General features: G+C 37.4%; 13 protein-coding genes across 16 annotated transcripts in view; 5 read left to right on the plus strand and 8 right to left on the minus strand.

Moving 5' to 3' along the window:
• The first annotated feature begins 30,666 nt into the window (after positions 1-30,666).
• On the plus strand, positions 30,667-32,957 carry LOC149406692 (zinc finger CCCH domain-containing protein 15-like). The gene is made up of 3 exons (XM_089608265.1): positions 30,667-31,049; positions 31,262-32,076; positions 32,166-32,957. Exons 2-3 carry the CDS (start codon positions 31,276-31,278, stop codon positions 32,496-32,498), a joined length of 1,134 nt encoding a protein of 377 aa, XP_089464391.1. The 5' UTR covers positions 30,667-31,049; positions 31,262-31,275; the 3' UTR covers positions 32,499-32,957.
• Positions 32,958-38,218: 5,261 nt separating this feature from the next.
• LIG6 (DNA LIGASE 6) lies at positions 38,219-48,914 on the minus strand. The gene is made up of 19 exons (XM_089608271.1): positions 46,520-48,914; positions 46,318-46,435; positions 46,147-46,228; positions 45,584-45,686; positions 45,373-45,469; positions 45,041-45,143; positions 43,600-43,728; positions 43,404-43,451; positions 43,074-43,171; positions 42,905-42,970; positions 41,985-42,144; positions 41,799-41,906; positions 41,349-41,398; positions 40,645-40,679; positions 40,482-40,543; positions 40,160-40,321; positions 39,993-40,081; positions 39,373-39,472; positions 38,219-38,731 (listed from the first exon to the last, which is right to left on the minus strand). The coding sequence occupies exons 1-19, from the start codon at positions 48,762-48,764 to the stop codon at positions 38,423-38,425; spliced, it is 4,164 nt and encodes a 1,387-aa protein (XP_089464397.1). The 5' UTR covers positions 48,765-48,914; the 3' UTR covers positions 38,219-38,422.
• Positions 48,915-51,429: 2,515 nt separating this feature from the next.
• Positions 51,430-52,331, minus strand: LOC149406694 (uncharacterized). The gene has a single exon (XM_089608558.1). It carries the CDS (start codon positions 52,244-52,246, stop codon positions 51,680-51,682), a length of 567 nt encoding a protein of 188 aa, XP_089464684.1. The 5' UTR covers positions 52,247-52,331; the 3' UTR covers positions 51,430-51,679.
• Positions 52,332-55,580: 3,249 nt separating this feature from the next.
• On the minus strand, positions 55,581-58,902 carry LOC149406695 (translation elongation factor Ts (EF-Ts)). Its single transcript, XM_089608279.1, has 8 exons — positions 58,446-58,902; positions 58,181-58,353; positions 57,979-58,065; positions 57,431-57,605; positions 57,153-57,337; positions 56,756-56,881; positions 56,080-56,168; positions 55,581-55,874 (listed from the first exon to the last, which is right to left on the minus strand). Exons 1-8 carry the CDS (start codon positions 58,750-58,752, stop codon positions 55,829-55,831), a joined length of 1,188 nt encoding a protein of 395 aa, XP_089464405.1. The 5' UTR covers positions 58,753-58,902; the 3' UTR covers positions 55,581-55,828.
• A 3,830-nt stretch (positions 58,903-62,732) lies between these two features.
• On the minus strand, positions 62,733-63,640 carry LOC149406696 (uncharacterized). Its single transcript, XM_089617388.1, has 2 exons — positions 63,499-63,640; positions 62,733-63,409 (listed from the first exon to the last, which is right to left on the minus strand). The coding sequence occupies exons 1-2, from the start codon at positions 63,638-63,640 to the stop codon at positions 62,733-62,735; spliced, it is 819 nt and encodes a 272-aa protein (XP_089473514.1).
• Positions 63,641-65,325: 1,685 nt separating this feature from the next.
• On the plus strand, positions 65,326-67,750 carry LOC149406697 (putative S-adenosylmethionine-dependent methyltransferase At5g37990). The gene is made up of 4 exons (XM_089627270.1): positions 65,326-65,488; positions 65,883-66,154; positions 66,688-67,075; positions 67,197-67,750. Exons 1-4 carry the CDS (start codon positions 65,390-65,392, stop codon positions 67,542-67,544), a joined length of 1,107 nt encoding a protein of 368 aa, XP_089483396.1. The 5' UTR covers positions 65,326-65,389; the 3' UTR covers positions 67,545-67,750.
• A 5,804-nt stretch (positions 67,751-73,554) lies between these two features.
• On the plus strand, positions 73,555-76,949 carry LOC149406698 (loganic acid O-methyltransferase-like). Its single transcript, XM_089626034.1, has 4 exons — positions 73,555-73,747; positions 74,070-74,341; positions 75,539-75,926; positions 76,338-76,949. The coding sequence occupies exons 1-4, from the start codon at positions 73,649-73,651 to the stop codon at positions 76,683-76,685; spliced, it is 1,107 nt and encodes a 368-aa protein (XP_089482160.1). The 5' UTR covers positions 73,555-73,648; the 3' UTR covers positions 76,686-76,949.
• Positions 76,950-78,802: 1,853 nt separating this feature from the next.
• On the minus strand, positions 78,803-85,175 carry LOC149406699 (uncharacterized). 4 transcript variants are annotated; one of them, XR_016295998.1, is made up of 9 exons: positions 84,818-85,175; positions 84,193-84,267; positions 83,630-83,755; positions 82,731-83,002; positions 81,334-81,988; positions 81,028-81,227; positions 80,650-80,894; positions 79,223-80,485; positions 78,803-79,010 (listed from the first exon to the last, which is right to left on the minus strand). XR_016295998.1 is itself a non-coding variant. In XM_089608286.1 (8 exons), the coding sequence occupies exons 4-8, from the start codon at positions 83,000-83,002 to the stop codon at positions 79,407-79,409; spliced, it is 2,451 nt and encodes an 816-aa protein (XP_089464412.1). In that variant the 5' UTR covers positions 83,630-83,755; positions 84,193-84,267; positions 84,818-85,175; the 3' UTR covers positions 79,045-79,406. The 4 variants fall into 4 exon arrangements, 3 of the variants coding, with proteins under 3 accessions (XP_089464412.1, XP_089464418.1, XP_089464422.1); XM_089608286.1 differs by lacking the exon at positions 78,803-79,010 and having other exon boundaries at positions 79,045-80,485; XM_089608292.1 differs by lacking the exon at positions 78,803-79,010 and having other exon boundaries at positions 79,045-80,485; positions 83,630-83,949.
• Positions 85,176-93,960: 8,785 nt separating this feature from the next.
• On the plus strand, positions 93,961-98,262 carry AR401 (S-adenosyl-L-methionine-dependent methyltransferases superfamily protein). Its single transcript, XM_089608303.1, has 7 exons — positions 93,961-94,301; positions 94,733-94,858; positions 95,222-95,401; positions 96,513-96,609; positions 97,319-97,422; positions 97,649-97,700; positions 97,855-98,262. The coding sequence occupies exons 1-7, from the start codon at positions 94,087-94,089 to the stop codon at positions 98,065-98,067; spliced, it is 987 nt and encodes a 328-aa protein (XP_089464429.1). The 5' UTR covers positions 93,961-94,086; the 3' UTR covers positions 98,068-98,262.
• A 5,750-nt stretch (positions 98,263-104,012) lies between these two features.
• Positions 104,013-106,468, plus strand: LOC149406701 (RING/FYVE/PHD zinc finger superfamily protein). The gene is made up of 7 exons (XM_089627018.1): positions 104,013-104,444; positions 104,550-104,621; positions 104,708-104,778; positions 104,879-105,026; positions 105,659-105,742; positions 105,851-105,946; positions 106,069-106,468. The coding sequence occupies exons 1-7, from the start codon at positions 104,307-104,309 to the stop codon at positions 106,135-106,137; spliced, it is 678 nt and encodes a 225-aa protein (XP_089483144.1). The 5' UTR covers positions 104,013-104,306; the 3' UTR covers positions 106,138-106,468.
• A 3,443-nt stretch (positions 106,469-109,911) lies between these two features.
• On the minus strand, positions 109,912-110,552 carry LOC149406702 (uncharacterized). Its single transcript, XM_089626290.1, has one exon. The coding sequence runs from the start codon at positions 110,490-110,492 to the stop codon at positions 110,025-110,027; it is 468 nt and encodes a 155-aa protein (XP_089482416.1). The 5' UTR covers positions 110,493-110,552; the 3' UTR covers positions 109,912-110,024.
• A 7,290-nt stretch (positions 110,553-117,842) lies between these two features.
• LOC149406703 (phospholipase A1-IIdelta-like) lies at positions 117,843-119,854 on the minus strand. The gene is made up of 2 exons (XM_089617447.1): positions 119,435-119,854; positions 117,843-118,880 (listed from the first exon to the last, which is right to left on the minus strand). Exons 1-2 carry the CDS (start codon positions 119,852-119,854, stop codon positions 118,137-118,139), a joined length of 1,164 nt encoding a protein of 387 aa, XP_089473573.1. The 3' UTR covers positions 117,843-118,136.
• Positions 119,855-127,837: 7,983 nt separating this feature from the next.
• Positions 127,838-135,876, minus strand: part of LOC149406704 (phospholipase A1-IIdelta-like) — a 9,590-nt gene continuing 1,551 nt past the window's right edge. Inside the window, exons 2-4 of the mRNA XM_089617454.1 lie at positions 135,730-135,876; positions 130,754-130,859; positions 127,838-127,908 (exon numbers count right to left, since the gene is read on the minus strand). The exon at positions 135,730-135,876 is cut by the window's right edge and continues 579 nt beyond it. Coding sequence (XP_089473580.1) covers positions 127,838-127,908; positions 130,754-130,859; positions 135,730-135,876 — 324 coding nt within the window. The remainder of the gene's footprint in view (positions 127,909-130,753; positions 130,860-135,729) is intronic.

Below are 135,876 nucleotides of genomic sequence, written 5' to 3' on the forward strand. Positions count from 1 at the left end.
AGCTCGATTCACCGACAAGTGGTATCAGAGCGATTGTTCGTGTCTGATACCCACTTGATTCCACAACATTTTTTCCAATTCCTTAAATTAGGCTCCACCACTAACAATCTCTCACTTGGAGACTAATCTCATCACGCGTCTCCATCCTGCAGCAGCGACTCAACTCATCAGACGAGGAGCCCAACTGAGGTCGAGCACAACCTCAATTTATTATATGGCACAGACTTCGTAAACATGTCGGCGGGATTCTGACTCTCTGCGATCTTCTCAAGCACCAATACACAATCTTCTAACGCCGACCTGATGAAATGGTATCTCAGCTGTATATGCTTCGTCCTCGCATGATACACTGGGTTCTTCGCCAACTGAATGGCGCTCTGGGTGTCACTGTACAGCACACTCCCGTCATGGTCTTGATCCAGCTCGCGCAGAAACGTCTGCAGTCATATCATCTCCTTCGTGGCCTCGGTGATGGCCACATACTCCGCCTCGCAGCTCGACAAGGCGACAATCTTCTGCAACCTTGACACCCAGCAAATAGTCGTCCCTCCAAACGTGTAGACGTACCCGGACGTGCTCTTTCTACTATCGATATCGCCCCCATTGTTAGCGTCGACGTAACCTTTAAGTCCTAGCTCGGACTTCCTGAATACCAACGCTGAACTCAAGCTGCCCTTCAAGTATCGGAGGATCCACTTCACAGCCTCTCAGTGCTCTCTCCCCGGGTTACTCATAAACCTGCTCACAACTCCCACTGCATGAGCAATGTTCGGCCTCGTGCACACCATTGCGTACATCAAGCTTCTGATGGCCGAAGCATAAAGGATCTTGTCCATGTACGCCAGCTCGTCCTCTGTCACTGGTGACTTTTTCTTGGACAATTTGAAGTGGCTTGCCAGCGGCGTGCTGATCGACCTCGCGTCTTCCATGTTGAAGCGTTGGAGCACCATATTCGCGTACTCCTCCTGTGAGAGCTCGATGCTCTCTCTCTCCTCTTGATCCTCATCCCGAGAATCTGCTTCGCGGCTCCTAGATCCTTCATCACGAACTCTTCGGACAATCTCTTCTTCAGCTCGTCGATCTCGTGTAGGTTGGCACCTACGATCAGCATGTCGTCGACGTAGAGTAGAAGAATCACATAGGAGTCTTCAAGTCTCTTGAAGTAGCAGCAGTGGTCGGCCTCACACCTGCCGAACTCAGCACGCTTCATGAAGTCGTCAAACTTCTTGTACCACTGCCGTGGGGCTTGCTTCAGCCCGTAGAGACTCTTCTGCAGCTTGCACACGAGCTCCTCTCTTCCTTTCACGTCGAAGCCTTCGGGCTGCCTCATATAGATCTCTTCATCGAGATCACCGTGAAGAAATGTTGTCTTCACATCCATCTGTTGCAGATGCAGATACTCCTTGGCAACCAACCCCAGTACGGTTCTGATCGTCACGAGCTTGACGACCGGAGAGAAGATTTCTATGAAATCGATTCCCTCCTTCTGCTGGAAACGTTTCACCACCAGCCTCTCCTTGAACCGTTGGCTTCCATTGCTCTCCTCCTTTATCCGGTACACACACTTGTTGTGCAATGCTTTCTTCCCAGCTGGTAACACTGTCAGCTCCCAAGTATGATTCGTGATCAGCGAATCCATCTCGTCCTTCATGGCCTGTATCGTCTCTTCGTAGCATTCTGGCTCTACTCTGTCTGTCATGAGGATGTAGTTGAGAGTTGGAGAGAACTTGTTTTAATAATAGCAAGTTGTAATTACATGCTCTAATTTTTTAATAATAGCAATTGACAGACTTAGTATGTTTGAATAATAAATTGTTCAAACCACTCAAGAAATTTAATTGTATTTTTTGTTATTGAGGAAAACATCTACACACTCTATAAATTTGCATTTTAAGTCACGGTACTTGTACTATATTGGATGTAAAAAAAATGCACATTCTAATTTGTAATAGTTTAAGTTTATTTCTAAATGTTTTATTTAATTTCTAATTCAACTCATTCTCACTAATCTAATTCACGGGTCGTCGTGATGGAAAAATATTACAATGCAAGCGAAAGATAGATGACTCAAGAACACCGTCGACACATATTGAAAATTCTAGCAAATCAAGTAAGCTCTAATTCAATCTTTCCGAGCTTCATAATGATCCTGGATTACGAACTACAATTTCAGAGTATAGTCCTAGCATCCGAGATCAAGTTCGTCAGGCTTTTACGCAAAGAGGTCCTTGTCAACCTCGCAATCATAAGTTTCCATTAACAACCGCCGAAATTCAACCGAGAAGATATGTTGCTAATTGGTTTGTTGAATATTTGATAGGTGCGTTTATTACGCGTAAAACTCCTATTTCCCGACTAAAAACTAATGAGTCCTCAAGTGTTTTTGATAGTTTTTGTGTATTTATGAGTGATTTTCAGGTTTAAGAGGTCAATTGGGTCTTGAGGAGGTTATTAGCACATCATGTGACGATTCCGAACAATTTCAAGGAGATTCATACACATTTGGACAACTTGGAGCGAAACAAGGAATACGACGTCCTCTTATGCAGGATTTTGGGATTTTTAAATGATGATTTTGGATGATCCACTTAAAGAACTGGATAGAGCTCTCTCTTAGCTTTCCAACACATGTTTATTTGCAAAAATCGGACGTCGGAGCTAGGAGTTACGACCGTTTAAAAAATGTGTGCAGCGAATAGGACGCGCGCGGCTCGCGGAAAAAAGCGCGCACTGCGCGGACGAAAATTTCGCTGTTTTCGGCTCCAGAGTCATAGGCGCGGACCACGCGAAGCCGAAAAAATGGACTATGCACCGCACGGTCCCAAAATCAACATTTTCCAATGTTGCGTTTCTGAGCGGATTTTGGCCATTGGATAAAAATAAAAAGTCCATATGGCTCCGAAAATAACCCCATCCAGCCTTAAAAAGACAAATATAATCAGACTAAGGCATGCAAGGGATTGGGAGATCTCATCTCATCTCATGGGAGAGAGAAATGTTCTTTTCTCTTCATTTTTCCTTAGAGTTTCTCTTGGTTTTGCTTTGGAGAAGAAGGAGATCGGAGTGTCATCTCACCTAAGTTCGTCCAGCCACCACCACCATAGTTTTATCCTCTTCCTCGTATCTCTTGAACTCCATTTATTTATGAAGATTATGTTGGTTTCATTGTTCTTGCTTTATGTTTGCTTTGTTCTTCGTATCACCATGAACTAAGCCTCCATAGGGCTATGGTGTAGCGAGTTCTTGATGGTTATGGATTCCTAATGCTAGATTGATTTTATTGTTGTTGTGCTTGTCATGTTGCTTAGTTCAAATCCATGCTTAATGCCTTGTATGAGATTAGCTACCTTATGCAAGTTATGTAATGCTTGAGAAAGATTGGGTAGTTGTGCGTTTGATTTGGATTACTAAAATACATTCCTAGGCTAGAGATAGCTAGGTTGATTTAGACTCGTGTGTGTACTCTTGTTGTGAATGCTTGCCGTGCTTTTTAGGAGTTGAGATCGAGAGATAAAACTCCGGTATTGGGTTTAGGTTGCTAGATGCTCGAGAGAGATTTAGTGGTACGATTAGCGTGAGTACGAGTAGTAATATATGAACAACAATACTCGTGCGTAATTTCCGTGAATCCGAATTCGTAGATTGAACTCATGACACCATAGTCATCCTTCTTCATAATCGTAAAACCGTTCTTTAGTTTTGTTAATTATTTTATTTACTTGTTAGATAATTTTGTGACAAACCTTCTATAATTATTTTTGGGTTCTCATACAAACTTGTGAATCTTGAATCTTCAATTTAGCTAGTCCTCGTGAGATCGACTCGCACTTGCGATTTATTACTATTGCGACCACGTGCACTTACGTGTGCGAGAATTTTCACAACAATATTCTAATTGGTTAGAATATAATATAACTAAAGATGCGGCATTCTGCCTTTTTTTTGTTTTCAAACCGGATAATGGAGAACAAGGACGTGGTGACTCTTTCGTGGTACCAGATTTACAAATTTCAAAAAGAAAGATAGACTTCAAAAGCACGTTGGAGGTCCTTCAAGTGCCCACAATCAATCTCGGAAGAAATTTAAAGACTTGATTAATCAAGAGCAACATATCCGCACATTTTTGGAGAAGCAATCAGAACAAGTTCGTAGAGAGTATCGGAATTGTTTAAATGCATCAATTGATTGTGTTCGATTTCTTCTAAGGCAAGGGCTTGCCTGTTGCGAGATGATGAGTTTGAAAATTCAAGAAATCGGGGTAATTTTATTGAACTTTTGAAATTTATGTCTGATCATAACGATGACATCAAAGCCAATGCTCCTGAAAATTTGAAGCTTACATCCTCCAACATTCAAAAAGATATCGTGCGGGCTGCCGTGGAAGAGACTTTAGGTGTCATCATGGAAGATATTCGTGGTGCACTCTTCTCTATTTTAGTTGACGAGTCATGCGACATTTCAATGAAAGAACAAATGGTGCTTGTTTTACGTTATGTTGATAGAAATGGAAAAGTAATCGAGCGTTTTATAGGAATTGAACATGTTGCCGATACCGCAGCCTGCCAGGCTTTACGCGAAAACATGTCGCGCATATTATTAGTCTCAGAGTCTCGAGTTTTTTTTTATCAAATAGTTTCAAGACTAGATATAATTGTCAAATGCCTATATGTAAACAATCTAATACATATAATCGTCTCTCGAGGATAGAAGGGCTTACAGATACTTGAGGTGTTTTTGATGAAAACCCGGTGGCAGCTAAGCCCTCCGGTCATGTGAACGCCTCTGATTGTGATTCGCCATTTGAAGAAGATCAACTAAACGTCACTGCATAAAAATCCAAATAAGGCATGGAAAATGAATCTTGGGCGTTATGTATATATATATATATATATATATATATATATATATATTAGTTTGAATGTTCTTTATGATTAGTGTTGTTGAATACCATCAATTTGCGCGCATTCCATAAAATTTATAAAACATCATAGTGTAGATCCGTGCTTGCCAAAAGGCTATAGGAATATGATGATAGTATAAATTTTAAGTGAGGATACTTGGTAATTTTACTTCAAAATAAGGCATGAAAATGGCAAATTACGTAGAGTGGGAATAAAACCTAGACAATTAAAAGAGGACATTTGTATCCAAATCATCTAGTGTAACGTATTAAAGAAGAAAGTCTCCGAGGAAAATAAAAAAGTCACTAAAAACAAGGAAAAAAAAAAAAAATCGCAGTATATTTTATTTTATCTATATACTCAAATTAGGAAACATATCCGTAGTCTTTATTAAGCAACAGACGCGTATCGGTGATCTTAAACTATATGTACATAGAACTTAATTAGAAACAGCGTTAATTGCCTTTTAACCCTAAACCCCAACCCCAAATCACCTCAAAGTCGAAAACCAGTTGCTTGGAAAAGGCGTGAAAATTCAACCTTGGGATTACAAAGTTGACGAAGAAACCCATATTACTCTACAGTCTACACAAGGTATGATATCGTCCTCGTTGCATTTCTATCAGCTTTTTATTTCTCCTCGCCTGATAATATATTATCACCATTATTGATTTTCCAAAAGAAAACGACGTATTATCAATGGTACCTGCACACTGCAGCTAATTATTTTTCGAATAAACTTATAGAAACACAGTCTTATTTATTTTTTCGATCGCAGCAATATAGATTATAATTGCTTTGTGTTCGGGATCATCATTATATTATCCGCTTCTAATAATTTTTAGTACTGGCTTTGGTTTATGAAAGAATATTGATCGGCATGGCAAAGTTTTCGGACTAGCCCGAAGACGTGGTAGCGAAAATCTGGTCGCTCTTAGCCTCTTACCAGTAAAGTCAGTGTTAAGGCTAAAGAGCGTCCAAAAACCATGGAACACTCTGGTGAAAGCTCTCGTGAAGACTCCGAGTTTCGTGGCAGATAATCTCTACAACATCAAAAACAGTTGTACCTCCTCGTCCTTCATATTGACTAGGAAATCACCCTCCACCACAACGATGATGACGTGGAAATCAGGAAAAACCCCTTCAACGGCATGGAATCCCAACTAGGAAAAGAGAGCTTAACGGCGTACTTTGCACCGTCGATAACTCTGGTGGAGCCATCAAGCTCATGAATCCGGCGACCAGAGCGCTCAAGCTCATCCCGGGCTCGCGCTCCTACGTTGTCAATTTCGGATTCGGCTACGACGCGATTAGCAAAGCTCGCAAAGTCGTCGAGATCATCTTCGGGGATCCGACGCTGATGAACGCGTCGAAGGTGTACGAGCTGGGAAAGAACACGTCATCGTCGGGGTGGAGAGAGGTCGAGATGTCTGAGACCCACGCGTTCTATAGTCTCTATCCATTAGCGGGCTTATTCAGCAAAGGGTTTCTCTACTGGCTCGGGCACCCGAGGTCTGTCCTGATCCACGAAAGCGCGCTCATGTCCTTCGACATGCACGGAGAGAGATTCGAGACGGTGTCTTTGCCGAGCAGGCTCGGGTTGGGTCGCAGCGAAGGGCTGGTTCCGTGGAGGAACTCGACGATCGCGTGGTATGTAAGCTCGGAGGATGGGTCGAGCATTGGGGTTTGGGTTATGTCATCGGAGGAGGAGAAGCGCTGGACCAAGTGCTTGTCGATCCCGATCGTAGTGGACGAGCTGGGTTCAGCGATGGAGCCCAAGGGGCTTTGGAAGAACGACGATGATATAATTATGAGTGATCGGTTTCATCGCAACTTGGTCTCTTACAATGTAGTCGACGACAAGTATAGGCTTATCTACAGAAACTCGAGCAACTCGTTAGAGTCTAACGTTGATCCCATGATTGATGTGTACATTCTTGAAATGTGTGGTAGCCTGATTTCTCATGTAGACAGCTTTGTTTCCATATGATTATTATAATTCGAGTATTATATACATATATATATATATATATATATATATATATATATATATGAATTTATGTGGTTAAATAGCTGTGCAAATTAAAGTGAATTTTGTGTGCACTGAAGTTGAATGCTAGTGATAAGAGATGACCCTAATAGGTGCGTTTATTACGCGTAAAACTCCTATTTCCCGGACTAAAAACTAACGAATCCTCAAGTGTTTTTTTATAGCTTTTGTGTGTTTATGAGTGATTTTCAGGTTTAAGAGGTCAATTGCGTCTTGAGGAGGTTATTAGCGCATCATATGACGATTCCGAACAATTTCAAGGAGAATCATACACATTTGGACAACTTGGAGCGAAGCAAGGAATACGACGTCCTTTTCTGCAGGATTCTGGAATTTTTAAATGATTATTTGGATGATCCACTTCCAGAACTGGATAGAGCTCTCTCTTAGCTTTCCAACGCATGTTTATTTGCAAAAATCGGACGTCGGAGCTAGGAGTTACGACCGTTTAAAAAACGGTGTGCAGCGGGTAGGAAGCGCGCGGCGCGCGGACGAAATTTTCGCCGTTTTCGCCTCCAGAGTCATACGCGCGGACCGCGCGAAGCCAGAAAAATGGATTGCGCGCCGCGCGGTCCCAAAAACAGCATTTTCCAATGTTGCGCTTCTGAGCGAATTTTGGCCATTGGATCAAAATGAAAGGTCCATATGGCTCCGAAAATAACCTCATTCAACCTTAAATACACAAATACTTTCAGAAGAAGTCATGCATGGAAGGATTTTGTGTAGAATCAATAAAGAACACTTTTTTCATCTTTTAGTTTTTCTTCTTTTTTTGAAATTTTTCCAGAATTTTGTTCATACTTGGTAGCTCAAATTTGAAGACAAGGATTGAGTTGCTGAGTTCTACCATTGCTACAACCTTAAACAGTGTTCTATTCTCTATCTCTTACTCTTTTTAATTCAAGTATGATGTCTTTTGCTTCATTGTTCTTGTGTTCATCTTTGTGTATATTTATTGTCATAGTCATCAATATGAACTAATCTCATGTAGGGCTATGGGTAGCGGGTTCATTACGATGTAGGATTCATGGTATTAGAATTGTTAGGCTGTTGTTTTTCTCATCACTTTTACTTAATCCACAACTATGCTTAATGCTTGTATGAATGTCATGAACTCATGCTTGTTTTATGTTCAACTCTAATGCTTGAGAAAGATTAGGTTGTTGTGTTTATGTGTGAATTACTAGAATTCATTCCTAGGCTAGAGATAGCTAGGTTGTTTTAGACTCGTGAGAATACTCTTGTTTTTTAATGCTAGCCGTGCTTGTTAGGAGTTGAGATCGAGAGATGATATTCCGGTATCGGTTTAAGTTGTTAGATGCTTGAGAGAGATCTATCAATTCTATTAAAGTGAGTATGAGTAGTGAAAAGTGTGAATCTCAATAGATTGTTTCTTTTCTTAATTCAGCGAATCCAAGTTGTTTTGTGCACCCGTGAACCATAGTCCTTCCCTTTATCCAATAGAATTCTTGTGCATCTAGTTGTTTAATTTTGTGACGTGTTAGTGAATTTTTGTGACAACGATTCCATCAACTACATTTAGTTCTATATTAGCTTGTGATTATCGGATTCCTTATTTAGCTAATCCTCGAAGGATCGACTTGTTCTTACGATTTATTACTATTGCGATCACGTGCACTTGCGTGTGCGAGAAAATTCGCAACAGACCCTTAAAATGAGCATCCAGTTACAAATTATAAATCATTATCAGCATTGTCTGCACAACGCACAGTAATGATGCATATACATTTCTTCTAACTATTGTATCACCGTGATCAAAATATTTAGCGAGATTTCGGTTTCTATACATACAAGTCATTGAAATGTGAAGTCTTTTCCCTTGACGTATGTTCCGTGGAAGCCATAAGGCACACATATCTACCAATGTTTTTCACCCAACATTTATATTTCACAAATAGGAATCTTATTATAAAGTTTGTCTAATGTACCTATTTGGTGAAAATTGAATAGGAATGAACTACTTGACGCGCATTTGATTGTAAGAGTTTCTCTAATTCTAAAACAACACCAACCTATTAAATTACAAAGTACATATTTATGATTTTAAGTTTAACAGCTAATCAATCATCATCCACTTAAGCTTTTCTCCTATAATCGATTTCAGAAATGAGAATAGAGAGAATTCAGTGAGAAATAAATAGTGTGTGGGTAATTTTTGTTTGATTGTCATTAGTTCTTGAAGGAAGATCAATACGCGCATTAGTACAATAGACATCAGCTAAGTACACCACTTCGTAGTGAATTAGCATTGATTTGGAACTTTATTTGCATAATGGCATGGGTGATTTGGAACAATTGCAAAAAGGATATTTTCTTGCGCTTTAATCATATGATTCTACAAGGACTATCAAGCAATACGACTAAAGGTGTACAAAAGAATAATCAGAAAACCGTAAAATAGGACTGTCAACTTTTTAATAGATGTTTACGTTAATATTTAATTTTCTACTTTTTTTAGTTTTTGCTATTTTATTATTAAATTTGTAAAATATTAAATACTTGAAATGGTTTAAACAGCTCCGAATCGGATCAGACCGGTCTAAAACGGATTGGTCCAGTTTAATTTATTTTCTTAAGCGGTTCGATCAAGTTTAAAACGGTTTAGTCCGTTTGGAGAACGATTTTAGCATTGGTAGTTTATTTAAAAATTACAAAGCAGTGTTTTTGGGTATTTGGTGAATTCACTGGAGGGCAAATATTGGTCCTTGCTCCTTAAAATAGAGTATTTGGTGATCGGAGGTGGCTCAAACAGCAGCTGTTAAACGCCTTTATTGACATACACATCAATAATTTCTGGATTTGTTGACATATATTTTGGGCCGTAATATGTTTTGTTGAAAGTCCGGCTTAATTCAGGCGCCATTTGCTGATATATTATGCCGCCGATAGATACAAAAGATTTAAAAGTGAAAAGAAAAAAAAAAAAAAAAAAAAAAAAAGTCTTTGTTGGATGGGGCTGTAGTTGTGGATAGTAAATTTGTGTCAACAGAATAAAAATTTTGCTTTGGCCGAGATGTTAGTGTACAAAGCTTAAAGCTATGCATTTTCTCGTGGGAGAAACAGAAGTGTTGAAAATGATTCACATTCTAAACTGTCCTAGCCACGGAACTTATAATAATAAAATAAAAAACTTTTCCAAACACCAAACCAAAAATCAAAGGTATACACAAATGACAAATCATTTTATATCAAACAAGGAAAATTTTAAAATAAATAGAAATTTTACTCTCAAGCTCCGAATTCGAATACCTCGACAACTTTTTTCTTCTTCTTTTTAATGGCAAAATTCTTAAATTCAAATGACGGTGCAAAATATCCATGAACAATAATCCAAAAACGTAAAATCCATTGATCTACCAAAACTGGAAGAAGAAGGGGAAAAAAAAATTCATGTCGATACATATGTGAGCTCTATTTCTGAAGACTCGGAGTCTGTTCGGAGAGGTAAGAATCAAGCGATTCGAAGGAATACCCATACCCAAACCCTTGGCCGTATCCGATTCCCAACCCGACTCCGCAGCCAAAGCCGATCCCCATGACGAGGCTAAGCTGATTCCACTGATCTCCGCCGAATCCATAGCCTCCGACGACGCCGACGCCTAGCCCGACGCCGCAGCCAATGCCGGCTCCGGCGCCGGGACCGATCACGGAATCCCTGGCTCTCTGGAGGAACTCGGAGACCGGGAAAAGTGGTTTTGGGGTGTTGCTTTTCTTGGTTAGTAAGGAATTGTTCCAGGTCCACGAGGAATCGGATTTGGTGTGTTTGGTTTTCATCGCCAAGTATTTCACTCAGTTTTTGCTCTGTCAGTTGAGATTGTAGAGTTGCGTTGTTCCTTATCCACTTTTGTATTTATATTTTTATAATGAGAGGTTGTAGTCAGTCTAAATTTAACACAGATTTTATTCTGTTTTCGGAAAAATATTTTTTTTTTCCCTAACATCAAAGGGCTCTCTAGATTAACGTGGAGAAGGGCGTGGATAAAACTTAGTAGGCTAAGATTGTGCAATAAAAATCGAAAAATTGTAAATCGGATTACACATTAAGTCCGATCTAAAACGGTTTTTTTTTCTAAAACGGTTTTTTTTTTCTAAAACGCTCAAGTTTTCTAAATCAATCTTAAGTCGTCTAGTTCGTTTTTTATTATAGGGTCAAGCGGCTAAATGACCAAATATAACTTAAGGATTTGCAAAATAGCCAAAGTTTATCAAGTATAAACAAAATAATCAAACTGCGATTAATCTAGGTAGGATTAAATTTAATCCAGACAGGATTTTTGGATTAAATTTAATCCAGGCAGGCCTGGATTAAATTTAATCCAGGGATTTTATTCAGTCTTAAAATTTAATCATCGACCTTCTTCGATCTCCAACTTCTCAGACCTCCTTCCAGTCACCGCAATCGCACAGATCTTACCTCTCGTCAGACTCTCCGTCACGGCGGCGAAGGCGAGGAGATCGACGGAGATTCGGGACTCTCCGTCACTCTACGGCGACGAGGAGGGCTTCCTCGCTGGAAAGGTTCGTCGCCAGCATTTTCCCGGCGTCGGAGCTCCTGCCCTCCCTCGCCGGCGAGATAGTCGCTGCCGCCCGCCACATGGCCGACCACCGCCCGCGGCCGGGCCCCGCGGTGCTGCGCATGGGAGTCGAGATGGTCCTCCCGGTCGACAGAGAAGAGACTGATCGGTTTCGTTCCGGCGAGCGAAGAGTCGATCGAAGGTCTGGACAGAGTGGTGGCTATTTTGCCTAACCTAATGAAACTATGACTATTTTGCAAAAGCCATAGTTTGAATTGGCTAGTTTATGCCATTTTTTCTTTATTATAATGCATCTGAAGTAAAATATATTAATTTTTAGCATGTTTAGATTATGACTAGTGATAACTTATTTATTTTAGACATTTTTTAGTTAAATTTGTAAAATAAAAAAATATTGTATCTTAAATGATTTAAACCAAATAAAATCGAACCTGACCGGTCTAAAACAGTCTGGCGTGGTTTGATTTTTTTCTTCTTTTAATATATCTTGTATACTCTCAATTATTCCAAATCGTTCAAAATTATATGGTCTAATTTAGAGGTAGGGATGGCAACGGGTACGGGTAAAATCGGGTACACCTATTCCGTTACTCGTACCCTCTATAATTTTTTTACCCGTTACCCGGACCCGTTTACCCGGATTTTGAGACGGGCCGGGTAACGGGGATACCCGCCGGGTAAGCGGGTTAAAATTATTGGACCCGTTACCCGTTTATCCGGTTTAAAAAAAGGTAGCGGGTCGAGTAGACCCGCTTACCCGTTTACCCATTTATAAAATAAAAATCCATCAACAATATAAAGTTTAAAAATAATAAAATTTATGTGAAAAATATCAAAGTGCTACTACAATATAAAGAACATTAAAATTCAAAATAAATAAATAAAAAATACAAAAGAAGTCTTCATTGCAAATTGATCATCTTCATTGTAAATTTGATCGTCTTCATTGTAATTTTGATCATCTTCATTGCAACGCTATCATCTTCATTGCAACATATAAAAATCTTTATCTTTTTAAATATTTAAAAGTTAACGGGTCGGGTCCCAGATAACCGGGTACGGGATGACTATTACGTTACCCGTTAAAACCTTAACGGGTATTACCCGTTTACCCAAAAAGAACGAGTATTACCCGACCCGAATAAATCGGGTAACGGGCCGGAACGCGGGTAACGGGTCAAATTGCATTTTAAGATCCCATCAGATCGTGCATACCCCTAGTCACTACAAGAAATACCACATTTAGCGACGAAACTATTAGCGACGACTTAATCGTCGCTAATAAATCGTCGCTAATCACCCTTTTAGCGACGATATTATCGTCGCTAATTTTTTGGTGCCAAAAATATTAAAGTTTGGCGGCAAAGATAATTAGCGACGAATTTATCGTCGCTAATTCTTTTTTGTCGTCGCTAAGTTCGCGGGAAAATAATTAGCGACGATAAATTCGTCGCTAATGATTTCTGAATTCATTTAGCGACGATAATATCGTCGCTAATAATGTAGATTTAATTTCGGATTTTAAATAGGGAAAAATCCCTCCAATTTAATTTAGACGAAAACATTTAGCGACGATTTTCTCGTCACTAAATATTTTTTTGTCGTCGCTATACAATTAGCGACGAAGAAATCGTCGCTAAATGTTTTCGAATTTTGACGAATTTTAAAGAGGGAAAAATCTCTTCCATTAAATTACAACGAAATGATTTAGCGACGATATTATCGTCGCTAAAACTCTATGATTCGTCGCTAAATGCCTGGTTATTTAATTGTGCATTTAGCGACGAAATTTAATCATTTAGCGACGATGAAATCGTCGCTAAATGTCTTTAAATACCATATCGCGAACCAGTTTCCCCATTTCGTTTTTCCTTACCTAAATCGAGTTTTTCTCTCAGTTTCGCCTCTCCCGCCGTTCGTCCGCCGTGTGCCCTCCTCCGCCGTGTGCCGCCGACGCCGTCGACGACGAAGTCGTCCTCTCCGGTAAGTCTCTCTCTCTCTCCTCAGTTCTCTCTCTCCTCACAGCTCTCTCTCCCATTAGCTCCTCCGCCGCGCTCCGCCACTACTCCGCCGCAGACGCCGTAGCCGCTTCCCCGCCGACGCCGTCCTTGGCCGCTTCCCCTTCTCTCTGGCCGCGCGCTCTCCCTCTGGCCGTGGATCGGTTAGTTTTTTTTTAAAACTTTATATATATATATATATATATATATATATATATAACTTTAGTTATATATTAGTTATAAATTTATTTTAATTAGTTATATTTACATAATTTATATTTTTAGAATTATATATTTGTTATAAATTTTATAAATTATAAATGAATTAATTAGTTATAAATGAATTACATATTTGTTATAAATTTTATAAATATTGAAATTAGTTTTGTTTACACAAATATTTAAATTAGTTATAAATTTTAATATTAGTTATAAATATTTATATTTGGTAAAATTATGTTAACACATGTAAAAACAATTATTGTTAGTTTTAGGATGTTTCTATGCAGGTTTTAAAAATAAAGGCTTGATGCCGGGTTGTTAAGTTTATAGGGGAGGTTCTGTCGAAATTTCGGTAGGATCGTGAAATTATAAAATAAAATCCGAAAACTACTAAATTTTGAAATGTTCAATCTATAGGTAAAATGAGTTATCCAAATAGGAATCGGATAATCGAGGACCAACGTTTAAGCGTTGAGTTTGCGGCTGGCATGACAGAGTTCATGGCAATGGCCCGACAACACGTAAATGTCGAAGGACGAGTTAAGTGTCCATGCAAGAGGTGTAACAACGTGTTGATGCAAAAAATTCCTGATATAGAGAATCATCTCTTTATCAGAGGATTTAAGAGGAATTACACGAGGTGGAACTTTCACGGGGAGGAAGAAGATGACGTAATGCAGAATCAGACGGATTACAGAGGAGGAGGCGGGATGTTTGATGCTGTACACGATATCTTAGATCACAACGACGTAGACGGTGACGATGACAATATTGACCCGAATGCAGAATACCAGAGTGGACAGTTCGATGACCTTTTCAGCGACCTGAACACAGAATTATGGCCGGGTTGTACGGAGTATTCGTCACTCTCCTTTGTTGTCACGTTGATGCATTTGAAAGTGATGAACAAGTGGACGAATAAGTCGTTTGATCAGCTACTGAAAGTACTGAAAAAGTCTCATCCGATCGGCAACACGATTCCAGAGTCACACTACGAAGCAAAGGCGAAATTGCGTCGATTTGGTATGGGTTACGAGTCGATTCACGTCTGCAAACACGATTGCGCGTTGTTTTGGAAGGACAACGCCAATCTAGACGAGTGTCCAGTTTGTAATGAGAGCCGGTGGCTGAAGAAAGACGGTGGAAAAAAAGTAGCGCATAAAGTGTTGCGCTACTTTCCACTGAAAGATCGACTTAAGCGACTGTACGCGAGTCGGCACACAGCTCTAGAGATGCAGTGGCACGAGAATGAACGCATTAAAGAGGATGGTGTACTGCGACATCCTGCAAACGGAGCAACGTGGAAGGAGATCGACAGAAAATATCCTATGTTTGCGGCAGAACCGAGGAACGTCCGGCTTGGACTTGCCGCCGATGGTTTCAACCCATTTGGTGACATGAGTTTATCGTACAGTATGTGGCCGGTAGTCTTGACTGCGTACAATTTACCGCCGTGGTTGTGCATGAAAACATCGTACTTGATGTTAACATTGCTTATACCAGGTCGTAGTGCGCCGGGAAAAGACATGGACGTTTTCTTACAACCGCTGATTGATGAGCTGAATGAATTGTGAGAAACCGGTGTTGTGTTGAGAGATGGTTCGACCGGTGAGCTATTCAGGTTGTTTTCCGTACTTTTCGCACCACAGACGTATCTGTGTTGTGTAGTGAACGGATTTAAATTTATCTCCCATCAACGTGATAGCAGAAGAACGACTCAGAATAGCGGGGTATGTGTGCCAAGTGAAGGAGGTCACGACTTTTACGGTCAAGTAGAAAACGTCATTGTCTTGACGTATCAGAACAATTGTCGTGTCGTCTTATTTCAATGTCGTTGGTTCGGTGACCAAGATCCGAGGAAAAGGACACGCAACGACAATAAATTGACAAGTGTGTATGTGGCAAAAGAATGGTACAAAGACGAGCCATTTATTTTGACAACTCAGGCGAAACAAGTTTTCTACTTGGAAGATAACTTGAATGGTCCTGATTGGCGAATCGTCGAAGAGTGTAATCATCGAAATGTGTGGGATCTTCCTGATATTGACCTCATTCTTGGTCAATCTTCGTCTTCAGTTCAGTTGTCAGTAGAACCGTCAGATTTAAATTCACTGTCGACGCGTCATCAGTCTGCAATATCAGAGCCCGTGAGCAACGACGCAGTGAACTTGTTGGAAAATATTGAAGAAGAAGAGTTTATCGATGAAGAAGGAACTGAGGACGAAGATTTGATAGAAGAAGATGATTTGTCAGACGACGATGATTGATAGTATATAACGTTTTTCATTTACTTACTAAATTAACTGATTTAAATCATTACGAATGCATAACTAAATAAATTTTGTTTTGAATTTCAGATGGCTGCGGCTACAGGAGCTGGAGGCAGCGGAGGCGGGGATGACTTCTTAGCCCGTCTCCCGAATTATTGCCAGTCGGCGCCCGTACGTGATGGCGTCGAAGAAGAAGACGAGGATATCGAACCGGCCGTGCGTGGGCCGACGGTCGGGCTTCGATCTGAGCGTGCACGGCGCCCCGGGGTGAAGGAAGTCGTTATTTATAACGAGGAGTTTCAGTCGTTCTTGCATCCAGAGCGCGAGATGGATCCGGATCTCGCGACGTTCGCGAACACGCTCGGGTTGGTCGTCCGAGACAAGATCTCGACTACGGTCCCAAGGTGGACGAATGCGAACGTGGGGCCGGCGAAGGAGGCCGAGATCCGAGCAGCGATTCGAGACAAGTACGACATTCGAGTCGATGGTGATGCAACCGGGAAGAAGAAGGCGATTGTCGATGCGGCAATCATTCGAGACGCGAAGACTCGTCTTCGCGATTGGAGGCATACCTTGCGGTCATGGTTCGACATCGACTGCAAGAGCAGCGTACAGGTGGCGCGGTCGCTGAAACCGAGGACCGTTAAGCTCGACACCGAATGGGAGACGCTGATACAACGATATACGAGCGATGAGTTTAAGGTAATCAAATCATTTACGTTAAGTATGTGTTTACCCTTTTATTAAACGATTTGTTATTTACGTGTACGTTTACTTATATTACAGGCCATACAAGCGAAGAACAAGGCGAATCGCGCGAAGAAGAAGACGAAGACTCGACAGGGGACGATTGGGTTCTCGACCCACCGCATGAAGAACGTAAGTTTTATGTTTATATGATACATCAAATCGTTAAAATTATCTAACACTTGAAGTTTTGTTTACATGCAGAAGAGCGCCCAGACAGGCGCTTTCGAGAGCTTGTTTGCGAACTACAAGCGCCAACATCAGTCCGACAAGTCCGAATGGTTGACTCCTGAAGCCTCCGCACGTTATGTAAGTTTACATTTATTTTTCTTATTTTTCGATTAATATATACTAACTAGTTAATTATATCAGGATCGACTGGTCGATAGGTTCAACACGTTTCGAGCGGAGGCTGAGCAACAAGGAGCGGACGTTGATATTTCCGTCCTACAGAAGCAGGCGATCCGCGATATTATGGGTTCGCGGACTGATCACTTGACCGGCGTCGGACGTTTGGTGCCACAGGGAGCACGGATGGCAGCTGAAGTCGCCGAAGTCTACGGTAGTTCGGAGGCTGGGACGTCGCATCCAGGATATATCTCCACTAGGACAAAATACGTTATCCGGTGCGACGAATGTCGCACCCAATGCCTCAAATGTCGCACCTAAAAGTTTATTAGGTGCGACATTAGGGTGTCTCTCATCTAGATTCTTCCACGTCGAACCATCTGCAGGATGTCGCAAAACGCCTTCTTCTTTGACGCGATCTCGTTCATGCCACTGCATCTCAAGCGACGTGTGTCGAGAAGCGTACAATCGCTTCAATCGATCTTTCAAGGGAAAGTATCGTAATATCTTTTGTGATACATTCTTCCCGGTTGGCTTCCATCTGCTCTCATTGCAAATTGGGCACACTTCAGCTTTCTCGAGATCTTTTCGAAATAACACACAATTGTTGATGCAGGCGTCAATCATATCGTATCCCATGCCGAAACGCTTCAGCTTCGCCTTTGCCTCGTAGTGTTTTTCCGGAATTCGATTACCAATTGGGTGAGACTTCCTCAAGAGTTGCAACAATTCTATAAACGACTTGTTCGTCCAATGGTTCGTGACTTTGATGTGCATCAACGAAACCAAGAACGACAAAGACGAAAACTCTTTGCACCCAGGGTACAATTCTGCTTCCAACTCAGCGAATAACTCTTCCACTTGCTCATCTGCACGCACTTCACTCGGAGTCGGATCCGTAAAATCGTCAAAGTCCTCGTGATCCATTATATCATGGAGAGCATCGTGCAATCCACCGACTCCTCTTTGGTTAGTCTCGTTGGCATCTTCTACCATTCGACGTTCGCCGTGATGATACCATTCGGTGTATCCCGGAGTAAACCCCTTGTTCAAAAGGTGATTCTTTACGACCCCAATGTCCAGACATCTCACGTTATTACAAGACTTACAAGGACAACGATAATGACCGTTTTCGTTCGGGAGTCTGCTTGCAACGCGGATAAACTCGTTAACCCCTGTTTTATATTGCAAACTCAACCGATTGTTCTCGGTAATCCAGTCCCTACTTGGATTTGACATTCTTCTGAATGAGACGGGAAATTGGGAGATAAAACTGAATCGTTAGAATTCATTTTGTAAGAATGAATTATTAGGAAATTGAGAGGTAAAATTGAGAGTGAATCGTTAATATTTGAAATTTAGAGTGAATTATTATGAAATTGAGAGTGATAAATTGTTAGGAAATTGATAGTGGATCGTTAATATTTGAAAGATTCGAGAGCGAATTTGTAAGAATGAAAGAGAAATTGTGATTGACATGTATTAATTTTGAAAAGTGGTTAGAATTCGTTAATATATACAAATTCACTACTGATTTCATTAACGAGTTAACCAATTTCGACAAATTAGTTAATTCGTTAAAATATATTATCAAAAGAGTTAATTTTCTTGACAAATACGTTTTATTCTACCGAAAATTCGGCAGAGTTTCCCCTAAAATATTGACTAACCAAAATCTGCAATTAAAAAAAAACACATATATAACCAACCAAGACTATCTTATTAACATACTAAATACTAAATTGAACCTCCGTAGCTCCATTGCAATAAATTTTCAATAAGTTTAAATTAAATTTAACATGTTAGTAATTCATTTTAAAATATATTCATATATATTACTAATTAATCTAACTAAAAAAGTATTAAATTAATTAATTAACCAAATTTTCAACAAATTGCAATCAACTTAAACAAATCATGTTACAATTACATTAAATTACACTAAACACGTTACTAATTAATTTAATATATTACTTTTAACTTAATTAATCTAATCTATCATGTTACACATTATTAAAAAAAATTGACTATTACTATATGCTACTATTTTCATCAAAGTTATATTATCATTTAATCTAACATGTTACTATTTTCATATATATTACTAATTAATCTAACTAAACATGTTACTAATTAATTAATTAATTAAACGTGTTAACATCTAATCAAAGTTATATTTTCATATATATTACTAATTAATCTATATGAAATAATCTAAAAATATTAAATAATCTATAAATATTAATAATTACAAATAACTAACGTTTTTCCGAGGCGACGACGAGGCACTGAGACGACGGGGCTGCGAGTGACCAAGCTGCGGCGACGGCCGGGCCGAGGGTGGGCCGGGGGCTGTTGTGCGTGAGTGAGGGCTGAGGCCGTTCGAGGTGATGGTCTTGCGGCCGTTCGAGCATTGTTATTCATTCTTAATAATAGAAACATAATTAAATATTGTTTTGGGGGCTCGAGGAATTAAATAATAGAAACAAGTGGTGGTTGAGGAGACGACGGGACAAGTGGTAGTCTATAGGCTCGCCTCTCTCAAAAACCCGCTTCACAGCGATAGCATGTGATTGTGAACAACTAAAATCAACCATTTTTTATAATCCAAAATGTATATAAAATCCATTCCAACAATAATGCATTGTAATTTACATTATACAACAGCCAGAAAAATAAAATAAAAATGCAGAGAACGATAAATTCAACCAACGATAGAATCCATACTCACAACGAGACCAAGCACGACGGTGATATCAACGAACGGGTGTGCGAACGGAGTCGGGCCTCTCGGTTTTCGTTCTCGGTGGTGTTCAAGGATGGAGCGAGGTGGTGAAGTACCGGGGAGCAAGGCCGGAGCGGTGAGAGGGTGGGTCGGGCCTGGTCGCCGGAGGATGTTCGGGTGGGTCGGGCCTGGTCGGAGAGAGACAGAGTGAGATTGACGGAGAGAGAATGAGACAGAGAGAGAGAGAGAGAGAGAGAGAGTGTGAGGCGTACCTGGAGGACGGCGAGCTTCACGGCGCCGGGGAATGGGGTCACGCGTGGCGGGCTGGAGGCGGGGCTGGTCGCGCCGGGGACGAGCGTCGGAGAGAGAGAGAGAGAGTTAGAGAGAGAAGAGAGAGTTAGAGAGTGAGAGAGTGAGTTTGGGAGAAGAAGAAGACGCTCGGGTATAAAACATACCCTAAAACTATTAGGTGCGACACTGTCGCACCTAATAGTCATAAATGTCGCACCTAATATGACTATTAGGTGCGACACTGTCGCACCCAATGTGAAATTCCAGAACCCAAAATATTCGGGGGGAATTTCTGACCGTTTTAAATTTTTAAACCCATTAGGTGCGACTAGTCTGCGACACTAGTCGCATCTAATGGTATTAGGTGCGACAAATGTCGCACCCAATAGTATCAGGTGCGACAATATCATATCGGGTGCGACAAAGTCGCACCGGATAGCACTAATCATCAGCGAAATTTTTAGTCGCTTGGAAGACTATCTGGTGCGACATGTCGCACCTAATATGTGCTTAGGTGCGACATGTCGCACCTAATACCCTTCCGCACCTAATATGTTAATTTGTAGTAGTGCTCCCAGGAGGTGTTCACGTCGACCATCGCCTCGTTCGCCGAGGCAATACAGAGTCAGGTGCCCGGCCTCAACCTGAGCTCGTTTATGCCTCAATTTCTGCAGAGTTTGCAGCACGCTCCGTCATCCCACAACCAGCAGACTCCGACGGCCGGCGTCCACACTCCGACGCCCGGCGTCCACACTCCGACGGGCGGCCAGCAGAGGACTCCAGACGCCAGCCAGCAGACGACGCCCGGCGGACCAAGTCAGTCTACTGATCAGCACGTTGTTCCGCCGCAGTCTGCAGAGTTTCAGCGCCAGCAGAAGAGCGTTTCACGTCGAGGAGGGGGAAAACGAGCGCCGGGACGACAAAGCAAACGTCGCGACTAGTGTTTTATTAGATATTTTGTGTATACTAGATTATTATTTACATATTTCTTGATAACCGAAAACGTACGTAACCGGATTTTATATATTTGTTGATTTGGATAATATAATTTAGTTTTTCTTTGATTTTTCATTTTAGAATTTCATAAACAAAAAACCGTAAAAAATTAATAATTAACGACGAAAAAAAAAAAATAATAATAATAATTAGCGACGACAAAGTCGTCGCTAATTATTATTACACAGAAGGTATTAGCGACGACTTAGTCGTCGCTAATTCACTCGGGAAATTTTGCCGCGCCAATTAGCGACGAAAAAGTCGTCGCTAATTACCTGTTTCAAAATGAAAAAATACTTCTCGTCACGACATTTAGGGACGACATTATCGTCGCTAATATCGTCGGTAAATATTTAGCGACGAATAAATCGTCGCTAAATATATTTAGGCACGGACATTTAGCGACGATAATAATCGTCGCTAAAATCGTCGCTAAATACATTTAGCGACGATTAATGGGTTATTACCGACGAAAAAAATCGTCGGTAATTGTTGTATATGTTGTAGTGAGTTTGTGCTCTCTCTTTATCTCTATTGTAAGTATGAGATGAATGGAAAATGAGAAGAGTGACTATTAACAATATTTTACTTGTAATCATATTTCTAATTTTTTTGGGTTTTTTTTAGAAAGAGTAACTTCTCATTAACTGAAAGTCATCAAATCAGCGACACATGTTAAATACAATACGAGTATAAAATTTGGAAGATTCGCAATCAAGCAACTGAGCAAGCTTGTTTCCCTCTTGAGAAATAAAGTTGCATTAGTTACCTTCAAGCTGGTTCATCAAACTCGAGATGTCCAACATGATTTGACTCGATTGTCCGGATGTTCAAGGTTGTTAAATGCCTTGATACCCTACCATCAATCACTATTGACGCAATCAAAGATCAACCCGTCGGCCCGAGAAAAGAGAAAGCTCTCGCGGATGGCTATGCACACCGCCGCAAAAAAGTCGAACCACTATTGAACAATGCTTTAGCAAGTTCCGACTTATGATAAGGAAAGTTGTGACTTTTGCAAAGACAGCAAACATAACTAGACATAAACGTATATTTATTTAACTTCTAAAATAGCTTCTTACGCATAAGTAGTAAAAAAAAATCACAATATCAAAAGTTTGATGACTAAGGCAATAAAGCAATAAAGATAGTGGTCGGATTTAATTTCACGTGAAGATGAAATGGACTCATGATGTAATATGTTTGGTATAGACATATGTGTGTATGCTTGATTGAATAATTAAAAAAAAAAGTGAAAAACAAATCATTTTTGTATTATGGGTTTATGATTTGTCAGTCTAAACACTAAAAAGAATAATTCATACTGAATGAAGAATCAAGTATAGACTTTCATAATATGAGTTTGTTATGAAACATAGAGAGATGCAACTCTGGAGTTCCTTCTAAATATCTAAAATGAAGATGTTGAATAAGATCAATGACTATCTAAGAGACCTGGAGAAAAAAATGTTCCAATACTATCATGTTCTAAAAACTTGTTCCAATACTCAGAGTCTTAAAGTCATTATATAATAATACATTCGTAATTTCTTCAATCATGAAATGAGACACAATTTCTTATGAATTCTCTTATCCATTTAACTTGTCAAAAATAAAGTTCTAAAATGATGGATTATTGACTTGACATTAACTTTATCATGTTGGAGTTATGAGTTATTAGAGATAAAGAACTCGTGAACAAATTTATGAAATGCAATGTATTATTACCTTATACGTATTTTTATGACAGTGTAAAGAAATACATTGGGCTATGCATTCAATGATTTTATTAATTAAAGCATTGTGATATGATAGCTACATTTCACAATGATTTTTTTTCGTACTTAGAAACAACAAAAGAGTTGATAGAAAAATAATTAAAAAGATAAAAAGATCATTTGTGAATCTTATCTAGTTGATAATATTCATGAAAAATAACATTGAAATATATTTGGTTGACTGATGCATTAATTTTGTATTACATCGGGTAGAACAGTTATGTTGCTAAAAAAAATGGAATGGATAAGAATTGAGAGTTTTTATGTCCATTCTTAGTTAAATCAATTGCTATAAAGGATGAATGCTTGGAAAAATGTTTGTGAATTTCTAAGTCCGAGACATCATCCTAAAACTTTACTTATATAGGTTCATGATGCATGTAATAAACAAAAATGTATAATAAAATTGTTTAATTTACATTCATAGTCTTAACTCTTAAACTAGTTTTGAACAAAACTTTTAGAGGATTCCTCTCGAAGGACATCAATGTTTGAGCCGACGTGAAATAAGTCATATCTAGACCCAAGACAGCTTCTCGGAGCCCCGAGAACAGAATATATCCAGCGCATAGTTCGAGTCAAATAGGTTCAGAAACTCACGAAAGATAATGAACGACTCGTTCATAAGTTAAGAACGGCCCCTATCGAGCAGAACTTCGAAGAGAAGAGAATTCGATAGGTCAAAAACTAGTCAAAACAAAACAAACACATGTACATAATCAAAATAAAAGATAAAATGCTCACCTCGACGGTTACGACCGAAGAAAGCATGAAGAATGACCACCCACTAAGCACACGAACACAGAGCAGTTATCAGGTAACCATCGGAGACATGAGACTGATCACCCTACGTATTCGACTCAAGGCATCTATAAATAAGAAGAGCTCAAATGAACGGACTACTTCACTTTTTCGAGCATAAGGCCATAGTTTACCTCTTTCGAAATCCTCAATTATTTTCTTCCTTTTACGAGATTAATCTGTAGATTGGAAAAATCTTGCCTAAACACTTGGAGTTCTCGGGATTGTGTTCTCGGTATTCAATGTAATTCGTGAGATATTGTTGTACTAATTTTTCAGGTCAACAACACAATCTATCAACAAAAATCAAGTGTTTTAGTTGGTTCATGGGAGAAAGAGGAAAAAAAATGTGTTTTCACTTAGAGTTTAATGATTAAGTTCCTGCTAGTTTGAAATGTCATCATATTAACTTTTTTTATACATGTTTAAAAGGATATAAATTAATTGTAAATCATGTTCTTCTAGAGAAATTGCATTAATTAATTAGAGGGAAAATAACACATTTATACCCTGTGTTTTAGTGAAATGTCGAGTTTAACCCTCAGTTTTCAAAAATGTCGAGTTCATACCCTCTGTTTAACTAAAATGACGAAATTATACCCTCTGTTTAACTAAAATGACGAAATTATACCCTGAAATGAATAACAGCGTCACAAATCTCCCTTTCATTGATATTAACTCTTATATAAGAAAAACCAAATCAAATCTAAATCAGTGCTCTAACTTCCAAATTCTCAATTTTGAAATAAAAATAGCCTTAAATTGAAATTAAATAATAAAACTCGTACCTCCTAAGAAATGACTTCATTCCGCGTTCGAATTGTAACTTTAAATCCTGGATTCTCTGTTCGAATATGCGATTTTGATGACTATCAACTATCGATGTTTACCCATTTGTCTCTTTCTGTGTTCTTCACGATTAAGAGACTGTCGTTTATTTTTTAGTTTTTAAATAAATTACATATATGGCGCGAATGAATAAAGATAATTGGTGTTTATATATAAATATTATAGTCAGCGTCAATGAAAAATCAATAAAAAGAGTATTTGTGACACTATTGTCTATTTCAGGGTATAATTTCGTCATCTTAGTTAAACAGAGGGTATAATTTCGTCATTTTAGTTAAACAGAGGGTATAAACTCGACATTTTTGAAAACCGATGGTTAAACTCGACATTTCACTAAAACACAGGGTATAAATGTGTTATTTTCCCTTAATTAGATGTCGAAAATAATAAATTATTAAATTGAATACATACGCTCAAACGACATTGGACGATTTGAACCAAAGAAAATTATTTTTTTTCTTTTGGGGCGAATGAATAGTCGTACCGACTTTATTGACACGTTCCAGACTAAGATTTTGACTTAAGACCTTTCTTCAAGAACCTTGTACGTGGATTATTTAATGGATAAAGGAAAATTCCCTCTTAAAGTACACAATTCTTTACAAAATATTACCTAAATGAAAGAAAGAAAAACCGATGAATTAATCGTGAATTTACCTATTCTTATTTGTAACTATTTGAAATTGAAACTAAAGTTGTTAGTCAAGGAAAAAAAAAACATTTACTTGATCACTACTCAAAAGTCAAAACAGCGAAATGTGAATTTAATGAAATTTTTTTTCCCCTCGATGTCACACTCAAACGTCTACCATATTTTAGCTTCAATTTTCAATCCACCATAAATACTAACAATTCAAGTAAACTTAATGTTAAAAATGTAAAAGAATCTATGCATAATAAACGAAAGGCCCTAAAAGAATCACAAAGGCATAATTCATAGATTACGTTCACACTTTCATTTCCTCTCCAGAGGAAAAGTCAAACGCAATATATAATCGGTATCCGTATTCAATAAACAACATCTAAAACTATATAATAGTAGCCCACCCTAAAACTAGTTACTACTATTACACCTAATCATTCACTCACACCTCTCTTTCCCTCTCTACAAGCAATAATATTAATACCAACCAAAGCTTAAAAAATTTCAGTACAAGAAAGATAGAAAGAAAGACCAAAAACCAAAACTTCCTTTCCAATGGAGATATACCGTTCCCTGAACCGGTATTGGCGGCCGAGACGGTACAGCCGAATCGAAAAGGGCGGGCGAAAGAAGATCCACGTCACGAGGTTCCACGGAGGCCCACCGCGGAGGATCCGGGCTCCGAGGAGGCTCCGTGTGATCGGACTCGGTGCTCTCTCGCCTCTCAAGCTCTGGGCCAAGCTCAAGAGCGCTTACGTAAACGCCATGGTCAATTTGGCGGGAAACGTGGGGTATTTGAACACGGCCAACGTTTTCGGGGCGAAAAGGATTCCGAAATCTCGTCCAAAGCCGGTTGTTTATTCGGGAACCGAAATCGAGAAGAGGCTTGTGATTGAGATTTACAAGGCGTTGCAAATTGTTTCAGCTGATGCTAATAAGGAAGTGTGAGCTCTTATTTAATTTGATGTTAATGTGTGATTTCCCAGTTGTAATATAGAGGTTTGGTTTTATCTTTCCGAATTGTATTTCTAAAGCTGGAAATGGTCGTCGGAAAAGTTTAGGGTCCGATGTACAAAATCAATATTGTTGCGGTGAAACGTTCAACATATATATTATTTTTGCTTCTTGTATCCTTTGTTTAAATGTCGCTTTAATTTACATTAAAAAAAAAAAAAAAAAAATCTGCCACGAATGGAATAAAGAAAAAAAAATATTGTTGATGCCGCCATCACAGCGTCAATTGGAAAAAGGGTCAATCGACTATATAGCCAAATAGAACTTAAGTTTTTGCAAAATAGTCATAGTTTGTCAACTATAAGCAAATTAGCCAAAGTAAGATTAATCTGGGTTGGATTAAATTTAATACCACGAACTATAAAGACAGAATGTAAGCTTTATGAAGGCTGGATTAAAATTAATTAAAAGTCGTAGTACTCTCAATTGGCTATTTTGCTATACCTAATGAAACTATGGCTATTTTGCAAAAGTCATAGTTTAAATCGGCTATTTCATACCATTTTTCCTTGGGAAAATCCGTCGGGGAAGTTGTCATTAAGTCATATTTAATTCTAGCGGGAGTTATATTATTCTGTTATAACTCATTTGTTAAACATATCCATATTCTTTCATAAATTAGTTTAGGCTACAAGAATTAAACAAATCAGAATGACATACCTCCTATACTGCTATACATATAAATTTACATTACGGACATACCTCCTATACATATAAATTTACATTACGGACATACCACATTATCAAACTAGTTCTACAAATATTATTTAAATCTGATTGTAGTTTCTCATATAGTTGAAAGTTTTTTTTTTTTTTTTTACTTTTATGAATAAAGGTTATTTACAATTTGAATTTAAAAGGAGAGTATTTAAAAAATTGGAAGTTGGTGTTTTTAGAATGAGCATAAAAAAATCATATCCAAGATTTTTCCACAACACAAGTTTGAGGATTATAACAAAATTTTGAAATTAGGCTTTTTGAATGAAATAAAAAAGTGAAAAGTTATCTCTGCTTTTTTTTTTTTAACTTAATTCCTGATATTAAAATATCAATATTTTCTTTGTTATTTTAAGGTTTTATTTGACTTAGTTTTTTTTTTTTTTACTGTTTACAATTCATTTTAGTTTTTATTCCAACTTAAAATTTCATTCAGGTTAAGTGAAAAATTGCCTGAAAATTTAGAAAATAAAATATTTAGGAATAGTTTGAAAATAAATAACTATCTTCAAATGAGGTCATTAGGTATTTCCCCAACAAAAAATTAAGATATAGAAGAGAGTACAAACGCTAATGCAGGTGTTTGAAAATGTCAATACAAAGATACACTTAATCTCGGACTGAAGTCTGAAACGGACCCATCGATATGATCATATGAATGCGTTCATGGGGTTCAAACGTGAGTTGGAATCCAACAATGCACACAAATAATCGAGCACAATAATGACTCTTTGAAAAAAAAAACCCCCTTTATGGTCAATAAGCGAACCAGATCAACCAGGACCAAAAGACCTCAAAAGAGTCTTAAACCTACATAAATCTATGTCTAACGGGACCGATGGCTAATCCAACTTCGGAAATACAAACAAACAACGCAAAATACATTACAAATACACAAATACAAAGAAAAGAAAAGAAAAAAAAAAAAACAAAAGTCTCGTTTCCATCGCAAGGAGAGCCTTGTGTGTGTTGACAAAAGCCGAGATGAGAGTAACCATCCCCAACGAGGAACTCACGAGCTGCCTTAAACTCGTTGGGCATAGTGTGAGTGGCCCACAAAGAGGAGGACAAACACCTATAGATCCGTCGTCACTTCTCCAACATACCTTAGAACTCCTAGAAAGACCAATTTTCTAGTAGGCTTAAAGTAAAGGCTTTACGAATGGACTTCTTCAGTTACACTTCTCATTCTTATTTTGAGAATATCTTATACTATAGATATGATTTGATTTTTTTTTTTTTTTTTTTTTTTTTTTTTTTTTTTATGTTTACAGTTTCATAAATTCTTTTCTTAGTTACACAAAAAAATAACTTACATTTGATAAGTAAAAAGTAAAATTTCCAACGTTGTTTAAAGATTCATTTAAAATAACTAAAAAATCATCTAATCTTTTTTAAAAACGACATTTTATTGGTTTTTTGAAATGTCGAGATATTTAAGAAATCATATCTTCAAATGAGATATTCATGAAATTTTCCATAAAAAGTTACATTTGATATATTCGAGTGGAAATTGTTTTGGTGATGCCTTTTTAAAATTATATTAAAAAAAAAACTATCATTTTAAAATATTTATGATGAGAATTGTTTTTTCCAAGTTATAAACAATCGTTTTGCTAATGTTTACTTTTTTATATATAAAATTTATTTATTGTTTTGGGCTTTGTTGTTTATAATGTACAGTTTCGTTTATAAGGAAAAGGGACCTAAGGAAAATAACAGTTTATAGTTTTAACATAAAATACTTTAATCTCAAACCTTGAGTTTAAGGCGGCCTAGTTAGTTACAAAATTCTTAATTTAAAGCTATTTTCGTAAACAATCATTTTAAAAAGAATTATTTTCTTTTATATGTCCCCTATATTTGATTTTATGATTTGTATTTTATAAGAAAACTTGGATCAAACATATGAATTATTCATAGGAATAGCAACATGCACGAGTTCGTTGGGTCTACTTGTTCCGTTACTCGGACCTAGTAAAAAAATAGACCCGTTATCTGAACTTGTTTATCCAGTTTTTGAAGCGGGTCGGGTAACGGATATAGTGGTAGAGCCACACGAGGACCCAGAGAGTAAAATGCCCTTCTAAACTTTTGAAAATTGCAATTTTTATCTTAATTTTTTTTATCAATTAAATAAATAAATAATTTGTCCCCCTAATTTCTTTTTTCAAATTTTTCCACGTAATTGCAATTTCTGGTTCTACCACTGGGCAGAGAAGTGTTGAGCTTGTTATCTGTTTACCTAAAGAATCCTATAATAAAACAATGCTATCAACATTAGAATGTCCGTCATGTGATAACTAACATTTAAAATAATTTAATGGATCCGATATCAATTTCTAATGAAAACATTTTTTTTAGTTGAAGGAGTCGATTATCGGTTAGACGATTATAGATTTATCCGGTTGGACCTGCTAAAATTCATTTTAACGATTTCTACCTATATATCCAATAAGAACGGATTCAATCAGGCCGTTTAAATCGGAAAATAAAAATTGTCATCTCTTTCTTATTCAAAATATGAAACTCGAAGGATTGAAAATACGATCATAATGATGACCATTCAAGTTGATGTCAACATCAACAACTAACAAGTAACAGCAAATAACAACAATTTTTTTTTATAATATTGTTATAAACGAATTGATTTTGTCCCTCTTGTCGTCAAAGGTGGTGGTTGCATTGTTACACAACAAGCTACATGGTCACACACATCTCATACAAACCGGATTTATTATTTTCCTCTTATATTTTGTTATTATTAATTATTTGATTGGACGAACCAGGCCCACAAAGTTAGTTAATGTTGTGTAATAGAAGCAATCACCGCCAAGAATACGAAGAAGAAAAAAGGGAAAATATCAACATTATCCCTCGTGTTTAATCGAAATGCGAGATTTATCCCCTCTATTTCTATAAATATCACACATATCCATTCAGTTTCATATAAATGACATATACATCCCCTAAAAAAAATTTATATTACAAATATCACCCTTTTTCGTTTATTTTTTACAAAAAAATAATTTGAACTCCCCAAAATACCCTTAATGAAATAATTTTTTATTTTCTATTCTATATACAAAAAGTTTAAATTAAAAAATTTCTTTATAAAAAGTTGAGGATTTTTTTTATAAAGAGAGATTTTGATTTTTTTTAATAAAATAGTAAATAAATATTTATTCTATTAAGAGTATTTTGGGGAGTTCAAATTATTTTTTTGTAAAAAATAAACGAAAAAGGTGATATTTGTAATATAACATTTTTTTAGGGGAGGTATATGTCATTTATATTAAACTAAAGGGATATGTCTGATATTTATAAAAATAGAGGAGATAAATCTCGCATTTCGATTAAACACGAGGGATATTATTGATATTTTCCCAAGAAAAAACGGTAGCCAAAGAGTGAGCGAAAAATAATAAACACACAGAAAATGACATACCATCTCGTGTCTCGCACTACACCTTAAGAAAAATAAAACCGTAATTAAGAAAAAAAAAAAAAAAAACACACTAATCCACCTTATAAGAAAAACTCAAAAGGTAAAAAAAATTATAAATAAATAAATAAAATCTAAGGCTTTCAAATGAAAGAACAACCTCACTAACACTTTTCCTTTACAGAGACTTTCATGCCACGCCAAACTTTACCTTGTTTTAGTGAACACGAACCACCAACCATTTCACTGCTTCGCAACTCTAACCGCCATTTCTCGAATTGCATATATACCTCTGTTCTTTTGTTCACTCGCTTAAGCACTCGTGTCTCGTTGTCAAGTGAAGCGCGTGATACCACGCGTTCTGTTAGACTCTATAACTGTCTTAGACGGATTGCCATAGTCTCTTTGGAGGGAAACGAATTTCCTCGATCAAGAAATAATCAGCTGGTTTATATATAACCAGGAAACACTTATGCGACCCAATCACAATCTTCCACGTCAACATTTCACCCCGTGGTTAACTCAGTACGAACATCGTAGCACACACCTGAGCTTTATCCCCGCACACGCCCATTCTGTAACCGATTAATATCTCTGCATATCGTTCTTCTTCACTCTCTCTTCGTCTCGAGTTTCACAGAGCAAATTCTGCTCCGAGAATTCATTGAACCATCGCTCTCTCTCTCTCTCTCTAATCTCGTAAGTTCTTATTCTTCACTAATCATACTTCCATATGCATTCACGAGTATTCAATTTTACATTGTCATTATATGTATAGATGATCATAAATAATGTGTATTCGGATATTCTTGAATCGATCTAAACCTAGATTATGCGTACTCTGAAATTGCGAGTTCAATTCTGTGATTAAATGTGTTGCGTATGAACTGAATCATTTTTTGCAATTTTAGTTAGAGACCGAACGATGAATATGGATCAGAAAACCGAGTTTTCACCTTCATCGGAGACGAACATTGCGTCTCCAAACTCTCCACCGCCTTCGCTCGCAATGCAGTTCTTGAACAATCGTAATTTCACAGAAACGTCGCCGGAAACTTCCAGAGACTTCGGCTCCGAGTTTTTCTCGATGTACCGCTCGCTCTTCCCTCCGAAATCATCGTTCTCTCCGCTGCCGAGCTCGCTCTCCCTGACGCCATCGACTCGCTCCTCTCCTTCCTCTGGCGGCGGAGGCTTCATCGGCGACGAACGCGCGGCGACGGAGCACCGCCTGAACCAGGCTCGCCTGATCCTGGAGAGCCAGCAGCTCAACGACCAATACGACACCTGTCAGAGCCATCTCCACAGCCTCAACAAGGAAATCGAATTTCTCCGCCGCGAGAACACTCAGCTCCGATCCGTCAACGCCGAGGTTCTCAAGATCCTCTCCTCTCCCGCGGCGTTCCGTAACTTCCTTCACGACTCGTCCACCTCCTCCGCCTTCGCCGAAGCCTTCAGCGGCCTCGACATCGTCGGAACCTCCAGCACCAGAACCTCCTCAACCATCTCTCAAGATCTCGGCCAGTCCGACGACATCAGTCCGACGAGCGTCATGGAGTCCACCGGATTCGAACAGCCGCGCAACAATGGCGTCGACAGAGTCTCTCTCCCTAAGAGTATCTCTGTCAGGTCAACCTGCTACCAGAAGGCGCCGATCAACGGCGGTCCGATCCGATCCTCATCGACTCGTCCTCGTCCCCTCCCGCCTCAACAGCCAGCTTCCGGACCTGTAAGTGACGTCATAAATCTCAATTAATTAACTATTCAGCTTTTCAATTCAATTCCTGATGGATTTGATCCCCTGCAACGCGCGTACAGCAAAGAGTGTACGTTCCAGCCCCCGCAGCCACAGGAGAGAAAGACGATGACGATGAATCCCTCGCCGGACTCGAGCTGGAAGTGTACAATCAAGGGATGTTCAAGACGGAGCTCTGCAACAAGTGGCAGCAGACAGGCACGTGTCCGTACGGTCCCCATTGCCAGTTCGCCCATGGAATCACGGAGCTCCGACCGGTAATAAGGCACCCGCGCTACAAGACGGAGATCTGCAGGATGGTCCTCACCGGCGACAGCTGTCCCTACGGTCACAGGTGTCACTTCCGTCACTCCCTCACTGACGAAGAGAAGTCGCTGCTCCGATCGGTCGATTGATTTGACTGGTGAGTTATGGGAATGGGATGTTGGTTTTGATTGACTCTGCGTATCAGATGGTGATTGATTTGTTTCTCAAATCTCAGTACTTGTAATTGTAAAGGGACTTACTACAACACTTTTAATTTGGCGGTGTGGATTTAATCGTTTCCATTGGTGTTACATTGTGACTGGCGTAGCAGAATATTTACTGCTTTGTGGGCCCTCGGCGAGTTTCTTTCTTAACACTGTGAGTGAGAGTGTGAGACTCGTGGTTAAGTAAGAAAAGGGGCAAAGTTTTCATAAAGGATAAATATGTCTTTTCCCAATCTTAATAAGATCATGAGGTCCGAAATTGTGTTATATTTATAGTAAGCTTTTATTCTCTCTGTATTTACTATTTAAATGTCAACCACCGTGCTTCGACCCAGACCTCAGATGATACTCAGACCGTGGTCGTTCAAAAGTTGTTGCTCATTATAATGATTTTTTCTTTGCATTTCTTTGTGCTAGAGATGATGGCAATAAGTATGTAATTAAATTGTTTATATAGTACATTGCTGATTTATTATGGTTTATTGTGATTAATCATGTTTTAAAATTTACGATTTCCATTCCAATAAAGAAGTAAAATTTTGAATGTCCAGTTAAAAGAATTCGAGATGCTATTTATATAAATAGATGCGTGACAAATTAATCGACGATTTAAAGTAGTAAAATCGGAGATTTCAAATTCAAAATTCTTCCGCAAAAATAATTTGAGCCTGAACAAAATAGACAGCCAAGCAACAAGATGTTTATGAACACGATTGTGCGCATGTAGAGAAACTCTTCACTAGTATTGCTCGGTAACACGACTTCCTAGTTGATAGCACTCTCTCGGTGATTTTGGCCTCTACTTCTAAACATGGGCAAAAATTACAACTCTTAGCCTGAATTCTGTTTCGATTTGCCCAGAAACCGGAATATAAAATCTGTTCCAATTCCAAAGCCCTCTCGAAAACCAATGGAAGCTACATTTTATGTGTTATTCTAGCTCAGAATACTGATTTTTTTTCTTTTTATGTGAGTCATTGGATTTTTGTCCTTTTGATATCCAACATCCAAAAATAAAATTATTATATATTAAATCGGTACTGAAAATCTTGGTTTGTTCCTCATAATTATGCTCAGTTCTATTAAGGATTAGAATTCTGATTTGGGTACGGAATAGAATTATGGTACCATCCAAGCGTCTACTTTCCGTCTGTGAATAGGATAAAGAACGCGAGTAACAACTAAAAACGACAAATGACCGAATATAGCAGTTGAAATAGTATATTTTTTCCCTCAACAACTTAAGTCTGATTAAAATAAGGGAAAATATTAATAGTATCTCTCGTGTTTAATCGAAATGCGAGATTTATCCCCTCTATTTTTAGAAATATCAGACATATCCCTTCAATTTAATATAAATGACATATACATCCCCTAAAAAAATGTTATATTACAAATATCACCCTTTTTCGTTTATTTTTTACAAAAAAATAATTTGAACTCCCTAAAATACCCTTAATGAAATAATTTTTTATTTTCTATTCTATATAAAAAAAGTTTAAATTAAAAAATTTCTTTATAAAAAGTTAAGGATTTTTTTTATAAAGAGAGATTTTGATTTTTTTTTTTAATAAAATAGTAAATAAATATTTATTCTATTAAGGGTATTTTGGGGAGTTCAAAACGAAAAAAGGTGATATTTGTAATATAACATTTTTTAGGGGAGGTATATGTCATTTATATTAAACTAAAGGGATATGTCTGATATTTCTAAAAATAGAGGGGATAAATCTCGCATTTCGATTAAACACGAGGGATAGTTTTGATATTTTCCCTTAAAATAATGTGAAATATATAGAAAATTGCATTTTTAGGATGCAATATTTTCAAAATAGCGACTATTTTAAATCCTCCAAATAGCGTTTGAAAGGAAACAATTATGTTCCTTATAAATGAACTTCTAAATAGTTTTTTTTTTTTTTTTTTAAAAAAAGCCCTAAAAAGTAAACAATTTTAACATTTAAAAAAAAAAAAAAAAAAAAAAAAAACTGTAAACAGCTACCAAAAGTAATTACCAGAAATATAATACGAGTTACTTGGGCCAACAAGAAGATGTTGTACTCAACACACCAACAAATGTGCTTTGAAAACAAAATATAAAGGATCTTCACTCTCCATCTTTCTCTATATAAAAACGACAGTACTAAAATCCCTTCTTCATCCTCGTGCGAATGATCAGCTGCAAGCAAACACCACACCCCAAATATGATTTGATCATTTACTTTTGATTGGATTTTGTACAAATACTGATATAGTAAACTATGATGGTGATAATGCTTGCCTGTGTGCGGATATTGGTGCAGTATTCTACACCCACCAAATTCTCAAGAACATGAGCTCCCACACCCTTTCCTTCTAGAAGGAGGCCCAGAAGCAAATGCTCCGTCCCAATGTAGTCATGCCCTGAATATATCAATCAAAACATCAATCAATCAAAGCACAGAAGAAGAAGAAGAAAAAGAACTCGCTTAATCACCGAGTTTTGTGGCTTCTTCGAGTGAGAGCTCGAGAGCACGCTTGGCGTCGGGTGTGAACGGAATCTCGACGCCAACATGGCCGATGCCTTTTCCGATGATCTTCTCGACCTCAACACGAGCGTCTTTCAGATTGATTCCCGCCGAACCGAGCACCTTGGCGGCGATTCCGGATCGTTCCCCGATGAGCCCCAAGAGGATCATCTCCGTGCCCACGAAGTTGTGACCCAAACGCCGAGCTTCTTCCTGGGCGAGTGATATTACTTTAATGGCTTTCTCTGTGAACGGAGCAAAAAACGCTCTGGAAGCGCTCATCCTCGCCGGCCGCGGCGGCCGAGGAGACGCCGTTAAAGCCACTATTGTCGTCGCTGAATAAAAGACGGCGCTGAGCCCCGAGAAGGCTTTCAGTGTCGCTCCTCCGCGGGTCCGAACGCTGCACATCATGTTCGCCGGCCTTGGGCCGCCGCCGATCCTCTTTCCGGCGACCAGGCCGGGAATGTTGGTGGACTGGAGTACCAGAACCCTATCCATGATCAGTCGCGTTAATATATTCAAAAGCTCCCAAGTAAGGAAGAGCAGTCGCGTTAGGTTTAGGGTTTATGATGAAGAATATAAATAAAGGGAAATGAGCCTAAGTTATAATAAATATAAGACGTGATATATGAGGATGAGAATAATTGGAAACTTCCTGATCTGGGTAATAATAATAATAATGCAGTCAGCGGATCCTAATGAGGAAAATAAAAGGAGGCGGAGAGAATCTGCAGGATCTTTAATTTGGCCCGTTTTATTTAATTGTGTTATTTATGGAAACAAATACATTACAAATCAAGAGACAAGGTTGCTCAGCCCTCTCGCCGTCGTGGATCATGTACTGCCGGAGATCGGCGCTGACCGGAATCAACATTCCTTCTTCCATGCAATTAATTGCTGTTAATGTTAAATATATTTTTTTTCCATGCCAAGGCATTTTTTATTTTATTTTTGTATATATACGGATTTGATCCGGCTCGGGAAGGACTGTTGACTTCAAGAACAGGCTTTCGAGCCTATCCCTGTGTAATAATTTACTTAGGTTCAATTTGTTTCATAAACAAAAATATGTTACAAGGATTGGACAATAGCAACTAGATTACAAAATTTTGCAGCCTTCACTTATAAATGAATTCCTTAATCAATTTTGTTTAAGAAGACTACTTCATAAAGCTTAAAAATTTACATCAATCCTTGAACATCAGTTTGTCATGGCATATTTAGGCAAGTAGTGTTGCTGGAATATTTGCACCTCTAGGCCTAATTAATAAGACATTGCAGCATATAAAGGGCATTTTAGATTTGCATATATATAGTCCAACTAGAGTATCTATTAGTAAATAGAGCTGTATGGCTGTAACAATGGAAGATGTGTAGGATTGGCTTTGCATTCTTGGCTTGCAGAAATTAACTCTGGCCTTTTATCAGTTCAGTGCCAAGAGTGGCCTTTTTATCAATAGAATCTCTTCAATATCGCAAGAATGAAAATACCCTAATTTATATGTGAATAATTTTATATTACAAGATTCGATTAACAAATATATATATATATATATATATATATATATATATATAATATATATTACAAGATTTTGAAGAGATTTCTTACATTTTTTCATCATCGAATTTCATCATTCTATATGTTGGAAGATTATGGTTTTGAAGTTAGAAATAGGGTTTTGAATTTGATAATTTCCGCGTTCAAGAGAGGTATACCCAAATCTAGGAGTTCAAGAGAGACTGCAAAGTTGTATATTGGGGTTTTCTTTTAATAATTTCTTCACTTTATTTTATTTTATTTTATTGATTATTTCGATAGTCATAGATTTATTAGGGCCTTTCATTTCCGTTTGTAATCGTTTGCAACTATTTTGCAACATAAATTAAGGATTTTTTAGATATATAAGCATATGAAAACTGAAATTTTGTCATATAATAACATTTGGTAAATTATAAATAGCCACGAAATTTTATTAATGAAGTCGAAAAAATATTAATATTTGTTAATAATTGTAAATAATCATATGATTCCATGGGCATAAATAGAATACTAGAAACGTCCAAATAAAATCACATCACTATAATAGCTATTTTATTACAAATTTACAAAAGATTTGCTATTTAACACATTTTAAAATTGCAGTGGCTTAGTTACTCAATTTAAGTTTGGCATGTTACAATTTCGAAATTCATTTTCATCAGCCTGTCGCTGGCTGATTGCTGATAAATGATCAATACTCTTACAATTTATATGTACTAGTTTGACTATTTAGCTGATTGTCCTTTTTAAATACGTACTATAGGATATTTTGGAATTTGAAATCGTTGGGACATATATAACATTGTAATTTGATTATCCCAAAATATTTATTTACAACCAAAATTATTCGTAGTATGTGGTTGAAAATTGATTTTCATCCATAATCAACGAATCTAGGTGTCTCACATGTTAGAGACATCAAATGATTGCTGATAAATATCGATTCTTACAATTTACAATTTAGCTAGACTGCCTTTTTTTTATACCTAATATTGGATATTTTCGAGTTTAAAAATTGGACATATTTACTATTGTAATTTGATTATCCCAAAAAATTTGATTACAACTAAAATTATTTGTAGTATGTGGCCATGAAGGAACAAGTGAGTCAAACATACTAAACTTTAAAAGGATAATATTGAATTGCTGGCTGACGATTGGTTTTATGAATTTCATACCAAGTGGAGGGGTATAATCAATTCTTCTACAACTCTAGAAAAATTATAAACAGAGAAAGATTGTCAAGAAATTTACCGTGCGGGTTCGAAATCAAGGTCAATCACTTCAATAGGACATCCACCACGAAATTTGAAGAGTTGGTGAGTGATTTCATCACCATATGATGATCATTAAGCTCAAGAAGAACAACAAATCAAGCCTTCAAAGCAGGACATTTAAAAAAAAAAAAAAAAAAAAAAAAAGACTCGACATATACCTAAGCTGATAATAGAGCTTATTAAAGGACTTTTAAGTCTTTCTTTCTTTGTTTCCAATAAATTATAAGAAGAAAAATCATCTTAGAGTCAATTACTGAATAGTTTTTGTTATTTAACATATATATATATATATATATATATATATATATATTATATACCCCTTAAAATTTTGATGCTTTACACTGCTTGAACTTGCTAGATATAAGTTGTAACTTTTGTTTGTTTATATTAATTCCTTTCCATTCCTTTAAAAAAGCAAAGGGCAGAAAGCTCGAAGCTGACATTTTATAGCATACAAAATTGCTCTTGTATGTTCGATTAACACAAGAGGCTCCAAAATTATGGACACACGATCAAAGAAAGTAGTCAATGACCAGTGGTCACATCCATTTTGCGGGTCTGGGAATGAAACATCTCTGCTATATCTTCAGCTGTGCTACACTCTTCAGGCTTCCTATCAGGCACTGAGCCGATGAATCTGGGAAATCTGATCGAAATGCCACGTGACGGTACAACCAGACCAATGGCAGCCTCGTGAACCGGTGATACCGTAAAATCTGCGCCTCTTATTTCCCACACAAGTTCAGGCGTGAACCACATATCGGGTACTTCACCTGTACGATAATATGGCGGCTTTTTGGATAACACCTTGTCTCCAGACAGGAATGTCTTCATCTGAATCTCGATAGAGTAACGCGTGAGTTGTTTGTGATCAAGGAAAAAAAAAAGCCGTTATAACCCGAGTTAGAATTCGTATGCTTTAGCGCATTCAACAAGTTTACCATCTTGTATGTCAACAAGATAGCTTATTGACTCAACTTTGACTAAACCCGAGAATATTAAACTAAAGATGTTTTAGTCCTGAAAGTAGCTATACATGGAAATGAGTGGTGAGAATCGAAGGATTAGAAATGCTGACAGCATGAATGACTTCATATTGTTAGGAATCTAGGGATTACATAGTAGTTAGAAGTTGTTAGCTTCTAGTTGAATCAACTAAAAACTTAATAGGAGCTAAGGCAATTGGGTAGGCGACTAGAAGACATCCGCTCAGAAGGTTGTAATTATCTTGTAACTTCTATTTCGATATCATTGAATTTGAAAGGTTTGTATCAAATACTCATTTGATTTGTATTAAATCTAAGGTTATTGGCTTGGATATGATAATTTGCGGAAATGAGTCTTTCGTTTTACTGTGTGGTACGTGGTGCTGAGCTTTTTACGCTTTACGAATCAGAAGCTCAAATGAGTTTTGTAATCTAATTGGTTTCACATCTTCACAAATAACACTGTGCAGATACAGGATCCATATTTACCTCTCTATAGAACGAATCTGAGAATCCAGACATGACTCGGCATACACTCTGAAATTCCTCTGTATCTGGGTTGTAACATGCCATGAGAAATGGACTGTACCTGCAAAGGTAAATGATATCACATCAAATAATGAAAACTAAACAACCCAACGTTAAAATTATTCCCGACTTCAAGACTCTAGTCTCGTCTGTATCCATCATCCTTTCAACTCCAGAACGATATCATAAGAAAATACTCAACTGAAAATTTTTCTTCTATGAGAAAAATGAAGACAATAGAATGCAAGGTGAGACAAGGTATCCTGAAAGTAAAAGGGTTATACAAAGCTTAAGGAACAAATAAAGATACTGTAGTCAGTATTGTCTCCCATATCATATCCTACAAATATCTTTCGAGTTTCTTACCGTCAATAAGACAAAAAAAATTAGGTTCATATTCTTGCTTTCAAAAAATTAATCCTTTAACACAGAGCCTCACATACTTGAGTAGGCCACTCCATTGTTTCAATATAAATGCAACCAGTAAACCAGTTTTCAGTAAAAACAAATGTATTTCATCTCACATGATCACTAAGTTAGAAGCTCATATCAGATTATTTAAAAGGTCTCTGCTAAATTACCATCCCGCTTTTCTTCCATTTCCATGCCACGCACCAATTGGGACTAGATCAAGCGAATCATTCAACCCATCAACGTAGTCTTTCTTGACCTGAAAAGGTAAAAAACGTGCATATATTCATTTAAGATTCTAGTCACATCACCTATCTCCATTTGGAGCATCACTAACCTTAAGCCATGTGTCAGCACGCTTTGATGGAGAATATCCAGCATCAACATCTAGAGCTTTAATCATAATCCCTTCACCAGAGGAGACAAATGCGTTTTCAAGGAAAGTGCTTATCTTACTCAATGTTGCTTCACTTGTTGAACAAGCATCATCTGCTTCAACCTGCACATAAATCCGTAGTATAAACAATTCCAAAAAATAAAAATTAAAAATAGTAAGGCATGACTTTTTTTTGTTAATGACATGAAACTGGAATTCTAATCATATTATGAGATGAGTATCAATGAAAGTGCAAGATAGGAAAAATATATGAAGTGCTCACAGTTATTTCCCTTGCATATTCAAGATATCCAAGCTTCTCGCTGCAGAACAAATTTCTCAAGTCTGGATATAGGGAATTAGGAGTAGAAAAGATTAGGAAATCAAATATTTAGACATATATGCATATATAAACAAGAAAAATAGCACGAGGGCATCGTGCATACATTTTCTCCTTTCGCGTAGAGGAAAACCCAATAGTCTGCAACAAAATCACATTAGCTGAAACACTTTATATGACGGCAAACAGAAAACTCTACAAACAAAAAAGTCGACTAAATTCTTATGTTCTTGAAATAAAGACGAGATGAAAGAAAGAAAGAAAGAGAAAAAAAGGTCAACTAAATTGTCGCAAATTCCCATAACATTGCCATGGAATATATTACTAAGCTTTAGAAACTGTTCAAACATTTCCAGTATGACAATAACAATCTATTATGCTAAACCTGAGTCATCAAGATTGCAGGAAAAGGAACTAGGAAATCTGCTACAATATTTTTTTTATCGTATGCTAATAGAAGAAAAATAAATAAATAAATAAAATAAAATTGCACCCTTGTATTACTCCAAAAGTATTAATTGTTCCGTCATTCTCTATCTCATGGAGGAAAGGGTTGGTGAAGGTTGTTTAGTGAAGTTGAAAGAAGAAAAAAAATATCCACCTTTACTTTCTAAACAATGAATTTAATGAGCACTGGCCTCAGTATTAGCAAAGGCGGGAAGGGAGCAAAATTGAGCTGCACTTCTAAAACTCTAAGCCTCTTATTTCAATGTTTTTTTTTCAATGTTAGTGATGATCACATAAAATAATCTAGAAATAAAACATGCTATCATTATTCATTTAAATAAATTAAAAGTTGCAGATACTTACTTCTGTCCATTAGAAAACATGACATCAAACACAAAAGCGCAAATGTCAACCTAACATGGAAAAAAAAAAAAAAAAAAAAAAAAAAGTCAAAAGCTTGAATAGAAATAATATCAAGCTACAAAATTACCCTGAACATGAGGGTAAACTAAATCTTAATATATAGGGATACGATAGATAGATCCGTAACACTTGTAGGATCCTTACTAATCACCAAACGAGAAACAACCATATATTGCAATCCCACATATTCCCTGCCTATCCCAGAGTTTCAAGTACTAGCATATTTGTATAAATGGTGGGCAAAAAGCAAAGCTGAATTTAAACATAATACCTAATCCTTTTTTTCAGGACCATATTATGCATGTCCATTTCTCTTCATTTTTATTTTTTTAACAGAAACAGAATATGCATGGAAATGTCACATCCCAAATAAGAACTTGAAAAATGAACCTTAATGCTGTCCAGTGGGACTGAGGTATCTTTGCTCCCCCTCCCCCGAGAAGATAACTCTTGAAAAGACTTGAGCTTGGATCCACTCTGTCTATCGATTCCAACAACCTGAAGCAGAGAATATCCATAAGCGCATAAACCCACTGCATAGAACTCCTCACATAGGAGAAAAGCAAACATACACACCTCTGCATCCAATATGAAAGTATCGGCATCAGGCTTACAAGATTCTTTTATAACATTGACAAGGTCTGGGAATCTTGAGGTCGATTCATCCCCATTTCGGGAAAAAATACGAACAGATCCATCATCCAACTTGTGAATTTGGGCACGCTGACCATCATATCTAACATCAGATGATCAAAGATAACATCAGCTACAAAAAATTAGAGAAAAAAATATAAAAGAACAATTATTTAAAAAAAAAAACAAGAATATACATATATAATTGAAAAAGAAAGAGAGCCAAGCATAACCAAACAAGTTTCCATTACAAAGGGAAGTCAGTGATTATGATAAGACACTCGACGAGTATAAAGTACTATCCGCTTAACAATATTTTGATTGACAGAGATGCAAAGACATTTGCCTAAAATATGGTTTAAAAAGTAGATCGAAGGAAGTATAAAAATATTCCCCATGGTCAGTTACATAGGACAAAGTTAAATACAACCCTTTAGCCAGAGACTTTCCTTTATTTATTTAATTTTTCCTTTCAACTTTTGGGGACTGGTCTAGTCCTCTTATTTTGGGAGTTCTAGTTCCGGAAAAATGTATTTAGCCATTGTAATTTTTTTTTCCTACTTGATAAAAAAATTCCTCTTTAAGAAAAAAAAATTAGGGAAAGTTGAATGTATTAAGTGAAGGGATTTGAACAAATTTATACAGGTCTTAGTAGTGTTCGATTTTTATACGAAAAAAAATAGAAGTACATATCAATTAGGCTTTCTTTTTTTGTTTTATTTAATCAGAAGATAAAACATAATTGTACTTTTTTAGAAACAAAAGACAAAAATGTTATCACATAGGGGCTGAAATAAATTATCAAAAAGCCACCTCTGGCACGCTGACTGAAATATGGTTGCAGAAGTTAAGCAAAGGCTTACTTGAATTCACAGGTAAATGCTTTATTTTCAAATTGCTTCAGTGCTTGTGGAACTCCGTTGGTGATTCTACCACAGAAAAGAAATAGTAAGTAAAAAAAGCTAGATCACTATCCTCATCCAATACAAGTTTGTTCCAATACTGATCAGAAATAAAAGATATAAGATATACTTTGCGAGCATTGGTCTTATAGGTATTCCTGGAATCATTGACACAGTTGATGATGAAAATTGAATCCCCTTGTTAATGAGCGCAGGTACAATCAAATCCTGCTCAATCAAAGGGCACAAGTCTCATCTACATAAACTCTGCCACTAATGAAACATATATTGACAGTATGTTACTAAAAATGTCATTAGAAAGGTTGACTGGGACGGTAATCATATTCAGTCACTATATTATAATCATACAACTATATGGTGTTGAACATAGTATAACCGGCATCATACAAAATATACTTGCAAATTGAAATACAAGGAGGCGAGGAACAGAAGTGCTGACCAAGCTGGGGACGACATTGTAAGCTTCGACAACAGCAGCAGAGAGGCTCTAAATTAAAGAAACCAGAGAGGAAAAAAAAATCAATAATTCCAATTATTTCGTACATCCACTTTTTAGCAAAAGTTAGAAAATAACAAATTAACGAGGTTTATCGCATTCCATATCCTTCTGCATACACGATTTAGAAAATGAGAACCTGAATCTCATCCCTAGTGCGTTCCTCTGTTTTTTCACAATGATCTTCGTGGGATGAATGCATCACAACAGCTTGAGACAGTGCAGGAAGAACAGTCCTTAACATAGCTCCAATACGTAAATTCCTGACCTGTGCACATATACCACAAAAATTACGAGTCTTTTTTTCGTGTTGTTTCAATTGAAAGGGGAAAACTACTTTAATATAAATGACCATGAGTTTAGTTCTCCTTCAAGCTAAAACATACGATCCAGTGGCAAACCAGATCACCTGATAAAATAGTGATGAAAGTATATATTTCTATAGTAAACCTCCCATGAGGTTCACCTACTCACGGAGGTAGAGGACCGCTGACGTGTAATCTAGGAATTCTGCGAGACCCGGTGTGTGTGGAAATTGCAACAACGGGTAAAACAACGTGAATGAGAGAGAAGCAGGGCAGGCAGGATTTTACATCAGGAGAGAAGGGGGACTCTCGGAAGCTCTCTAACCTTTCATTTCCGTTTTGCTTTTGCTTGTAATTCCCTTTTGAGTATTTTTCCCAAGTTACTCAAGATCGCTGTTACTTGGATTAAGTCATGGAGCATTTAATTTTCATAAACGAAAATGAGTGGATTTCTCCTCCAAACTAAATCAAATGCTCCGTGATATTTTCGTTTCCTCCGAGAGCACAAAGATGTCTTCGCGTGGACACACGCCGACATGCCGGGGATCGACCCCGAAATCATGGTTCATCGTCTCAACGACGACAAGAGAGTGGTCGAGCGCGTTCAACCGCGATGGGCGTTCAGCGGGGAGAGGTACCAAGCCATTGGCGAAGAAGTTGACAAACTTCTCGCCGCCGACTTCATCAGGGAGGCGGAGCACCCCAAGTGGGTGTCCAATGTGGTGATGGTCAAGAAGCCAAACGGGAAGTGGCGGATCTGTATCGACTACAAAGATCTCAACAAAGCCTGCCCGTTTCTATTCGAAAGGTTGATGCTTAGGAAAGGTTACATCGAAGGAATCTATCATTTCACTATATCAGGGATGCACCATCTGTGCAAAACAGAAAGTTAATATAGCGATCACATTTTCCTTATCAACCCTATAATACTCAGTTTGGTGTCTTTTAATCTGGGTATGAAATGAATTTCCCCTAATAGTTGGTTAGGAACTAGGTGCACTGTAAACAGACAGATAAAACTGTCTATTTCGGTGTGTTTGGACAGAGAGAAGAAAGAGAATGTTCGAGGAATTGAACTCTGTTTTGAATACTGTTTGTACGGTAAAATTACCTTAAAGGATATTTCTTACTAGCAAGATAGAAACTATGGACTGAAAAAAGAAACTAGAGATAAGTCTAGAATTTATCCCGGTAACACCAAAAGCAAATTTAAAAAAAAAAAAAAAATCAACAGAAGCAAAAACACTAGAAGCAAAAGGTTTAACAAATGTATACCAATGTTCGAACAAGAAACTTCATCTCCTTTTCTCTACAAGAGCGCATGAGATTCAAAATAAGGTTTTTCTTCCTTGTCGTACTGCCACTGCCTGTCTGTACACTGATGAATATTACATAAATATACTGAGAGCATGGCAAAGTACCAATAATTTTCCTAATTAATGTTATGTCCCTAACATCTGAAGTTTCATACGTCCCTAATGAGTCTAATTTTGACTTACATGTACATTATGTGAAACACAAGCCAATTCATTTAATTATTTATTATTATCACTATAGCCTCGACAAATTCAAGAAAAATAACTATCATACAATCGGATGATACTTACCTTATCTTTTTAAGAGTAGAAAATACATCTTTTATGAGCAATGGTGGAGGAGGGGCGAGTAATGTCTGTGTTTGTCGGAGTTCTTGGGCCACATCACCTTTTAAGCATAACAAACCATGTGATTATCAACACAATTACCACACGGGGAAAAAACTATAAAATAAAATTAAAATTAAAAAAAAAAAAGCCAAAACATTGACAAAGCTCTCACCAAGATCACCCAGCTCATTGTACATCTCCCTTACTTTGGATCGACTTGCCCCACATGCCTCTTGCACCGCTGATGAAACTAAGCTACCTCCAATGTTTAGCTCCTGCCAATTATTACTCATGTAGGGTATTAGTCATTACATAGGTTACAAGTGTTGCTGAGAAGAGGTTGCTAATAATATACACACTTAGCAGCACAAATATATATATATATATATATATATATATATATATATATATATATGTGTGTGTGTGTGTGTGTGTGTGTGTGTGAGTGTGTGTGTGTGAGTGTGTGTGTGTGAGTGTGTGTGCGCACGCGCACACATAATATACGCACATATAACGGAAGTTTCTCACTATAGTTTAGACTTCTTATTTACATAGAAATCAACACAGCTCAAAGGTAAATCGTTTAAATCTTTTGTAGAGCTGTTCCAAGACATCATTCATTTGTATTTGTCAAGCTTTTGAAGGTATATGTTTTTCATCACAATCTTTTTCCTACGAAAGATCAACATTATCAAATAATGTTATATAATATCATTAGAAAAGTATTTGACTAACCATATTTTCATGGTCAGCAGCAATCTTACTCGTGCACAAATACACAGCAGGCAGAACATCCTCGGGAGACAAAGCTAGCAAACTATTAACAGAAGAGATGGCAAGTTAACGAGGAGAACATACAAGACAGGTATTACAAATGTCAGGAGATCTGTAGAACAATAGAAAAACCTTCTGAACATGTTACAGATCATAGATGTAGCTTTTTTCTTCCCTTTTTCACTCTCAACCAAGTCAAACGTCCGGGCAAGATGCAAATATGGAGCCCGTTGTCCATCACCCCAGCAAGCTACACTTAAACCGTCGCATCAATACTATTACAGAGTTGAAATTATGTAAACTGCATGATGATCATCATTTTTCATTCACCAACCATGCTTTAAAGGATCATACTTTTCTGGAGATAGTGTCATGGAAGTTGCATCCACATCTTCGATTAACAATCCCTTCCGGGGAAGGACAGCTGTATTTCCTACTTCCTTGGACACAAACTCTTTCTTGCTAGAAGAGCAGGCGTTGATGCTACTCTGGGATTTAAATACTTTTGTATCAGTTACTAAACTAACTTCAGGTTTAGGATTACTGTAATGGAGATCAAGAGCCTTATTCATATCTCCTTCCGCCTTATCCAAGATCGTGGCAGCATAGCTCTTCAAGGATTCATCGCCATTTATAATCTGAATGAAATTATTTACCTCAGTCTCGCACGGGTCTTCGGTTAGCAATTTTTTACCTTTTGGGCTTCCCTCGTTCAAGGTTTTCTCAGCATCTACGGATGTGTCAAGCGAAGCTTTACTGAAGAACCGTGTGATTGTTGATTGTTTTGACCCACTTGTTTCTGATTTAGACAACAATTTTACTTTCTTCATTTTCTTATTCTCAACCCTTTTCTTCCTTTTTCCAGGAGAAACCCCACTTTTTAGTGAATGCCCTGTTGATGCAGAGATATGATTCTGGCTTAACGGGCTAATCACAACAGTTGTTGATTGCAAAAATGGCACCGGCTCATTTAGCAAGCTGATCTGTGACGCACATTCAAAAGTTGAACAAGCAAAGACTTGTTCATGAAATTCTGTTTCGCGCTCGTAGAAAGTGGAAACGGCTGCAACAATGTCTCCGTGACAGACTTCAGTAAGTTCCAACATTTGGTCTCTAGTGACCCACGAGGGCAAACAGTCACGAAGTTCACAAATGGTTTTATCCTTGTCCTCGTCAGTTAGCTCCACAAGATTTTGCAAACCAGGTTCTTGAAGTGGTAGAGATGAATCCAGAACGGGATTTGCAATATCATTGTGTTCTGATACATTTGCACCGCTGAGCATTGCCTTTTTCGTTTGGTTCTGTTCCGATCCTATATCATCGGCTGTGTCCGTCTCAACGTAATCACTCGATTCACTCTTTCCTCGATGAAAAACCTTTAAAAACTCGTGTTTATTGGCTGTTTCATCTACCAATCCTGCGAAATGTTTTTTCATTTTATCCACATGTTTGCTATCAAGTTTCTCAACATCAAAGCCAACTGTGGGAATAACACGCTTCGGTCTCAAGAACCTAACAAATTCCCTAAGCTCGTCGTAGTTTGAATGCTCACTATACGGTACAAGATGAATTTCAATAGAATCTTTTTCCCTGACTGAAAACTTGTTCCGCTTCACTTCGTATGTCCACCCAGTAGGAACAAAACCAATAGCTCTCGAATAACCTCTTTCCAACATGATTTCGTTCATCTTCGTAAAATTAGGCCTAAAGTACGGCCAAGTCTCTCCCAAGACGTTCCACCCAACAACATGAACATCACTCTCACTTTGATTTTCCGTAAACCTTTCGCTGATATCGCAGCCCAGAACGCGCAGCACAGCCATTTTCTTGTCATCCACATAAATCTTCCGATCACATCGCTGCGCAATTTCCATCAAAATCTTCTCTTTCCCTATAACATAAGTAGCCACGAGAAACAACACCCTCTCGTCCGAACCTCTACACTCGTTCGAAACTCTCTCCACCACACTCGCAACATATTCGATAGACTCTTGTTGCAAAGGAAACACGAATTTCGGATCACAATAAGTAGTATCGAGGAAAACAGCGTCGGAGCCGACAAAGTCCTGCAGTGACGAGTCTAATCTCATGGAATCACAGAATCGGAAATCTCCAGTGTGGACGTACCTCTCAAGTTTCCCCTCGGAGACCGGAACCTTGAATAAAAACTGCACGGCTCCGGGGCAATGATTGGCGTCGACGAGCGTAACCTCGCAGCCATCAATCACTACCGGCTCACGAAGCTTCAACGGGACAACGAAGAGTGAAGAAACCCTAAGGACCTCGATGAGAAGCCGAGCGGTGACCGGAGAGCAAAAGACTATGCCTCTGGACCACGCGGAGGAGAGACCGGAGTAGTGGTCGGAGTGGAAATGGGAGAGGAAGAAAGAAACGGAGTGGTCGCCGGAGACACGGAAGGCGTCGACGACGAAGCGCGTCTTCGGAATGAGCTTGGAAACCGGGAAAGTGGACGGAAAAGGGGAGAGGGAGAGCGGCGGCGGAGGCTGGTGGTGGAGAGATGCTTGGGCGGCGATGAAGAGGCTGGACGAGTCGAAGGCTAGGGTTTCCGAGGACGCCATTAGAGGCGGTTAAGAGTATGAAGGGATTTGCGAACTGTTCAGTACAGAGAATTGGGGTTTTATAGTCTCCAATGGCGCGAAGTTCGTGGCCTGGACAACTAATATCATATCAAAATGTTATAAAAATGATTTCTTTTACACAAATTCTTATTTCTTAGTGAACTCGAGGTTCCGATTTTATTTGTATCTCTCTCTCTCTATATAGTATATACTATAGGTTACGAATGGTATCCTATAGGGCAATGTGATTATCTAGTTATTTTTAAGTTTGAATTTGACACACTAGCTTAATTTTCTAAAATTGAAACAAGTAATCAAAAATTTTAAAAATCTCAAAAATATCATTCATCATGTATGTTCTGCTCCAGACACGCAACAATCACGCATCTGTAGCTCTCCAAACTCCCAAACTTTCAACTCTCCATCAAATCTAATTCGCCGCCGCCAGAGACGCCGACAGAAGCTCAAACCCTAGCCTAAGTTCTTAGATTTCTCGTCAGACCTTGTGCCCGTGTTTTCGTTGTGCGACGTCGACTTCTTTGTCTTCATCCGGAGACGATTCTGGAGCCTGATAGAGAGCGAGCCTTCGTTATGTCGCTCGCGATCAGTCGCATTTCTATTTCTCCGATCGAGCTCGAGATGCATCAACGCAGATAGGAGCGAGCCAACTTCGGGAGGCAAAACGTCGGCATTTTGGTCAGTGTTCAGGTCGAAGAGCAAGAGAATTGACGAGGGAAAAAAGTTAGGGTTTGAAGAGAAAGAGGATGTGATGAAGATGACGAGGTCGAGATAAGTGGCAGTGGAATCGAAGCCGGAAAGGAGACGGAGTTGGTACTTCCGAGTCCGATCAAGGTTTTTAGGCAATCCAAGATTGTTGTTCAAGAGCGATCTCCATTTTTCTTTTTTCTTTTTTCATTTATCGAGCAGTGGATTAAATTTTTTGAAAGCAAGATTAAAATTTTTGACATCATTTTCTTCTTCTTCTTCTTCTTTTTCTACTTTTGGTTTATCAAAGAGTTGATTAAATTCTTTTAAAGCCGGACTATATTTTTTGACATCTTTTTCTTCTTCTTTTTTCTTCTTGTTTATCGAAGAGTGGATTAATACAAAAAGTGCAATGACTTAAAATTTTGAAAACTTAGATTAATTATTTTGAAAATAATTAAGTATACATTGTAAGTGGCTAGAATGCACTAACTTACGAAATCTTGGCTATTTTGCTAAACATTTAATTTAAATTGGCTACTTTGTAAAAAAAAAAACACATGTAACATTAAAAAAAAAATAGAGATGATTGGCTACACAAACTAATAATATTAAAAAATAAGATAAGTAGATATTTCGGTGAATCTCAAATAAGTTAGCATTACACTTAAGTCTCGTAATCATTTCTAGCAGGAACGGGAATTCCCGGTACTATATTTTACAATTCTGGGTATCTTGTATAACTTTTTTTTCTTTTAGTTTGATAGTAGTTAATTAAGTTACATATGTAAAAAAAATAAAAAAAAACCCCGAAAAAACAACTCTAAATAGTAATGAGACTAAACATGGATCTCAATTTCATCACTTCAGAGATATGATACCACCAATTTGTGCCCAATACTCTTTACTTTGCATTAAAATTTGTGCTCAATACACAAAAAGAAGATTTTAGGTTCTTCGCCGGCCTTAAGTTTCGGATCTCCGGGCGCGAACTTCCCCGGCCTTAATTTTTTGATCTCCCGCCGCAAACTTCCACTTAACGCACATTTGTTGGACTTGATGAGATAGTCCTCATTCAGGAGGGTTGAAGCTATTATGTAGCTGATTTTCCCTTGAGAAAATATCAACAGTATTAACTGTATTTAATTGAAATTCAACATTTATCTCTTCAGTTTCCAAAAATATCATACGTCTCCCAAGAGTTTAATATAAATGACATATGCCTCCTCTAAAAATATGTAATATCCCAAATACCACAATTTTCGTCTAATTTTTAAAAAATAAAATTTAACTCATAAAATACCCTTAATGAAGTAACTCTTTATTTTTTTATTTTATATAAAAAAAAAATTAAATCAAAATATTTTTCTATAAAAAGTTAGAGATTTTGTTATAAAGAGAGGTTTTGATTATTTTAATAAAATAGTAAGTAAATATCTATTTTATTAATGACATTTTGGGGAGTTCAATTTTTTTTAAATAAACAAAATAGGTGGTATTTGAGATATTTATATATTTTTATGTGAGGTATATATTATGTATATTAAATTGAGGGAAAATGTATGACATTTTTAAAAATTGAAAAAATAGATCCCGCATTTCGATTAAACACAAAGTATACAGTTCTAGTTCTCGTGTCCCTTGGATGATTAGATTTGTGGTCATCCTTACAATTACGTGGGAGCGCATCTCCGGTTTTGAGATATGAAGATATTTGGACAAATCTCGAGTAGTTGGTCTTACACTAAGTCTCGACAAATTTTCGGCGACCCGTCTTTTCCAATTGATAGGCTTAACACTTTGTGGAATGGATGTTCATATCTTTGTAAATTTGCTAATTATTCATATCTTTGTAAATTTGCTAATTAGTACCTATATATTGGAGTACTGTATTTTGTTTTGTATAAATATGCATCGAGGTAAATTTTCCGTTATCAATGGGTTTTCATGATGCAAAAGAAACAAGAAGAAAAACATTGTCTATTGACCAAACTTTCACCTTTCGATCAACATTAAAACTTATCAGAAACACACCCATGTATTGACAATTATGGTTCTAAATCTACACAGTACGAGTTTCACTCGTTTCCTAATGAACACGGACGTACGATCATTAAAAAAAGAAGAAATAAAAATGATCAGATCAGAGTTCAAAAGAAGAAAAAAAAAAAAGCAATCGACATAATCCCTATATATATATTATAGGGATCTCATGATCTCAAGAAAACAGGCTCTTCTACTATAGTCTCCAACAAAGGCTTCTTTGACCTGCTCATCGACATTCTATGCATAAACTCCGGCGCCGAGAACTCCTCCACGTCGTCCAACTTCATCTTGGTCGGCGCCGCCACGTCATCAAACTCCTCCGCCGGCAAGACCCTCTTGCTCTTATTCCGTCCACCGGAAGAAGAAGAAGAAGAAGAAGCCGAGCCCTTCGCTCGAGACCGTCTCCTCTTCGAGGCGGCGGTGGCGGCGGCGAGGAAGGCGGTGCTCATGTCGCCGGCGGTGACGACGGAGTTGAGCCTCTTCATCGGAATCATGACGTAGACGGCGGCGATCTCGAGGTCCTCGTCGGCCCCGAGGGCCGAGAATCTTCCTCCGATCCGCAGCGACCGCGAGTCCGCCACGAAGAAGTTTGGCGCCTCCAGCATCAGCTCCGCCGCCTTGGTGGGCCCCTCCAGCCGCCGGACTTCCCCGCCGGGAAATATCACCCTCGCCGCCGCCGCCCCCTGCCCCGCCACCGTCGTCGACAATGTGCATGACACGTAGTTTCCCATAATATTTGTCCTTTTTTTCTGTTCTAAAGAGAGAGAGAGAGAGAGATAAGATTGGGAGGTTTGGGGCTTAGCTTATATGAGGGGATGTGGGAAGAGAATGAGTCTTTATAGAGATTTCAAAAATTAGGATTTAAAAAAAAAATAATAATAAAAGGAAGTTGAAGATTATTATTATTGTAAAGCGATAGGAGACAGTTGTATGAAATATATGCGAATGTCGTTTGACATTATATAGTTGAATCCGCGTTGTGTCGTGGCTGTGGCTTAAAAAGAAGATTTTATTAGTGAAAGCTGGTGGGTTTTTACAGTTGTTAATTGGTTCGCATTATTATTGCTTCATAGTGTGATAATAACAACCAATCATATCAAATTATATTATATGTTAATATGATTCTGTGCTCTGTTTTTATTCATTACACGCTGAATCCGTGTGGGACCTCTTTGATCAGCTCCTTCCCTTACTTTTCTCACATGACTCCGGATTTATGTCTTTCTATATTTATTTTTTTTCTTACAAATATTAAACCTTATTATTATTTTATTTTTTTTTGCAATTATTAAGAATATGACAAGTGTAAAACTTAAGGTGTCACTCCAGGATGAGAAATCAGCTCCTATATTTAGAGAGCACACTCGCTGTGTTTTTTTGTTACAAAAATTATAAAATCGGTATCTATATCCGTTGTGGTTGTGTATTTATGATGCGTAACAAATTAAAACTTCAATAGCCAGCTAACTAATTTACCCGATTATTTAATCAAGAAACAACTTCAAGTATCTACCAAAATCAATCCCCTTATTTTCGTACTAATACCCCATATTATATTATATATATAAAGTAGAAAAAGAACTTCTACTAACTTTTTTTTTTAGAATTTTTATTTATATTTTTTTTAAGAAAAAAGTAAGAGATTGGACTATAAACACAACTAATAATTAGTGTTCATCTATACTATTTTCTTTTTATAAGAAAATAAAAATGTTTCTAAAAAACTTTAAATACATTTTTTATAAACCTAAATATTTTTAGACATGTTTCTATATATTTCTTCCTACAAACGAAAATATATTAATTATTCCGCAGCAATGTGCAGACATAATGCTTATTGTATTATGAGTACGGGAAATGATAAAATATGTATATAATTATAACTAGTTAAATAAATAATTTTACGATTATAAAACTAAAATATAATTGACACACTAAAAATCAATTATAAAAAAATTAGAAAAATAGCTAATTTAAACGTTTGACATTGATAAATAGTCAACATTTGATAAACTTTAGATAAATAGCCACTTTCAAACGTAAATTTCAGATAAATAACCAATGTTTAATATATGAAAGTGACTATTTACTTAAGATTTACGTCTAAAAATAATAATTTATCTAAAATTTACTAAACGTTGACTATTTAGCAATATCAAATATTTAAATTGTCTATTTTCTTAATGACCCATCAATTATATGAACATTAACTGATCTTTAACATATAATTTAACAGAAATTCTACGGTCGCAAGTTACATGCATATATTGAAGAAATGCATGTGAATTCATAGTGATATTTCCATGAAAGTCAAGAAAAAATAATTTTTGCGTGACAATTCATAACTTTATATATTGCCTTGTGACTTAAGGTGGTGACGGTGCGGTGTTGATTTGCTTGTAATACTAAAATTTGGTGAATAATATAATTGTGTCACGGAATCGTCGGTGGCACGCTTCCAGGAGAGTTTCCTATCGTTTTCTCTTCGCTCTTACGCTTATCGAATCCCAAATATAATGAATTTGTTAATATATGTCTCAAGTATCGGAGCTAGAATGTAGAATCCTTTTTAATTTCTTCCTGGGATATATATCATAGTTTCCTTGAAACCGGAATGCACGTTGACTTTTTGTTTAATATGTACATTAGTTTTTTTTTTTAGTTGGGTTGTGTAATCCAATATTCGTTCGTTAGGGGATTCTATTCGTTGCTAGATAATGGTTTATTATTATTATTATTATTTTATTTCACAGTTTAACAAATACTATATGGTATTTTTTTTATGTTCAACATATAAATAAAACGGGAATTCGGATAAACACGTCAAAATAATTTTTTTTTTTTTTTTTTTTTGTGTGTAAATAGTCCAATTTTTATTTATTTATTTATAATTATAGCATTATGGTCTTTGACTTTTTATTTTTTTTTAAAGCATTCTGATCTCTAATTATGAATTTAGTACCATTTTTTTTAAGGCTATAGCAACAGTTAAACAACTTAAATAATTTGAGAAGTTAAAGATAAGGGGACGAAGCCGTATATCTGAATAAATTTATTTGAAGCCTTGTGAAAGGAAGGTTCAAGAGACCGAATACTTTTCTATATAATAAATTTATTTGTTTGCAGTCACGTATTTAGCGTTGACGTAAATATTTCACTTTTTTATTTGAATGAAAAAGCAAATTAAGAATGTCACGTCATGGTTATAACTATTTATCTAGTATTTACGAAATGGTGACTATATAACAATGTAAAAATATAAATATGATACAAAATTTAGCGATATAAACCACATAAACATAAGTGTTTGCGTTTTAGCCAACGTTTTGTAAATTTTTCGTAAATAGCCAAAAACTGTAGGAAATATTTCGTAAATAATCATATTTACTAGAAATTTACTCTGCGTTTTTTGTTATTTTTATAGCATAAATAGATTTATGTGGCTATTTACATAAAATTAACGAAACGTTGACTATTTCAAAATTCTAACTTTTCATATGGCTAGATAGTCACTGGACCTTAGGATTAATGACCTAATTTTTTGTTTTTTTTTTCTTTCGAAAAAGACCAAAATGATATAAAATCAATAGGTTAGGAACCAAAATGCTCTAGGAACAAAAGGCCACGATCAATCTAAAACAAATTTGCTTGAATGCATTATAATTTTTTAAGTCGAACTTGAACGGCGTTATTATAACGCAGTTTAGACCTGACCCGTTCCAAAATTCATATGTATAAATATAGGGCATTTAAATTCTCTAGTGTTTGAGATGATCAATCGATATATCGTCATGAAGACGAAAAACAGTGGGTATTAGACAATGGACACAGTCAATTCTCACCCTCTATTTCCCCTACGTAGCTCACAACGTGGACATTGTTGGTTAAAATTATTCAAATTGTAACACTACAATTGTCTTCCCTCAAAAAAAAAAAAAAAAAAAAAAAAAAAACTACAATTGTCTAAGTTCATCTAATTTTACCTACTTCCGTACATACGTAAAAATTCTAGTCTAACCATTGAAAAAATATAGAGCAAACCTCAAAATGTCAGCACATGGACAATAGCTTAATTTTATTCTATTTTTATTGGCGGCTTCGTGAGCCAAAATGAACTGCTTTAAAATTTAAATATAAACTGAAAAAGTCTCTTTACGTGTTTCTTGGCGAGAATAAATAATCTTTCACAAAATCTGAAGAAAGAGATTCTTCATACGCCGTCAATGTTCACTGCTGTGACTAATTTTAACCACCGCAGAAAGAACACCGAAACCGCCAAATAAGTTGTGATCTTCCTAGTATTCGACTTTAAATTAAGCACTTCGAGCAACTGGTTCAATTGTGCTGTCAGATTTTATCCTGCAAAATCGATACACAGTCAGCAACTTTGAGCTAAAGCTCACCAAATATTCGACACATTTTTTTTTCTTCAATATCACAGCCTTGAGCATTGGCTTCACATGTCTAACATTCATTAGTGAGAACTCAGAATGTGGAAACAAAATGGCTTCATAGTGCCTTTTTTTCATTGAAGGTTCATTTCAAGACGAAAATGATTTTCTACCTTTGAACTCCTTCTCCAACTTCCATTCTGAAAAAGCTTCCAATCTTCACGGGTGACCCCACTTCTTTGGATAGGTTGTCGAGCAACACCTAGGAAAGGCAAAATAAAAAAAATAAAATAGAAAAAAGGAAGCAATGTGTCAATATGTGGAAAGACATAGTTCAAAACAGAAGTACAAGCCCATATAAAAACCCCCTTCTAAAAAGGGGAAAAAAAGTAAAATCGACATTATTCTTCTATCACTGTTTAACATATTAAGGAGCTCGTGCAAACTATGAAATAGAAATCACATTCTGCGTGTACGGTTCCGTTTTCGTTAAAACAACGTCCAACAATAACCTAATTGTAAATTAAAATGAATTATTGTGAAGCCACTGTCACATTTTTTTTTTAAATGTTGAATAGGAAACTCAAAATTCATCATGAAAGTTATACAGTAGATCAGACCACAAAATCTAGAACCAAGTGGTTTGCTAAATCTTACTTCAGATTCACTAATTTTTCAATTTTTTTTTTACTACTCTAGTCATGCATATAGGATTCCTGAGTGTTTCTAGGGAGGTTATCGTCAACACAAAATTGTATCGTTTTAGTCCCACGTTTCAAACAATAGTTCAAACCACAAAAATGTGATCAGAAACAAGCCTTCTATATAATACACTGCTACTGAAACTACCTTCACGTTAATGCTATCATTCACGATGAATTTCTGCTCCATAAGAACGACATCCTCATAGTATTTGCCCATTCGTCCTTCTACCATTTTTTCAATGGCAATCTGGGGCTTTCCTGAACTTTTAGCCTGTAAAAAAATAAATATAAATAAATAAATAAAAGAAAAGAAAAGAAAAGAAAAGAGAGTTTAGGTGACTTTCCTAGATTCAGCAAAAGAGTGTTAATTTGAATGATGCATCAAGAAATTACCCATAAAAGTATGATGAAGACGCTGTATATAATAACTACATATCTCAACACACACGGTGTTGATTATGTGCATCAGAGCATTTATATCCCTTTTTTGCAAAATATCAACTTTTCTTTAGCATAATTAATGTCCTAATATCACCAATTACCTGAGACATAAGAACATCCCGTTCGTTTTGCAGTGCCTCGGGAGTAACAAGCTCCCTCGTCAAGAATAAAGGTCTCGCGGCCACGACATGCATAGCCAACTCTGATCCAACTCGTTGAAGAGCTTCCGATTGAAGATTCCCATCTTCTACTTCCAGAGTTACAACTCCAGCAATGCGACCCAAACCTTTTTTTTTTTAATTTATAAATTAGAGAATGGTCATTTGCGCGATCAAATCATTTAGCAATCAGGTTTATGATTGACGATTGAGGAAACTACCTGGTTGTGGACTAGAGTGGAGATAGGTAGAGACAACACCGTTCTCTGATGCACCGATCACATAACCCCTCCCGAGTTTAACATTTTCGCCCATCATTGCAGCCACTTCCGTGATCGCATTTTTAATGGTTTTTTCCCCAGAAATTTTTTCGTGTTCGAGATGTACGGTGAAATCCTGGAAGAAACCGAACTCGCTATTTAACGTGACAGTTCAAAATTTAATCTCAACTAAAGCCCTATGGAGTGCTTAAGAATTTACCAAAATGCAATGGATCGAATCACAAATAACCAAGATATCATCGCTTTTAAAATATGAACCACATGTAACCAATGTTTAAAACATATTTTTAAAATTCATATTGAGAAGGTATGAAGCCACAACTTCTTTTCTATTTTTTTCTTTTCTTTCCCCATATACGAATGGCCGGTTCTACCACTACATAGTTTGATACTGAAAAAAAAAAAAAAAAAAAAATCCTTTCTCTGCTAAAAAGAAGAAAGCTATAACGCTGAGAGATCAAAGCAATTTAAAACAAATTTTCTTTTACCACGAACTGTTCGATTCCAATCGAAACTACTGCACCAGCTTCCTGAGAAGGATTCGCCCCCAAAGCTTGTTTCGCTAAAGCTAAAGCCTGGGAATAACAGAAAACGAGGGAAAAAAAATCAAATTAAGAAACCAGTGATATATCTCGACTATGCCAACGATCATAACTAGATTTCCAAATCAAATAAAGCTACTAAACTAACCAAGTGCTTGTATATATCGTTTCGAGCAACAAAGTCGGTCTCGCAGTTGAGTTCGATAAGAGCCGCTTTGCTCTCGCTCTTGGCCAAACCAAGCAACCCTTCTGTGGCGGTCCGATCCGACTTCTTCGAGGCCAACACTTTACCTTTCTTCCTCAATTCCTTCTGAGCCTCCTCTGCAAATTCATTCCAATAATCACACACACGCATATAGACAAAAACAGAATAAATAGCATTGAAAATAGGGTTTTAGCTTTGGATTTCAGACCAATGTCCCAATCGGAATCGATTAGAGCAGCCTTGACGTCCTTGATCGGAGCACAAGTCCTTTCTCGCAGCAGCTTTATGAGATCCGTGCGATCGGAGGAAGAAACTTGGGACCCGAACCTTCTCAGAAAATTTACAGACCGGCATGGATTATTCGCGACGGCGTTGACCGGGGATTGATCTAAGGAAGCTAGTTTGGAAGTCCAAGACGAGAACTTGTTGGAATGAGTAGTAGCACGGTAGCTACTGAAGGCTCTGTTGTAGAGAATTATCCGAAGAGAACGCTTTGCGCATCCATTGAAAGCCATTCCAATTCACTCACTCGCTCACTCGATGTTGATTGATACACAGAGAATTTCAACTTCGATTAATTTCTTTCCCCGATTCAGGATGATGGTCGTTCAAAGCCCTAAACCCTAAGAATTTGTGGGGGAACTTGGGGTTTTACTTGAGAAAAGAAAAGGTAAAAGAATAAAATAAAATAAAATAAAATAAATAACAGCTGATGATATTAAATTACGAAAATATTGATGACAAGCTCAAGTTACAACGTAGACAAAATTACTAGTAAAATCAATGAAAAAAATTAGGAAAAAGAAATTGTCAACGGAAAATAGTTTTTTTACACGAAATATATATACACTAAAAAATAGCTAGACATAAATTAGTTAGAAGTTCTACAAACTAACTTAGAACTATTATACTCATTAACAACTTATAAAATCCTCCGAAAACTTAACGCATCATTAATGGTTTACAAGAATGACTTGCTAATAAATAATATAAAATTAAAACAAATTGTTTCACATTTAAACCATTTGTTTTGTAGAGTAAATTGCTCTATATTCGCTCTAAAAAAATTGTTTGTCCAATAAAATTTTATTGGATGATGTTGATATATGAGTATGAGACTCACTTAAGCAAAGAAAGTTATTAGCTTACCATTAGAAGAGATTTTTGCTTAAGTGGGTGTAACTTAAGAATCATAGGTGCCAAACGAAGTCAAAGTGATATTGGTTTCACCATTAAAAATGCTCTATGAAACTCAACACCTAAACAACTTACAAAATATTTACGAAAATGTTTTATAAACTCAACATCTAAACTTATTAATGAAAATCTATTGTTTATAATTTAAAAAATTAAAAAATCTACTATATGATTCAAAAGTATGTTTAAAGTTATAATATAGTTCAATTTATTTGTTTTATAAATTAACAAAATCATTTAAGTTTGCGAATGTGTTCGAGTTTACAAATTAGTAGTAAACGAATTTATAGATATACGATATGTTCTTTTTATTATTTACTGAAAACTATAATGTCTTGATAATTGTTTCTGTAAATTCGGATCGTTAAAAGGACTATAGTTAAGCTATTTGTGAAAAACACCTACGTCATTAGTGAGTATAAAATTAGGTTATTGTGTTCGGTTTATTCATTTACACACTATGAACGAAACATAAGGTAATTTACATTGCTTGTCAATAATCTTGTATACAAACAGCATACACGTAGATTACGTATCTATAGCCAGCGAGACTAAAATATAACGTAAATCGTTTGAGATAGAGCTACGTAACTTTGAGCTATACTCATATAAGAATAAAATATTGTGAATAGACATAATGAATGAACATGAATTCACTTCAAAATTGAAGTAATTACAAAGATATCCCTAGTAGTAACATTAGGAGGGGCCAACTAAAAACAAAAATAAAAAGTAAAAATAACATAAAACAAAATAAGGGTAAAAATTAATATAAAATATTAAAAGGATCAATAATCAAATTTAAAACAAGTTTGTAGTATTTATTTAAAATAGATTCTGGAACCGTAGAAAACAAGTGTATTATTTTTATTACAAAATATAAATATATAAGAGCTGTTAGAATTAATAAAAAGAGATTCAAGAGATATTTCTTGTTTTATATGCAAAAGAATAATATGAAAGCGCTAAAGAGCGAAAAATTGAGAAGTTAGGGGACTTGGCCCCTGTTGGCAAGGCTGTGCCTCCGCCCCTGGGTCGAGCTAAGCTAACCGTTTTAACTGTAACTTGTCTCATTTAACTTATTTCTAAAAAAGTGTCTAGGTAAATCTTAGTTCCAAAGGATCGGCATTTCAGGTTGTACCTAGTGGTCGTACTAAGATTATATAAGAGAAAATAAAAGGGAAAGTGGGAAAAATGGGAAATAAATATAAAAAAAAAAACATTAGTTAGAGAAGGATGAATATATAGTAAGGTAATGTTGTCAGACCAATTAAGAGCAAAGATCGCCTTACCGTTACCGTATCGGGACCCCAATTTTGGGGGGATACAGCTTACCGAATAGGAAACCGAGGGGGATTCAGGAAAAAAAAAAGGAATCCGATACCGGTAGGAAACCGTTTACCGGAGAGGAACCCGACAAAAAATGTAGGAACCCGAGGGAGATTCAGACAAATATTTTACAATAATAAAAATAGTTTTCATAGTTCATACTTCAAACAAAGGTTCATACCAAACATAAACTGAGTTCTTAAACAAAAAATACCATAAGTAGAGTATAAAATTATTACAACACGTACGATAAAATACACTAATTATAAGTGGAGTGTCTCGGGGGTTGAAATCTACGTCGCCTAGATCTGCGGCGTGGTTGATCATCCACCATCATGTTATACTGGTACCACGTCATGGAACTAGAATATGTGTTGAACCACGTACGGAAGCGATAATTTAGGTCTCCTGACTAAGACTAATAGGACGCAAGTACGGAGGATAACCGTCCTCCCAACGTGTGAAAGAGGTTTGGCCGTACCCATTGTAGGACTCATGTGTGTCTTCCACTGCGATCACGGGTATTACGGGGACGGGGACAAGGATGGGGACGGGGACGTAAGTGTAGGATGAGTAAGACTGATTCTCGTAAGGGTCGTATGACGCCGTTAACTGTGGATAGCCAATCTCGGAGCCGTCGGGTGTAATAGAGAACCCTCAAAATTCTGAAGTCAATATATCTATTTCATTACTACCCGACATTGAGATCGCGTCGTTCATACCTCTTTGGTTTCCGCGTTGATTTCCTCCACTTTCCGGAGCAAAAAAGAACGGATTGAATGGCTCATCCCCGTGTTGAGACCTGCCGCCCTGATATTGAGACTCGCCGCCCTGGTATTGAGATCCTACGGCCCTGGATTGCTCCCCGCCCGTGTATTGAAACTCGTCGCCCCCGTGTGATGGTGACCCGCTACCCCCGTGTGACGAGCCGCCACCTGAATCATGACCACATGTATCAACTCCGACCTCTTCACTCAAAACTTGTTCGACGTTTATTCCTTCTGTCCGAGCATGAGATTCCGCCAAAGGATCAGGCAAGTTGCCAGCACCATCCATGTGGACCGGATCGATCCAACGGTAAAGCTCATCGTCACCATCATTATCTGCGCCTGACCTATCGAAAGCCCTTTCAATGATATCAAGAGGATCGAGAGGTTCCATTTCGTCCGCATACCTCGCTCTTTTGTCTCTCAAGCTCAACTTCATGTTGTAGCTTGCAAAGACAAGCTTGTCGAGCGTTGAGTGCGCCAAACGGTTCATTTGCTTTGTGTGAATCAAAGCAAATGTACTACAGTTCCTCTCACAAGCAGATGAGGACGCCGTTTGCGATACCATTCGCTTGCCAGCTTCTGCAGCGTAGGTGTATGATTCCCATATAGTTCCCACCACGTAGCTGCACTCAATACGAATGTAGTTAAGAAGTGAACAAAACTTTAATAACATCTTCATGAGATTGTACCTGCATTCACAGTCCCCCTCGTAGTTGCAATTTTCTGGGCGAAGTCACCTCGCATGTCTCGAAATGACAACAACTCACTTGCCAACATCGATGAATCTTCGTCGGGGTGTAGAGCGTCAAACACTTTGGTCACCGAGGCCATATGGGTACTCTCCTTACGGAATTCCCTGTTGTACGCAAGTTTGGATTAAGGAAAAAAACTGCACATAATTTAAAATAATGTTAGGGACATAATTGACTTATTATAATTTAAAAAAATAGACTACTTGCTTCATGTAACGGGTGGCCTAATTGGTTGTTCCACCTATTATCGATGATGTCTACGACCCAATGAAGCCCATGAAGTGATTCCAACCGCTTTCGCATCTCAGTGAAAACATAGTACAACAACCCCATGGTGGGATGCACCTCTGAGTCCACTAGTCGTAAACACGTGTACATGGGCTCGAATATGGCGCACACGTCATCGACACCTTGCCAAAAACGGCCTTGTAAAACATTTTCGGCAACTCATTTCCCTTCTCGTGAGGACGACAACTTCAAATCATCCCACCATTGAGACGTGAAGAAGTTCCTGAGAGGTGATCTTTTGGCTCGGAGACTTCTGAGAGCCAAGTAGTTGGTCGCGAATCTTGTCGCCCCGGGTCTCACAATTTCACCCGTACTAGTCTCTCGTAGCTTGGACAAAACAGAGCCATGGTTGTAGATTAATTTGGTCGTCTGTCGAGCGGCTTTCACCACATTGTCGATACTTGGCCTCTTCCCAATATCTTCGAACATAAGCTCTAGGCAATGTGCGGCGCAAGGGATCCAGTACAAGTTGTACTTCCTCATCAGCTTCTTTCCTGCAGACTTGTAGTTGGACCCGTTATCGGTGACGACCTGTACGACGTTCCCTGGTCCTACTTGATCAATCACCTCGGAGAGTATCCCGAATAGGTACTCCGCACTCTTGATCTTGTCGGACGCGTCAATTGACTTCAGAAAGACGGCGGACCCACCACAATAAACCATAATGTTTATTATGCTTAATCTGGTGGGTCCCGTCCATCCATCGGCCATGATAGTGCATCCGTACGTCTGCCACTTGACCTTTTGTTCTTCGACATACGCTCGCATGTCTCGTACCTCTTCGTCGAGTATCCACCCGTGAATATCTTTCGGGCTGGGCACCGGGACATTCGGTCCTACAGGTAAATAAGATCAATATATCAAAATCAAATACAAAAGATTGCAATTTATATTTGTAAAATCGATATAAAAAGTTTTTACTTACCGACTTCACCGGAAACATGAATCATGTTCAGGAAGTGATGGTCAAGTGTCTTGTTTGCGGCAACTTGCGAGTGAATGAAAAATCGGCCGATGGCTTTGGCCAACCTCTTCTTGATGTCGGGTTGCGCTTCATCAACCCTCATTTATCGCGCACTATCGCTCCGGTACAATGACGGTGCGATCGTTGCAGGAGTTCCGGAGGATCCACCGGGACCTTCACATTCTTTCCGCCATTGTTCGGCAGCTTGTGCCTCTCGTGACCTCTTCATTACGCGACGAAGTTCCTGCTCTTCGTCTACGTCTTCGTCAGAGTCCGACTCCCCCCTAGATTTTTTTCGGAGGTCTGCTCGTATCGACTCACCCAAACTCTGACGTTGCTTTTTCTTTTGAAAGTTCTTGTGGAGTAACGCTTGCATTTTCAATTTTACTTCAGGAGGAACTTTGTCGCAAAACTTAACGCTTCTTGACTTGTCCACGTTCGCAAGTGGTTCTTCACACGTGTGATTCCACCACCTCTAATGATGTGCCCGCAAAACTTGCATTTGTATGCACGTGCTCGTCCTTCGATGGGGTCGCAATACTTGTATGTCGGGTCAGACGTCATACCTCATCGTAATAATCATTTCAATTCAACATTTTAATCTCGGATAACCATCACAATAATCATCAAATTAATTGTAATCAACATTTTAATTCAACTTCATCATGACAATTCAACATGCAACACCATCATCATGACAATAATCAAATAATCTCGGAATTAATTAAAATTCTACAATAATCATCAATTCATAAGACAAAAATCAACATAACCATCACAATAATCATCAAATTAATTGTAATCAACACTTTTATTTCAAATTCATCATGACAATAATCAACTAATCTCGAAATTAATTAAAATTCAACAATATCATCACAATAATCATCAATTCATAAGTAAAAATTGAAAAAAATCCTAAAAATTGAACAACTCGGATGATACCTCTCGGGTTTCCCGGGATCTGGACAAATTTGGCTTCGGCTAGACGGGATCCGGCGGGACGAAGACCAGAACTGGAGTATTTCGCGGGATTTGGCCTGGATTTGAGCAAACGAAGACGCGATGAGACGGGATCCGGACGGGACGGGATGCGCTAATTTCTTCCTCGGGAGAATAGGGTTTCGCGAAATGAGTACCAACTCTTTTAAACACAAAACGGGACCCAGTCCGGGGGGATCCGGTCCGGTTCGACCGGGATTCGACCGGATTTGGTTCACGGGACCGCGGTTTCTGCAAAAACCGTCCCGGTCCCCTCCGGTTCAGGGGATCCCGACCGGAACCCCCGGGATGTCGAACCTTGATTAAGAGATAAGAATAAGATATTTTATGGTACAAAAATTCAAATTCTATTTTTAATTAAGCTGGCGTGAATACGTCCATATTACACATCTATGATGCCTTCACTAGTCCTTGCATGTTTAAAAAATACAATGTCGCTTATATTATTATCTCCCAATTCATTATTGATAATGAATAACTCCGATGTCATATTAATTGTACGGGTAAAATGGCATTGTAGCTAAAAAAAATTATTTATTTGTATGTCCTTTTCTTTCTTTCCTTCTTATATTGCTAGAATTCATCTTTCCCTTCTATTTTAACCATTTAGAGTACAATAATTTGAACGCATACCAAACTCTGAATAGCTGGTTATTATATTTGAATTACGTCTGTGTCTTTATGCATACGTTTTGTTTACACAAATGGTTGTGATACAAATTGGTCCCCTCGTATGGAAACTAATTAAGATATCACATATAATCTTGTATAAAAGCAACAATCAGAAGAGTAGTGAAATATCACAGAGAATATTAAGAAGAGACTAGAGATACATATATAGCTTTGAGAGATGGCAAGTACTGTTGAGCAAAGTTGCCGAAGAGATGAAGTGTTTCCCGTGAATGGCGGAGAGGACGAGAAGAGCTACGTGTGTAACTCTTCATTGCAGGTTATTAATTCCGTTTTTTTATAGCTAAATAGTCGATTGAAATTAAAGAATTCGCAAAATAATTTTTTACCCCATAATTAAAGTTCTTTATAAATGTGGCAAACCGATTACATACAGCAGTCAACTTTTTTTTTTAATTTTTTTTAATGAAAGTATCAATTTTATTTTTTTGAAAATTGACTATTTTGCAAAAAACTTTTTTTTTTCCAAATTACTAATTGATTAGTTTCAAATGACTATTTTGTATAATTTTTTCTTTTTATTTCTTATAAGTTGAGGATAAAAAAGGAAATGTAAGGAGATGGATGAAAAGGATCATCCACTAAAAATAACACTAGAGATGTTGATTCTATTATGGTTTTGAAAGGAAGACAATCACTATTGTGTTGAGCAGAAAGTGGGAGTGGATAGTGCAAATGCATTCATAAAAGAGGCGATTCTAGAGAAGCTTGAGATTGATGAAGTCATTGTCAACACTACTTCGGCATTCAACATCGTTGACATGGGTTGTGCCGTGGGAGCCAACACCCTCGCCGCCGTCCAAAACGTGATGGATTCCGTGAAGCTCAAACTCCACTCTGAGGGATTGCAGCACATCTACAGCGCCCTTGAATTCCATGTCTTTTTCAACGATCTCGTCTCTAGTGATTTCAACACTGTTTTCAGGTATGCATACACTTACTAAAGTATATGCAATTGGGTACACCATAACATATGTGTCTCACATGTATTTCATACATGAATGCGCTGACATAATGATGACTAGTAGCCCTCATATTTATATTTTGGGCTCTCTAGATATATAGTCATATGAAAACTCAATTTTTGCTATATAATCAACATTTGGTAAAATTTAAGTAAATAGTCACGAGATTTTACTAAAAAAAAAATCAGAAAAAAGACATTAATAGTTGTAAATAATCTTTAATAATTGTTAATAAACCATCAGACTCTAAGGGCATAAATGGAAACGCCAAAAAACGTGCAAACAATACCACATCACAATAATGACTATTTACATAAAATTTACAAAAGATTGGCTACTTAGCAAATCTCCAAATTTTGGTGTCTTAGTTACTTATAAATTTGTTATATTTTTCTATTTAATAATTTGACGAAGCTCCTTTATATTTGTACACACTAATCCACCTATGTAGGGTCTATATTTAAAACACAAGTCATGACAATTATTTATGCAGGTCCATCCCCATCGAGAAGCCTTACTACGTGGGAGGAGTTCCGGGATCTTTCTACGGGCGATTGTTCCCAAAGTCAACCCTCCACTTCGTCTACTTAGGCTACTCTCTCCATTGGCTCTCCAAAGTGCCTGAAGGAGTGGCTAATAACGCCTCTCCGGCCTTCAACAAAGGGAAGATCTATTGGACAAATTCTCCAAAGGAAGTCGCGGAAGCCTACAAAGCGCAGTTTGAGAGAGACATCGGCGCGTTTTTGAAGGCGAGGGCAATAGAGGTCGTCTCTGGCGGCCTCATTGCTTTTTCTATCGTCACCACTCCTCCCAATTCCAAGTGCATTACGCCCACTTTCTTTCAGCTCATGGCCGATGTCCTGTTGGAGATGGCTGCTATGGTACGTAATCTTTTTTTCCTTCACTAACAATAGCAAATATACATATAGCCCAAATTGTGAACCCCAAACTGGAAATAATTACACTAATCTTTTCTTTCTAAATTCGCGTATATTGCCAAAGGGATTAACAAGTGAAGAGAAAGTAGACTCCTTCAATTTGCCAGTATACCTTTCGACACCACCACAGCTAGAGGAAATCATAAAGAGAAACCCTGATTTTGTTCTGGAGAGAATGGAACCATTACATCGTTCAAGGGAGTTCCTCAACCATCCCGACTTTCCAAATCAGATCACAGTGCACTACCGAGCTGTTCTTGAGGGACTCTTTAGCAACCATTTTGGATCAGAGATCATCAATGATTTCTTTGATCGCTTCAAGAAGAAGGTTGAGGAGACCTCAGTGTTGGGTGACTTGAGCTACAAGCAAGTGATTGAGTCATTTGTTCTTCTGAAGCGTAAACCCTACTAGCCATATTCATAAAATGAAAAATAATAAACAAATATCATCGTAGTAATGATGCTCTGATCATCTGGATAATAAAGATATTGTCATGCAATTATGCATTAGACTATATCGCTTTTTAATATTATTGTGGGTTGTGTAAGAATATCTGTTGCATTATGATGTGTTGTAAATATGTTGTTTCCGTGTGATAAGCTTTTGTCGTTTGCTAATCTCGTTATCATAAAAAATCTTTAAAAAAATCAGAATAATTAATAATAAAGGTGATGACAAAGTTGACTACAAATTATTCGGAACCCAATAACTTCATAATTTTTTTGAGGTCTAGTTAAGGAGATATATTATGTCTAGGCTAGAGACAATAATCTCGATTTAGTGTTTGACTTGAATCGCCATTAGAATTGGTCGATTGACGAAATTGAGGTGGACATAGAATCGTTTCGAGAAGAAAACTTTCCAGGCCGAGAGATCAATTTGTAGAGAGAACTCGAATGCTTTTATAAGTTGAAGTTGAAATTCAGCGCATTGATGCGCGGAATAACATTTTGATAGGTCTGAAGTTGATTTGCAAGAGCTTGAAGATAAGGATCATAGACTGTTCGGTCACCTCATTATCTTTGTTTGTGACGTCATTGATTGAATCATACAATGATAAAAAAATAGTTCTGATACAAAAGATAAACATTTAAGACTAAAAGAGTAAGAGAAAGAGTCAAATATTGAAATGACTTATGTTGTTACTTGTGTTGCTAGCTTACTTTTTTACGGAAAGTTTGTCTCGGTAAGATGTCTTGCAACATGCTCAAGATATGTTGAGACATTTTGGCCGTTGTGTACAGAATCTGTATCTCTGGCAAATTTTTATTTCGCCAGAATGATACGCAAAAGATCTTCTACATATATTTTTTTTCGCGTGAATGAGTAAGGAAATCCTAATTCAACTTCCAGGGGCGTTCACCACTAAAATGAAAGGCTCTGCCCTTAGTGGTCTCTTGATGCATTTATGCACACAATTAGGAACTTAGACGTGCAATATCAGCGGACTGGGAAACTAGTTGTGTGGTGTGTGGGGTGTGACTCTCTAGACGTACGTTGCTCGTAATCCATAAAGCGTTATAGTGTTGTTTTGAGTTTTGTGATTGAAGATTACCATATACTTGGGGAGTGTTTGAGAGTGGAAGCGAGGGGAGCTCAAATTCATATGGAGTTTGAGTTGATATTCACGGGTAGTAAAAAGAAAAAGGGCTTTGAGGCGGAGATCTTTAATATAAGACTGTCGTATGCTATATTGATTACTTTTCAAATAGTGAATTTTTTTTTCTATTGGGCAAACTCCCCAAAAAATATGTGACATTGCACCGAACTGAGTTAACATTTTTTGTGTCATTTATTTTTGGGTTATATAGCTATATAGCCACACGGCTATAGAGATTTTGGATTTGGCCAACGCTTTGTTAATTTCCTGTTAATAGCCACAGCAATCTATTTACGGCCTAATAAAATACCAAAATGTCCCCACATAATTCCCGCCCATTTACACACCAAAAATTAAAAAAATTTAAATCAAATATACGGTCAATAATTTTTGGCACAAATCAATGCACAAATCAAGGGACCATCATTAACAAACGAAATTAAACATCACGCACCACAAAATCCATTCAAAACAAACGCACCACAAAATACACTGAGATGCACCCTCGCCGACAGGCTCACCACGAATCTTTTCTTCTTCTGTCATCTTCTTTCTTCTCCGGGGAGGCAACGAGAAGCAAGAAGATGACAGAAGAAGAAAATATTCGTTTAAAAGAGGAAAATATTCATTTGTCCACGCCGTGATGTCGGCCATGGTGTTCTCCGTCGTGGTCATGCTCGACGAGAGCGATGAAGAATTGGGATTAGAGGAATTCTTGTATTATGATGATCCTTCATTTTTTTTTTCTCTTCTTCTTCTTCTTATTTTTCATCGGAATTGCTGGTGGTTTTGAATGTATGAGATTTGTTTCAGTGATTGTGAATTTGTTGAGATTTTGGTTCTGGTGTTTCTTTTCCAGTATTGTAAATACGATGTTGATTAACAGTTATTTACAGTATATTCAGCGTAAAGCATTGTAAAAACAAAGATGATTTACAGTATATTCGTGTAAATACAAAACTGATTTACAATATATTCGTGAAAATACAAAGCATATTTACAGTATATTCGTGTAAATACAAAACTGATTTACAGTATATTCGTGTACATACAAAACATATTTACAGTATATTCATTGTAAATATAAAACATATTTACAGTATATTCGTGTAAATAAAACTGGAAAAAAATCTGTAAATATCAGTTTTTAAATCATCAGAGTATTCTAATATTTGAATTGGAATAGACGGTCAATTGAGATCAGGAATATCGTAATTGTAATATTTGAATTGTTTTCCATAATAAAGTCAATAAATGAGTAATATTTTGCAGATATTGTGTATATTCTATTCTGCCACAAATATAGAAACTAATTTTCTAAAACCAACCGCTAAATATTTCTAAAACACACGTCCAAAGTTTCAGGAGAATACAATAACTGCTTTCCAAATCAGTTTAATCCGAAATTAAAAAAAAACAACGTATTAAACATTAAAAGCCGATATTAATAGAGCCAAACACACGTCCAATATAACTGCTTTCCCATTCAGTTTATTTCAAAAAAAATTTAAAAAAAACTGCCTCTTATATAATGAAGGCCGAAATTAATAAGGGCAAATGAGTAAAAAAAATTCAGTTAATGCCATGCCACGTAAGCGTATTGGCTATTTACAAATAATTAACCAAATGTTGGCTAAAACGCAATTGTCAGCGTTTGTGAGGCTTATGTGACCAAACTTTTGTTTATTTTTATACACTACTTTATATTTTTCATCTATTACTTCAAAACATATTATCGCATATATTGCTCTACATTGTGTGCGGTATCTTGTCTCTAATTAAATAGAATTTCAACTTATAATTGACCAACTCACCGATTGGTTACTTATAATATGAATACAAATAGATACACTTATCACATTCGTCCATTTGTAACAAACTCAATCTAAAATGTACATGTAATACATAGTTACAACGTGAAGTCCACCATCCAAAAGACATGAATGCCCTTGCTATAACTATCACATACTATCACACAAACATAAAAGTAAGTTGGGCATATAGATCAACTAGCTCGACTTGAGAAAGGTCAAAATGACCATATAGTCATCCTCAATCTCAAAATCAAGTATTCAAAGCCACGGCCCTTGATGGACTTGGCCCCTCATTATCATATTAAAAAATTTGGCTACATAAGCCACCTAAACTATAGGAATTATAAATTAGCCAACCTTTGGTAAATACTTTGTAAATAGCCAACTTGCATATGTGGCAGCCTATTAACTACCTAAAATATATGTTTGACTGTGTTAAATAAATATTTTATTAATCTGTTAATAAGTTTACTTGGCTATTTACAAGAAATTAACTAAAAGTTGGCTATATCTCAATCCACTATATCCGTGTGGCTATATAGCTTAATAACCCTATCATATTTGGGAAATCCACTTATTAGACTAAAATGTACCTTATTAATTGCAACAAGGATATTTACACACAAGGAATGTTTCCTCCTACATCATTGTATTCTTGAGATCACACACAATTGAGAAACGGCAACTTCCCTCGTCCATTTCCTATAAAGGGCATCTAATATTATAGGTAAATGCAAATCCTAGCAACTTTAGTGTTAAATATTTTGGCTCTCTCTCTCATCAACTATTCTCTCTCGTCTCTATTGCCTTAAGGGATGCGTTGATCTTGTCAAAATAAGCAAGATTCGCTACTAACATGATTTTGTCTAAATCCCCAAACATTTAGTTTGTGACACTATCTCTCATGAGATCTGCTCCTCCTGCGTGAGGGCATAAGTTCAAATATATGATATATATAAATGAAAAATAATATAAAAAAATATGATTTTGTGCAAGTCTCCGGAATCAAAAGCTTCCCCAAGGAACCATGTGTTCTCTCTAATTAATATTAGATACACACACACACACACACACACACATATATATATATATAGACTATTTTTAAGGATTTATATAAAATTTAATGATACCACCAAAATCCATAATAAAAGTTACTCTAGTTTTCGTGAATTTCGAGGGTACCATGAATACAATTTAGTTCTATAAAAATCCAAAAAATTATATTAAAAAAAATTAATGTTCTTTGATGCTACTATCGCCAGAACATTGAATTCCGACAAACAGAAAATGAACAATATTTATATTTAGTTTTTTTTTTTTTTTTTACAGATTCCAATGGTCTATATTTTTTTATATGGTTTTCAAATCTTTTGATAAATTTTTATTCCGACTTTGATGGTCTTCCCTAGTTTTCTATATGGATTTCGATGGTCTTCTATAATTTTTAATGTCTTCTCCAAAACGCTACAATAGAAAGTGTTCGAAAAATAAATGGAACGTAATGCAGTAGGCGACGGTGTGAAACGAACTTCGCCGGTGTGTGTTTATATTCTTTTTATTTGAAACGATTGTGTTAATTATGTTTAGAGAAAAGAAGGGAAAGTAGGAACAATGGAAAATAAACAAAACAAATATTAGTTAGAGAGATATTTGTTTTTTCAATGGGTAAGGATGAACTTAGTAAATTAATGTACACAGATAATAATAAAGAAAAATAAATAAAGATATATTGCATTGTACAACTATTCAATTTATAATTTAAAATTAAGCTGGTGTACGTGAATATGTATCTGTAATATTACACATCTTTGGATGACAGATTATAAAATATTCGTCCGTAACAAGATCTGCTCTATGATGTCCTTAACAATGTTTAAAAAAAATGGCAAACTAGCAACGTAACCATTTTGAAACGTGGTTTTTAGTTTCTAGCCCATGTTTGATAAATTTTATAATCTAGTTATTTATTGAAATTTACAGCTATGAAATACCTAATATATACCCTTGTGTGATTTAAATTAGTTGAAAAAAAGTACCCAACGCTTGATTCAATAAGACTAAAATAAATTAAAATAAACTAAAAAACAGTAGCAAACGTTTGAGGAAATTTATACGCTTGGATTCAAATTTGAGTACCTAGGAAAATTATTTATGAAATAATATAGGAAATAAATACTAATTGATTTTAAAAGTCAACAACGTCAAAATTTGAATGTTTAACCAAAATGAATATAATATAGGAAAAAAAATAAACATTGACTAATTCACCTAATCACATGCGTGTAAAAGTGCCAACATTAATGATAACAAAAAAATATTCAATAGGACTAAAATAAAATAAACTAAAATAAATCATTCAATAGGACGAATAATGTGTATATTTGAAGGATGCCGAATAAATCTTTTTTTTTTTAAATGAAACAGTAGATCATGTGTATTGAATGCAAAATTTGACTGATCAAACGTTGACTACAAGTTTTGTTAGCCAAATTCTAGTAGATGATAATATAGTAATTAACTTCATACATGATTAAGCCACGTCATCATTTTTTGCTAGAATAGAAATTTGGACGAAACGTTGGCTAGATTGCAATATCAACTTTTCAAGTGATTTAACTCGACTAATTTTTCTTTAAAAAATGCAATGTCGCTTACACTATTATCTCTCAATTCATTATTGATAATGATAATTAACTCCTACTAATTGTACGGGTAAAACGGCATTATAGATAACATATATATATTTTTTGTTTATTTGTATGTCCTTTTCTTTCTTTCTTATTTTGATTGGCCTAAAATTCATCTTTGCCTTCTATAATAACCATATAGAGTACGATTGATTGAACAACATACCAAACCCTGAATTAAGTGTTTATTATATTTGAACTGTACTCTGTGTCTTTATGCTACGTACCTCTCTTGCTTACAAAAATGGTTGTGATATATACATATTGGTCCCCTTGCGTGGATATATATATTATACTGAAGATATCACATATAATCTTGCTATATATATATGCCAACCATATCCGAAGAATAGTAAAATAACACAGATAATATTGGGAAGAGACTAGAGAGAAATATATTGCCTACTTTGAGAGATGGCAAGCACTGTTGAGAAAAGTTTCCAAAGAGATGAAGTGTTTCCTGTGAATGGCGGAGAGGGCGAGAAGAGCTACGCGCGTAACTCTACATTGCAGGCAATTTTTTTTTTTTTTGGTTTTTTATTATATAATAAGACGTCTTACTTTAGAGAGAAGAGCTCGGCGCGGAACCTTTTTTTTTTGCATCTATGCCTCATTTCAAATTTGGTTCGAAATCGATGCGACTTTTTAATGCAAAATTATATGTATATGTGAGACATTCCTATGAGAAAAAAATGAAAGGGGTATAAAATCCTACCATCCCTTTTTTTTTAAATAAGGGTAACTAATGTCATTTTTACTATGTTTTTTCCTCTCTCTCTCTTTAGAGATATGTATACGACATATCAATTATGATTAATATTTTAGTGTTGAGCAGAAAATGGGAGTGGATAGTGCAAATGCATTCATAAAAGAGGGGATTCTAGAGAAGCTTGAGATCGATGAAGTCGTTGTCAAGACTTGTTCTGCATTCAACATCGTTGACATGGGCTGTGCCGTGGGACCCAACACCCTCGCTGCCGTCCAAAACGTGATGGATTCCGTGAAGCTCAAACTGCAATCCCAGGGACTACACCACGTCTACGACGCCCTTGAATTTCATGTATTTTTCAACGATCTCGTCTCTAGTGATTTCAACACCGTTTTCAGGTGCGCATACAATAGTAAATGAAGTGTGTATTATTATTATTATTATTATTATTATTATATATATATATATATATATATATATATCAATATATGTTCCACTCGTTGCTGCAGAATAATTAATATATTTTAATCTAGAGAAAGAAATATATAGAGATATGTCCATAAATATTTAGGTTTGAAAAAATGTATTTATAATTTTTTAATACATTTTTATCTTTTTAATGATAAAAAAATCGATACGAATGAACACTATTTGTGTTTAAGGTTCAATCTCTTATTAAAAAAAACTCACAAAACACTGTGCATTGAACAGTGTTTCGTGAGTGTCCCTCTTCCTCTATCTTATATATAATCTATATAAAATATATTGTGATAGTCCTCTTGAATTTATATTTGTAACATTTAATATATGTTCATAGTGTTTAAAATATTGGCAGCACACATATTCCTTCAAATATTGAGCGGTTACCCAAAAATAAGTGTTCTACTTAACTTCCATTTATTAATTTGACAATATTTTTCATAAAAATAATAAAATAAAAATTGACCGTAAATTTAAGAAATACCGACCTAAGGTGATGACTTTTGAATTAGAAAATTGTGGATTACCTTAAGCATCGTTTTTATAGAGCTACAATGAATACTCATATAGTAGTGACCACGAGTTGTGACTCGTGTCTACTAACCATCAAATTTTTTAGATTCTACTAATCGAGATTTAAATAGTAACTAATTGTTTGCCACATTCATAAAAAAAAAATTCAACTTTAAAATGAGAAAAAAAAATATGACGTGATTTATTTTGATTAGAGATAGATAGACACCAAAAATGGAGAGATGATCTGAATTCTAACCAATAACTAGATCTCACCATCCAAACCCTCATCTTCATCCGCCTCATCATTTGTTTTATAGAAGTACTTTTGTAAGCTCTTATACATGGAACTTTAACGATTTCTTTTTGCAACGACATCCTCTTTGGCACAAGACATGTGACAAATTTTGTGTTCTTGTTTACTACTTAAATATATATATATATATATATATATATATATATATATATATATATATATATATATATTTTCCTTTCTAATTATTTGATCTAGCCCCTTCAAATTTGAGAACACTATTTGTCCGAATTAATTCACGCGTGTAGGGTCTAAAATTAAAACATAACTCATGACAATTATTTTTCAGGTCCATCCCCGTCGAGAAGCCCTACTTTGTGGGGGGTGTTCCGGGATCGTTCTACGGGCGATTGTTCCCAAAGTCAAGCCTCAACTTCGTCTACTCGGGCTACTCTCTCCATTGGCTCTCCAAAGTGCCCGAAGGAGTGTCTAACAACACCTCTCCGGCCTTCAACAAAGGGAAGATCTATTGGACTAGCTCTCCAAAGGAAGTCGCGGAAGCTTACAAAGCGCAATTTGAAAGAGATATCGGCGCTTTTTTGAAGGCGAGGGCAATAGAGGTTGTATCTGGCGGCCTCATCGCTTTCTCTATTGTTACCGCTCCGCCCAATTCCAAATGCCTTACGACCACTTTCTTTGAGTTCATGGCCGATGTCCTCTTGGAAATGGCTGCTATGGTGCGTAATAGTGTTTTCCCTTCACTAACCATTATATATATATATATATATATATATATATATATATATATATATATAATATATGGTTATTTCTATTAACCACTACTAAATGAACCCTTAGATGCGAAGTATTAGATGCGACGGTTGTTGCATCTAGATGACTTTTAGATGGGACATTTTGACTTTTAGATTATCAAATAAAAACTATCTAATAAGGGTGATTTAGTAAGGATTAATAATTTCAATCTAAAAATACAGTTGACAGCCAATTTGATTCGATTTCAGATACATCGTGTACACTCATATGTTGAGGAGTTTCAGTTTCTTAGTCATGTTATAGTATAAATTATGAATCCCGGATTGGAAATAATTACACTAATATTTGCATTGTAAATTCGCATATTATCAAAGGGATTAACAAGCGAAGAGAAGGTCGACACGTTCAACTTGCCAGTATACCTTTCAACTCCACCACAACTAGAGGAAATCATAAAGAGAAACCCTGATTTCGTTCTCGAGAGAATGGAACCACTGCATCGTTCAAGGAAGTTCATCAATGATCCCGGCTTTCCGAATCAGATCACGGTGCACTACCGAGCTGGTCTCGAGGGACTCTTCAGCAACCATTTCGGATCGGAGATCATCGATGAGTTCTTTGCTCGCTTCAAGAAGAAGGTCGAGGAGACCACAGTGTTGGGTGACTTGAGCTACAAGCAAGTGATCGAGTCGTTTGTTCTTCTGAAGCGTAAACCCTACTAGCCGTATTCATAAAATGAAAAAGGAATAAATGAATACGATCGTAATAACGCTGATCCGATCAGCAGAATAATAAAATATCACCGTGGGTTGCGTAAGAATATTGCTGCATTATGTTACCGGTGTTGGTGACATGGCAGCTGATGTGGTTCTTTTAATTTCCCGTTTGCTTTTGCTGTTGCTTTATGTAAGTTATCTACGTGTACTGCTTATGTGTAACAGGGTATAAATACTCTATTTGAATTCTGTAAGAATATTGTTGTATTATTATCTCTTGTAAACATGTCTTTGTTTTTTTTTTTTTTTGAAAAACCTGGGAAAACCAGGAAGATAAATTATGGCACTTCCGCCAAGCAAATGTTCATCACTTCTGGGGGAACAGACTCTACCCAGGTGGTACGTTCAACAAAAGCGAGAGATTTTTTTGCCAACATATGGGCTATTACATTACTCTGTCTCGGGAGAAAACAAAAAACAACAGAGGGGAAAGAACGTGCCATATCCAGAGCCTCGTGCACCAGGAGGCCTTCCTCCTTGAGCCAGCGGTTATTCCCGTTTAGCAGCTTCACCGCCATAGCACAGTCGGACTGGACGCTAATTCTAGAGCAGCCCAGGTCTTTGGCAACCCGCAGTCCTTCGATCACGGCAAGGAGTTCCGCCGAAAGAGGTGAGAGAAGACCCGGGGACTGCATAATGAAAGAGCCCACCACCCAGCCTTCCGACGTGCGTAAGATTCCTCCCGCTCCACAGATGCCCATCTCCCGGGATATGGCTGCATCAACGCAGACGGAGATAACTCCCGGTGGTGGGGGAAGCCAACGTACCGGCCGGCTTTGTGGAGCGGCCGTCGGACGCCCAGGGACCGAGGCCTGACGGAACTCGTCGAGGAAGTTCGAGGCCGCATTGATCCTGTCCAGGGGTACCCCTCGTCTTCCGGTATGCAGCTCGTCGTTGCGGGCATTCCAGCAGGCCCACGCTATCGCAACGAACAACTCAAAGTCCGGAGTCGAGAGGCCTTCTTTCATGTGAATGAGAAAAGCGGTGATGTCTCCATGGTAGGCTGTTTTGATCAACTCTCTCCACCCGGTAAGCTTCCACATCTTCGAGCTTACCTTGCATCCCCACACCGCGTGGAAGACCGTTTCCCGCTCAGCCATGCACCTCGAGCACCGGGGGTCCACATCCATTCCTCTGTTTACCAAACTCCCCGCTGTTGGGAGCCAGCCCTTCCCCACCCTCCATAAGAAAACCCGCATCTTCGGGGGGAGCTTAAGCTTCCAAAGCTCGTCCCACCATTTCTCCGTTTCGCGAGGATCCGACGACCCAATTTTTCCCATCGCTTCCCGCGCCACCCGGTAGCCACTCCTCACGGTATATTCGCCATCCTTTGTGAAGTGCCAACAAAGTTCGTCGGGCACCGAGGAGGGAATGCAAGGAATTTTGAGTACTTCCGCGACGTCCTCATCACATAGGACCTCTCGGAGGCGCGGGATATCCCACCCTCCCCCCGGAGCTTTCAGCGCCGCCACCGTCGTTCCTGCCGGAATGAGAGTCGGGTTGCGAACCGAGAAGCCGGAGGTCCTTGGAATCCACCGACCGTACCTGGCATCCACCGAGGCCCCCGAGCCAATCCTCCATCTCGAGCCTTTGAGAACGAGAGACCGGCCCCACATAAGGCCTCTCCATGTGCTTGAAGCGTAATTCATGTTCGTGGTGGAGAGGATATCCGAGTTTGGGAAATAACTCGCTTTGAGAACCCGGGCTGCTAAGGAGGTGGGAAATCTCAACACTCTCCACACTCCCTTGGCTAGCAAAGCTTGGTTGAAACTCTCGAGATTGCGGAACCCCATTCCTCCTTCTTCTTTGCGGGAGCAAAGTTTATCCCAACTTCCCCAATGGGTTTTTCTCTTTTCTTCGGTGCTTCCCCACCAAAAATTGGCCACCATACGATGGAGGTCTTTAACAAGCTTCTTCGGGAGAATGAAGCAACTCATGACGTAGCTAGGAATGGCTTGGATAACGGCTTTAATGATGACTTCCTTTCCGGGGAAAGAGAAAAAGGACCCCTTCCACCCCCGGACCTTGTTCCAAACCCGCTCCCGGATGTAGTTGAAGACGTCTTTGTTGTGAATTGTGATAAGTTTTTGTCGATTTTCGTCGTTGCCTAATCCCGTTACATGTAAAATCTTTACAGAAATCGGAACAATTAATAAAGGTATGACAAAGTCGACAACAAATTTGAACCCGGTGACTTCACATATTCAGCTAGAACTCCAATCTTCATTTGTCCCTGACCTTGATGTATATTTAGAACTCTGTTCTCTGATCCTGAATCATAGTCATATGGTCGATGAGCAAGAACTAGTTGAATTTAGGCTAAAGAGCCTTTGATTTTTCTTAATTATAGTGGTAAACAATAATTCAGAAATGATTGCTACTATTAAATGCTATATAAAACAGCATGGCTTACAAATGTAACATTATTGTTGTTCATCACCGCACTGGCAACTTCTAACTCTAAACTGGTTTGCAAGTCTAACCTTTTGCATTAATATCACCAATGTCTCCTCATCTCAACAGGCTTTCAAGTTCGGAAAAAGCCGAAACGCTCCATCGATCAGAACAATGTTTATTCTTCTCCACGGTGGTCACAAGCCGACATGTCATCTCGAGGAACTCTCGTCCTTCAATTAATTTCCACTCTCTTTCTTGAACAATGAAGTTTTAAGAAATCTCGACCTCGCGAGACTCAACCGGCACCGCCATAGGCGAAGAAGTCTCGTCTAGTGACAGCTTATCAACATCCATCGAGGCTGAAACACTCTTCGGCTGAGCATCGTCGGTTTGATGGGTCACCGGAAACTCCATAGTCGACAGCGGTGTATCGAGGTTAACCGATTCTACATCCATTTCACTTTCTTGAGTTCCTTTATTCACTATGGTGTCAAAAGCAGCGTCGTTTGAAGGAAGATGATCACTTTCCGAGTTACCCACAGCCTTTTCGCCGATATCCGAAACGACGCAGCCTGACACAACCTCGTCGACAGAATGTACAGCTGGCGGGTCGACATCCATGTCCGTGCTTTCACCATGAATCCCATTCCGGCTTGCTCCGGGATCGTTCTGGTCATCGTTTTCCTTACCCGTCTGAGACACACTGTCCTCGTTTCTCTCACTGTTTCTCTCATTTACCGATTGTTCCATAGAGACCAGTGCGTTCATCTGCTTCTGTACTAAAACTGCTAAAGCGACGGCATGGTCACAAATCAAAGAATCTCGGGGCGGGCAATTTAGCATATTGATCAATGCCTTGCGGTACTGAAGCAAGCTTATAGACTGCGTATCCGGGTTTTTCTTCCGCAACGTGCTTATAGCTTTAAGGATATGCTCGCACAGGTTGCCCATTTCAGCCCACTTGCAGTCACAAACACCGAAATGAGAACCTGCGTTACAGACGGCGTATACTCTATCCCCGTCGAGCTGGTCTTTAACTTTTGCGTTCTTGGCGTCCACGACGATATCGGAGTCTGGAATCTCCAAAGCTTTGCGCCAAGAGGTCAACCCGATCGCCCACTCTTCTTTCTTGTATCGTGCAAAGTCGTCCTTGCCCGGGTACTCGTCGAGCCAGAAATGGGAGTGCACTTTGTTATTCAACTTATCAACCAACCAGTCCGTTCTTTGATATAATTTAGGATTCTTCTCGTTCAGCAACTGAAGCTTCAACTGATTGTGGTAAAACTCCACTGCTGCGCAGGTTTCTTGACTGGCAAGAGGAAGACTTTGCAGAGCAGCAATCCAATCCCCTGGCGAAAAAATTAAAAAATTAATTTTTTTTTATTATTATATTGGCATAATTTATAAAGAGTAAAAGCATATATGCTTGAAAGGTTTCGGGCAAACACCAGCTTGCAGTTCTGCACAAAGACAAAAATGCTCACAGATTATTGTGTCGGGACACACGACTAACCTAGTCTAGGATACCAAGTCGCTGTAAGATAATCCAGAAATTCTGCTTCGTCTACAAAGTCTTTCACGAAATTCTCAAATAAGCCCATTGCTCCTTCTCCTTTACAAATGCCGTCCACTATTTGCCCAAGCCGTCTTGATATCTCGACTCGAATCTCATTTCCTACACATTTTTGCATCAAGTGTTTTTGCCACGCGTGACGAAGCCGCCAAAAGCTTAACAATACAGAGCACTGAAACACGTCCCTGAATCAGCGCCAGGAGACAAATTGTTCAGATTATTCAAACCACAGTATTTACAATTACAACTTATATTTAGAACAGATTATTCCTCTATACTTGAGGCTGTCAATGAGGAGTTTAGCAAAGAATACAATACCTGATTGCATGAACATCAGCCAAAGGATCGTCAATAATAAACCCAGCCAACCTCCAAGAAGGATCCTTTGTTAGAACTCGATTATAAAGAGCTCGCATCCACTTATAGGTATCTAAGCTTGAAAATCTCGGAGATATTATCCACGCTACTGGGATGGCCTTCTTGTCAGGGTTGAAAACAAGGATACTGTAAACTGGATACTAGATGAAAAAAAAAAAAATCTTAGTTTAATACGACTCCTCTAAATTCTTTTCATAATTTCTAACGAAATAATAGCATTACATCGACATTCAGAGAGGAACAGACCTTCAACTTGTTGGTTCCGAACCTCGAATCGGAGACTAGAAGGCTGCGATTTCCAAACCGAATCATTTGTTGCAACTGCCACTCCGTCTGGATCCCCAAAGTAAACGGTTCGGAGTCAGAGAAATCCTCGTAGAAGAAGACATTGTTCCGATGGGTTTCGACCCAAACGCCGACGCTGACGGAATCGTCGCGGTCCAGCTCGTGCGTTGACCGCCGGATGCTTCTCTCTTGTCTCCTGACATACCGATGCGTCAGAAGGTCGTCGCGGTTGCACGGCCCGCCTTGTCTCTCCACCGATTCGTTGTGCCTCTGCATTATGGTCTCGACGGAAACGCCGACGTGTAGCAGAGACAGAACTCGGAGACGAAGCTCCTCTGAGATGTACGGAGCGAAAACCGCGCGCGTCCCCGCGGCCTTCTTGTCCTGCGGGCCGTGGCAAGGAACCCCTTTCTTGTCGATGTGCTTGTCCTCGTTGTAGATTACGAGAGCCACCGAGGGCTCGGCAATTAAGCGTTTCACGATAAAGTGACAAGTACATCCTCGCTTGGTGTTTGGGCGACCGGCGTTTTTCTTCTTCTTGGGAACGTAAGTATTCCTACTTGGTCTTATAATGCCACCTTTCCGATGGTCATCGGGGCCGAAGGAGCACCAATATCTGTTCAACATAGAGTATAACTCACGCGATAAGGAGTGTGAAAAAGCCATTTTTAGAATGATATTAAAATGTTATTTGTAGTATTGAGTTTCGGATGAAGTCATGAATCAGCTTGTTTAAAAGGGCTGACAAAGATCAGAGAAATTCGTCGATAATTTTGAGAGACTCGAAGAATGGTTATCTTTTGTGCTTTTTTTTTATTTTATTTTTAAAACCAACCAAACTCCTCGCTGTCTCGGGCCAAATAACCATTATGCTCTACAATACAATATTCCCATCCTAATTTGCTGTGTTGCTAATTCCACTGCAGTCTTAACCAAAGTTATCCAAGATACTTGATCTCGGAATCGGGTTTTATCCGAGCCGCACCATAAAACTAGTCTAGGATTTTGGCATGGTCATGACTCATGACTCATTATAGCTTGTAGCACAGATTGTATGAAGAAGATTATGTACAAGGCCAACATCAACAGACTAATAAGTTGATTCAATTCTCAGTATCAATATATATATATATATATATCAAAATATATATATATATATCAATATATATATATATATATATATATATATATATATATATTCCCTCAAGGGAATAACCTCCCTAGCAAGTATTTTAACCAACAGAAACGTATCCAATCAAACGAGATTGACCAAGAAAAACCCCACTTTCTTCAACACTAAAAGCAAAACAGCGACAGAGTAGAAACAAAACAATAGGAGCGAGATTGTGGAAACTTACAGTATGTACTCGAGAACTCCGTCAACTTTGGGCTTGTAAGGCGTGGTGGATCTCCGCCTCCGCCTAGCTTCCACGTGGAATCTTGTGGGGCAATCTTTTCTGTTGGATTCTCCTCTCACGAAATCAGCCACTCTGGCGAAAGGGATTAGGGCTACTCGGTCTATGTTGTCACGCCAACCTTCAACCTTCGACCACACCATTTCAGCAGAAGAGAACTCCGAACTCGGAGGACTCTGAATTGGAAGCGAAAATATCTCATCCCACCTCGCCATCTACACAATAGTCAAAGACATATATACCGGGTTTTGTAACTATTTACGGCATTGCTTTAGGTATGACACACAAACAAGTCTGAAAAAGAAACATCCAGGTTCTCAGCAACCTTTCTTGGCTAACTAAAAGTACTGTTCCATTACCTAGATAAACATATATAATTGACTTCATGAGTATTTCAGGCACAACTTTAAAAAATGACATAAACCAGTCTGAAAAAGAAAAATCTAGCTTGAGACAATCAAAGACCTTCAGACCTTTTCTTGGTAAGCCAAAAACTACCAAGCATCAGAGCAAGAATATCAGATGAATGAAAATAAGACCTCAATTTCATCTGATCCTTTTTGAAAAAGAAAATCAAAAATCAAAAATCAAAAATCAAAAATCAAAAATCAAAAAATACTATCTCTATTTTCTTTTTCCAACCCCAACATAAACGCAGGACACGAAAAGAAAATGCTGAAAGCTCGATTCTTTTCTTCGCCAATCGCAATATTGGACTCGTAACTGATTTTCCTCTCATCTAACTTTGAAATATAATCGTTTATCTCGTCCACCGGAGATTGCCCTTAATATATATGTTTTTTTTTTATTATTATTCATTTTGAAGAACAAGGAATCCGTACCTCAGGTTAGTCTTCTTCTCCGACTCTAATCCTCACCAACGACAGAGGAAACTCTCGGAGCGGACAAATTCAAGAGGGCCGGCCCGAACTCATCCGGGGCCCTAGGCGAATAAAAATTTTGGGGCCCTTTGATAATAATAAAAAATTAAATAAAAAATAAAAAATTATAATCAAACTCAAACTCAAACTCAAATCCAAGCAGCCAAGTTATACTCAAACTTAAATCCAAGCAGCCAAGCTCACACGCAAATTCTAATTGTCCTGTGTATACTCAAACTCAAATCCAAGCAGCCAGGCCAAGTTCATATACATTCAAATCCCTAATTTTCACATAAATCCAACCAGAGAGAAGGATCAACCATAGAGAAGGATCAGCCAGAGATAAAATAAAAGTACCGGATATATGATCAACATTCAACAGTATAAATATTTTCTACATTGTCCTGCTGTAAAACTTGTATGTACAAAATTACCGTAGAATTGTCTAAGCTTGTAATTGTCCTGTTGTAAAGCTTGTATGTTTTTTTTTTCTTTCTATACTACGTCTTTGAAACAGGGTTTACCTGGAGAGAGTGGAGACGAGTTGTGGGCCTCTGCAATTCAAATTCCCTAATGTCTGTTGCTTCTCAATTAAAGCACTGCAATTTTAAACATTTAACTCTTAACCAAATCGGCTCACCAAGTAAATAAATATCAGAAAGAGTGAGAGAGACTATGAAGTAATATGCTTAGGTGTTGCTTCCCTAATGTCTATTGCTTCCCTAATGTCTGTTTTATTACGCTCTCTTTATTCTCATTATAAACAGAAGTGCCCTGACAGAAGTTTATTATGCAGAGCCACTGATGAAGATAGAAAGGTATATAAAGTGTAATGTTTGCTCTGCTAATTCTGTTACATATTATTTATCCCTTTCAATATTTAGTAATAAACTATTGATCTTTTCTCGACTATTGACGCGATATACGTGATCCAATCGCATACTGCAGACATATATGATATATTGTTTATTTAGGCGTTTTCATTGCAGACATGTGGACAGTCTTTCTGGTGTGCAATCGCAGACTGATGGAGAGTACTCACCAGAGTCTCATCACCTAAATTCAAATCCTGAAATCCTAATTTTCAATTCATGAAATCCCTAATTTTCAAATCCATTCTCAATATTTCAAACCCCTAATTTTCCTCACCTTGATTTAGTAGGGCTCGGTCGCCGGTCGGACTCGGACGCTCGGTGCTCCGGAGTGCGGTGCTCACTTCACTTGACGCGCGCGCGGAGGAGATGGCGCGGAGGAGAGGTTCGTTTGGGTCGCGCGGAGGCGGAGGAGATGGATGGGGCGTTTGTTTGGGTCGCGCGGAGCCGGAGGAGATGGCGCGTTCGTTCGGGTCGCACGGAGATGGCGCGTTCGGCGTGAGTTTGGGTCGCGCGGAGGCGGAGTGAGAGGGTCGTTTGGGTCGCGCCGCGAGGAGTGAGAGACTCGTTCGTTTGCCGTCGCGGAGGAGGAGAGGCTCGATTAAATACATAATTTTTTTTTTGGGGCCCTTCCAAATTCGGGGCCCTAGCTTTTAGAATTAATTTTTTTTTTTTATGTACTAGTATGATTATCAGGTTTAAAAATGCATTTAAATGTTTGTAGCATGTTTGTGTTTTTATTTATTTATAAAATTGTTAAATTATCAAATGAAACAAAAAAATTTACTAATAAATTTTCGATGTATCTGTAAAAACTCTAATTATCATTATCTAACCTAGACTTAATAAAAAAGTAAACAACTTTGAATTTTCATAGTAAATTTGTTTTAGTTAAAAACAAGTTGCCATGTGATAAATTATTTGCATCATTTTTTTTTAAATTGCAGGAATTTTTTCATTAGAAATAAAGTAAAATAACATCTTAGTACAAGACACGCTACAAATATAGATTGAAGTGAATCTAAGACTAAGTAAAAATGATCATTCATCTTGTGCATACTTTCAACATGTGCAAGAACAATGAGCACATTAAAAATCGAGCACACATAAGGCTATTTCAAAATACTCAAAATAGTTAATGGATAGATCCAATCAACCGGAGTACAATCATCATAAAAAATAGGAAATATGATTATTCGGTCTATATAGATAAATATACCTAACAGAAAATTCACACTGGAATAGTGGATGACGGCTAATCCGTCTCCAATCCCTAAAAAAACAAAACACATCAACAATATAAATGTTCACAGACTCCAAACCGATGGAAAAAAAAATGAAATCTTGTCACATGATAGACACCATCATAACCCACCACAGAGACGACGATAGCACGAAGACTACGAGAAATCAGCGTCCTTGAAAGCTCTACCCACACTAAACGTAGATTGACCCCAGACCTACAGATCTGAGATGACCACTAACGAAAGAAACACTGAAAAACGTTCCACCATGGGTCTCGACACCATCACAACACTGATCTCAACGCAGCCCGTCGGGGGCCGATGAAGAACAACGCAACACCGCCGTCGTCGAAGCACCATTGTCGTACGCCACACCACCATCACCAGGAGTGGAACGCCGCACTACCACGGCCAATGCCCAGCGTCGCAACACCACACCATAACCGTCGACGTGCATCGCTGCACCACCACCAACGTGGCACGCTGCCTTGCTATCACCGGTGACCAACATCGTAGCACCATGGCTGAGGACACGCGCTTGTCAACCGACCCTAACACGCCTGATCGAACTGTCGCTGCACTTTGTCGTAAAGTTTTGCATTCCTAATCTTTTGCTTGCCACGCATTATTATTTTATTTTCCCTCCCTCAAAGCCGGAGGTGCGACGACGAGCGGCCACAGCCACCACAGCCTGCACCAGCCCCGGTGGAAGAGATGGTGGCACTTCTTTTTTTCTTTTAAAATCCCTACAGAGATAGCCAGAGGAGAGAGAAATCTTCCTCTTATTTTTAATTATCAGCAACATTGATGTAAATGATGTTTTATTGTTGAGAATATTCATATTAGATATTCCACCTTGATCATCAAGGATAGAGATCAAAACTAGACGGATGTTTTTTTTTTAGACTCCTCTGTGAGAAGCGCTCTATCTGAGTGAGACTACTGTGGGTAGATGATGGAGGATCCGAACACAGCCATGGAAGAGCTGACAAGACAGACCAACTTGCTTGGTGTAGAGGACGAGGATGATGACTGGGAGATGCAAGAAGAGTCGGCATCGTCATTGGCAGAGGAGGGAATCCTTGGGAGGCTAGTGCTGAAGAAGCCACTCCGACGACAGGCTCTGGGAGCCTTCCTAGAGGGGTTGTGGAGTCTGTCCAAGGGATGGCGTCTGAAAGTACTTGAAGCCGATGAACAGGAGATCTACTTCCAGCTCTGGTGCAACAAGAAAGAGGAAAGCTTTTATGTCATTTCCCGGGACCCGTGGTGCTTTGCTCAAGGCACTATATTGGTTAGGAAATGGCCAATATCGGGGAACTGGAAAAATGAGAAGATGGACGAGCTTCTCTTATGGGTACACGCGGTCGGAATGCCACCTGCAATGGTCACTCAGAAGAATGCGTTGAAAGTCGTCGCCACGGTGGGGAGGGTTATTGACCTTAAACTGGCCAAGCCCAAGGAGGCCATTTTCAACAACTTCTTTAGATTCAGAGCTGATGTGCCTCTGAATGGTCGGTTGAGCCCAGGGCGCTTCGTGCCTTGTAACGGGAAGAAGGTCTGGGTAGAGTTCCAGTTTGAGAGATTGCCACCCATTTACTTCAACTGTGGAGCGATTACGCATGAGAAACGTGGATGTCAAACCCAACCATTCATGGTCCAAGGTGAAGATAGTCAAATGGTGAAAGCTTTTGGGCCTTGGTTCAAATCCGATAAAAAGAGACCAGGGGAGTTTTTATCACCGGCTAGAGGCGTGAACACCACAGACCAGAAGGAAAAAAAAACAGGCGCTGCCGATCAGCCCCATGGCGGTGGAATCTGAAAGAAGGGAGCCAAAGAGACCGGACGGAGGACTTGGGGAGGAGTGCAGCCGTGCGTGGTTTGAAGCGAGTCCCGAGGAAAGCAATGATGAGAAAACTAAGCCCCAATCGACAACATCCGAGGTTACAAATTCCCAGACTTGCCCCAACATAATTTTGCACATGTCCCCGAACAAAAACAAGACAACGCAGATAAATGAGGAGGCTGGAATTAATACTTTTACTAGTAGCCAACCCACAAACCCCCGGTCCAAACACGGCCCAACTCCCATGCTCATAACAAATAATCCAATCTTTGTTAATGGGCCTGAGACCACAACAACTGAGTTAGACCCACAACAGTTGAATACCCAGATTAGTTCTCTGGCGCAGAAGAGGACATCTTCGTTGACGAAGCAAAATAAATTGGCGAGCTTCAACCTTGGCAGGGTAGCGTCGAATTCCAAGAAAATTGCTGGAGCGAAAGGTGGGCACCGTTCTTTGCTCAAGGTTTTCGCCCGAGCAGCCAAGAAGCAAACTAAGCAAACTCCACTGATTTCCTCCTCTGATGAATTGGCTGGGGCACAGACGGAGGGGATTCACGCAGCAGTCCCGGCAAACAAACCTCCGGCCATGGATTTTTCAGCCCCGTCTGATGATCCCATGGCCCCCCCGAATTTGGAAGCGGCGAGCCTTGAGGAGCAAGGCCGCCGAGCCCAATGTTAGGCATTCTGTGGAACGTCCAAGGGATTGGCAACCCTTGGACGAGGAAACTACTCTCCGATTATGTGTCGAGGTACTCGCCGGGTTTTATTTTTCTATCTGAGACTAAAGCTACTCGGTCTCAAATAGAAAAATTGAAATTTTCTATTGGATACTCTAACGGGGTTGTAATGGAGAGACGAGGTCTGAGCGGTGGTCTTGCTCTAATTTGGAAAGAGTTCTGTGATATCAGGATCAGGGGGTTGTCTACGGGCCACATAGATGCTATGATAACAGAGGAGGAGGGAAAAAGATGACGTTTCATTGGGTTTTATGGAAACCCCGAAACCCATTTGAGACACCACTCTTGGGACCTCATCAGAAAATTAATTAGCCAGAATACGGGGCCGTGCATATTGGGAGGTGACTTCAACGAACTCTTGCATGATCACGAGAAAAAAATAGGGGGAGCTAGACCTCGGAAACAAATCGAGGACTTCAGACAGATGGTCAATGACTGCGATCTCCAGGACCTTGGCTACTCCGGATCAGACTTCACGTGGCTGAGGAAATCAGGGAATGAGCACACATGGGAGAGGTTGGACCGGTGCCTGGCCAGCTTCGATTGGATGACGGAGTGGCCTATGGCTCAAGTCACCCACCTTCCTTTCCGGGGTTCGGACCATAGACCCCTCCTGCTGGATCCCACGGGATATGAAAGCTCGGAGGGATGTCATCGAAAATCCTATAAACTATTTAGGTACGATGACGCGTGGAGTGATGAACCGGAATGCCGAGACTTGATACGAGCTGCATGGGAGGGGGATGGGAACCGGCCAACTCTCATGAGGCTTGACAGCTGCCGAAAACAACTGAGGAACTGGGGACGAGGGAGACTGTCCGAGCTCCGACAACGCATTAGCCGCCAAAAAGCGGTCCTTGAAAAACTGACCGATGACATGTCTCAGGCCCCGGCGGAGGCTATACGGAGGGAGGAAAGGCAGCTCGAAGCCCTTATGGGCAAAGAAGAGAGGTACTGGAGACAGAGAAGTAGAGCTCTTTGGCTACGGGACGGTGACCGGAACACGATATATTTCCACCGTAAAGCGACACAAAGACAGGAAAAAAATAGCATCAAAGGTTTGCTAGACAACGACGGTGGCTGGAAGACGGACATCGATGGAATGACAAAGGTAATTACTGATTATTTCTCGGATCTCTTCTCGGCCTCGGATGTCTCGACGGCTCAGTACTCCGTTGTCCTGGAGTGTATTGAACCTAAACTCACGGAAACGGAAAATAGAACTCTTGACTTACCATTCACGGAGAGGGACGTAAAGGCAGCAGTTTTCGGAATGGAACCTCTCAAGGCCCCGGGGAAAGACGGGTTTCCGGTGGCATTTTACCATAAATTTTGGGGAATTGTGGGCAACGAAGTGACGAAAACATGCCTCAAAATTCTCAACTCGGATCAGCCGATAAAAGAGTTAAACGAGACGGTCATTGTGCTATTCCCGAAGAAAAAGAACCCGAGGACTGTGCAAAACTTTCGTCCAATCAGTCTGTGTAACGTCCTTTATAAAATTATCTCTAAATGCTTCACAGATAGATTGAAGGAGGTAATGCCGCTGATCATATCGCCTAGCTAAAACGCCTTCGTAAAAGGACGACAGATCGGTGACAATGTGGTGATCGGGTTCGAAGGACTCCACACTTTGAAGAGGAATCTTTTTGGGAACGGTAACCATGCAGCTCTGAAACTTGACATGGCAAAAGCATATGATTGGGTCGAATGGGGATTCATTGCAGCCGTGATGAGAAAAATGGGGTTTTGTGAAAGATGGGTCGCCAAAGTGATGAAATGCATAACTTCGGTTCGATTCACCTTCTCGCTGAACAACTGCCTAGTCAGCTCGGTCATACCACAACGGGGTATCCGTCATGGCGACCCGCTCTCCCCGTTCCTTTTTCTTCTATGTTCGGAAGGTCTCTCTGGTCTCCTAAACAAAAAAGAAGAGGACGGGGAAATAGAGGGGATCAGATTTGGGAATCCGGGCATACGGGTGTCCCACCTCCTTTTCTCGGACGATAGTATGTTGTTCTTCAAGGCCGACGAGGATAGCATGCGGAACATAAGAGGCTGTCTATCCAACTACGAAGCCGCCTCGGGCCAAAAGGTGAACTACGATAAATCTAGCATTACTTTCGGCTCTCAAGTGGATGAAGAAAAACAACGAGAACTTGCTGCAATCCTGGGTGTCCAAGTAGCCGAGAACTTGGATCATTACCTCGGCCTCCCAACCTTCTCAAGCCGCCGCAGAGTTGAGCTGTTCACCTTCGTCCTCGACAAAGTGTGGAATAAAATAAAGAGCTGGAAGTGTGGCCTCTTTTCACAAGCCGGGAAATAAGTTCTTCTTAAGGCGATAGTGCAAGCCATCCCGAGCCACGCCATGAGCTGCTTCCATCTACCTAAGAGTCTCATCACCAAATTGCATAAGCTCATGAATGGCTTCTGGTGGGGCAGCAACAAAGAGAAGAAGAAAATCCATTGGGCTAAGTGGGAGACGCTTTGTAGACACAAATCTAAAGGCGGGCTCGGCTTCCGAAACCTCGAAGACTTTAACCAAGCATTCCTCGCGAAAAAGCTTGGGATATCATCCGATATCCGGAACGTCTGGTTAATCAAGTCCTCAAGGTATGTTACTTTCCCGAGACTGAATTTTTGGAGGCTAACGAGGGGACAAATAGCTCCCAAGTGTGGAAAGGAATTCTTTGGGGCAGGAAACTCATTGAACGGGGCTCGCGATGGCGCATCGGAGATGGAGAGCAGGTAGACATCCTCGGTGACCGATGGATCCCGAGACCGAGGTTATTCAGCCTGATCGAACCCCCTCTCATCCCGTGTGTGATGAGGGTCGCCGAGTTGAAGAATTACAACGGAGGCTGGAACGAAGACTTGGTAAAGGCGATGTTTAGCCTGGATGATGCGGACGTAATCCTTTCAATTCCCACTTGCAGCATTCCTGTCCCGGATAAGCTCATGTGGCACTACTCGAGAGATGGCGAATACTCTGTGAAGAGCGGATATCGGGTGGCCCAAGATTGGAGAGAAGAAGCGAGTGGCTCAGACTCCAAAACTAGTGACTCTTGGTGGCGTGTGCTCTGGGCCTTAAGTCTCCCCCCAAAAATCAAGATGTTTATTTGGAAACTCAGTAACTCATGGCTGTCGACGAACTCGATACTCCATAGACGTAAAATCAACAGTACAGACGGTTGCCCAAGATGTGGCCGGGCCGCTGAGACTATAGTCCATGCGATCTGGGGCTGCCGAGAAGCGAGGATGATGTGGAAGGCAGCGGCGGTGAATCAAAGACTTATCCCGGAAGACACTGAAGACCTCGTAGGTGGACTGGATAGAGTGGCAAATGAGATGACACCGGCAGAGCTGGAGTGGTTCCTGATGCTCTCGTGGCAGAGTTGGAACTCTCGTAATGATTGGGCTATGCAAGGAATCAAACGAAGGCACGAGACTGTACTGGAATGGACAGCCCAATACTTCCAGGACACCAGACCTCCGCCCAAACGGACCAGTGACAAGATGACTGGTTTGGCAGAACCGGTACGTTGGCCTCCTCCGGAAAGAAACTGGAATGCGATCTCGGTGGATGCTGCTGTTGACTCAGACACCGGGAGGACAAGAGCAGGCTGCGCTGTACGAGATCACAAGGGACACCTTAAGGTGGCGGCCATCTCCTCCTCGCAGCAGCGGCTAACACCTTCGGAGGCTGAAGCGCGGGCAATTTTGCAAGGTCTGAAGGTCGCAGCATCCTTCCATATCCGGAACGTAGTTATTCAGTCCGACAGCCAAAGCGTCATAAACCAATTACAACGAGTCGAGCTGCCAGTGACGGAACTTGGTCTACTTCTCGAAGAAATTAAGTGTCTTGGGGAAAGCTTTGACAAGATTCAATTTTCTTATATTAGCCGGGATTGTAATAGGGTAGCACATAAGCTTGCTAGATACTCTTTACAATTTATTACTGATGTATTATGGGAAGAGGAAGCACCTCCATGGCTGTATGATGATGTTTTGGTTGATATGGCCTAATAAGAGTTTAGTCTGTTTCTTCAAAAAAAAAAAAAAAAAAAAAACTAGACGGATGTACATGGCTCAATACATCTATCATGTATCCAATCTAGGAACAATGATTGAGTATGCGTCGACCCTCCTAGCCAAGAGATATGATTAGGTGTGAATCTCAATTAGTCGCGTATCACTCGATATTCATAAGAAGGTCAACAACCAACATGTCGACGATGAAAAACTTTAATTATCTTTATTCACATATATAATAAATTAGTAACAATTGGAACCATCAAACCTTTAGTGTTTGTAGTTGCATTTTTTCGAGGTTTCATGGCATCAATTGACAATATATTAATTATAAATAGTTATGACAATACCTGATCTTCGGATATGCACACTCTCATCTTTATCGATTATAATTTATGTATATACAAGGCTCGTAATATTCAATTGTTGACATGCAAAATAGCTCAAAATAGTCTCATCTAATTCGTGACGAAAAATGAGTCGATTTGAATTTATAGAGATGAGCATCAGAATTCCGTAACGAGATTAAATCTTACCCAAAATTGAGAACACGTGAAATAAACGAAATAATACAATTTAAATAGACCAAAATTGGCTCTGGACCTTTTATTGAATTAATATAGCGAAAACAATAATGAACCAATTGAATAACGAATGAAATGTAGAACAACACGATCCAAGCAAGCTCAAGAGCATAATAATTGTAAGAATTGACATACTGAATGTAACGTACATAAATATGCTCCTAAATCCTGTATTTACAATTGTAGGAGACGATAACAAGCTTCGAATCTTCAGGGCCACGTCATGCGTAAGAATCAGACCTCATTGCTCAACTAGGGGCCACGTTTCACTTCTGACCCGATCTTGACCAAACTGGGGAGCCTCACTTGTTAAACGGTATGCATCTTCCGAGTCTTCAGGAAAGCTGTTTCAAAGAGTGCGTCGTTAAGCGAGCTGACCTTCGTCAATGTGAGATCGTGGAGTGCGGGTGGGAGCTGATTTTTGCCATGTTGAGCTCGATTGAGTATCGTTTCGAGACATCTAACTTACTCTGAATCAATGTCCAACTCGATACTTTATACGGGTTTATACTCCGAACTTCAATATTATTCTTTGGGCATGGACCAAACTAACCTAATTTGAGCCCAAACAATAAATATTAATAGATGACGAACTAACATTCTATAAGTACCTCATATGTTTTTATTTTTAAATAGTTTTGTCTATTTTTAATGAAACTGTAGTCTACTCAAATAAACATTGTAAAAGATGAAAATAAAAGTATAATAAAAATGTACACATCAACTAAAAAAATTATTTTAAAAAATATCTATTTGTTTTAAGCGTTTACATATTTTTGAATTGTTTTTTAAAACGAGCTCACGAGTAATTTTCACAAACAACATCGAAAACCATAATTAAATCCTTATACCCTCTCGATAGTATGTTATTATATACAATAATAAATAGATAAAACTTGCCTCTGATAAAAATAAAAATAATTGTCGAAATAAAATTGTAGAAAATAGTTAAAATATTTATTTAAAAGAGTAATAGAAAAATTCTCGTGGAGTTTTCTCCGTCAAATCATCTCTCATAGAAGTCTCATTTGTTCTTCTTCCGGACCTTCTCTTCTCTTTCTCCCACAGCCTTACCGTCGTTATCTCTGCAACTTCGTGCCTTATAAATGGCCGGATTCCGTATTCCGCCGGAGGACTCCGAGCAGCAGATCCGCCCCGCTCCGGTCGCCGGAGACCTTGTTTCCGATGACGACCGCTCCGTGGCGGCGGACTCGTGGTCGATCAAGAGCGAGTATGGAAGCACCCTAGACGACGAACAGCGCCACGCCGACGCCGCCGAGGCCCTCTCCGCCGTAAACTTCCGCGCCGCCTCCGATTACAGGTCTGTCAACTTTTACCTTATGCTTGGTTTGTGATTAAGTCTTAGCGATAAGCGGAAACGTAACCGAATAATGTTCTTTAGGTTTTAGGATTCATTCTAGGATTATTATTATTGTTAAATATGTTTTATTTGAGTTCTGATCTTGGATTGATCGGTTCTGACATAATAGGAAGTGAACCGAGAGGCTTTAATATGAAGAAATGATAGCAGTGGAATATATATATTTTGGTTAAGGGTTATTCTAATGCCATTTTGGAAGATTGTTTGGAACTTTCTGCACATCTTGCATCAAATAAATGAAATGAAGTTTTTGAGATGGAATGATTCTTCTTTCGCAGTTGCTTTCACTTTCCTTTTGTAGGTTTGTTGAGTCGGAGTTGGAGATCGGGTTCTCTTATTTTGAAATCCGGTGTTGATTTGTGTATGTGCAGTTCTGATAAAGAAGAACCAGACGCAGAAGCAGTGCAATCGATGCTTGGTCTTCAGAGTTACTGGGATTCTGCTTATGCCGATGATTTGACGAATTTTCGTGAACATGGTCATGCCGGTGAAGTCTGGTATGATCATGATTCCTGAATATAGAATATGATTCACTGTTTTTCGTTGTTACTTCCTATCTTGCTTGTCATAGAAAACAAGCTCAGAAAATAGAATTTGTTTTTCTTTAATTGGTGAACAACTCTCATGTTAGGGTTCTTTTAATGTTTGTTGGAATGACCGTTTTCTCTTCATTAGAAACAATCCTGCAGTACTAAACACTGCTTAAGTTTAATGCCGTTTGATCAATTTTGGCCTACTTATTAAATGTCATGGTAAAAGATATTGGAATCTTTTGGTCTTTCCACTTTAGCCGATACAGATGAAAGTCTTTATGCTGTTATAATTGAACTCATAAAACCGTTTTCCATTTGTCCCTAAAGGTTCGGTGCTGATGTCATGGAAGTCGTTGCTTCTTGGACGAAGAGCTTGTGCATTGATATGTTTGTTGGCGATGACAAATCAGAGCCTGTTGAGGATGGTGATAAATATATCCGCACTTGGAGTGTCCTAGACATCGGGACTGGCAATGGTTTGCTACTTCAGGAACTAGCCAAGCAAGGGTATGTATTTTTTAAAATATATCGTTCCTTTTATTTTTCTTCCTCAAAATATCTTTCTGGGACGGTCAATTTTTCTATGTAAGGATTTGGATGTCCTGTCATTATCTTCTTTATCATAAATCAGATCGATATGACTGGAGGATAAACATATTAAATTGAAGATCATCAGGGAAAAATAATATTTTTCCGGTGTTGGAAGTCTCAGACTGGAATAAAGTGGTGTTAAAATGTATTAAAAGCTGATTTTCCATTTCCAGACAAACAAATGTGGGCCAAGAATTACCATCTGGTCGGGGTCGATATTTCTGGACTGTTTTCCTCGTGCATTCGAGTCTATTTAATTTCTTGCTTATTTGAAGAGATTTTTTTGTGTAATAGTCTCATTAAACATCTTATTTGAGGATTCGGATCTTTTTCTATGAATGATCTTATTCGAAAATTCGAATCTATTTCTATGAATGATCTTATTCGAGAATCGAGATTGGTCGAATGCTTTATAGCTTGTACTTTGCTTTGGACTATCCGAAACTTTCCTTTTCCTCTCTTTTCATTTTTACTTTATTTTAGTTTCTTCTAGAAACAATAGTCTCATGAACCATAGGTTTTGTTTTTAATATGCATTTGTTACGACTACTCTTCCTTAAATGATACCGTTGTGTAGCCATTCGATTTTTTTTTTTTTTTTCCATGAATGATCTTATTCGAGAATTGAGATTAGTCGAACGCTTTATAGCTTGTACTTTGCTTTGGGTTATCCAAAACTTCCCTTTTCCTCTCTTTTTTTATTTATTTATTTTAGTTTGTATTAGAAATAATAGTCTCATGATTCATGGTTTTGTTTTTAGTGTGCTTTTGTTTTGACTATTCTTCCTTAAATGATACCGTTATGTAGCCAAACTATGGACAAAATTTAACTGCAAAATACTGTTGCATTGCATTGTTGCAAAATATTGTCTAGCAGCTTACATAAATTCTTCTTTTACACCGCTGCTTTTGAGTTTCAAATTTTCGGCTTGGTTGTTTGTAATAACTATTCCAAGGTCTTTCTTTCCTTTGGCTTCCTAAAAATCTAACATGAACTAATAATAAAATCACTCTCTATGTTTGTCAGGTTCTCTGATTTAACTGGGACAGATTACAGTGATGGAGCAATTGACCTTGCTAAGAAACTTGCGCAGCGTGATGGATTTGTCAATATTAACTTCTTGGTATTTAATTAAACTCTAGATGTTATGTGATTATGAACTTTTCTTTTGTTTCAATATATTTGTTTTGACTCCTATATTTTAGGAGTTTAGGTTATATAGAACAATAGGCAGGTCAGATTTTTGGGGTTTGGACCAGCACTTTGTGACCTATCGATTCATCATAATTTACACGTATCAATTTTCAATTATTTCAAATGTTGGATCCAAATGGTGAAACTTGCAAACTATTTACTTGATATCACAATATTGAACCTGTGTTTCTGTCAAAAAGGTGTGGATTCTTGTAACTTATAAGCATACATAGACTTTATTTCTGTTGGTATGAATCAATATGTTTTGATCAAATTTAAATGCCCCTTTTCAGTCATTCTTATAGTGCTGTCGGAACTTTGTCTTGATTGATGGCATTGATTCTAAATTTCAATTATTACACAGTTAAACTGCATATTCAGGGCGCTCTCGCTGTAAGCTTGACTGTTTTATATGCAGTAGTTAACTATATTATTACACTGAGTGTTTATTAATTTATTTGTTAAGTATAACATAGACGTGCATAAACAATTGATAAGTTAACTAGTTGAGTTTGTTTGATCAGGACAAATGCACATTTGAATTTCAATCTTTTGGGTTATACATAATTTTATTTATATTCAAATAATTTGCATTTACTGCTTATTTTAATTTTGCACGGTTATATTTTTTTTTTCAGGTTGATGATGTTCTTGACACAAAGCTGGGACGGCAGTTTCAACTTGTCACAGATAAAGGAACTCTAGATGCAATTGGCTTGCATCCTGATGGTCATATCAAAAGGTAACACAACAAGTTATTCGTCTGCTAAATTGTTGACAAGTAGGATTTGGCTTGCTAATATGTGCAACGGATTTATAACCGAAGGAATCGTGGCCTTTTATAGAAAAATAACCGTCACAACTATTTCGAGTGCCCAGTATATACTCGGTTAAGATTATTTGTTAAAATCGGACCCTTAAATATGCATTCAGATCGACAGGTTTTGAACATTTGACTATATCTGCAGGATAATGTATTGGGACTCAGTTTCCCGATTAGTTGCTCCCGGCGGACTACTGGTAAGAATCTCTTATTCTGCTAATTTGACTAAATCTTGACAAGGGGAAACAAAACCCTTCTTTTAGAGGCGAAATCTAGTTACATGTTTTCTCATGCATTTTTCTTTACTTCGATTTTTCCGTGATACTTGTGTCTGGGCGGTGTAATTTGTAGGTGATCACGTCGTGCAACAATACAAAAGATGAATTGGTGGAAGAAATGGAAAGCTACAACAAAAGAAGCGTCGGTGGGTCCCATGAATCTGAAGGCGCTAACCATGGCGCGGCTACATTCCGGTACATGAGTCATGTTCGCTCCTACCCGACCTTTGAGTTTGGTGGTTGTGTAGGATCTCGGGTCGCCACGGTGGCCTTTGTCCGTAACTGATTTGAACCATTTTTTATGTTTATTTTTGGGTTTGTGTTTTCATGGCTGACTGGTTTGAATATTTTGATAAGGTTCAAAAATGTTTCTGTATGCATGTACGTGGGAGGGTTGGACTTTACTGACTTCTGAGATTCATTGCTGGGCAAACCTTATAATTTTGTTGATTTATTTTAAATGTTGAGGTCAAGTTTAGTATTTTCTGTTCGAATCAGTGGGCTGGGTGTGGGTCTTGAAGAACAAAAAAATTATTAATTAAATGTGGAGTATTTAGAAAACAGGTATTTTTACAAGGGTTTTTTTGTATTGATATATGAAAAAAAAAACCCCCCCAAATTAAAGCTTCCAATAGAATAGATAAAAAAGCTACAGACCTTTTTTTTTTTTTTTTTTTTTTTTTTTTTTTTTGCATTTGAACATATGGAAGTTTATGCTAGTTATTATTTATCATTATATGTTACCCAAATAGTAGGGGTGTACAAAAATTGACCGAAAATTGGTTAAACCGATAACCGAACCGATCCGGAACCGAAATTCGGTGCCACGTCATCAAACCAAAAATTCGGTTCGGTTAACCGAAACCGAATTTAAGAATCGGTTCGGTTATCGGTTTTGAAAATCCAAAAAATCGGTTATCGGTTATTTAACCGATTTTTTTTTTATCCGGTTTTGAAACCGGATAACCAGTTTTAAAACCGGATAACCGATTTTAATCGGTTAACCGATTTGAACCGGATAACCGATTTGGATAATTGTAACATCTTTAAACTGGTTAACCAGTTTTGAAATCGGTTAACCGATTTTTTCGGTTAACCGGTTTCAAAACTGGTTAACCAGTTTTAAAACGGTTATAAAACCGGTTATCGGTTTTACAAAACCGGTTAACCGAAAATTCGGTTAACCGATTTTCGGTTTTGGACCAATTCGGTTCGGTCATTGGTCCAAAATTTTCAAAACCGAAAATTCGGTTTCGGTTTTCAAATTGGTCCAAAACCGAACCGAACCGAACCGATTTCACCCCTACCAAATAGTCTAATTATTCAAACAGGCAAAATAGCAAATATTAAGAAAATCAGTTTAATTAAGTTTTAATTGTGCGGTATGCCTAGCCTGCTTATTTTCAGTACTTAAAAATTAAGCCGTAACAGGTAGACATTAAATGTCTTATTTTATTCATTCTAATAACGTCGAGTTTATATATGGATATATTTTACGTTTGCCCTCCGAACTATAGGGTGTGTAACAATGTCTATCCTACATTTTTTTTTACAATCGTTCACCTCGTGCTTTTGAAGATTTTCACGAATCATCTTTATGTTAGATATTTAATGGATTTAGATAAAAATTAAAGATAAAATCGTAAAATATGGTATTTTCATTTTTTTTTCTTTTTAGTATTAATTTTAATATTAAACTCTCTCTCTCTCTCTCTCTCTCTCTCTCTCTCTCTCTTTTCTGAGTAATGCTATTTGTTACGGGTCCGACTTTTGACGATCCATTGAATGTGTGACAAGTGGAAGAATCTTAAACAATTTTTTGTGTTTATCACTTTTTGGTGGGGAAGTCGTCAGTCGTTCACTCGTGACAAAAATCAATGCTGCTCTTTTCTATCTCTCTCCTTCCTGTTACCCCAATTTTCTAATCTCTCAATCTGTTCTTGATCTCTCGATTATTTAATATGACCACACACAAGCTCTTTCACTTCTCAACACTTGCACTTCCATTACATATGTTACCATATGAAGAAAGAAATCCCCCCAAAAAAAGTAAACGAATATTACTAGGGCTGGTGTACAACAATCCTCCTAGAAAAATGTTGTGAGCTTCATTTTTTTTTTTACAAACCCAAAAAGATTTAATATGTGTTCTTCCAGAGGTACTGAAAAGAGGATAAAGCTCGCAGCGTACACTTCCATGGCGCGAGCGGTGGGGCAGAGGAAGGCTTGGGCTAGGGTTCTCCTCAGAAAAAAAGGACATAATTTGGCGAGGAAGGAGAAGAGTGCCGGAGCCACGACGGCGGTAGAGACGGTCTCCCACGGGCGTCGAGCTCTGACGTGGCGGCGTGGAGTTCGGCGCGTTTTTGCATCTCGTAGATGTGATTTGTATACTGAGCGCGTTGGATAAGGGTATTTAGGTCCTAAAAAGTTAAACTCGACATATTCGTAAGGTTTTAAAAAACCCGTTTTTTCGTAACGTAGAAACCAAAATCCGTTGTTTCCTGTAATTTTAATACTACTTAATTACTAATCACTATTTGGGGATGTAGTGATTACTTGTTTACTAATCATTACTTGGGAATGTATATTAATGATCGTGTAGTAATTTGTAGTAATATGGGATTGTATATTGTTCATTAATTACTACTCTTTTCATTTTGATATTTCTAGCCAACATACTTCTTTTTGGAGTCGTTGTTTCTTATATTTTAATTTTAAAAAGTTGGGAATGCAATATTAAAGTACATACGCAACTCCATAATTTTTTTTACAAAGTCGTGATTTATAAAGAAGAAAGAAAAAAAATGCAAATAAAAAGCGTTCATTGTCTAATGGACAGGACAAACGTCTTCTAAACCTTTGATTTAGGTTCAAATCCTATTCGACACAATTTTTTTTACATTTTATATTTATATGTGAATAATTTTTTCTTTAATGATAAGAGGTCGACATCTTAATATATGTTTTTTTCCTTATAACTTATAATTTACCTTACCAAATTAATTTCAAGTAATTAATTTACTTATACTTCTTATTAAAGGATAAAACGATCCATCTGTTCCTAAATAGCTTTTTTCAAAAGGACTTCTGTTTCCTCAGTAAATGTCTTGGCAGAGGATATGATTTCGTGGAATTTATGTTTATTCATTTTTAAGTAAATACATAAATCCACTAGAATTTTCCATACCTGTGCAATTTCTAATGAATCAAGATAACCATTAGCTCTGGTATTAATTGTAATTATATGTTATTCCACCGCGAGAGGTGATGATTGAGATCGTTTGAGCAACTCACGTAGTCACTGACCTCTTGCCAATTGATGATGCGTTGCTTTATCGAGATCAAAAGCAAATTATGCAAAGGATTCTAATTCTGAAAATTTTGCTAATTCTAGTTTTAATTTTCCGGCTACTTGTATTATAGCTTTAATTTGAGCCGCGTATCCTACTCTGGAAATGAAAATACGCACGTTAATCGTGGGTCTGATTCTAGAATTGTAGAGATCAACTGATAAAAAAATTTATCCATATGTAATGGAAATTACATTAGTAAGAGTATAAGCCGAAACATCTCCCGATTGTGTCTCAACTATTGGTAAAGCGGTCATACTTCCTTCACCTAACCGAGAAGTTGATTTAGCAACTCTTTCCAAAAGGCGTGAACGCGAATAAAAAACAACTTCGGGTTAAGCTTGGCGAACCGGTACTGGTCTTCGTAATAAAAGAGACATTTGGCGATAAACCTGTTCTTGTTTGGAGGGATCGTCGTAAATGATTAACGTGTGTTGTTTGTGATACATAAAATATTCAACCAAAACAGTTCGTGTGTAAGGAGCAAGGTACCGTAATGTAGCTGACAAATCGGCCGTTTCAGCTACTACAATAGTGTATTCCATTGCCCCTTTCCCGTAAGGAAAAATGGTATGAAATAGCCAATTCAAACTATGACTTTTGCAAAATAGCCATAGTTTCATTAGATATAGCAAAATAGCCAATTGAGAGTACTACGACTTTTAATCCTGCCTCTATTAATTTTAATCCAGCCTTCATAAAGCTTACATTCTGTCTTTATAGTTCGTTGAGATTAAATTTAATCCAGCCTAAATTAATCTTTCTTTGGCTAGTTTGCTTATAGTTGACAAACTATGACTATTTTGCAAAAACTTAAGTTCTATTTGGCTATATAGCCGCTTGACCCTTCCTGTAAAGTCATCACCACCTGAGCCACAGAAGATCCTTTTTTGACTAATAGCTACATAAATACATATTACATTTTGCCCTTGTTGATTAAGAATCGTATCCGTAGCTACTGTTGTTTTACCTGTTTGACTGTCGCCAATAATTAATTCTCGCTCACCATGTCCTATACATATCACCGAATCAATAGCAATAAGTCATCTTTGAAGCGGCTCATATACAGAACGTCTCAAAATAATACCCGGAGAAGGAGATTCAATTAAACAGGATTCAAAAGCTATAATTTCACCTCGACCATCATTAGGTTTAGCTAGGGCATTTATAACATAACCCAAAAAAGCCTCATTTACTGGTATCTGAGCAATCTGTCATGTTGCTTTTACATAACTTCCCTCTTGTATCATTAGATTGTTGATTCAAAATTGAGAGCGATTCATACGTTACCCTCTTCAAATTCTACTAATTCACCGGTCATGACTTTATCGAGACCATAAATACGAGCAATGTCATCGCCCACTTGAAGTACAGTATCTAAAATCTTTACTTCTCTATTATATTGTTCAATATGTTCACGGATAATATTACTACAGAACGTCTCAAAATAATACCCGGAGCATGAGATTCAATTAAACGGGATTCAAAAGCTAAAATTTCTCCTCACTTATTGGTATCTGAGCAATAAATCATGTTGCTTTTATAGAACTTCCCTCTTGTATAATTAAATTGTTGATTCAAAATTGAGAGCGATTCATACGGTACCCTCTTCAAATTCTATTAATTCACCGGTCATGACTTTATCAAGACCATAAATACGAGCAATGTCATCGCCCACTTGAAGTACATTACCCGTATCTTAAATCTTTACTTCTCTTTTATATTGTTCAATACGTTCACGGATAATATTACTAATTTCGTCGGCTCGAACGGTTATCATAAATATTTTTTAATTATTTTTTCTATATTGTTCATTAATCACTACACTTTTCATTTTGATATTTATAACCAACATATTTCTTTTTGGAGTCGTTGTTTCTTAAATTCTAATTTTAAAAAAGTTTGAATCCGCTAAATCACGATGAGTTCTGATGAGTTTTTATGAGACTCATAGAAATTCATATTGTTCAAAATAATGAGAGCGTATTTTTGTCCAACATCGTACTAAAAATCGAACTTTGTAATTTTACAACTATATAATAAAATTAACTAATTTAGTCAAGCCTGAGGTTTTAAAAATACATCAGACGGCGCTATGTATCTTTCGGTGGCTCTAGATTTTCAGGTTTTCTGCTGTGATTCATTTCCAGTTTCTACTCGGGCAGATTACAACTGTCACATAAAGGCTTATAAACTCAATGTGTGATTTAACTGTCGATTTGTGGGTTTGGGCCTTTTTTTTTTTTTTTTTTTTTGTGTTGGGTTCCATGAGAAGTGTTGGAGAAAGAGGAGACTAGAGGGATGAAAATGCATGTCTTTTCTTGTTAAAGGAACTATTATGATTATGTAAAGATTTTTTTTGCTTCTTTACAATTCGGAACCCAACACTCTATCTCTTGCGTCCTCTAAAAATTACACGATAGAGGCAAAGCTTGTCTTTTTTGCTTTCTTTTCTTCCATTACCGAAAATTCCATCTCCATTCTCTTAGGTAAACTACTTCGTTTCCTCTTTCTATACATATGTATATTCAAATATATACACACATGCTAATTTATTCTTCTGTTTCCCTGCGTGACAATTCTTTATCGAATTGATTTATTTTGAAGAACCCTCCACATTTCCAACAAGTTTGTTTATTTTGTTTAGTTTTTTTTTTTTTTTTTTTTTTTTTTTTTTTTGCTAATTAACGTATAAACTATAGTTATTTTCCCTTCTCAATTTATAAGAATCTATGTCTCATAATTTTTGTTTTAAATATATAATTTTTTTCCATCAAGAGAGGCATGTTCTCTGTCGTTTACTGCTTAAAAATAATAAAATAAAAAATAAAAAAAAGTGCTTGCATGGAACTTAAAACCTTCCTAATATCTCAAATCTCAGGGTGAAAATCCTGGATATTGTTTATAGCGTCTTGTACTTTCTGTTTCCTTGATACGAGCGAGAACTTAATTAGATATATTTTCTTTATTTTTTTAATTTGATTTAAAGTCGTTAGCTTAATTTTCTGTTCATGTTTCTAATTTCTTTATACTAGTCCAGGGGATTCCGTTATACAAAGAGAGCGAGAGCATTGTCGTTTCTTGGTTTACGATTGGAGAGATGATTGCAATGCCCTATTTCTTGGCGGGAAAATCAGTTTCAGCGATCCTCGCTCTCTAGAAAGTCCACGGCGAAATGATTTCTCCGATCGAGACAGACGTGAATATCGGATCATCATCTTGTAGTGAATTATCAGTAGAGTGTAGGATTTGCCATGACGAGGATAGAGAAACGAATATGGAGACGCCGTGTTCTTGCCGTGGCAGCTTGAAGGCAAGAAGTCAATTGCGTTATCGTCGTCGCTTTAATTTTGCATAATCTTGAGATTACAAGTTAATAATGACTTTTTTTTTTATTATTTATTCTTGATTGTTGCAGTTTGCTCATCGGAAATGTGTTCAGAGGTGGTGCGATGAGAAAGGCGATATCATCTGCGAAATTTGCCAAATGGTTCGTCGTGTTTTTTTTTTTTTTTTCCTTCTTTGTGACATAAATTGATTCAATATTAATTTTGATTTCGTTTCATCAAATTGCAGCCATTTGAACCAGATTACAGAGCACCGTTTTCTCTATTCCATCATAGCGGCGTATTTACAATGGGCCTTGGGTATATATTGATCTTGTTATTTCCTGGGTTTTAGTTCTTATATATTGATGGTTGCATTTTCTAAATAAGTTTGTGAAATTATGTTTGATGTGATGTGAAGCTGGGAAATAGCCAGAAGAGACCTTCGTAATCCTCAATTCATGTCAATGGTGTCCTCTGATCATGAATTTATGGAAGAACTGGATATCGATGACTATCCCGCCATTTCTCCACGAAGCCTTACTTGCTGTCGCATAGTTGCCATTATCGTAATCTCTCTCTCTCTCTCTCTCTCTCTCTCTCTCTCTCTCTCTCTGTCTGTTTTCTTTTTTCCAAATAACTACAAAGATGATAAGATCATTCTGATATGACACGTGGTTAAAACTGTAGATTGATCTGGGAATTAAACAAAAACAAAAATTCTAAATTTATAGGAGTCGTCTGAGAAAAAAAATATATTCAGAGGACATGTATGAAAGAATCATATAGCTTTGAGTTAAACATGTAAAAATTGATAAAACTATAGGGTAAAAGTGTTAGTTTCCAAAAATTCAGGGGCATATGCCCAGTTATCATTTTGCCAAATAACTACAAATATGGATTGATCTGGAAATTCAATTTTTTTTTTTTTTTTGCTTTGCAAATTGGGGAAAATTTGATAATTTAGATTTTATAGGGGTTGTGTTAGGAAAATAAAATTATTCAGGAACATGTATGGAAGAACCATATAATTTTGGGAAAATTATGTAAACATTGATAAAACTTGGGGGTAAAAATATTAGTTTTCAAAAGTTCAGGCGGTGCAGTTCTCAAATTTGAAATCCAAGATTCATATTTTTATACCGATACTATCCCTCTTGGGCATGGTTCTTTACTTATATTTACATGTCTGTCTTGACAGTTTATGGGTCTTCTGGTTTTACGCCACACTCTACCGTTCTTAATCTCTATAGCCGGAGATCATTCGATTATGACGCTCTACACGGTGAGAGCAAGCTTTTTTCTAGAACACTGAAGAAGCAGAGCAACTATGAATTTATTTTATTTTTCTATCAACTATAATCTTTACGCTTTTGCATTTGATCCATTTCAGTTTCTAATATTGAGAACCATTGGAGTTCTTCTTCCGATCTGTGTCGTGTTCAAAGCATTCACCGTTGCTATGCAGCGCCGCCGAAGATATCAACTGGTAAAAAAAAATAACCCACTTGACTCAAGTTTCTTCACCTCATCATCAAAAGCATTGATTTTTCATATACTGAAAGTTCTTTACATTTTTTTTTTCTTTTCATGTGGTTGTGCTGTGTTTAGGCTTCTTCGCTATCGGATGAAGAAAATGACTTTCCACATCCTCGATCGCCCCCGATTCGTGCAGATTAGATGAAGATTGAGATATAAACCGTTTATATTTTGATGCAACGTACGCACATGGGAAAGAACTATTTAAACTTGCATATATATAGTTTTGCATCATCGGAGGTGCTCGTTCGGCTAAATATTCTGTGTGTGTGTGTGTGAGTGAGAGAGAGAGAGATATACATGGAAGTTGAGCTTTAATTTCATTGAAGGTTCTACGGAGGTTTCTATGCGAGGCTCATCATTTCTCGTCAATTGTAGCGAAGCTTCGTTGTTCAGCAAAATCCACGACCGAATTGGAGTTACGTTATTGTCTAAATACATACATGATTCCTGATTGAAGGTTGAAAACTAGGATGCCCATCGATATTGTTCACCAGCAATTATTGATAGTGATTTAATGTTATGTTCCATCTTTTGTTTCTCTTCAAACACGGATGAAATGCCACCAAAAAATACAAATAGTAGAGGTATTGCGCAATTGGGAGAAATAATAAAAAAAAAACGAAATTTCTAATAAAAAAAAATAGATGGGTAAAAAAACCTATGAATTTGCCATACTATGTTTTTAACAAAATATTTATGTAAGGACTTGCGAGAAACAAGTATACATATCACAAGGACTTTTAAGGTCTGTGAAACAAAATAGCATATTAAATTAAACAATGTTACACCGTATATTTCCTAAAGTCCATTCGTGGGCTTTGCACGTGAGAATTAATGTGACCTAAGTGTATTAATTATGAGGGTTTAATGATAATAAGATTGAGTTCTATTGATTTATAAATAAAAGTTAATTTCCTTATATACTATGCTGGTAGATCTATATAAAAATTAACCCTAAAGATTAGTCCTCTTAAATCACTACGTAGTTTTTCTTTGTCAGTAAAGAAAACTACATCAAGTCTAAATGAGTCAAAAGAGAAAAAAAAAATCTGGTGATTCCCCCACTATTATCGTCATTCTCGTTATGGATCGAGGTAGATTTTCTTAATATTTAATTGTATGTGTAAATCATCTAATTTTAAATTCTTGACTATTTAGGATTGTCTAAATTATGTTTATATGTGCTATCAGGAGTCAAGTTGTGAATTAGTGATTTTCCAATTATTGATTTATATTGCGATACTATTATTATTTGATGGTTAGTTTCGCACTCATTATGTTTCGGATTTATGAAATTGAACTACTGTAATATATTCGTATCTGTTAGGGCATATAAATCATTTATTGTTTTTGTACGCATCTGTATGGTTAAATCTTGTTTTCCTTTGATGAATTGTCTTAGCAATAGTATTGCACGCTTACCATGAAATTTAATCGGTATGATCATGTTTTAGGGGTAAGGGAAAGGTTTTGCATACTAAGTGTCGCAATTAATGATGCTTTTTTCCCTCTCATTAATATATATATATATATATATATATATCTTTTTATTTACCACGATGCGTTTATGCCTAAAGTACCCATGATACCAAAATTGAAATTTAAGTGGTATCCATCGAGTTTTAAGTATACCCATACCATGTCAATATATTCAATCTGTTGGTTGTATGATTTTATTCAACAGATTCTTCTATTTATTTATGTGAATGCCATGTTTTGGTATAGTTTGGTTGTTTTGATTTAATTTGATTGATCAATAAATGGATTTAACGAAACAATACATCGATCTTTGATGCCTTCTGTATGTTTTTGGGTTCTTTTCTTGATTATGCTGTTAAATCATATTTTCCTTAATGACTAGCAAATTAAAGTTATGGTATTTTGTAAACCTGATCACCAAAATGGTATGATTTTATAAAGTCTCCTTGACTTTGTCCGTGTCAACAAACAATTTGAAATGCCTCGACTTTTTTAGAACATGTCCGAATCAAATAGCAATCATTCGAAGCAGTTCTTTTTACACTATTTCGGAAACCCAAGTATTGCCAAAAGATAATAATTATAGAATAATGTTTTAAAAAAACTATTTTATTTTAATATCCATATTATGATCGATTTGTTAGTCACCAAAATGACCAAATTGTAAAGTTTTTTTGGGTATTAATTAATATAAATTCAATTACTCATGTTTATGTGATGCTTTTAAGTTAAATGACATTATGAGATCTTAAAATTTCGTCATGAATAAATTGAAGTTCATGGTTATAAAATATTTTTGGATCGCCTAAAGGAACGAAGGATCATAGGCTCACTTATAAGAGATCTGATCCATTCGAAGTGATTGTATATTCAGTTCATATTTTTCCGAATGTGTGGATTCCAAAAAAAAAAAAAAAACCACTTTCGGCTATTTGTTCCATTCAGCCGAAGGAGCGATATCATGGAAAAGTGCAAAGCAGACTGTCATTGCTGCATTCACTATGGAAGATGAATTTGTAGGATGCTTTAAGTCTACAATTTATGGTTTATGACTGCGGAACTTTATTTTATGACTTGGAATTGTCGATACTATTGCCAAGCCGCTGAAAACTTATTGTGATCATTCCGCAACAATCTTCTTTTCTTAGAACGACAAGTATTCGAAAAGCGCTAAACATATGAAATTGAAATATTTTTCCATTAAAGAAGAAGTTCATAAACAAAATGGTGTCAATCGAGTAGCACAAAACTTATGGTTGTTGATCCATTAACGAAATGATTGCCCTCTAAGGCATTTACTGATCATGTTGAAAGAATGAAGATTATTGGATGTCATCCTTAATGTAATTTATATTTTATGTGATTGACACTATGAACCAGTTTATTATGTTTTTGATAATTAAGTAATGAATCTTGTTTTTTATGATTAGTATATACATAATGCATTATGTGATCAAGATTTGTTTTGTCTCTGACAAACACGTTATTATCGGACCGTTATGAATACTTTATTATGTGTCATGTTAAGTGTAGAGCTAATATTCTGATACATGGAATGGACTATGTCGACAAACTGACGTATAGGCGTTATGATCCTTATTAGCTTTCTTGCTTAATAGAGACTTTATGATGTAACCAATATTATGATGGATTAATCTTATATTATGCGCAATTATGTTTATTATTTAAACCACGAGGTATATAATGACACATGAGTCAAGTTGGAGAATGTTAGACCGTATATTTCCTAAAGGCCATTGGCCATTAGTGGGCTTTGTATGTGGGAATAATGCGGCCCAAGTGTACTACTAATTTGAGTTTAATAATAATAAGATTGAATCCTATTAGTTTATAGATAAAAAGTAATTTTCTTATATATCCTGATAATGAGTGTATATAAAGATAAACCATAGAGATTGATCTTTTCTTAACTCATTACGTAGTTTTTCTCTGCAATAAAAAAAGATTCATCGAGTCTAAAAATGTCAGGAGAGAGAAACTAATTTCGATGATTCTGTCATCATTATTATCGCTCTTGTCATAGATCGAGGTAGACTTTTTTTTTTTTTTTTTTTATCTTTAATTGTATGTGAAAATCATGTAATTCTAAGATCTTCTATTTAGAGTTGTCTAAATTAGTGCTTATAACAACTCACTAAGTTGAAGATCTATTGATTTAAAAAAAAAAAAAAAAAAAGGTTGAAGATCTATTTAATTTGTTTAAACTTTCATTTATTTACATTCACACACTCTGCCGCGCCCGCCCATTATTCAAGAATGAAACTACAGATGACGTAGGTGGACATTTTGGTCAATTCCGCCGGTTTAATTACCCTTATTTCAAAGTCTAAAAATAATGCATACATAGGTGTTGATCATGAAAGTTCCAGGTAAAAGTAAAACAAACAAACTACATTTACTTTCTAAAAAAAAAAAAAAACGAGAGCGGGAAAATTATGACGTATATGAAGAATCTTCATAACTTTTTTTTTTTTGGTGTAAAAAATAAAAATCATCACAGAGTATATACAGAATTTTCTGGGCTATCAAAGATGAAGAGAAGAGAAAGTTTCGTTCGCCGCGTGAATTAAGGTGAGAGCGAGCGTGAGAGCCGAAGCCGGAACACTCATCGCCAACATTCCCATCATCGCCATCCCCAAAGAAGGTCTCGAACTCATCAATATCGTCTGCAAAGCCCCGGCGAAGCTACACACAAACGCGCTGTACCGCGCGTGGTGCTTCTTCTCCCACTCCGCCCAATCCTCAGGCGCTTCGTAGCTTCTCTCTATGGCTTTAATCTCCTGTATGCGCTCCCTCAGCACTATCATGCTCTCGTCCACTGACGGAGACCAGTCCGATGACGACGATGACGACGACGACGACGGTCTATTATTGCAAGCGCTGATCACGATGGGCCTTCTGTTTCCGCGATGACGTGGCGGATTTTTCGGTAGAAGAGTTTTGGGAGCTGAGGAACAATGGCTGATCATCATCATCGCTCGAGTTGTTTCCATAATGTTTGATTTGATTTAATACTCTGTTCTTTTCTGTTTGCAATTTGGTGAAGAAACAAACGGTTTTTGAGTTTGTATTTATAGGCAAGTGATTGTGGGACACGTGTCGTCTCCGCGTTTGGGATTAAAATAATATTTAGGTTCACTTTATTTTAATAGTGCCGGGTGTTAAGCTGCTATTGGCCCATGTTGCTTCTTAGGGGTGGCGAAGTGTTTAGGATTCGGCGCTTTAAAAACATATTTAGGATATATTGGGTTTTTTATTTTACATTTTTTTTTAGAAACGGATTAGATTGACGTTTAATGATTGAAGTTGTCGTGTTATACTTGTACTATTCTGATTATTTCGTCAGCTTCAAGCGATAGATATAGATTGAGGCGTAAACTTTTATAATGGAAAGGTAACTTCTACGTCGACGACTGTTATGTGACGCGCCTAAAAAATTGCCACATGGCCGAGATCAAGACTAGTTGCAACTTGCACGCACGGACGCGTAAATGAAATAATTTGTGAATTTTCCAAGCCACAAAAGAAAAAAGAAATTTGTGAATAAAGCTACAAATAAGAAATTTAAATCTTTTTTTTTTTAATATAGGATGGTGCGAAGTAGAAGGAACGTAAATAGTTCATAAACATTGCTCGATGTATGAAAAAGAGAAAAGAAAATACAAATAATTGACTACGTAACCATCTTAAACACTAGCAATTTTTTTTTAACCAACATTTCGTTAATTTCCTGTAAATAACCATATTGCTTACGTGGCAGCTTATTAATTAAATTAGGTTTTACACTTTTGCCCTTATTTAATTCGGCAGATTTTATTAATTAGACAGTTTTTTTTTTCAAATTTCGAATTAAATAATGAAACCGAATAGGGAAGTTTTCAAATTTGAAATTTGAAATTTCCTGCAGATTTTGAAAGTTCTCAGCCTATTTATTGTTATGTATTTGGAAGTTTTTAGCGTTGACTTTAGGTAATTAGTTTTTATTTTCGTGGCAATTCATTATGGAAAAAATCTATAAATATATTCTTCATTTATTGATATTATTTTATCTTCCATATATTCATAATTTCCAGAATTTTCGTGCCCAAAATATTTCCAGAATTTTTTTCCAGTTATTTACACGAATATACTGTAAATATGCTTTGTATTTGCAGTGAATATACTGTAAATATGCTTTGTATTTACAATGAATATACTGTAAATATACTTCGTATTTACACGAATATACTGTAAATATGTTTTCTATTTACACGAACATACTATTAATGTGAGCAACAACCAAAAAAAAAAAAAAAACTGTTCTTCGCGGAGTCCATGATTCTGATCGGGACCTTTGGACGCAGATCGCGGAGAGGAGGACGAAGTGAGAGGCGCCAGAGTTTTTCCCGGCGACAAGGCTGTTCTTCGTGGCAGATCGCGGAGAGGAGGACGAAGTGAGAGGCGCCAGAGTTTTTCCCGACGACGAGGTTGTTTTTCGTGGCAGATCTGCCTCTCAGCGTGGATGACGGGCGGGCCGATTGATCGAGATCAGTCCCAGGTGGTGGGAATCCAAGGAGATCCGAGAATTTCCTGGTCCTCCGATCATCAAAGTACACGAAACCCACATGCAAAACGCACTGAAAGGCGTATCATGATCGGCTGCGAGTACGCGCAACTCTCTCCGCCGCCGGAGATTTGTCCTTCTCCGGCGAGGATGGCGGCGGCGAGGAGGCGGAGAGAGAAGGAGGAGGGTATTGGTGGAGTGGTGTGGTGGCTTCGGAGAAGAGGGTGGGTTGTGGAGAGAGTGAGGAGCAACAAATTAATGAATTTTAATTTGCTTCCAGAAATAACGCGACAGTTATGATGACCATAAATTAATGAATTAATGACCGAATATTGCAGCTGATTTTCTAAATACGCGTGATCACACAATGGGCGGGAATAACAAAGGGCAATCCTGTCTACTTTTGACTGTTAATAAATCCAATTGGCTATTAACCATATATTAACATAATGTGGGCTAAAAAACAATTGCTTATTTTTGAGAGGCCATTTAACTTAATTACCCAAGAAAATAACAGTCATCCTCTCACATCTATCCTCACGGTTTATAGTTTTCAAATCATTATTATTTAACGAATTTAAAATAATTATTACTTTATAAACACTGCAATTTGAATATATTATTTTCGCAATTTTTCTTAACATTCAATGCCTCTACGTGTTCGCCTTGTTTATTATACGACGAAAGATCTCGACTGAGTGTTGATTCGATCCCCTTCTCTGAAATTGATCTCGTAAAAAAATAAAAACAAAATCATATGTTGACGACAAGAGCGAGACTGATTTCAGAGAAGGGGTCGAATCGACAATCAATCGAGATCTTTCATCAGATACTAAATAAAGCGAACACGTGGAGACATATGACTCTACCTTGACTATTCATTGGCTAAAGTTTTCTCCTTAGTACAAGGATTAAAATGACAAGGATTAATATACCGGTACCGGTATCAATATCGATACCGAGATTCTGATTTTACTGATATATCGACTACCGATGGATATATCGATAGGTATCCAATAATAATTTCAATACTGACTACTGATGACACCGATGATATATCGATGACCAATCAATATACGACAGAAATCCTATAACAAAATATAATTTTAAAAAAATCCAAAACATATATATATATATATATATATATATATATATATATATATATATATATGTCTCCAAATCCAAAATATAAAATAGTTTTTTATTTGTTATTATGATAAAATAGTTTTCAAATGCTACCTATTCAAGACAACAAATAAACTCAAAATACACACTACAAATCATAAAATAATTTTCAAATGGTACCAATTTTTAATATAAACTCAAATATTATTGATTATTATTTACATATAATGAATTAATGATATAATTTATAATATACTTTTAAAATTTATTAACAAATAAAATTATGATAATTACACATGTATATATACATATATAGGAATATATATATATATATATATATATATATATATATGTATTATAAATAAGGCTTAGGATGGTGTTAAATTGAGGACCTTTTAATTTCAGTAGAGCATATAGCTTATTTGGATTTGTTTGATGCGTTTTTTTTTTAATTTGTTTAAGGTCTAGGTTACTATTGTCTCTAGGATGTTTATTTTTTAAAGGTTTTGATTTTGTTTTGGTTGCTAATTACTTGGGTCTTCCATTCAGTATTGTGTTTTCTTCCACCGAGGTTTGTCTAGAACTTAAGGCATGCAATAAACAAATATAATGTTTTGGTTGCTTGCTTGGGGTATATTATTCATGGTGTGATTCTTAATTATGTAGGTAGATGAGTAGGTTAAGTCTTCCAATTAGGCCTCCAAGATTCTTTAGTGGTCTCATATTCGGCTCGCCTAATAGGTTATAACTTAGAATTGTCGAGTGTTTTGTAAAATTCTAATTTCTTTTTTATTTGGGCTCATTTGTAGACTTTTTAATGTATTATTAAAAAAGATAAAAGACATCCTAATTGGTTATCTTTGTTGTAAAATTTCCTTTTGTGATATTTTATGAAGCCGCGTCCCGGGATGCTTTAGCATTGTGAAAACTCAAAGGAAACTATTTCGGCTAATGTACTCGGGCAATCTCCAACTATTGAAGGAATGAAAACTTTTGGAGAATCCAAAAATTGACATCAAAGCGTTGGCAAACAACTTTCACCGAATAACATGGTTTATATATATATATATATATATATATATATATATATATATATATATATATAACCATGGTTTGAGAACCATGTGTTACTCAAAGCCAAGTTGATCATTCATTATTAAATTTTCCGAGTAAAACTCACATTAAATCCACGAGACTCACATTATCGACCATGAGACTACTCTAATAGTTTCAATTGTTGCGTTCAGAAAGAACCAAACTGCGAACGTCATAAGCATCGCTCTCATCACTAGACCAATCTATACATATTTTTTTTCCCGAAATAAAGTATCTTTCTGTTCTTTTCTATTGCCAGAAGAGGCAAGATTATAAGGTAAACTGTAGAAAGGAAAAAAAAACACCCCTCAAACTACTGAGCCAACAGTCGAGAAACCAAATGGCACCACAAGTGGAGAAAATAAATCTCTCGGATATTATCTCCTACCTTATCAACAATTACAAGGTACGTGAGATTGAATTCTTTATTACCTTAATGTGGCATATTTGGAACAATTGGAACGGGGTTGTCACAGGTCGGAGAAGCAGGATTATATTGAGTTTAGAGAGGCTAACTCTGACAAATACAGAGGAAGGATTATTTCACTGATCTAGGAATGATTTTTATCATGACATTCCTTATAGCTGTAACAGAGTGGCTCATTGTTTAGCTAGGTATGACCTTCTTGCTCGTTGTAATATGGCTTCACCAGGAATTCCTGGAAGTTTAATAAAACCTTCGCTGTTGGCTTTGAAAAAAAAAAAAAAAAACCACCAAGCCCCAACATCCACATACTCGATTTAATAGTATTCACTTCAAAAAATCCATCACCTCAATCGATCTAAAATAAATCATTACCCTAGTTAACACGATTGAAAGAATCATCCAGGACAAAATTTCAGCCCCAATTAAAACTCACCATGTACCAAAAATGGCACTATTCTATATCTTAGAATCATATCTCGGAAACGAGACCCATAAATCTATATAATTACCGAAGTGGTAGAAGTCAGGCCGAAATGAAAAACCATACACAAAAAGCCTCCTTAGAATTTGGGTTAAACATGACAGGAACAAGGGCATGTCTATACAATGTAAACAATATATATATATATATATATATATATATATATATCTCCAAAGGCATGGTAAAGAATGACTTATCATGTTTAGGCGAAGAAAATATTTACTTTTGGGGAATCGATGAGTGGCGAGTCAGTCATCATAGGAGGAGTGAGGAGAAGCGGTGCAACCGGGGTCAAAGGGATCTTCGAATCCGCAGCAATGCCAATACTGTAGAACCCGACCACCATTCGGAGTGTCCATCGTTCCACCGCTATACACAACTCTCGAACTTTCTCATTGTTTCTCCTAAACACACACACACAGAGTTTTGCTTCAGTCCCAAGGAATCAAGCACAAAAAACAAACTTGCCAAGAGATAAAGGGAAACTCAGAGTAGTCATATCAGTCTCGTTCTAGCTCAGCTGAGCGAGAATATTCTGAAAGGTTGCAACTTTGAATTGCCACGAATATTACTGTAAAAATGCCAGCATTGAAGGCATACATATCATACCAGTATTGTCAGCAAAGTGAATATCTTTGAGACTAAGCTGTGAATCAACCACAGACACAGAGCGGAATAAAGCGAAAACCTAACGTGCGTTTGTTACAAACATGATTTGGGGGTAAAATAGAAGTGGACGAGTTGTACCCCCGAAATGAGCAGTGTGGAAGCGACAAGCGCGAGGGTGATTTTGAGAAGAGTCGAACTGGGTTTTGCAGGTCTTACACGTTCTCAGCACCTTCGTGTTTGGGTCGCTGCTTGGGTCCACCGCAGAGCAACGGAGGCGAAGAATGAAGTTGGATTTCGGTCTTGGGTTTCCATGGAGTCGGAGAGAAATTAGAGACCGAGGAAGTGATTGGGGAAGAATTAGATGGTGAAGAGACATCTTCGCATACTTTCACGACTGATCTTCGTCGAGAGAAAACAGAGGAATCGAGAGAAAGAGAAGATTTGGGGATTTTCTGAACAATACTTCTCATTGATTGAAAATGAAAATACAAAAAATGATATATACTGCAATAAACAGTGTCGTTCAGATAACAAACTAAAAAAAGAAAAGAGCTGTCGTTTTACAGTACCAAACGACAGTGAACTAAGGCTAATAACAAAAGAAAAGGGCTAAACAATAACCGAACCGATCCGGAACCCAAATTCGGTGCCACGTCATCAAACCGAAAATTCGGTTCGGTTAACCGAAACCGAATTTAAGAACCGGTTCGGTTATCGGTTTTGAATATCTAAAAATTCGGTTATCGGTTATTTAACCGATTTTTTTTTATCCAGTTTTGAAACCGGATAACCAGTTTTAAAACCGGATAACCAATTTTAACCGGTTAACCGATTTGAACCGGATAACCGATTTGGATAATTGTAAGATCTTTAAATTTGGTCATCCAATTTTGAAATCAGTTAACCGATTTTTTTGGTTAACCGGTTTCAGAAATGGTTAACCAGTTTTAAAACAGTTATAAAATCACTTATCGGTTTTACAAAACTGGTTAACCGAATTTTCGGTTTTGGACCAATTCGGTTAAATTCATCGGTCCAAAATTTTCAAAACCGAAAATTCGGTTTCGATTTTCAAATTGGTCCAAAACCGAACCGAACGAACCGATTTCACCCCTAGCAATAATGTTAACATACATGTCATTTTATTTATTTTCTAGTTTGTTTGCAATTAAAATTGATATATTTAATGTTTTTAAGTGTGATTATCCTCTATCACATATTAAAATTAATTATCATATAAATTAGAATAAACTAAATTGATTTCATATGCAATTTTGTGATAAATATTAATACAATTATATATAAAATATATAAATATAATAAGTATTCCGGTTGATTTGTAATTAGATAAATTAATTTATATTATTAAAATCTCACTTCAAAATAAAGTGAAAATAGTGAAACTTCATATTTGGAGTTTCACTATTCATTATTAACACCATAATAGAGTGAGTAATGGAGTTGGATTTGAGTGAATCCAACTCCATTTTGTCACATATCACTCCACTATGTAGTGAGGGAGATGCTCTTATCTCAACACCATAATAACCAGCGTTTAATATATTAATTCATCAGTAGTTTTTTTAAATTAATCGCTATCTAAAATCAGGAAAATCTAAAATCTAAAATTGTTTTTTTTAAGCAACGATTAGTTTATTTGATGCAAAACCATAACAAAAAATGAATTTGCAATTCTTACTTGTTTTTCATTCAATTACGTATGATACAAATTTGCAGCATGGACTTCCAACGAGAAACCGAAAATCCAAAAACTTGCGAAAGTCACGACATTGACAAGCCCACTCATGGATATTCATTCCCAAAAAATTTACGCTCTAAATGTCTATCTTAGGCATGCGGGGGTGTTAGGATATCCCACATTGACTGAAGATATATCTTTTGTACTCCTTATAATAAAGATCATGTGTTATTCTCTTATTGCCAATTAGTTTTAATATGAAACTCATGATACTTAAGTGAGTGCTTTGCTTCAAGATATATAGCTAGGGGCGATCATTGTCACAGGTAAACCCATGCTATCTTTAGAACATAATTCAGAATAATTTTAAAAGCATTTTTATTCAAATTTGAAACAAAGATCATAAGGAGTGACTGGAGTAGTAGTAGTACTCTTATCAATTAACCCCTCAAGAACATCCACACACTTAACAGACACGAACATACACACACTTAACAGACTATAAATAAGGGGTGAACGGAGTAGTAATACCCTTATCAATCAACCCCTCATGAACATAACCATAACACATTCAAAACAACGACTAGCCTCACTTATTCCATAGTCTTATCAAATTGCAAGGCAAGGTAGTGGAGGTGGATAGCTTTTGAAGTAGCTATTAAGGAAGTCTCCACACTTGAGCGACGGTGTCGAAAACCAGCCCTTTTTTGTTCTTGTCATTCCACCAATTTGCGGGAGCTCTGTCGTATGCATCCGAGCTCTTGTTGATCAAAACCGGGGACCGAGGCACAGCGAAGTTGTAGGACTTGTCATTGAAATTGTACGCGGCGACGAGGTGCAAGAGAATCTCCAAGTTGTGCGAGTAGAGAGGAAAATACTTCTTGATGTACGGCGACTTTTGAATGTTGAGGCTCACCGCGAATTTGTGCACCATGACGTAGCCTTTAACTTGCAGAGCCTGAGGCACGAGGTCTTTGTCTTCGTAGATGTGCAGCGTTCCGAGGTTCTTGACCTCGTCCACTTGCTTCTTGAAGGCTGCGTTGCCAGAGGCCGGAGCGCTGAAGGCAACGCAGCCGACGTGGACCCTATCTCCCCAGATTTTGTTGACAGCGAGATCGTAGGCAGAAATCGTCGCGAGGGCCCCGCCGAGGCTGTGGCCGGTGACGTACACGATGGGCCGGTCCAGGTTGGTGTGATGGTTGACGATGTTGGTGACGCTGTCGTGGATCTGTTGCCTCAGGCTTCCGTGGTACACGGTGACAGAGGTGTAGAGGGAGAGCCACCCGTTGTGCACCGCGGCGCTGTCGGAGAAGAACGAGTCTGGGACAACGCCGCGGGTCCTAGCCTGCACGAGCAGCTCTTTCGCTGGGGACATGGATGTTTCTAGGTTGCTCAACCACTCCTGAGAGAGCAGGGACGAAGTCAAGAATCATTGAAGGTCTAATTTATAAATTTTTAGTGTAAGAAAATGTATAAATTTATCCATGTCCCCAGTTCTTTCGCTGGGGATATGGATACTTTTAGGTTGGTCGTCCGCTCCTGAGAGCAGAGACGAAGCCATAAATTTAGATGCAAAAAGAAGTTCAGGCAAGGCTAATTTATAAATTTTTAGTGTAAAAAAATATAAAATTTATCCATGTCCCTAGTTCTTTCGTTGGGGACATAAATATTTTTAAGTTGGTCGCCCACTCGTGAGAGCAAGGATGAAGTCATAAATTTAGATGTAAAAAGAAGTTCAGGCAAGGTTAATTTATAAATTTTTTGTGTAAAAAATGTAAAAATTTATCCATGTCCCAAGTTCTTTCGCCGAGGACATGGATACTTTTAGGTTGGTCGCCCATTCCTGAGAGCAATGATGAAGTTTAAAAATTTAGATTAAAAGGGCTAGTATGTATATATATATATATATATATAATAAAGGTTCAGGGAAGGCTAATAAAGGAGCTTCGTCCTTACTTGAGAGGTCTGCGTCCCGCGCAGGACAACATAGATCTCCAGTTCCTTCTTTGCTCGGAGCTCGGACTCGGTGGGATAGGCCACGAAGCCGACCCAGTCGGATAGGCCGGTCGTGTGGGTAACGGGGTTCAAGCCCCGTGCTTGGCGCTTCAGGTAGTTGTCCAGCAGGGCGATCACGCCGGTGTTGGCGTAGAGAAAGGAGTGAATCCGATATTTGGAGCCATCAACGAGCCGCACTTTTGAGAACAGTTCGTCCTTGGTGAAGAGGCTTTGCCCGACGGTCGGGGAACCGTTGGTGCCGTCAAAGGCGTCGTACGTCGCTTGGGCAAAGTTTCCGCACCTCAGAATAAACTTCTTGTTCTCCTCGTCTGACCCTTCTCCCGCCTTAGCCAACATAAAGTTCACTGCAGAAGCAGCCATTTTTTTTTTATTATTATTATTATCTCTCACACTCTGACTATGCAAACAAATTAACTCGATGTTTTGCTCTCTACATGCAGTGATGCCCACCGTCCCTATTTATAGACAGTAATGCAGGGTGTAGATCCAAGAATAACAAACTGTTTTCATGATTAATATCAACAATTTCAAATACCTAACGAATAAAAGAGAAAACACGATTTGCATGCAATTTCTTGATGGTACTATCTCAAGTCTTATCTACTTTTCTTTTTTGCTAAATAAAAAAAACGAATAAAAGAGAAAACACGATTTGCATGCAATTTCTTGAATGGTACTATCTCAAGTCTTATATACTTTTCTTTTTTGCTAAATAAAAAAAACGTTTTTTTTTTCTTCCTTCAAATAAAACCACGTGTCGTCAACTTTTGTGCTACTTTGTGTTTAGCAATTTGTATATGGATAATCACGAAGTTGAGTGTAGATAATTTTATTGTATTATTATATTTCTCAATTATTGGACCGGATTTTTAAACAGAAATCGCTAATAGAAAGGAATAATATTAAAACTCCTGACCACTCAAAAAATTTTGGTCAAAATCTATTAATTATATTTTTTTTAAATAATGATTACTCATATTGTAGGATTACGTTTTTAACCTTTTTTCGCTCTATTTTCTCATTTTAATTACCTATCATTTAAAAATAAAACAAACGACTCGGAATATTTTTTTAGCTAAATTTCACATTTTAAATTATTTTTTCCTAATTTTAAATCATAAAATAAAATCATCAAAACTATCAAATTTGTCAACAAATATATCAATAAATCTTGAAAGAAAACTCTCAAATTCTTTAAAGATTTATTGACTTACCTAAATTTTTTTCTTTACTATGTCATATTCATAATTTTGGAATAAAAGTAAAATAATAAATTTTGGTTTAAAAGTTTCTAAATGGTCATAGATTTAGAATTATCACTAATACAAATCCAAATGTAAGTGTATCAACTAAATATATATGATCATTTATTCTCTGGATTTACATCTATTTACCAAGTATTCAAACGGAAATTTATCCATTTACATTGAATTACTAATTTAACCTCAAGTGCTATTATTTAATTTGCTTGCACCATGTCCACTCTAACTTTTTCTCCAATCCGAACTCACTCATGTGTTGGCCGGTCCTTTCCTACTCTTTAGGCCCGGTGAGTCTTATATGGATTAGTATAAATAGCTTGCAGTAGCCTTTTTTCGTAATTTTTTCTATATTAGTCGCTAAATTTTTTAATTTTCATAAAGAACCGTTTTAATTTCTGTAGTGTCTATTTTGCCCTTAGTAATTGTTGACCAAATTTCAATAATTGTTAACCAGATTTCAATAGCTATTACCAGATTTCAATAATTGGTAACCAGATATCAATATACCAATATTTTGAACCAGATTTCAATAACTATTAATCAGATTTCCATAACTATTAACGAGATTTCAAAAACTAATAACCATATTTTAATAGCCGTTGACCATATTTCAATATTTGTTGACCAAATTTCAATGACTGTTGACCAAATTTGGAGTGCAAGGATATTTTTTCCTGGAGAAAAGGGAAATGGTTACTGTCAAAATGTTTTGAAAACATGAGTGAGATATGAAAAGTGACCACGTTTGAGGCTAGTTATGTAATTTGTTGTAATGACCACAAAAGACTTATTTTCAATAAATGAAACTGTTGTGGAGGAAAACAGAAAAGACAATAAATAGATGGACTTAAATGAGCAAATAAGGGGGGGACTTAGAAGCAAATTTTGAGAACTTTCTTCTATGGGCATTAAGAGCCACGAATTTGTCTTTTTCCGCTCATTTTCACTAGCAACAGAAGCAAAATAAAGAGAAAAAAAAATCAGCCAAGAGAAAGGCAGAGAGAGAGAGAGACGAAGTTTTGTGAGATAAACTCACCGAAAAGCAAGTTCCTCATCCGATTTTTGGTTTTCAAGGTGAGATTTCTCTTATTCCTTTTTTCTTTCTTCGAAATTCCAAGGAAGAGAAACCCATGGATTCTAAAAAATGAGGGTTTTCCTAAACTGGGGTGTTTCTGATTTTGGTGTTCAACGCAACTTGTCGGGCGAGGAGTAATCTCGTGAAGACGAAGGCGCAAGAGTTAACTCTTTGTTTTCTCGTCAGCATCCCAACTGAGGTTGGCCTCTTCCTCTTGATCACGACGGGATTTTTGGAACTCCGACGCATAGTGACCGTACACATCGCAATTAAAGCACTTGATCTTACTTTTATCGCGACCTTGGCCATGGCTATCAATGCCATTTTCGTCACTCATTTTCATCTGTGACACCCACTCCGAGTTTGTGAGAAGCAAATTTCATTCTTCCTTCTCGTTGTAGCCACAGAGTCTCTCTTCGTGGCCATTGAGAAGACATATCATCTCTTTCATGGTCATCGTCTTAAAATTACCAAATTGCTCGATCGACGTTACAATCTGCAAAAATCTTGGCAGGATGACCCAGAGAAGTTTCTTGACTATGTATAACTCTTCTACTTTGTCATCCAATGCTCGGATACCGTTGACAATCACTGTTTATCATGCAAAGCAGCTCTAATTCAATTTTCAAAGTTTGCACATTCGCCTCCTTGATGCGCTCCGCGCCCTTGTGCATCGTCTTCAGTATTTCTCATGCTTCCTTAGCTGAGTTCTTCTCCAGCAACATTAGGAGCAAATCTTTTCAGAACTTCTTGATAGATGGCGGCAAAATCCAACCTATCTGTGTGGTCGTCAACGTCGTTGTGCTCAATAACAGCTCACACACATTGAGCCTGCAAGTTGACTGCATCTTGATTGTCCATGCGACTTAGTTGCTCCGTGTGAGCAAACGGGTATTGAAGCGACATGACGCAGTCTCTTCTGCCTTTTTGCATCGCTACATCTTCTGTGATGATCCGGCTCGGCGACGACATCTACTTATGCATATCCCCAGAGCTCTGATACCAAACGTTGGATACATCCCTGCACTAACACAAACGGGAACAGAGACCAACACTCATAGTGTTTGGACTAAGAAAAAAATTATAAAAGTCGAGAATGAAACAATGTAATCTGAAGCAATTTTCTTGGTAATGGACTATTTTATAAACAAAGAGAATGCTTTACAAATATATAGGAAAATAACATCTATACTTAAAATAACCACTAATCCACACATCTCGCAGACCATTTGTTAGCAAAATTATATTAATATTGACGGAAATATACGACAATTTGCATGGAAGGAAATTACATGAAATTAACAAAATACATATAAAAACCCGGATCAACCTTAGAACCAGAAAACCAAATTCGGAGAAGACGAAAGGAAACAGTCGAGGCCTGTTGGACGGTTTCCTTGAAGCTTTTTATCGCCCTCCCACGGATGCTGGAACACGTGAGCGAAAGCCTCCCAGGATACAACGACTACAGAGGCAAGCTTAGCACCAATAGGCTTGACTCTCGGCGAACTAGGACCTGTGCGAAACTATCACCACGACAAAACAAAAGAAAAGAATTTCTGGGAAGAGGGAAGCTCGGGAACAGTGGGAGTATTTGATTCTGTGTGTGTTTTCGAAATGAAAGGAAGCTCAGCCTTTTATAGGCATATGCTATACCCTGAGCAACAGCTCTAAACGGCCACCATTAAGCTCAATAAAGCTCCATAACTCATGATAATGGAGAGGTTACAAACCGTAAGCCATAATGCACTCCATAACTCGTGATCAAGGAGAGAAACCGTTCCATAATGCACAGCCATAAATGCATAGATTCAAACCAACGGTTCCATGTTTAATTCCCAACATAACGCAATAAGTTATTTGTGGAATTAAAACTTTCAGAAGTGAAATTTGTAGTAAAAAGAAAGCCCGAGACCGAGACAATTCCCGAAGCCCGAAGCCCGAGCCCGGCCCGACCCGGCGGCGCATGAGGGGTTAAGGGTTAACCCACACACACTCTCCTCTCTTGCACTTGGATATCCACTAATTAAAGAGGATAGTATTTAAACACTACTACAACACACATCCCCATGCAATGTGGGACTCTTGGTATTCCACTTCCACAACACAACATTAATGTGTTTCTTTAGCCTACTTTGAGCATCAATTTCTCATTCATCCTAGGTCCGATTTTGGCAAACCAATATTCAATTTTATACCCCTCGTTACGAGGAATCCGTATCACTTGGAATTATTCAAATCCGATGAGTGGAACCCACTCAAATTGTTGCCACAAATCAGCCATACACATCTAAATAAATAAACCTATTTATTTACTTAATTCCAACACCATTTCTACACGTTTTAATAAAAAAAATAACAACCCACGAGCTAGTCTACGTGGTAAAAAAAAACATTCATTGACAAAGTCAAGTTACAACTCACAGAAACTAATGTACATGGAGATGAGATTCACCATGCCACCTAGCTCCAAATAGCCTCCATAACCAAGCTTCATTAATGGCTGCTTCGATGATTGTAAACGAGTTCAATACACAAGTCACACCTTCCCAAATCGTAGACACTGCGAAAATGGCCATCGATATGAGGACGAAACCACAGTATCATCTCGCCCCTAAATTCCCTTCATTGCAGAAGCCCTTCATCAAAGTGTTGTAGCTCACGTGGCTCGGCTTCACCCGCTGTCCTGTTAACCTCTCCCACATCTCTTTTTACGTCCTTTGACAGCTTCACTTTTATAAACATTTAATTTATTTATTTTTATTCAATGAAGTGATATTTTTCACGTCTAACCTTGTTAATGGAATTTTAGCTAACGAATGTTCATTAAACGTAATATTGAGTATTTATGTCGTTATTAAGTATTAACCCTAATTAAAAATGCAACAACAATGAAAAGAAAATAATTATTACTTTTTTACTACTAGAGTACCCAATAAAAAAATATAACCAGACAAACAAGATATGATTCTCACAATCATCTAAGCACCGTGGCGGTTGCAATTAGACCATCTCCAACCCCATGCATAATGGAGTGAGAAGTGACAAAATGGAGTTGGATTTGCTCCAATCCAACTCTATTTTTCACTCCATTATGGATTGAGTAAATAGTGAAACTCTAAATATGTAGTTTCACTATTCATTCCACTCCATTTTGGATGAGATTTTAATAATATTAAAATAATTTAACTAATTGCAAAACGACCCCAAAATTTATTGCATTTTATATTTTATATGTAATTATAATAATTTATCACAAAATCATTTTTATTAATCTACTTTGGTATGAACATTGATCAAAAGTCATTAACTTACATGGCATGTATAAAAATTAAAAGCCTATAAAATAAATGGCTAAACATAATACATTATTACAAAGTCAAGTGCAAACAATATGATAGAGATAAGCAATATCTAGTATTTAGGAGTGTAGAGTTATGTTTGTTATGATAATGCAAACAATAAATTGTTTTTGTATCTTTGTTATCTAGTTTATGTTTTTTTATATGTTAAGTTTTAATTAGTATGATGTCATTCACTTTATAATTGCTTGCAAATATTTAAATGTTATATGTGATGTATGTTTATTTTATAAAAAAAAAATTACTTTCTATTTATTGGAAAGTCATGTAATCATTTAAATTTTTATAATATGTATAAAAAATAAAATAGTTAGATACAAAAGATGCAAGTTAAATAGGGGCACTGTAGTACAGTAGAACAAATAGAGGCATCCGGTGCGACGATTGTCGCACCTAATGTCCCAAAAATCGCACCTAATAGTTTATTTGGTGCGACTTTAGGTGCGACATTGTCGCACCTAAAAGTCTGTCTCTAAAAGTATTAGGTGCGACATGTCGCACCTAAAAGTGTCCATATTAGGTGCGACATGTCGCACCTAATTTCGCGTCTATTTTGCTTCCAAAATTCTTGAAATTGACGGGTGATTTCGTATCGGGTGCGACATGTCGCACCGAATAAGCTTTCCGCCATTATATTCGGTGCAACATGTCGCACTGAATATGTTATTTTAATTAAAAAAAAATTACAAATTTATATATTAGAAAATTAAATCAAAATTAATCTATAAGTAAATAAAAATTAATTAACAAAATTATAAGCCATCATATGACCATGTCAAAAAATTTATTGACATTCATTTCATTCTATGTCCAAAAGGACAAAAATACCATTTTGACAATTTTCGTAAAACTTGTCTCGTTCTTGTTTTGACTTAGCTTATAGTTTAACTATTCATACTCGATATGATTTGTGACAGTGACCTCATGAATCCAAATGAAAAAAGCTTGAGCTAAAATACTTGGACTCAAAAGTTCACAAACCTTTTCCAAGTTTAGCTTAATGTTAACTACTCCACTAAAGAGTTGACACTGAGAATCTCTCGGTTCAAATGAATTTATTTTCTACTCAAGAATTCAACTAAATTGTGATGAGTGGATCCACTGAATATTATCTATGTTTACCATTCATGAATATCATCAGCTAGTCGGGATTTACAAAATTACCATTTTACCCTTCTAGTTGTTATTTCCTCAACTCCTTTGTCTCTTGTGAATAAGTTAGAAACAATGTATTGACGATGAGCTAACAAGTCACATTGTTTCATCCAAAAGAGTCAAGACTCAATTTGGACACTGGCCATTTCATTTATTCACATTCCAAGGAACAAAGCATGAAGTGATACACATTGCATTTCAGCAATCTTGTACATGAATTCCATATCTATGAGAACTTCACAAAGTTACTCATGACATCTTCATAACTTAGTACTTCACCAATAGGTCCTGTTAAGAATCACATAGTGAATCCGAACTCTGACTTTCTCAAATGAGAATACGTAAGCTATGAAATGTCATGTCTCATTTCAGGATTGAGGTAAGCATGATGCAATTCATACGTAGTGACCTCGAGACATAAGAGGTTAAATGGTTTGTTCGTATCTTGTCTCTAGAAGTGCACTGGTTTATTCAGTACCTTCGGAATATACCTAGAAGAACTATAGAGTCTCCAACTCTCAATGCCCCATAACCAGACATCATAGATTCTCCTAACAATCGTACTGAGGTCAATAGTCCTTTGACCCTTAGATTGCGAATATATCGTTTTAAGCAAACTACGAAGAGTTTGTTCATGCAAATCTACATTTGTCTCTTCGTAAGTTGTTAAGTTTGTTTATGGACTAAAGACTAAGGTTTTATCATAAAGCTTCAAACAGACAATGAAGAATGAATGAACGTTTCAACTTTTATTAATAAATAAGCAATTACAAGCAAGAGTCTTCGTGAGACTATATTACATAAAATGTACATAAATAGACACTAATACTCTTCTTGTGGGCACCATTGACAACACCCCAAAACTTCGTGCATCTCGTACTCATCTGAATCTTCCTGGGAGATCACGGTGTTTTGCTCCTCCGCTTGTTGCAAAATATCTATCGTCATGGCGATGACTTGATCCTTCACCAAAAAACCACCAAAATTTATCAGATAAGAATAATTTAAGTAATTAAACATAGTAAATAAAACAAGTAACTTACAAATTGCGACTTCTCGAAGTCCGTCGTCCACGATCCCTTAGCGTCATGGTGTTTTTCTGACCATATTGCTAAAGCCGAGCCCATACTCCTATCTTCATTTCGCTGTAATTTTTTAACATTAAAATAAGAATCACATATATATTGCATCTTAATATTAAGCGACTTACGTTCTTCAAGCGATGACAAAAAAAACTAAGCGATCCTTGTCTCGCCTTCGTCTTCGTCTTCTTCTTCTTCTTCTTCTTCTTCTTCTTCTTCTTCTTCTTCTTCGGTTGCGAAGAGACTTCGCCTGCGAGACATAAATTCATTAAATTCAATATTAAGAAATTCAAATAACCCTCGGAAGTTCAACTCATACCTTATGCTTCGGCGAGTCGAACGTCTCTATTGCCTTCAACCAGACTTCCTGGTTATAGCCTTCGGGAGTTTCGTTTCTAGCGAGATCCTTACTCCCGCAAAACGTCTTGAAGAAGAGCTGCGACAATCTTGAATTCTGGCCATGGCGCATCCTCTTCGCATCGCGAATGATAGCCATATCAATCTCGTTGCGAATAGGATCTGCTGACACAAGCTCGCAAGTGTCAGGATGAGCGTACACGAAGCGGTACTCGTTATGAATCGAGCTCATAAGAGCCGCCACACTCTGAGCAATCACGTGATTCCAGTCAGGGAGGTCGACGGGAATAGTACTCTTGATCAGGTTTCCTATGCGATTTTGGAACGTTACGATCAATGAGTTTTGCTCCCTAACTTCTTGGTAGAACGCCTGCTGTGTCTGATCGACGGGAATAGTACTCTTGATCAGGTTTCGCTCTAGGAGTCCCAACACCAGCTCTCGCGGAAACGAGGCCATTCGTTGGTCCCCGCTTCTTCCTCGGCATCTGCGTGGGATCACGATCTCATCCTGATGGGTCCTGAACTGAAGAAGTCGAAATCCTGCAAAATGAATTGTAATCAGTATTTATTATTTAATTAATATTCGACCGTGGTTATTACATGATGTTAGTCATTCATCGTCGTCACTCGATGTAATGTTAGTATCAACATCAACATCGTCTCCCTAAAAAACGGCGTGTCTCATCTTCTTCATCCATTTCTTCATCAGGTATCAGAAGCGTTAGCATCAGGTACTCATTTTTCATGCACAACCAAGGCGGCAAGTTGTACGTAGTTAGTACCACGGGCCAGATACTGTACGCTAGACTCAATTCCCCAAACGGGTTGTGTTAGGAATATTGCCCACTAGAAGATGATGATTACTAAATAAGATAAGAAGTTACTTTATTAACATCATATGATTAGTGGGTTGAGGTCTGATAACATTCAGAATCAATAACAACTATCATCCATAGTCTCCGTATCAAACTGAATCGCATGCTGGGCATCCGAGATCGGACGGTGAACTAAAACTTGGTCGATGACTGATATGTGTCTGTAAAGCCTTATCTAAAGTTATATATGTGGAACACAAATGAAGGTTGATGACTTAGTGGGAGCATTATGCACTTGTGGTAAGTATACGACCCGAACAGACCTTGCCTGTAGATGTGTCGTTGAAGGACCGTTACGACACACTAGCAAGGGTCACAAATGATGATCACAATGATGCTTGATCTTAATCCTGAAGTGACCATGGACTTCTAAGTCGTGTTATCGGGCTCTTTGATTCATCACGTTAAAGGCAAATGAAGGTTGAATAAATAGATGTTTTGGGAACTCGGGACATGATTGTAGAAGAAAGTGGTTTACAGATACGGAATCCAGTCTTCCTGAAAGAAGGTTAATGTTCTCTCACCTAAGGGTTGATTCCAGAACCGATTGATTGTGCACACTTCCGAAGTTGGCTTACGTTCGGTTGAATCTTTCGCTGGGGAAGCAACGATGCTTAGGGCTTATATGTAACGAGAAAGGTATAACGGAACAAATTGACCTATCTCGATACGGGCAGAACCTGGAGGGTCATGATCACGTACTGACTAAATCAGTGGACACTCATTACGATGAGTAAATATAATTCTAGTATTAAAAGAGAGTTCAGTCTTAGCTTACACGGTGGAGTATTGACTAAGATTAGACGAATCGATCGAAAAATAGAAAGAACTTTTTTCGTCTTTTTGATCGGATTTCTTAAGCTTCTACTGCTAGGTTCATCGTCCCCAATTAGGCTTCGATGAAGGCAGACAAGAACGTTAATATAATAGTATGTATTATTATTATAATCTCACTTGCTGTAATAGTGATTGACAGTATTAAATTCCAAAAAAGGTATTTTGGGAATTAAATAAATATTTATAGTAAAGCTGTTTATTTATTGCTAGCTCAAGTAAATAAACTTATTATTTATTGTTGGACAAGTAAATAAGTGTTTAATGAGCTTAAATCTATTGGGCCTTGAAAAAGCAAAAAAAAAAAAAAAATCGCCTGCCCCATACGATGTTGGACGTTTTTTTGCAGTGGTGTGGTAACCAGTATTTTTTCTGTTTTTCTGTTCCTAAAATATAGGAGAATAAATAGGAAATATATTTTTCTACATACTCTCATAATATTTAGGCTAAATATTAGGAGGATATTTAGGAGAATATCTAGGAGAAAATAATATCCTAGATTTTCTCAACATAAAATATTTTATACTGTTGTATAAAATAAAATCTTAGATATTGATCTGATGGATGCGAGGAAAAATAGGATTCACTTGTTGAGATCCAATGACTTAGATTTAATCTACTAGTGTGAACGCAATAAAATGAAATAATATCTTTTAGAATATTCCTGAATATTCTATAAAAATACTTTTTAAACTGCTATAAATAGAGGACTAATGTGAAACAAAATTGAACCTAGCCATACAACTAAAAACGCCCACACACTCTCATTTGTGGCCGTGTTCTTGCTTATCTTCCTCCCCTCGGAATTGCTTCAATTCCATTCTTAGAAATAAGAGAGAAAGATCGGAAACACCCCGTTTCCAGATCTAGTGAGATATAACGAAGCCCACTCTTTTGTCTTATCTTCCTCGGAGAATACGTTTCGAAAGACTTTTGTCTTACGTAATTATTCTTTTCCGCATTTTAATTGGTTATTTAAGGTGTATTAATCACCAACAGGTGGTATCAGAGCTAGATGATTACTTAATTAATCGATTCGTTCTAGTTTTTAATTTTAATATGGTTTTTATGAATTTATATTATGATATGTTATTCATTCAATTCAGTATGATATGATATGTGAATTGTGATTCGTGGTTGATCGTAGATTTTTTATTCTCGCTTTTTCTAGAATTGTTGTTAAACTCGAAATTCAAAGGGTATAGGATTTTTGTTATTTTATTTAAAATACTTTCTCTAATCCGATCGTCGTGAAATTCGGAGGGCTGACTATCCACTGCCAGATGAGATGACGTTCCGAAGCACAGCCCCATCGGAGTTCCAGAGATCCACCTTTGACGAAGAAGACGAATTTTGTGACATCCTTGTAACAAAATTCCGCCTACCCCTTAGATAGGAGTCTCGGATTATTTTCCGCCTTGGCTCTTGATCCGAGCTAATTTGTTGAGCCCTAACTTGGCAAGTGGGCTCAAGGATTCGACCAGGTCAAAGCCCGTTAGTCCGGTTGGGCACAAAAGGCTCAAACCGATTTCTATAAAAAAAATAATAATTTTTTGATGTTTTATTTAAATTAATTATATGGGATGGGCCCTAATAAATTTTATTTAAAACATGAAAAATAAATGACCAATGACATTGATCTGTTTTTTCAAAGGCCAATTGTATTGGGCCTTAATCATTAAATTATTTTTTGACAACTATGGAAAAATAAATAATCTTTGACATTGATTTATTTTTCACTTGAGACATAGAATGTGCTCAACAAGAATCCATAAACTAATGTGATTGAGTTCATCAAGTTAGATTTATAAGAATCAATTAGGATACGATCAATCCGAATCAATACCATATATGCTTTGTCATGCTTGTTTAATTAATTGCTTTGCCATGTATTATATATCTTGAAAAGTTGTTTTGTGGGTTATCATGGGCTTTCATTTCTTATATGTAACTTATCTAATATGATTAGGATAGTTTTTAATCAATGAGTTGAACGGATCGGAGAAGCTTTGTCACCAAGCCGATAAGATGCTAAGCTTGTGGTTTAATAAAAGACTATGTTTTCCTTCCTCGCTGGAAGCTTTTTCTGTGAAGGAATGCTATTAGGATAATCAAGACTAGATGTCACGATACTCCTAATCACTAAGCTATATCGAAACTTAATTGTTTTTAAGGGTAGCTTAGAAACACTCGAGTTTTTAATATGATTAGATAATTCGAGTGCATCACCTAGATTAAAGTTAATGTTAGGAGATAAAATAATAATAATACTGAAAGTATATTAAGTCGTAGACCTCCAACATTGCCACAACACCATGAGGATTAAATATCCATGCTTGATCGACGGTCTTTTAGACATGGTGATCTGAGCACTAAGGACATGCTTTTCTGATTCCAATAACAAGGTTGTGTCTCTAGCGATAGGTGGGGGAGTTGAGTTCGGCGTGTGTAGGGTAAGTCAATGCATTCGGGTGATACTCTTTCTGCTGAAATGTTGGGTTGACTCATGCGTGAATCCAACCGGTGGTTGCTCATGTGGTCAAAGATTCCTAATTAATTGGTAGTTAGTGAACATAGTTATGATATATCATGAACCACGATTGTTCATTAATCTGAGATGATTCTCGATTTTCACTAGGTGCAATGCGTTACGCCACCATAGTGGGACGGACTGTGGCTATTGGTGGATTACCGTGGAATATAAAAACTGGGTTCTTTTCTTTAGTATTTTATCCCGTGCTTGGTTGCATTATATTTTTATTTTCCTAAATCTTATTGATAGCTTGTTTCTTTTCTTATTGCTAATATATATGTGTTTTTATATTTTAGTAATCATGTCGAACCCTATTATGGCCCTGTTGTCGAAAGACGTCTTGACTGGTGAGAACTTCCCGATATGGAAGTCTAACCTGAATATTGTGCTGGTGAGTGAAAGCATTCGATTTATCCTCACTGAAGAGAGACCTCTTTTTTCGACATCAAATTCATCCCGCTCGCAGAATGATGATTTTGACAGGTGGATTGTGGCTAACAACAAAGCCATAGCCTACATGCTCGCGAGCATATCAGATGCGTTGCGAATAAAGTTGGAAGGTAATGAGACTGCTGTGGAGATCCTTGACTCGTTGCAGGAAATGTTTGGGATGCAGAGCGAGCAAGCCCCTATTGAACTCACCCGTAAGTGCACTACCACTAGGATGATTGCGGGAATTCCTGTGGGGGATCATGTCATGAAAATGACTAATTACTTCACAGAAGCTGAGCTCCATGGGGCTTTGATGGATGATGTCACTCAGGTGGAAATTATCTAATTACTTCACAGAAGCTGAGCTCCATGGGGCTTTGATGGATGATGTCACTCAGGTGGAAATTATCCTGAATTCCCTGAGTAAACAATATATATATATCTCCAAAGGCATGGTAAAGAATGACTTATCATGTTTAGGCGAAGCAAATATTTACTTTTGGGGAATCGATGAGTGGCGAGTCAGTCATCATAGGAGGAGTGAGGAGAAGCGGTGCAAAGGTCAAAGGGATCTTCGGATCCGCAGCAATGCCAATACTGTAGAACCCGACCACCATTTGGAGTGTCCATCGTTCCACCGCTATACACACTCTCGAACTTTCTCATTGTTTCTCCTAAACACACACACACAGAGTTTTGCTTCAGTCCCAAGGAATCAAGCACAAAAAACAAACTTGCCAATTGATAAAGGGAAACTCAGAGTAGTCATATCAGTCTCGTTCTAGCTCAGCTGAGCGAGAATATTCTGAAAGGTTGCAACTTTGAATTGCCACGAATATTACTGTAAAAATGCCAGCATTGAAGGCATACATATCATACCAGTATTGTCAGCAAAGTGAATATCTTTGAGACTAAGCTGTGAATCAACCACAGACACAGAGCGGAATAAAGCGAAAACCTAACGTGCGTTTGTTACAAACATGATTTGGGGGTAAAATAGAAGTGGACGAGTTGTACCCCCGAAATGAGCAGTGTGGAAGCGACAAGCGCGAGGGTGATTTTGAGAAGAGTCGAACTGGGTTTTGCAGGTCTTACACGTTCTCAGCACCTTCGTGTTTGGGTCGCTGCTTGGGTCCACCGCAGAGCAACGGAGGCGAAGAATGGAGTTGGATTTCGGTCTTGGGTTTCCATGGAGTCGGAGAGAAATTAGAGACCGAGGAAGTGATTGGGGAAGAATTAGATGGTGAAGAGACATCTTCGCATACTTTCACGACTGATCTTCGTCGAGAGAAAACAGAGGAATCGAGAGAAAGAGAAGATTTGGGGATTTTCTGAACAATACTTCTCATTGATTGAAAAATGAAAATACAAAAAATGATATATACTGCAATAAACAGTGTCGTTCAGATAACAAACTAAAAAAAGAAAAGAACTGTCGTTTTACAGTACCAAACGACAGTGAACTAAGGCTAATAACAACAGAAAAGGGCTAAACAATAACCGAACCGATCCGGCACCGAAATTCGGTGCCACGTCATCAAACCGAAAATTCGGTTCGGTTAACCGAAACCGAATTTAAGAAACGGTTCGGTTATCGGTTTTGAATATCTAAAAATTCGGTTATCGATTATTTAACCGATTTTTTTTATCCAGTTTTGAAACCGGATAACCAGTTCTAAAACCGGATAACCGATTTTAACCGGTTAACCGATTTGAACCGGATAACCGATTTGGATAATTGTAAGATCTTTAAATTTGGTCATCCAATTTTGAAATCAGTTAACCGATTTTTTCGGTTAACCGGTTTCAGAAATGGTTAACCAGTTTTAAAACGGTTATAAAATCAGTTATCGGTTTTACAAAACTGGTTAACCGAATTTTCGGTTAACCGATTTTCGGTTTTGGACCAATTCGGTTCGGTCATCGGTCCAAAATTTTCAAAACCGAAAATTCGGTTTCGGTTTTCAAATTGGTCCAAAACCGAACCGAACGAACCGATTTCACCCCTAGCAATAATGTTAACATACATGTCATTTTATTTATTTTCTAGTTTGTTTGCAATTAAAATTGATATATTTAATGTTTTTAAGTGTGATTATCCTCTATCACATATTAAAATTAATTATCATATAAATTAGAATAAACTAAATTGATTTCATATGCAATTTTGTGATAAATATTAATACAATTATATATAAAATATATAAATATAATAAGTATTCCGGTTGATTTGTAATTAGATAAATTAATTTATATTATTAAAATCTCACTTCAAAATAAAGTGAAAATAGTGAAACTTCATATTTGGAGTTTCACTATTCATTATTAACACCATAATAGAGTGAGTAATGGAGTTGGATTTGAGTGAATCCAACTCCATTTTGTCACATATCACTCCACTATGTAGTGAGGGAGATGCTCTTATCTCAACACCATAATAACCAGCGTTTAATATATTAATTCATCAGTAGTTTTTTTAAATTAATCGCTATCTAAAATCAGGAAAATCTAAAATCTAAAATTGTTTTTTTTAAGCAACGATTAGTTTATTTGATGCAAAACCATAACAAAAAATGAATTTGCAATTCTTACTTGTTTTTCATTCAATTACGTATGATACAAATTTGCAGCATGGACTTCCAACGAGAAACCGAAAATCCAAAAACTTGCGAAAGTCACGACATTGACAAGCCCACTCATGGATATTCATTCCCAAAAAATTTACGCTCTAAATGTCTATCTTAGGCATGCGGGGGTGTTAGGATATCCCACATTGACTGAAGATATATCTTTTGTACTCCTTATAATAAAGATCATGTGTTATTCTCTTATTGCCAATTAGTTTTAATATGAAACTCATGATACTTAAGTGAGTGCTTTGCTTCAAGATATATAGCTAGGGGCGATCATTGTCACAGGTAAACCCATGCTATCTTTAGAACATAATTCAGAATAATTTTAAAAGCATTTTTATTCAAATTTGAAACAAAGATCATAAGGAGTGACTGGAGTAGTAGTAGTACTCTTATCAATTAACCCCTCAAGAACATCCACACACTTAACAGACACGAACATACACACACTTAACAGACTATAAATAAGGGGTGAACAGAGTAGTAATACCCTTATCAATCAACCCCTCATGAACATAACCATAACACATTCAAAACAACGACTAGCCTCACTTATTCCATAGTCTTATCAAATTGCAAGGCAAGGTAGTGGAGGTGGATAGCTTTTGAAGTAGCTATTAAGGAAGTCTCCACACTTGAGCGACGGTGTCGAAAACCAGCCCTTTTTTGTTCTTGTCATTCCACCAATTTGCGGGAGCTCTGTCGTATGCATCCGAGCTCTTGTTGATCAAAACCGGGGACCGAGGCACAGCGAAGTTGTAGGACTTGTCATTGAAATTGTA

This window comes from Urtica dioica, chromosome 1 (genome assembly GCF_054948205.1).
Source record: "Urtica dioica subsp. dioica isolate 48M chromosome 1, U.dioica_male_clone48M_v1_H2, whole genome shotgun sequence".
Classification (NCBI taxonomy): Eukaryota; Viridiplantae; Streptophyta; class Magnoliopsida; order Rosales; family Urticaceae; genus Urtica; species Urtica dioica.

Coding starts and splice junctions, on each gene's coding strand:
- LOC149406692 (XM_089608265.1), top strand. CDS start 31,276: ATGAATATGGATCAGAAAACCGAGTTTTCACCTTCATCGGAGACGAAC. Junction 32,077..32,165: donor AACAGCCAGCTTCCGGACCT/GTAAGTGACGTC, acceptor ACGCGCGTACAG/CAAAGAGTGTACGTTCCAGC.
- LIG6 (XM_089608271.1), bottom strand. CDS start 48,764: ATGGCGTCCTCGGAAACCCTAGCCTTCGACTCGTCCAGCCTCTTCATC. Junction 42,145..42,904: donor GCATTTACCTGTGAATTCAA/GTAAGCCTTTGC, acceptor ATCTGATGTTAG/ATATGATGGTCAGCGTGCCC. Junction 41,399..41,798: donor TCCCACTGGACAGCATTAAG/GTTCATTTTTCA, acceptor TTTCCATGTTAG/GTTGACATTTGCGCTTTTGT.
- LOC149406694 (XM_089608558.1), bottom strand. CDS start 52,246: ATGGGAAACTACGTGTCATGCACATTGTCGACGACGGTGGCGGGGCAG.
- LOC149406695 (XM_089608279.1), bottom strand. CDS start 58,752: ATGGCTTTCAATGGATGCGCAAAGCGTTCTCTTCGGATAATTCTCTAC. Junction 58,354..58,445: donor CGATTCCGATTGGGACATTG/GTCTGAAATCCA, acceptor ATGAATTTGCAG/AGGAGGCTCAGAAGGAATTG. Junction 56,169..56,755: donor ATGATAGCATTAACGTGAAG/GTAGTTTCAGTA, acceptor TGCCTTTCCTAG/GTGTTGCTCGACAACCTATC.
- LOC149406696 (XM_089617388.1), bottom strand. CDS start 63,640: ATGAGGGTTGATGAAGCGCAACCCGACATCAAGAAGAGGTTGGCCAAA. Junction 63,410..63,498: donor TCATGTTTCCGGTGAAGTCG/GTAAGTAAAAAC, acceptor ATTTACCTGTAG/GACCGAATGTCCCGGTGCCC.
- LOC149406697 (XM_089627270.1), top strand. CDS start 65,390: ATGGCAAGTACTGTTGAGCAAAGTTGCCGAAGAGATGAAGTGTTTCCC. Junction 65,489..65,882: donor TGTGTAACTCTTCATTGCAG/GTTATTAATTCC, acceptor TGTGTTGAGCAG/AAAGTGGGAGTGGATAGTGC. Junction 67,076..67,196: donor TGTTGGAGATGGCTGCTATG/GTACGTAATCTT, acceptor ATATTGCCAAAG/GGATTAACAAGTGAAGAGAA.
- LOC149406698 (XM_089626034.1), top strand. CDS start 73,649: ATGGCAAGCACTGTTGAGAAAAGTTTCCAAAGAGATGAAGTGTTTCCT. Junction 73,748..74,069: donor CGCGTAACTCTACATTGCAG/GCAATTTTTTTT, acceptor AGTGTTGAGCAG/AAAATGGGAGTGGATAGTGC. Junction 75,927..76,337: donor TCTTGGAAATGGCTGCTATG/GTGCGTAATAGT, acceptor ATATTATCAAAG/GGATTAACAAGCGAAGAGAA.
- LOC149406699 (XM_089608296.1), bottom strand. CDS start 83,002: ATGGCGAGGTGGGATGAGATATTTTCGCTTCCAATTCAGAGTCCTCCG. Junction 80,895..81,027: donor GCTGATGTTCATGCAATCAG/GTATTGTATTCT, acceptor GCGCTGATTCAG/GGACGTGTTTCAGTGCTCTG. Junction 80,486..80,649: donor GACTTGGTATCCTAGACTAG/GTTAGTCGTGTG, acceptor TTTTTTCGCCAG/GGGATTGGATTGCTGCTCTG.
- AR401 (XM_089608303.1), top strand. CDS start 94,087: ATGGCCGGATTCCGTATTCCGCCGGAGGACTCCGAGCAGCAGATCCGC. Junction 95,402..96,512: donor CAGGAACTAGCCAAGCAAGG/GTATGTATTTTT, acceptor TATGTTTGTCAG/GTTCTCTGATTTAACTGGGA. Junction 97,701..97,854: donor TTGCTCCCGGCGGACTACTG/GTAAGAATCTCT, acceptor TGTAATTTGTAG/GTGATCACGTCGTGCAACAA.
- LOC149406701 (XM_089627018.1), top strand. CDS start 104,307: ATGATTTCTCCGATCGAGACAGACGTGAATATCGGATCATCATCTTGT. Junction 104,622..104,707: donor TCTGCGAAATTTGCCAAATG/GTTCGTCGTGTT, acceptor ATCAAATTGCAG/CCATTTGAACCAGATTACAG. Junction 105,743..105,850: donor CGATTATGACGCTCTACACG/GTGAGAGCAAGC, acceptor GATCCATTTCAG/TTTCTAATATTGAGAACCAT.
- LOC149406702 (XM_089626290.1), bottom strand. CDS start 110,492: ATGGAAACAACTCGAGCGATGATGATGATCAGCCATTGTTCCTCAGCT.
- LOC149406703 (XM_089617447.1), bottom strand. CDS start 119,854: ATGGCTGCTTCTGCAGTGAACTTTATGTTGGCTAAGGCGGGAGAAGGG. Junction 118,881..119,434: donor GCGGGACGCAGACCTCTCAA/GTAAGGACGAAG, acceptor CTGCTCTCTCAG/GAGTGGTTGAGCAACCTAGA.